The following is a 144,179-nucleotide window of genomic DNA, read 5'->3' on the forward strand; positions in this document are numbered from 1 at the left end:
ATGGCTCTGAGCTCCTGCAGCAGGGCCAGGGACTGCTCCTGCTGGTCCTGAGATGCTTGGCTTTCTTTCTCTCTCAGCTGCTTCTTTCCATTCCTCTCTCTTCTCCTCTGTGTGGACCAGCTGTTCCCGCAGGTGTTTCTTCACCAGCTGCTCTGTGTCCAGGATGCTGGCGAGCTCCTCCTCCTCACCACTCACCCTGTGGAGAGCCTCCCACAGCAGGGCCAGCTGTTCCTCCAGCTGTCTGTCACACACATATGCACATCATGGGGTCTCGGGGATCTCCTGCCAATCCTTGACCTTCTCCAGTCTGCACAATTGCTCCTGCTGCTCTGCGTTCTGGAGATGGAGCCTCTGGTTTTCCTGGATCTGGATGTGAAGTTATTCCTCCAGGTTTTTCAACTCCATCTGGGTGCAGTAGGCCTGGGCCTGCAACTGCCACTCAGCCTGAGATGGGCCATGGTTCTTCTAGTATTCTCTAGGCCAAACACCTGCCTCGACCCTTGCTCCTTCTCCTTGGTCAGTTGGTTCACCTGCTGGGCCAGCTGCCGGGCCTCCTCCTTCCACGTGGTCCTCTCAATGCTCAGGTCTTCTGTGAAGTTGTCTATCTCTAGATTCGCTGTGCTCACCAGTCAGCTCACGTTGTCTAGTAGTCTCTTCAGTTCCTCATGCCTCACAAGTGCTTGTTGGAACTTGCAGATTCCTTTCTCCCTGTTGTCCAGAGCACGTCCAGCTTCTCCTGTAACTTTGAGTTCACTTGCTCCAGGTCATCGAAGCTTCTCGCCTTCCTTTAGCAGAAGGGTCACCTCATGCAGCTGTTCAAAGAACATTTCAGTCTCATTCTGTGATCAGTAACCACAGAAGCTGACATCTCCAGCTCTGCCACGCACTGCTCTGCGGCCTGCAGGCAGCTGGTGAGAGCTTCGTGCTCCCTTTCTGTGTCATTGGCCACCTGCTGCATGCAGGCGGGTGCACATTGTAAATTGCTTTCTGCAGAAATCAACCTCTGTATGGGTGCCTTGTGGATCTCTAGCTCCATTTTAGGTGCTGCATGCACCTGGGCTATCTTCTCCCTCTCTTTCTTCCATTGATCCTGCAGGTCTGACTTTTCCTGCTTCAGTGGTTGGATCTTGGCATAGAGTGCCTGTTTACTTCTTTTGCTGGGGTCCAGGGTGGGCACCACGTGTCAGTAGCACCTCTGCAGATCCTTGGTGGTATCAGGACCATTGACACTCTGGAACCTCGTGGCTGTGACTGTGTCCAAAGGCATGGGAGGCCCGTGGTGGGCATCACCTTTGGCCGGACCCTTCCCTTTTTCATATTCTTTGTTTTCTTGAATGTTGCAGGTCTGTCAGGAGGATTCTTCTACCGGTGTTCTGGTGGCAGTTTTATCCCCACAGCTTTCTCATGGAGTCTTGTTGTTTCAGACATCTGACGGCTGGGATGGGAAAGATGGGCTGACCACCATCCCAGGCTCTGGGAAATCCTCTCTTCTCCCACTCACTGATTAGGATGTCAATTTCGTACTGTACTCCAAAGTCGGCTGGAGTCTCTTGCTCACCACTTAGCCACCTCTACCTTCCTCACTGCTGGTAGTGGTGTCAACCAACAGAGGGAATCCTGGTGCTTCCGGGCAGCATGGAATTTGGGTGTGGCCACCATTCTTGTATCCCATTGTTCAGAAAGAACCATGAAAGAATGGGGGTGTGACCAGAATGGGCGGAGTCAAGCAGCTGCTTTCCAAGGAAACTCTGTCCAATCCTGCTGGGGACACGAAGGTGACCTGCTTTAGCTGGATGGCTGCACAGATTGTTCTGTATGTCTGTTTGTTGCCAGTCCTGGACCTTTAACTCTGGATCTGGGCACAGTCTGTGAGCTGCTTTTGCTCAATGCTAGCCCTCAACCTCTGTAGCCACACGACTCTACTTCTGACTTTGTTGGCATTGAAGTTGGACAGGGGTGACTTTGACCATGATCCTCCTATCACAGACTTGTAAGTATTAAGGAGAACTACTGAGAGCCATGGGTGCCTGCCTAATCATTGGTATTGCTGTTGTTCTTGGACAGACTTGTGAGTTCCCTATCCTGAGGATTAAATGGTGGAAGCTGGAGCCCACAGTTTGAATCCTGTTCCTGCCACCTCCAAATGGCAGGAGATCCTAAGAAACTCATTCCTATCCATATGAATACCAATGGAATGTGATATATGTCATGATTGAATGGGCAGTTCTTGAACGATTCTAGGATAAAATAATACACAATTATATCCTAGAACTATGATCAATTTTAAACTAACACTTTATGAAGCATTTAAACAATCATATTCATTAAATGGAGGCATAATGAAATATCTAAGAATTGGGTGTCACATTGTATGAATGTGCCATTTTTTTTGCCAGGACTGGGATTGGAACTCATGGTCTGGGTAACTCTGTTGCACTGTGTGGGAAGGGGAAGCTCACCTCTGTGAAGTCAAGAAATTCAAGTCTGTTTCTTAGACCTGAAATCGATCCCCAGCACTAGAAAACATCTTTTTCATGTATATTTTACATACATTATTTATGTTTACATACATATGTTGACTCTTTATTGCATTCAGTGTAGTTATTCATTTTATTTTTTGTTTTATTCATGTATTGGCCATTTATTTTATTGAGTATTATGGCACATAGAACATTGATTACATTGATTACATAGGATATAGGTCTGCATATGTATTCCACTTCATACCTGACACCCAGGAATTTCACAGAAAAAGAAAATGTGTCACCATCAGCTTCTTACTCCATGATTCATTGTTTGGGAGTATTGGTGTCTGAACACAAAGCCTATAAGGCCAAATTCCTTAATGGGTGCATGTCAGCACGCCATCCTGGGCCAAATTGAGCTGACAGGCAGTTCCCAGGGTATGAGATCAAGCCCCTAGGGTTGACAAAATAAGAACAGATTGACATGTAGATGGTATTATGCTAATAAATATATATCTTTATAGAGTGCCAGAGATGTCAACACATTATTCAGTTATATAGACTACATTTCTACCAATTCTTGGCTACTTATTATGCCTCTATGTAATTAATGGTATTGTTTTCATCCTTAATAAACTATTAAGTAAATCAAGGTCCTGAAATTATTACATCCCTGTAAGAAATTATATTCTTTTAATGCTTCATATTAAATAAAATCAGTGTACTGAAATTATGATGTCTAATTTTATATGAGTAGCATTCACAATTAGCTCATTCAACTGTGACATTGATAACATTCCATCGTTATTCCTATGGATGGGAATGAGTCTCTTTAGATCTTCCACTATTTGGAAGTGGCATGACTGGGATTTGAACTCTAGACCTATGTTCCTGTGCGGGACTATGGCTTCCTCAATAGCCTGCTAGCCTTCAGCAATGCAAGATGAAGTACCCTTTGGAGCCCTGTCATTCAGATCCAGATCGTCATGGTGCAAAAGAAGAAAATGTAAAAATGCAATCATGCAACATTTTTTTCTTTGGTCGGTCATAGGGCTTGAACTCGGCCTGGGTACTGTCCCTGTGCTCTTCAGCTCAAGGCGAACACTCTACCGCTTGAGTCACAGTGTTACTTCCGGGTTTCTAGTGGTTTATTGGAGATAAGATTCTCACGGACTTTCTTTCCCAGGCTGGCTTTGAACTCCGATACTCAGATCTCAGCCTCTTGTGTAGCTTGGAATTCAGTTGTGAGCCACCGGCGCCCGGCTCTGCCACTTTTTTTCTGTGCATATTTTTTCCACTTGCAAGGCTTGGAGATCTAGGATCCCAGGATTGGCTGTGGCTCCAGTGGCTGCACCCCAGCTTAGGATGATGGAAGCGGAGGCAGAGTTGCCATCACCTGAGTTCAAGACCTTGCTTCGCAAAAAAAAAAAAAAAAATTAGCTCCTTGGCTTGCAATTCACGCTGTTTTTTCTACCAGGCTTTGGATTTGAACTCAGAGTCTGGGTAACTCTGTAGCACTGTGGACGAAGGGGAAGCTCACCATGCTTGAAGACAATAAAGTTGGGCCTGGTCCCTAGGCCTGAATTCAAGCCTCAGCCCTGGAAAACATACTATTTATATTTATTGTAAAGATACTATTTGTATTTACTATAGATGTTCAGTCCATATCCTGTTAGTTGTGGTTATTGATTGTATTTTTGTTTTATTCAATTATTTACCATTTATTGACTGTGATGATATGCATTCCATTTATTATACTGATGGCATCCCATCACATAGTATCTAAATTTGTAGACGTGTTCTCCATCATGTCTGACACCCAGGACTCTCAGAGAAAAGGAAAACAGGTGTCACACTTGACTTCTTATTCCACAATTCAATTGTTTGCAGTGCTGGGATCTGAACTCAGGGCCTAGCAGACCTAATTCAACACGGCAACCTCTAGCCAAGGAAGCTGCCAGACAGTTCCCAGACCCTGAGATTGAGCCACAAGGGTGGACAAAATAGCCATACATGGATAGGCAGGTGGCAGTATACCAATAAATATATATTTGTATAGAATTCCAGAGACATCTACTTAGGATTCAATGACATCAACTACATTCCTACCAACTGTTATGTATTATTATGCTGCCATTGAAGGAGTAGTATTGTTTTCATGCTTAATAAACCATTCATTAAGATCAATCAGCATCCTAGGATCATTGCATCCCATTTTAGATTAGACCGATGCCCGCAGAAACTTATACATTCATTAGTTTGCAAACATTCCATAGTTATTCCCGTGCATAGGAACAAGTCTCTTGGGAAATCTCCCCACTGGTAGGTGTCAGGACCAGGATTCAATATCAGGGACTTCGATGACATATGGGCCTGTGGCTTCCGCAATAGCCCGCTAGCCTTGGCCAATGCAAAGTGAAGTAAACTTGTAGCTTTGTCATTCAGACCCAGGTTGGTCACCATGCAAAGGAATAAAATGTAAAAAATCCATCCCGCAGATATTTTCCAGTGCGGTTTTTTTTTTCTTTCTCCTGCAAGGCTTCCGGGCCTAGGATCACAGGATCGGCTATGCGCCTATGGCAGCCCACCAGCCTAAAGTGATCGAAGCTGAGGCAGAGTTGCCCTGAAAAGAGTTCAAATTGCTTGGTTGGCAAAAAATAAAATAAAATAAAAATAATAAATAATAAACCACCCTAGCTCAGAATTAGCACCATTTTTTCTGCCACAGCTGGGATTCCAACTCAGATCTGGGTAACACTATAGCACAGTGGGTGAAGGGGAAGCTCACCATCCTTGAAGACTACAAGGTCAGGTCTGCTCCCAGGGGCTGAATTGAAGCCCAGGTCACCTTCACTCTGCAGACCGCCGAGTTCAGACCCAGCATGGTCAACATGCAAAGGAAAATGAACATAAAAGCGCCAGGTGGAACTTCCTGCCACTTTTTTTTCCCATTCGTGGGTTTTTTTCTCTGCAAGCCCTGGGATCCTAGGATGCGATGATGAGTTGTAGGTCCAGAGGCTGCAGCCCAGGATGATTGGAACTGAAGCAGAGTTGCCACAACTTGTGTTCAAGCTCTGAGTCTGTTAAAAAATTTTGAAGGAAGCACCCTAGCTCCAAATTCGCCCCATTTTACTGCCAGAGCTGGGATTTGAACTCAGGTCTGGGTAACTGTTACACTGTGGGGGAAGAAGATCACCATCCTTGAAGACTACAAGTTCAGGCCTGTTCTCAGTGCCTGAATTGAAGCCCCAACACTGGCAAAAATCATATGTCCACCTATTTTACACATAGGATCTATTTACATACATGTGTGAAATGCATCATGCTTTCAGTGTAGTTATTTATTTTATTGTGTGTCTTAGAGATGCATTTTGTATTTTATTGTGTATGATGACAGATATAAATGTGCTGACATGCATGACAACCTATTCCCTTGTCTATAGAGTTGCCTATGCCTTGTCCATCCTAGATGAGACCCAGGACTTTCACAGGGCCGGAAAGCAGGTGAACTGATGTACTGCTCACATCAGGATTCATGTTTTGGCAGTGTTGTGATTTGAACTCAGAACCTAGCAGGCCCATTTGGCGAAAGGGTCAAGGTGAGGACACTGGCCTGTGAGCAACTGAGGAGCTAAACCGTTTCCAGGACCTGACATTGAGCACCAGGGAGGCCCCGGATAGGCATAAATTCATAATTTAAACATAGGACCTCTATTTATATACATGTTTGGACAGCATCTTGCGTTCGGTGCACTTCTCCTTAATTTGTGTCTAATTCATGGAGGTAATGTGTATTTTACTGAGTATGGTGACAGTTATAACTGTGCTAACATGGATGTCAACCTGTTCACATGGCTATAGAGTTGCCTATATAGCATGCTCCATTCCTAGCTGAGAAGCAGGACTTTCGCAGCATAGGAAAAGAGGAGGATCACTTGGCTTCTCACATCAGTATTCATCTTTTGACAGTGCTGGGATTTGAACTCAAGGCCTAGAAACCCAAGCGATGAATGGGTCATGGTGAGTACACCAGCCTCTGAGCCAATAGAGGGTTAGGTCCATCCCGGGACCTGAGGTTGAGCCCTGGTGGGGGCCATTATTGTTATAAATTCATAATTTACAGAGATGATCTCTATTTACTTACATGTGTGGAATGCATCACGCATTCAGTGTAGTTATTCTCTTTATTTTGTGTCTTAATCAGGGATGTATTTTGTATTTTATTGCATATGATGACAGATATAACTGTGCTGATAAGGATGGCAACCTATTCCAATGTGTATAGAGTTGCCTATATAGCATACTGTGTCCTAGCTGAGACCCAGGACTTCACAGCACAGGAAAACAGGTGCAACAATGGGCTTCTGAAAGAAGCATTCATGTTTTGGCAGAGTTGGGATTTGAACTCAAAGCCTAGCAGCCCCAATTGGTAAAAGGGTCAAGGGGAGGACACTGGCCTGTGAGCAACTGAGGAGTTAGGCTGTTCCCAGGACCTGACATCGAGCCCCAGGGAGAGCCAGGATAGGAATAAATTCATAATAGAAACAGGATCTGTATTAACATATTGGTATAGACAGCATCTTGCGTTCGGTGCACTTCTCCTTAACTTGTGTCTAATTCATGGAGGTATTGTGTATTTTACTGAGTATGGTGACAGATATAACTGTGCTGACATTGATGGCAACCTGTTCCCATGTTTATAGAGTTGCCTATGCATTCATTCTCCATCCTAGCTGAGACCAAGGACTTCCACATGAGAGAAAAACAGGTGCAAAGACTGGCTTCTGACATCAGGATGAAACTTTGTCAGTGCTGCTATTTGAACTCAAATCTGGGTAACCCCATTGCACTGTGTGGAAAGGGGAAGCTCACCATCCTTGAAGACTAGGATGTCAGGCCTGGTCCAGGGCCTGATTTGAAGCCCCAGCACTGGACAAAATAATAAGCCCACCTCTTTTAAACATAGGATCTCTACTTCCATACTGCGATGGTATGCATCTTGCCTTCAAGGTAGTTTTTTTTTAAATTTTGAGTCTTATTCATAGATGTATTCTGTATTTTATTGAGTATGGTGACAGGTATATCTGTGCTGCCCTGGATGACAACTGATTCCCATGAGTAGAGAGTTGCCTATGCATTCTCCATCGTAGCTGAGACCCAGAACTTGCACAGCACAGAAGAACAGGTGCAACAACTGGTTTCTCACATCAGGGTGAATTTTTGGCAGGGCTGGGATTCAAACTTGGGGCCTAGGAGACCCAACTGACCAATAGATCCATGTGAGCACACCAGCCTGTGAACAACTAAGGAGCTGGGCCTTTCCCAGGAACTGAGATCTAGCCCTAGGGAGCCCACAATAATCCTCAATGCATCATTGAAACATGGGATGTCTATTCACATCCATGTGTGGACTTCATCCTGCATTGAGGATAGTTATCCTCTCCATTTTGTGTGTTATTCATGGATGTATTGTGTATGTTCTTGAGTATATGATGACAGGTATAACTGGCCTGGCATGGATGACAACCTATTCCTATGGCCACAGGGTGGCCCATGCATTCTCCATCTTAGAGGAGACCCAGGACTCGCACAGGAAAGGAAAACAGGTGCAATGATTGGCTTCAGACATCAGGATGAATATTTTGGCACTGCTGGAATCTGAACTTGGCGCCTAGCAGGCCCAATAGGCGAATGGGTCCAGGTGAGCACACCAGCCTGTGAGCCACTAAGGATCTAGGCCATTCCCAGGACCTGAGATCGAGGCCCGGAGTGAGGTGGAGCACAATCGTTGTCCATTTATAAGCTGAAGGTAGTATGCAAATAAGTACATATTTGAATAAAGTAGGAGACATGGCGACCTGTGATGGAATCCAATTTACCCTGTGACTACCAATTCTCAGATCTTCCCCAATGCCTCCATTTCTTGACTGTGATGATTATTGTCACACTTCATCAACCCTTCATAAAAAATAATGGATACCCCATGAGTCTTGCTTATCATTTCCTACTTGCATCATGCAGGAACTACTCATTCAAGGATGAGATGATCATATTCCACACTTCCTAGGTCCGGAAACAAGTACTTCAGGATCTTCCACCATTCCCACAATGTAGGGGGGCTGACCCGGATTCCAACCCATGGCCTCTGTTGCACGGTTGGCTGTAACTTCCCCGATAGCCAGCAGGCCTTCAGCCATGCCAGGTCACCTTCACTCTGTAGGCCACCGGGTTCAGACCAACATGGTCACTATGCAAAGGAAAATAAACGTACAAGCACGAGGTGGAAATTCCTGCTGCTTTTTTCCCCTTCTGGCCGTTTTTTGTTTTTTGTTTTCCTGCAAGCCCCGGGCTCCTAGGGTCCGAGGATGGGCGGTGGGTCCAGGGGCTACAGCCTAGGATGATTGCAGCCAAGGCAGTGTTACCTCGACTTGAGTTCAAGGCCTGAGTCTGGCGAAAAAAAACATAAATAAATAAAAAATTATGAATGAAGCACCCTCGCTCAGAATTCACGCCCTTTTTTTTGCCAGAGCTGGGATTTAAATTCAGGTCTGGGTAACTTTGTTGCGCTGTGGGGGAAGGGGAAGATCACCATCCTTGAAGACTAGAATGTCAGGCCTGGTCCAGGGCTTGATTTGAAGCCCCAGCACTGGACAAAATATAAAGCTCATCTCTTTTAAACATAAGATCTCTATTTACATACAGTTGTGGTATGCATCTTCCATTCAATGTAGTTTTTTTTTTTTTATTTTCAGTCTTATTCATGGATGTATTGTGTATTTTATTGAGTATGGTGACAGGTATATCTGTGCTGCCATGGATGCCAACCTATTCCCATGGCTATAGAATTGCTTATATAGCATTCTCCATCCTCGCTTAGGTGCAGGACTTTCACAGGTCAGGAAAACTGGTAGATTGATGGACTTCTCACATCAGGATGTATCTTTTGTCAGTACTGGTATTTGAACTCAGGGCCTAGCAGGCAAAATTGGTGAATGGGTCAAGGTGAGCACATCAGCCTGTGAGCCACTAAGGTGCTAGGGCGTTCCCATAACTTGAGCTTGAGCCCCAGGGTGGGGCTGGTGCACCATATCCATCCATTCTTATGCTGAAACTTGTGTGCTAATAAATACCTATTTGTATACAGTAGGAGATGTGGCGAACTGTGTTGGATCCTATCTACCATGTGAGTACCGATTCTTGGATCTTTCCCAATGCCTTGATTTCCTGAACGTAAGTATTATTGTCACACTTCATGAAGTCTTAATTTAAAATAATCATTGTGCCAAAGGTCTTGTCTATCATTTCCTATGCGAATCATGCATTAACTTCTCAACTCTTCCCTAGACCTGAATTCAAGCACCAGCCCGAAAAACGTAACATTTATAGACATCTTAAATATATGATTTATACTTACATCTATATATTTAGTCTATATCGTGTTTGTTGGAGTGATTCATTATATTTTATTATTGATAGATTGATTTAGCACTTATTTTATGGGCTGTGAGTGCACCTATAACATTTATTACATTTATTCCAATCTATTCCATAGCATGTAGCTTTGCAGATATATTATGTACATCATACCTGACACCCAGTACTTGCACAGAAAAGGAAAACAGGTGTCACACATGGAATCTTACACCAGGAAGAAACTTTTGGCAATGATGGAAACTAGACTAAGGGCCAAGGAGGCCCAATTCATGAATGGGTGAGTGTCATCATGGCAGCCGCTAGCCCATTCAACTGCCAAGTGGATCCCAGTGTCTGGGATCAAGCCCCAGGTTTGGCCAAAATAGCAATAACTCTCTATGCAGATGATGGTATATAAATAAATATAAATTTAGATATTTAGATACTGTTAGAAATGTCTATCTGGTATTCAATGATATATACTACATTCCGATGGATTCTCAGGTCTTCAGTGAGGATTCCATTTAATCAATGGTATTCTTTTAATGCAAAATAAACTATGAATTTTAATCAATCTGTGTCCTGTGATTATTGGGTCTAATTTTATGCTAGACTGATTCATGAACTACTCATCCAACCATGACATTGATCACATTCCTTTGGTGCTCCTAGGGACAGGCAATAATTTTGTAGGCTCTCCAGCCCTTTGTAAGTGTCATAATCGGGATTCAAACTCAGGGCCTAGGTGTCCAGGTTGGCCTATGGCTTTGCTGACAGCCCGACAGCCTTCAGCAATGCCAGGTGAACTACAGGTTGCAGCCATGTCACTTGGACATGGGAATGGTCACCATGAAAGGAAGGGAAACCCGAGAAACTACTGACCATCCACAGTTCACAGCTTTTTTTCATTGCCATTTTCATTTTGATTTTGTCAGCCCCCAAGGCCTAGGATCCTAGGATGGGCTGTGGGTCCAGAGGTTGCACCATCCCAGCCTAGGGTGATGTTAGCTGAGGCAGAGTTTCCACGACCTGAGTTCAAGCCCTGTGATTGACAAATAAATAAATAAATAAATAAATAAAACCTAAAAATATTAAAAGGACTAATGAAGCTCCCTGGCTTGGAATTTGTGCCTTTTTTTTTTCCTGCTAGTCTTGAGGTTTGAACTCGGAGTCTGAGTTAATCTGGTGCACTGTGGGGAAAAGGGGAAGTTTACCTTCCTCGAAGATAAGAAATTCAGGACAGTTCCCTAGGCCTGAATTCTAGCCCCAATCCTGGAGAACATAACATTTATAGTAATTTTTAGTATATGATTTATACTAACATCCATATGTTCAGTCCATATCGTGTTTGCTGGAGTGTTTCATTATATTTTAGTATTTATTTATTTACCAATTATTTTATTGATCCTGAGTACACCTATAATATTTATTACATTTATTCCAATCTATTCCATAGCACGTAGCTTTGCAGACATACTAATACTATATACATCATACCTGACACCCAGCATTTGCACAGAAAAGGAAAACAGGTGTCACACTTGGAATCTTACTGCAAGATGAAATTTTTGGCAATGCTGGGACCTGAACTGAGGGCCAAAGAGGCTCAATTCATGAATGGCTGAGTGTCAGCATGGCAGCCTCTAGCCCATTCAGCTGCCAACTGAATCCCAGGACCTGGGATGGAGCCACAGGTTTGGCCAATAGAGCAATACCTTTCTATGCAGACAGTGGTATACAGATAAATATATATTTAGGTATTTACATACTGCCAGTGGTGTCTATCTTGTATTAAATGACATATTCTGTGTTCCTACGGATTCTCAGGTCTTTAGTGAGGACTCCATTTAATGAATAGTATTCTTTTAATGCATAATAAACTATGAATTAAAATCAATTTGTGTCCTGTGATTATTAGGTCTAATTTTATGCTAGACTGATTTATGAACTATTCAACCAATCATCCAAACATAACATTGATCACATTCCTCTGGTGTTCCTAGGGACAGACAAGAGTTTCTTAGGCTCTCCAGCCCTTTATACTGGCATGACCGGGATTCAAACTCAGGGCCTATGTGTCCAGGTTGGCCTATGACTTCGTTAACAGCCTGCCAGCCTTCAGCAATGCTAGGTGACATACAGGTTGCAGCCTTGTCATTTGGACCCAGGATGGTCACCATGCAAGTAAGGAAAACCATGAAACCGCCATCCATCCACAGTTTGTGACTTTTTTTCACTGCCGTTTTCATTTTGTTTTCCTGTCAGCCCCCGAGGCCTGGGATCCCAAGATGGGCTATGGGTTCAGATATTGCACCATCCCAGCCTAGGGTGATATTAGTTGAGGGAGAGTTGCCACGACCTGAGTTCAATCCCTGTGCTTGGCAATAAATAATGAATGAATGAATGAATGAGTGAATGAATAAATAAATGAAATAATTTTAAAATATTAAAAATAGTCGGGCACCAAAGGCTCACGCCTGTAATCTTAGCTACTCAGGAGGTTGAGATCTGAAAATCGCGGTTCAAAGCCAACCCGAGCAGGAAAGTCCTTGAGACTCTTATCTCCATTAAACCACTATAAAACCCGAAGTAGCGAAGTAGCGCTGTAGTTCAAGTGGTAGAGTGCTCGCCTTGAGCTGAAGAGCCCAAGGACATCTTCCAAGGCCAGAGTTCAAATCCCATGATATATATATATTACTAATGAACCTCCCTGGCTTGGAATTCATGCCTTTTTTTTTTTCTGCCAGGCCTGGGAATTGAACTCGGAGACTGGGTAACTCTAATGCACTGTTGGGGACAGAGAAACTTACCCGCTTTGAACACAAGCAATTCAGGCCTGTTCCCTAGGCTTGAATTCAATCCCCAGCCCTGTTAAAGTAATATTCATCCACATTTGAAATAATGATTAATATCTACATACTTATGCTTATTGCATATTGCTTTGAGTATATTTATTTTACTTTTTGTATTATTCATTCCTTCATTATTTTTGTTGACTATTATTATACTTATATGTTAAATTGATTACCTCTTCTGAGAACTATACAGATTTACATATGCATTATATATCTTAATTCAGACCCAGAACATTCACAGAAATTCTATAGTAGATCATCCCATGCATAGAAAAACAGAATGAATACATCAACCAAAGTCTAATTTATCCATAGGTACCCCAGTGGCTCACATCTGTAATCCCAGCTACTCAGAGGTGAGAAGTGGAAGACTAAGTTTCAAAGCCAATCCAAGCAGAAAAGCCTGAGAGATGTCATCTCCAATTAACTGGCCAAAAACCAGGCAACAGGGATGGCTGAATTGGTAGAAAATCAGCTGTGAAAAACAAAGCCAAGAAAGAGCAAGCTGAGTTCAAGTGCAGGGAGAGGGGGTTTGGGGCATAAAGGGGAGAGAACTCCTCCAAAAACAGAGAACAAACAACAGTACACAAATCCCACCTAATTTAGGGTACCAAACAAAGGGAAAAAAAGATCAAGCTTGTGCAGTTGTATAACTTTACATGATCACATATGTTCTTAGGTACACTTCAAAGCTATGTTTCTACTAATATATATGTATATGTTAATAATGTATATATTGTGTATATATATTAATAATGTATATATATGTGAATAAACTAAGAAATCAGCCAATGAATAAATACTTCTGAATTAGTGCCTTAACCATGGCATTATAAATTATTTGTACTAAAAGTATATTCCATGTTTCTTTCTTCAGAATCAATCTTTAAGACGTTTGTTCATGTGCCAGGCACATGAGGCCCATGCCTATGATCCTAGTTACTCAGGAGGCAGAGATCTGAAAATGGTGGTTCAAGGCCTGCTCTGGCAGGAAAGGCCATGAAACTCTTATCTCCATTAAACCACTAGAAAACTGGAAGTGGTGCTGTAGCTCAATCAGTAGATTGCACGCCTTTGGTCTGAAGAGCACAGGGATAAAGCCCAAGCCAAGAGTTCAAGCCCCACCACCGAAGAAAGAAGTTTGTTCTTAAAAAATTCTAACGTTCTAAGCTTTAGGAAACTTTTCTTCCAGGGTCTTATGCTCTTTAGGCAACTACTCCACTGCTGGGCTACATCCCAGTCCCAATGTTTTTGCTTTTAATTTTACAATCCAGTTTATTCCCAAAATGCTTAAAAGTTCCTACTCTCCTCACACAAGTGAGTTTTTATCCACAAACCCAAGCTTTTGTGGTATGAAGACACCCTAGTGTATTTCGTGGTAGGCACTGAGGAAAACTCACACAAATTGCAGACAGTTTATAATTACAAAAGTAACTCTGAATAGAAAAAACATCAGTTGCCAGGTGCCGATGACTCAAGCCTGTAATCCTACCTACTCAGGAGGCTAAGATCTGAGGGTCACAGTTAAAGCCAGCCCAGGCAAGAAAGTCCATGAGACTCTTATCTCCAATAAACCACTAGAAAACTGGAAGTGGTGCTGAGGTTCCAGAGGTAGAGTGCTCGCCTTGATCTGAAGAGTGCAGGGACAGCGCCCAAGCCCAGAGTTCAAGCCCCAGGACCAACCAAAAAAAAAAAAGAAATAACATCAACTCTCCCAACCTTCTAGGGAGAAATAATGTCCTCATTTTCATTCTCACCCTTCATGGCAGATGACCAAAATAGAAACACCAATGTGCTATGCTAAAATGTAAAAGTTTAAACCCCTTTTTTGAAAAATTCTCATGTTTTAAAATCAAAATGTATCAAATAAAGGCAAAATGAACTTTAAAAAAATATTAAAAATGCTAATGAAGCTCCCTGGCTTGGAATGTGTGACATTTTTGGTCTGCAAGGCCTGGGATTTGAGCTTGGCGTCCAGGTACCTCTGTTGCACTGTGGGGGAAGGGGAAGCTCACTGTGCTTGAAGACCAGAAAGTCAAGCCTGTTCCCTAGGCCTGAATTCAGGCCCTAGCCCTGTAAAACATACTCCTTATATATATTTTAAAGATAGGATTGAACTTCTATACAGATGTTCATTCTATATTATGTTCGGTGTGGTTATTCATTGTATTTTTTGTTTTATTCATTTATTTGACATTAATTTTATTGACTGTGATGATACCTAACCATGTATTATATACCTAACCATGTATACCTAACATCCTATCACATAGCATTTAGATTTGTAGACTTGTTATCCATCATGCCTGACACCCAGCACTCTCACAGAAACGAAAAACAGATGTCACACTTGGCTTATAACTCCAGGATGAAATTTTTGTCAGGAGGTGAGATCGAGCATCAGGGGTGACCAAAATAGCCATAGATGGATAGGCAGGTGGTAGTATATCAATAAATTTGTATTAGTACAGAGTGCCATAGCCATGTATCTAGTATTCAATGACATCTACTACATTCCTACCAAGTCTTTGGTATTTGTTATGCCTCAATTGTAGGAATATTATTCTTTTTGTGCCTAATTAGCCATTAATTAAATTCAATATGCATCCTAGGATTATTGTGTCTAATTTGAGACTAGACCACTGCACGGACTACTCATTCAATCATGAGTTGGATACCACTCCATCTGAACTTCTATGAATGGGCAGGAGTCTCTTGGGATCTTCTGCCATTGGTAGGTGTCAGGACGGGGATTTGAACTCAGGCATTCTGTTGTGTGGTTGACCTATGGCTTTTCTGACAGCCAGCCAGCCTTCAGCAATGACAGGTCACCTGTGTGTTGAAGCCATGTCATTCAGACCTATGATGGTCACCGTGCAAGGAACCAAAGCCAAGAAACCACCTACCATGTGCGGCTCGCGGCTTTTTTTTTTTTTGGTGCCATTTTCATTTTGTTTTCCTGTCAGACCTCGGGTCTTAGGATTCCAGGATCAGCTTTGGTTCCGGAGGGTAGTGTGATAGAAGCTTAGGCAGAGCTGCCACGATCTGAGTTCAAGCCACATGCATGGCCAAAAAAAAAAAAAAAGGAAAGAAAAAGAAAAGAAAAAAGAAAAAAAAATAAGACAACTAAAAAAAGTAAAAAAAAAAAATAAAAATACTTAACTCCCCGGTTTGCAATTCGTGGTATTTTTTTCTGCCAGGCCTGGAATTTGAACTCAAGGTCAGGGTAAATATGCAGCACTGTGGGGGAAGGAGATTCTCACCATGCTTGAAGAGAAAAAGTCAGGACTGTTCCCTAGGCCTGAATTAAAGCCTCAGTCCTCGAAAACATACTCTTTATATAGATTTTAAAGATAGGATTTATACTTCCATACAGATATTCAGTCCATATCATGTTTGATGTGGTTAGTCATTTTATTTCTTGTTTTATTCATTTGTTTACCATATATTTTATTGACTCTGATGACACCAATACCATTTATTACATTGTTTACATCCTATCACATAGCATCTAGATTGGCAGATGTGGTCTCCATTATGCCTGACACCCAGGACTCTCCCAGAAAAGGAAAACATGTGTCATACTCAGCTTCTTACTCCAAGATTAAATTTTTGGCAGTGCTGGGATCTGAAGTCAGTGTCTAGCAGGCCTAGTTCATGAATGGGTGAGTGTGAGCGCGGCAGCAGCTAGACAATGAAACTGTCAGGTGGTTCCCACATACTGAGATCGAGTCCCAGGTTTGGCCAAAACAGCAATATATGAATAGCCAGATGGTGGTGTACAAATAAATATATATTGGTAAAGAGTGCCAGAGCTGTCTATCTATGACTGAATGACCTCTACTACATTCCGACCAACTCTTAGGTATTTATTATACTGCCATTGAAGGAATAAACTATTAATTAAGATCAATCAGGTGCTCGGAAGGTGGCTCAGTGGTAGAGCGCTCGTCTTGCATGCATGAGGCCTGAATTTGATTCCTCAGCACCACATAAGCAGAAAAAAGAAAAACCTGGAAGTGGTGCTGTGGCTCAATGGGTAGAGTGCTAGCCTTGAGAGAAGAGCTGAAGGACATTGCCCAGGCCCACTTTTCAGGCTCCATGACTGGACGCCCCTCCTCCCCCCAAAAAAGATCCATCAGCATCCTTGGATTATTGCATCCAATTTTAGACTTGAGTGATGCACAAACTACTCTCTCAATCGAGTCTCTTGTGATCTCCTGCCATTGGTAGTTGTCAGGACTGGGATTTGAAAATGAGGCCTATGTTGACAGGTCGGCCTGTAGCTTTCCTGATAGTCCACCAGCCTTCAGCTATGGCAGGTCAGGTCCACTTTGCAACTGAGTCACCGTGCAAAGAAAAAAAAAGCAAAACCTCCATTCCTCTGCAGCTTGTGACTTTTTGTGCTATCCCACTTTTTATTTCGTCCTGCAAGCCCTCTGGGCCTAGGATCCCAGGACTGGCTGTGGGTCTGGAAGCTGCAACCCAGCCTAGGGTGATTAAAGCTGAGACAGAGTTTCCACGCCCCGAGTTCAATCCCCATGGCTGGCAAAAGCAAAAAGAATAAATACAAAATTAATTAATTATTTAACTAAATAAAAAAAATCTCCCTGGTTTGAAATATCTGCTAATTTTCTTTCCTAGCCTGGGATTTGAACTCAGGGTCTTGGTATATCTGTAGCAATGTCAGGGAAGGTTCAGAATTGCCAATACTTGAGTTCAAACCCCATGCCAAGCCAAAAATAAAAAATTAAGTCACTGACCTTGGCACGGGGAGCAATTGTGGAGATTGGAGGGAAGGGATGGTAGGAGGAAAACAAAGGAGGAAGCAACAATGCTCAGTAGGAAATGTACTCATTACCTTGTTCATGTAACTGTAACTCTCAGTACAACATTTTTACAATTAAAAATGTTCAAAAAAAACCCGAAAAAATATAATCCTCAGAGAAGCATTTGGGGTGTAAGGGAAAGATGTCTAAATAGCTGTACAAAATTCTACACTGCTTTGCTTTTAATGCTCAGTATGGAACTGAATAAACATAACTCCTTCCATTAAAAAAAATCAAGTCACTGTCTTGGAACTGGGCCAGTATTTCTGCCATTGCTGGGATTTGATTGCATTGCCCAGTAACTCTTTTGCAACAAGGGTGAAGGTGAAGCTCACTCTACTTGAGGAAAAGAAATTCAGGCTAGAGTTCCCAGGAACTAAATGAAGGCCCTGCAATGGAAAAAATATTTCCATGCATGTGTAATATATGATATATACTTACATATGTATATTTATTACATATTATTATTTTTATTATTGATTTTGTATTTATTTGATTCATTTATTGTTTATTGTATTTAGTGTTATTGTACACATATTTTACATGTTATACATGTATTATAAAAATATACAAAATAAATTAGGACCTTGACTCATTTTTCATTAATATTATATTACGTGTTGAAACAAAAATACATAATTAAATGGAGATATTTGTCACAGTCTTAAGATGTTTAGAATCTGTCCCCAGTATGAGCCTTGTCTTACTTATCTATGGACATCTTCCTATAGGGATTTCTTTACATAATTTATACTCAGAAGCCTTTTCTTGAGGATAGGCAAATTGAGGGATAAAATTGCAAGGGTGGGGTTAAAATGTGGCTTAGTGGTAAAGAGCTCGCTCAGCATGCATGAATGCCAAGATTTGAATTCTCAGAGCCACATACTCAGAAAAAGCCAGAAGCTGTGGAGTGGCTCAAGTGGTACAGTGCTAGGCTTGAGAAAAAGAAGCTCAGAGACAGTACCCAGGCCCTAAGTTCAAGCCCCAGGACTGTCAAAAACAATAGTCTAGATGCCAGTGGCTCACTCCTGGAAACCTAGCTTCTCAGGAGGCTGAGATTTGAATACCACAGTTCAAAGACAGCCTACACAAGGAAAGCCTGTTAGACTCTTATCTCCAATGAACCACCAAAAGGCCTCATATGGTGCTGTGGCTCAAGTGGTAGAGTGTTCACCTTGAACTGAAGGGCTCAGGGACACTGCCCAGGCTTGATACAAGACACACAACTGGAAAAAAAGTGAGGATTAATGAAAGTACTTTTTCTATTTGCTAATTATGAGAACATCCTGTGGAAAATGAACACAGATGTAACCAGAATTGGAGTCAGAGCTCAAGGTTCAAGTGAACACATCCATATACCCAGCTTCTCTGACTCTAGCATTATAACTTTGTGTCCTACAGGGTTCTGAAAGGTCCAATGTTGAAGAGATTAATATGATCCCCAAGCCCTTTGTGATAAGCAGTTGACTACTATTACAGTTCTGAAGCTAGCAGAGTACCAGTAGCTCAAGCCCATCACCCTAGCACATGAGGCTGAGGTCTCAGGCTGAAGCCAGCCAGGGCAGGAAAGTCTATGACACTCTGACTTCCACTTCTGAAAAGTCAGATGTTCAAGAGCTTCCTGTGTTTCGCTTGGTGATGAGAAGTTACTCGCACTCTAAATGTTCTTATGATGTGTCTTTCCTGCTTCTATAGCTCAAGAATTCTAAATGTTCTTAGAATTCTTGAGCTATAGAAGCAGGAAGGACACATCATTGACCCATCCTGAGTTCAAATGAAGTTCTCAGGATCCAAGTCTTAGCCATGTTGGCAGGAAGAACTCCACTAAAATACTATATTTGGAGGACAGTAAACAGTTTCAAAAGCCGGGCTAGGTGAAGAGACCTAGGCCTGCAGGATTACAAGGGAGAATGTACACACTCAACAGTGAAGTGAGCTGCAAAACCACTTCATTCATTCCAGGCACAGCCAGATAGGGGGAAACCTGAAATATTTGTTAGACTTACACTAGGGTCAGGCTTTTCTCAGCCTCTTCAAACAATGACTAATTAACCTTCCTCCCTCAGGTGAACCGAGCTTCAAGCTATCATTAAGTTCATAATAGTGAGCCAGTTTAGTGGGGGAGAGGGCAGGAACAGAGTAGAAACACCATGCTCTCTGGTCTTAGGGAGTGGGTTTTTGACTCTCCATCTGTCAGATTTGAAGGCCCTCTTCTACCTCTTCCAGGCCATTCTCCTTCCTTCATTCTCCACATCATTAATGCAAATCCCCAGTCCAAGGAGAGGCAATGCCATTTCTCTTCTGCCTCCAAGCACCTGAGTTAGAATCTGGCTGTGCCCTCTTGGCTCTGGGGCCTTCGGATGCCTGAGAAGTGGGACAGAGATTGTCTTCTTGCTCTGTGATTGTGTGAAGGCGGTGCTGGTGTCCTGGCACACTGTAAAAGGCCTCATGACAGGATTGTTCCTTTCTTTCCTTCTAACGACCAAGATCAGCTTCATTTATCATCTATCTATGTATCTCTGTAATTATGTATCTATGTATCTATCTATGTATCTATGTGTCTATCTATCTATCTATCTATCTATCTATCTATCTATCTATCTATCTATCTATCTATCTATCTATCTATCTATCATCAATCTACCTACCTAGCCAGCTAGGTATCTTTTTGCCAGTTCTTGGGTTGAACTCAAGACCTGGGCACTGTCTATAGCACTCTACTACTTGAGCCACAGCATCAATTCTGGCTTTTTCTGTGTATGTGCTATTGAGAAATCAAACACAGGGCTTCTTGCATGTTAGGCACTCTCACTAATCCACATTCCCAGCCCTCTCATCTTTTCTTAATGGTAATTTTTACTTAAGCATGCTTTCATTTCACGTTTAATTTTACGTTTAATTTTCTAAATACCGGTTACTACTATGAAACCTGATCTTCTCTTTCCCTGCCTCATTTGTGGCATTGGCCTCTTAATAAAATGTAAATAAAGGCTGCTAAAAGCTTAAGTGTGCATCATATAAAGACAGAGGCCAGGAACCCTAGAAGAGAAAAGAGATGCGCCTTAAGTGAAGGGAATTATGTAGTATGCACAATGAATATATCTGAAGAATAAATCAGTAAATAAAAGCAGAAGCATTACATGTGCTCTGTTTACATTCAGGGAGGTAATTTACACACATAAGCAGGTAGGGCACTGATTCATAAACTTGGCCTCCCCTTTTTGAATTTTCTTTTTGGCCATCCCAGGGCTTAAACTCAGGGCCCGATGCGTTCCTGAGCTGTTTTGCTCAAGGCTGAGGCTCTACCACCACCACAGCTCCAGCCATCTGCTTGTTAATTGGACATAAGCACCTCCCAGCCTTTCCTGCCTGGTCTGGACTGAATCTCCCACTCAGCTTGTTCTCTTAAAGCTCGAGCTCTACCCTCTGGGCCACTGCTCCACTTCTGGTTTTCTGGTGGTTTATTGGAGATAAGAGTCTCACAGATTTTCCTGGTCGAGCTGGCTTTGGATGGCGATCTCCTGAGGAGGTTTCAAGCGGCTTTTCTCAGGGATTCGCCGAGGAGCCTCTCCACACAAACCCTTAGTCTAAATCTCGGGAGGTACTAGAGAAAACAGAAACATGCAGTTGCTTCTAGTATTTTCCAGATAATTAAGGTTGGAGACACAAAACACCCATAATTATTAGATCATTTTATAGGCAAAAGGAGCAATGCAGACAGTATGAGGATCGCTCCAGCTTCGGTCCTCTCATCTTGAGACAGTAAATTCATTTCAGCTCAATACTAAGTGACAGAACTGGCATGTCCTGTGGAATATGCTCCCAAATCCTGTGACACTCATTTCTCACTTTTGGCTTCAAATCTGTGACCAGAGAAGATGAGGAGAGAAAATCCTTCTCAGAGAAAGCAGCTATAAAGAATATTGTGGTAGTTTACTTATAAATTCAAACTATTGGAATGATCCTGTTAAGAAGTCAGATTGTGCAGATTAAAAAAATGAAGAAGAAAAGTAAGGCAGGTGTCAGTGTAATCCCAGCTTCTTAAGAGGCTGAGATGTAGAGAATCTTAGTTTGAACCCAGCCAGCATAGGAAAGGACATGACATTTTTATTTCTAAGAGATCCCAGAAAAACCCAGAAGTGAGGCTGTGACTCAAGGTTAATGCACTACCCTTGAGTAAAAGGAATTCAGGTGCAACATCTAGGCTCAATGTTCAACCCCTGGACCTGCCCATCCCCAATAGAGCCTATACCTCCATGTCTTTGTGTATGTATGGATGTATTCCTATAGGCAAATCTCCAGAGTAGATATGATGAATGGCACCAAGCAAGGAATTTTTTTCAATACAATGATTTCATAACAGAGACTACTTTTATGACAATGTATGTTCCAGGGCTCCCTTCACTGTTCCCAGTGTAGCCTGAGGGTTTCTCTGCATCCCAGGCCTGCTGAAAGAAGTCTCCCTCATTGTCTGTACAGGCAGACAAAAGGCCTCAGTCCTGTACAGCTTTGTAATAACAACTTCATCTAGGCCAATTAGATAGGATGAGTGTGGGTGGGCTCTGAAGGCCAGGAGAAAAAGGCCTCTTTGCACTACAAGCTATCTCTCTTCCCAGTGCTCTGTTTTTACAGGAAGTCTTCATTTGTGCCACCTCCCGTGGCAGTCCAAGTTCCCTGCACTTATCCTGCCTTTGTGAGACTATATTCCGGTGCTCAGATACAGTGCTCAATATAATATATAATGAAATATATAATGAAATATTACATTGCCGGCGATGATAGGCCTATGATACCTCTCCTTGGTTTTCTGGAAGCTTGAGAAATCTAAGCACATGTCTGATATAACAAAGCTTCCTGTCATCTAGGGCTGGTGAAGATCATCAGGTTCTGAAATTTTGACCTCTCCTAATTGGGCCTTGGGTGGGTAGGTTTGGGGGTTAAACACAGGGCCTGGGTGCTGACCATAAGTTCAGTGGAGAAGTCCAGTGCTTTACCATTTTGTGTCAGAGCTTCACTTCTGGTCTATGTGTATGTGTGTCTGTGTGTCTGTGTGTGTATGTCCATGTGTGTGCACACATACAGTCATGGAGCTTGAACTCAGCACTGTACCTAATTTCTCTTGTACAAGGATAGCCTTCTCTCACTTGAGCCACAGAACCACTTCATACTTTTTCTAGTGATGTGGTCCTGAGTAATCAAGCCCAGGGTTTCATATATGCAAAGCACTCTACCCCTAAGGCACATTCCCAGCCTTGTATTTCAGGTTTGTTAGATTGTTTCTGTTTTTTTTTTTTTTATGTTGTCGGTTGTAGGAGTTGAAGTCTGGGCCTGGGTGCTGTCCCTGAGCTCTTCAGTTCAAGTCTTGTGCTCTATCACTTGAGTCACAGCTCCACTTCAGGTTTTCTGGTGGTCCATTGGAGCTAAGTGTCTCAAGGACATTCCTGCCAAGGCTAGCTTTGAACCATGATCCTTAGTTCTTTTTTTTTTCTCCTTATTTAGAGAATACTTTATTAGTTTCTGTAACCAAACCCATGTAGATAAGACCTTACATATTTAATACAGTGCATTTACCCCTGTATAAATGGAAAAAAATTAAGTTTAACATTTCTAGACCAATATGGCTATTAATTTCTGTACAATGCCAACTCAACACGGTAAACTGGGATACTTTTTCCAAAGTTGACAGCACAGGTAAAGTTTCCAAAAATTCAAATTATGTATATGTATGTATATGTATATATATAGACCAATAATAGCAGTATGTTATGCATCAATAGCAGCAACAGCTTTTCCAGCTTTGAACCATGATCCTTAGTTCTCATCCTCCTGAGAACCTAGGATGATAGTCATGAGCCACAAGCACCAAGCTTCCACTTAATGTTTCTTAGTGGTGAATTGGAGATAACCCAGATCCTCAGATCTCAGCTTGCTGAGAAGGCAGGATGACAGACCTCAGCTATCGACCCCTTGGCCATGGCACTCTGCTGCAAAGGGATCCTTGGCTCCACGTGTGGAGTGCTAGCCTTGAGCCCAAGAGGTAAGGGTCAGAATCTAGGTCCTGAGATCAAGATTCATGACTGAGAAAAAACAAAGCAAAACAATGGTCTGCAGGAGACAACTGACTAGTCTTCAGTAATACTTAATTTTGTCCCTTCCATGGGGATATATCTGAGCCTCAATATTCTTATCTGCGTAAGCATCTCAGTTATGGAGCTCTTATAAGAACCAGATGAACGAATGCACCTGTGAAGGACACAGCACATGACACTGAAGGACTCAGCACACAGCATCATGTGAAAGACTCAGCACCCAGAACCCAATGCAGGACTCAGCACACTGTAACCTGTGAAGGACTCAGCACATAGCACCCTGTGCATTACTCAGCACAGAGCACCCTATGAAGGACTCAGCACATAGCTCTATTCCACAAGCTGTCATTAAAATCAGCGTGCTTTCTTCAGTATCACCATTCTTTGAGGAACATTTCACAAACCACACAAGTTCACATCCAATAGTTTAGTGGGGTGTTTTTTTTAGGGGGAGAGGTTACCCATGGGGCTTGAACTCAAATATAGGGATACTGTTCTAATAACATTTGCTCAAGGCTACAGCCCTACCACTTGGAACTACGTTTTGAAGAGTCTCACAGACTTCCTGCCAGGGCTGGGTTGTAAAGCCCATGAGCAGCTAGAATGACTGAGGTAGCCAGCAGCGTCTGGTTCGGTGGAGCTGGGTTGCAGCGATTTACATCTGGATAAGTCAGGTTAGGTGGAAGCTGTCAGCACCAGACTCCTACCTTGCTCTGTGATGAGGTATTTGATGTCTTGACCTTCTATAGTTGCAGTTAGAACAGTCTACCTTTTTTGGCGGCAGTCCTGGGCCTTTAGTAAGGGCTTAGACACTCTCCCCAAGCATTTGTGCTCCAGGCTAGTACACAATTGATTGAAAGAAAGCAGAACTTCCGGTTTTTCTTTGTTTGTGGTACTGAGGAATGGAAGCCAGAGCTTTCTGCTTACTAGGCCAACACTCAATCACCCAGTCCCAGGAGTGCATGAGGTATAAATAGAAATTGCTGTATATAAATATTATATATACAAAAAGAGATATGTGGTCTGGGAAGGTGACTCAGTGATAGAGCGCTTGCCTTGCAAGCATGAGGCCCTGAGTTCGATTCCTCAGCACCACATAAGCAGAAAAAAAGCCGGAAGTGGTGCTGTGGCTCAAGTGGTAGAGTGCTAGCCTTGAGCTGAAGGGCTGAGGGACAGCGCCCAGGCCCAGACTTCAGGCCCACGACTGGACCCCCCCCCAAAAAATAAAGAGAGACAGAGGTATGCATATTATTAAATTATAGCTAATAGTACTACCAATTATTAGGTATTAAATGATGTCTCCATTTAATGATGGATCCCAGTTGAACAATTAATAAAACATTCATTATTACTCAATATACTGTTATTGTTTATCATATATGTACATACATCCATACATAGGATTACATATTTTATAGAATTAGACGTCTGTTTATAATTAATTTATGCATCATGTGTTACTACCAATTATTAGGTATTTAACTATGTCTCCATTTACTTTTCATTCTGTTAATGCTTAATAATATAGTAACCAAACTTAATCCACATCCTATAATTATTTTGTCTAATATTATCCCAGAATGATTCACTACTAATTCAATCTGTTTTTCATTTATTATAGTGACAATTCTTCCACCTATGACATTTTTACCTTTATGATACCCTATTACATAGCATATTGATTTGCATATGAATTATACATTGTACCTGACACCGAGCAATTTCATAGAAAAGGAAAATATGTGTCACTCTCAGCTTCTTACACCAAGATTGCATTTTTGGCAGGGCTGGGATCTAAACTCAGGGCCTAGAAGGCTCAGTTCATGAATGTGTGACTGTCAGCACAGCAGCCTCTAGCCAATTCAGCTGCCAGGCAGTTCCCATGCCATGAGACTGAGCCTCATATGTTGACCCATATTGCGCTTAGTGTAGTTATGCATTTTATTTGTTGTTTTATTCATTTATTTACCATTTATTTTATTGACTGGTATTACTCATAGAACATTTATTACATTTATTACATGGGATATAGATTTGCCTATGTAAGAAACTTCACACCGGACACCAGACACTCACAGAAAAGGAAAACATGTGTCACCAGTGCTTCTTACTCCACGATTCAATTTTTGTGAGTGCTGGCATCTGAACTCAAAGCCTACAAGGACCAATTCAAGAATGGGTAAGTGTCAGTACGGCCAGCCTGGGCCATATGGAGCTGACAAGCAGTTTCCAGCACCTGAGATCCAGCCCCAGGGGTTGACAAAATATGATAGATTGACATGCAGATGGTAGTACACAAATAAATATAGATCTTTATAGAGTGCCAGAGATGTTTATACATTCTTCAGTTAAATAGACTACATTTTTAACAATCCTTGGGTATTTATTATGTCCCCATGTAATTAATATTATTGTGTTCATCCTTAATGAATTATTAATTTAATTAATCACTATCACAAAACTATTGTGTCCATGTAATTAATAGTATTCTTTAACGTGTCAAAATATTCTTTAAAATCCATCGGCCTCCTAAAATCACTAATTTTATAGTAGTATCATTCAGGAACAATTGATTTAATCTTGACATTCATAATCTTCCATCAGTATTCCTATGAATAGGAATGAGACTCTTAGGATCTCCCACCATTGGTAGGGGTCGAGACCGGGTCTCGACCACAGGGCCTATGTTGCAGTGTTGACTATGGCTTGCCTGGTAGCCCACCAGCCTTCAGCAATATCAGGTTAGAAAATTTTCAGCAATGTCATTCAGACCTAAGATGGTCACCTTGAAAAAAAAACAAATGTAAAACAGACAGCCATCTGCAAGTTGCCATATTTTTATCTGTGTCATTTTATTTATATTTTTCCTGTAAATCTTTGGGGCCCAGGAACCCAGGTTCGGTTGTGGGTCCAGTGGTTGCACCCCAGCCTAGAGTGATCAAAGATGAGGCAGAGTTGCCACAACCTGAGTTCAAGCCCTGTGCTTGACAAACTAAAAATATATAAATAAATTCATTAAAAATATTTTAAAAATTATGAGGCTCCTTGGCTTGGAATTCACGCCATTTTTTCTGCCAGGCCTGGGATTTGAATTCAGAGTCTGAGTAAATCTGCAGGATTGTCAGGGAAGGGGAAGCTCACCGTGCTGGAAGACAAGAAAGTCAGGCCTGTTCCCAGGGCCTGAATTCAAGTCTTAGCCCTCAAAAAATAATATTCATATACATTTTAAATACATGATTTATATTTGCATACACATGTTTACTTATATTGCAGTTAGTGTAGTTATTCGTTTTATTTTATTTTTATGTATTTCTTGTGTATTTTAGTGAGTATGATTACATATATAACATTTTTTACATCCTATTAATAGGACATAAATTTGCCTATGTATTATACATTATTCCTGAGCCCCAGGAATTTTGACACCCATAAGGAAAACTAGTGGGACAATTGACTTCTTCCACCAGGATTAAGTTTTTGGTAGTTCTGTGATTTGAACTCCGGCCCTAGAAGGCCAACTTGATGAATGGCTCAATGTTAGCACACCGGTCTGATGCAAATGAAGTTGTCGGGCAAATTTGAGGACCTGAGATCAAGCCCTAGGAGTGGCCAATATATAAAAAGATAGATATGTAGATTGCAGTGTGTGTATTTACATATGAATATGGATCTATAAATAATTGTATACAGAGACAGACATTTATGTAGATTCTAGTGTATAACTCTATATAAAGTGATGTCTATATCTTATTTTTGTATATTCTATTACTACCAATTATATATTCTATTACTACCAATTATTTGGTCTAAAATTATGCCTCCATAAATTAATCACGGTAGAAGACTTAATAAGTTATTAATTAAATTATTCAATGACATATATTTATGCATACAATATTATACTAGAAAGTCTAGCTAAATAGTAATTCAATTTGTACATGTCAAACATACTATTAATGTTCCTATAGATAGGAACGAGTTTCCTAGGATCTTCAGTTGTGTGTAGGTGGTAGTCTGAGGATCTGGGTTGGGCTCAGGCTTCACGAACAATCCGTGAGCCTTCAGCCATGCAAGGTCACAAACAATTTTCAAGCCGAGACATTAAGACCCATGGTGGTCACAGTGCAAAGGAAACAAAGGTAAAATGGTTGTGTAAAACTTGCTGGATTTTTCCTCCTCCATTTTTGTTGGTTTGATGTATTTTTGCCAGTGATGGGAGTTGAACTGGGGTCCTAGGATGACTGGATCATCTGTGGGTGTAAATGCGGCAAACCAGCCTAGGGTAATCATGGGTTAAGACACAATACGGTGCTTCCTTGAGAAAAAGAAATTCAGGGATAGTGTCTAGGGTCACAGTTCAAGCCTCAGGACCTGCTACAAGAATAGAGCCAGTAACTCCATGTGTCTGTGTATGTATGCATGTATTTCTAGCAGTGAATATCTAGAGTTGCTATGAAGAAAGGTATGAATGGAATGATTTCATAGCACAGAGAATGCTTTCAAGACAGTGCATGTTCCAGGGCTCCCTTCACTGTTCCCAGTGTACCCTGAGGGCTTCTGTGCACCCCAGACTGCTGGAGGAAGTCTGCCTCAATGTTGGAACAGGCAGACAAAAGGCCTCCCTCTTGAACATCTGTGTAACAAACAATTCATCTGTAGCAATTAGTGAGGATGAGCAAAGAGTGAGGATGAGGGCAGACTCTGAAGACCAGGAGGAAAAGGCCTCTTTGTACCCCAAGCTATCTCTCCTCCCAGTGCTCTCTTTTGACAGGAAGACTTCATTTGTGCTGCCTCTCGGGGCAGTCCATGTTTCCTGCACTCACCCTGTCTTTGTTAGACTATGTTCCAGTGTTGAAAAAAACGGCTACAATTAATTCAAGGGTCCTTCTGGCAGAAAACAAGTGAGCTGAACCTAATGAAAAGATTCCTAATTGGCAAAGGTGCCTCCCTAGTTTTCCGGATGCTTGCTAAATCTAAGCACTTGTGGAAAATCACAATGCTTCCTGTCATCTAGTGCTGGTGAAACTCATCAGATTTTGAAACCTTTGCCTTCTCCTAGTTGGGCTCTGGGTGTTTATATTATGGGGTTTAACACAGGGCCAGGGTGCTGACCAAGAACTCAGAGCAGAAGCTCTTTGCTTTACCATTTAGTGTCACAGCTTCACTTATGGTATCTGTGTGTGTGTGTGTGTGTGTGTGTGTGTGTGTGTGTGTGTGTGTGTGTGTATGTCTGTGTGTGTGTAGGTGTGTGTATGTGTCTGTATCTGTGTGTGTGTGTGCAAACACCAGTCCTGGAGCTTGAACTCAGTACCTCAGCTCTGTACCTGAGTTTCTCCTGTACAAGGATAGTGCATTACCACTTGAGCCATAAAACCACTTCAGGCTTTTTTTTTCTAGGGATGTAGTACTGAGGATTCAAACCCAGGGTTTCATACATGCAAAGCACTCTACCCCTAAGACACATTTCCAGCACTCCACTTCAGGTTTCTTTCTTTCTCTTCTTGTAGTTGGAGGAGTTGAAGTCTGGGACTGGGTGCTCAAGTCTAGCACTCTACCACTTGAGCTACAGCGCCCCTTCAGGCTTTCTGGTGGTTCACTGGAGATAAGCATCTCAACGAATCTCCTGCCCAGACTGGCTTTGGACTGTGATCCTCAGCTCTCAGGATCCTGAGTAGCTAGGATGACAGGCATGAGTCACCAGTGCCCAGCTTCCACTTCAAGTTTCTAAGTGGTGAATAGGAGATAATATTCTCATGGGACCTTTTGTGTCTGGGATAGTTTGGAACTCAGATCATCAGCTTCCTGAGAAGGCAGGAGGACAGACCTCAGCTAAAGACACACTTTGCTCCAAGGGGGTCCTTAGCTACGAGGTAGAGTGCTAGCCATGAGCCCAAGAGGAAAGTCAGTGCCTAGGCTCTAAGTTGAATGTTCATGATGGAGAAAACTAAACCAAAATAAATTATTTCTTCCTTTATTTAAGTATCATGGTTAAATACATAATAAAGTATTTATTGAAAATTAGTCAATGTACTATGATTATTGTGTATAATTTTAATATAATCATACACTAAATACTAATACAATTGTTACTTTTACAACATTCCATTCATATGAATGTCTATCGGAATATGTTTCTTAGGATCTCCTGCCATTTGTAGGTAGCAGTCCCGGGATCCGAACCCTGGACCTAGGTTGCTGGTTCAGGCTGTGGCTTCCCTGATAGCCCACCAAACTTCAACAATGCAAGGCCATGTACAGTTTTCGGGTCCTGTCATTTAGACACAGGATGGTCACAATGCAAAGGAAAAAAAAATGTAAATCTGCCTTCCAGAACTTCCCAGTTTTATACTTCTCCTTTTTTCCCCCATCTATGTTTTTTTTTTTTTTTTGTCTGTTGTGGGGCCAGAAGTCTGGGTCTGGGCGCTGTACCTCAAATCTTCAGCTCAAGGCTATCGTTCTACCATTTGAGCCATAGCACCACTTCCAGCTTGTTTCTGCTTATGTGGTGCTGAGGAATCGAACCCAGGGCCTTATGCATGCAAGGCAAGCACTCTACTATTGAGCCACGTTCCCAGCCCTTCACCTTTTTTTTTTTTTTTGCCAGCCCGAGATTTAAACTTGGGTCCTGGGATCTCAGGATGGACTGTGGGTCCAGAGGTTGCACCACAGCCTAGGATAATCAAAGCTGAGGCAGAGTTGATACAAGCTGAGTTCAAGCCCCGGGCCTGGCCAAAGAAAAATAAGTTGGAATTTGTACCATTTTTCTGTCAGGCCTGGGATTTGAACTCAGGGTCTGGGTAACTCTGTGGCTCTGTGGGGGAGAGGAAACTCACCATCATTGAAAACAAGAAATTCAGACCAATTTCCAGGGCCGAATTCAAGCCACGGCACTGGAAAAAATAATATTCATGTATGAGATCTTTTTACAGACATGTGTTTACCCCATATGACATTTATTACCCTTATTTATTTATTCTTTATTTTATTATTATTACATATATAATATTTATTAGATTTATTAAATCGTATCACATGGATATATTTGCACGTGGATTTTACATCATCCTGAGACCCAGGACTTTTACAGAGAAGGAAAAAAATGTGTCAAAAGAGGCTTGTTACTCCACCTATAAACTTTTGGCCATTCTGGGATATGAACTCACAGCTCACAATGCCCAATTCATGAAAGTGTCAGTTGTAGACAAAGCCTTTGGCAAATTGAGCTGCCAGCCAGTTCTGAGGACGTGTGATCAAGCCATAGTAGTGGCCTAGATATAGATTTAAATATAGATATGGATAGATAGATAGATAGGTAGATAGATAGATAGATAGATAGATAGATAGATAGATAGATAGATAGATAGATGTGTAGTTTGCTCTCTCTCTATATATATATGAGAGAGACGATATGAGGATATTGAATAACATATATTGTGAATTATTAGTTATTAAATTAAGCCTCCATTTAATGAAGTATCATGATTGAATACTTATTAAAGCACTAATGTAAAAGTACTCAGTATTCTTTAATTAGGAGAATCATACCATGGTGTTAGAATTAAAGACATAATCCAACACTTTTTGGCATTCTTTAAGAGAATCATGAAAAATTGAGGATTTAATTGTTACTTTTATAACATTGCATTAAGCACTCCCATGAATAGGAATTATTTTCTCAAGATCTCCCTCCATTTGTAGGTGTCAGTCCTGGCATTTGAACTCCAGGCCTGGGTAGTTTACTTTGAAATGCAAACCATTAGTATGACACTGTGAAGATTTCAGATTGTCATGATAAAACATAGAACAACAAGAATAAAAGAAAGCCAAGTCTCAGAGGCTCATACTTGTAATCGTAGCTCTTCAGGAGGCTAAGAGTTAGAGAATGGCAGCTTGAATTCAGTCGGGACAGGAAAGTTCAGGACACTCTTATTTCTAAGGGATCACAGGAATATAAAAACCCATGAGTGGGACTGAAACTCAAGGGCTGAGCACCACCCTTGAACAAAAGGAGCTCTGGGAGAGTGCCTAGGCTCATAGTACAAGCCCTGGACCTGCCAAAAAAGAAAAAGCCAGTAAATCCATGTCTCCCCATGTATGTATGCATGTATTTCTATTGGTGAAGATCCAGAGTCGCTATGTTGAAAGGCACCCAGCTAGGAAATTTGCTTTGAATAGAATGATTTCATAGCACAGAGAGTGCCTGTTCCGGGGCTTCCCTCACTGTTCCCAGTGTTGCCTGAGGGTTTCTGTGCACTCCAGGCTATTGGAGGAAGTCTGCCTCATGGTCTGGACAGACAGACAAAAAGGCCTCATTCCTGTACAGCTGTGTAACAAACGACTCCATCTGAGCCAATTAGTGAGGAAGAGTGTAGGCAGAATTTGAAGGCCAGGAGAAAAAGGCCTCTTTGTACTCTAAGCTATCTTTCTCCCCAGGAAGCTTTCATTTGTGCCACCTCCTGTGACAGGCCAAGTTCCCTGCACTTATCCTGTCTTTGTTAGATTATGTTCCAGTATTGAAATAACCTGCTACAATTAATTCATGGGTCCTTCTTGCAGATAATAAGGGAGCTGAACCTAATGAAAAGATTCCTAATTGGCAATGGTGCATCCCTAGGTTTCCAGAAGCTTGCTAATCTAAGCATTTGTGCAAAATCCCAAAGTTTCCTGTCATCTAGGGCTGGTGAAGTGCATCAGATTTTGAAACCTTTGACCTATCCTAATTGAGCCCTGGATGGCTAGGTTTCGGGGTTGAACACAGGGCCAGGGTGCTGACCATGAGCTCAGAAGAGAAGCTCAGTGCTTTACCACCATTTGGTGTCACAGCTTCACTTCTAGTATCTTTGTGTGTGTGTGTGTGTGTGTGTGTGTGTGTGTGTGCACGCACGCATACACTTGTCCTGGAACTTGACCTCAGGACCTGAGCATGGTTCCTGAGTTTCTCCTGTACAAAGATAGCACTCTACCACTTGAGCCACAGGGCCACTTCAGGCTTTTTTCTAGTGATGTGGTAGTGAGGATTCAAATCCAGGGATTCATACATGCAAAGCAGTCTAAACCCTCCTCTTTAGGTTTCTTTCTTTCTTTTCTTTTCTTGTAAGTTGGAAGAGTTGAAGTCTAGGCCTGGGTGCCATCTATCCTAGAGCTCTTCAGCTAAAACCAAGCACTCTACCAATTAAGCTACAGCACCCCTTCAGGTTTTTGGTGGGTCACTGGTGAGAATTGTCCATCTCAAGGAATTTCCTGCCCAGGCTGGCTTTGGACCATGATCCTCATCTCTCAGGCTCCTGAGTAGTTTGGATGACAGGCGTTAATCACTGGTGCCCAGCTTCCATTTCAAGTTTCTAAGTGGTGAATAGGAGATAATAGTCTCATGGGAACTTTTGTGTCTGGGATACTTTGGAACCCAGATCCTCACATCTCAGATTCTTGAGTAGGCAGGGTGACAGACCTCAGCTACAGATGTCTAGATCATAACTCTCTGTTGCAAGGAGCCACGGGGAATGCACTGAAAATTTGGGGGTACTGTTCTAAGATCTCTTGCTCAAGGCTAGATCTCTACTACTGTGAAACACAGCTCAGAGTTTCACAGATCAGCCCCCGAGTAGCTTGGATGACAGTGGTGAGTGAACCAGCAGCTTCTGGTTCCGTGGAGCTGGGTTGCAGTGGTTTATCTCTGGCTAAGTCAGGTAAGATGGCAGCTGCAAGCACCAGACTCCATGCTTGTTCTGTGATGAGGTATTTGCAGTACTATCCTTATATTGTTACAGTCAGAACATTCTATTGTTTTTTTTTTTTTGGTGCCAATCCTGGTTCTTGAGAAAGGGTCTAGACACAGTCCCGAAGCTTTTATGCTCAAAGCGAGTGCTCAACTGCTTAAGCAACAGCACGACTTCTAGATTTTTCGGTGCACAAGGTAGTGAGGAATCGAACCCAGGGCTTTGTATGTAGTAGGTGAGCAATCTACAAATGAGCCCCATGACTGACAAGTGTATGAACATATAAATATGTAGGTTGGTAGATAGATAAATAGATGCATATGTATAAAACAAGAGAGAGATATCTGTGTACTAGGAAATTGCATATAAAATTTTACTACCGATTATTGCTATTTAAATTGTTCCTTCCTTTTTAAGTAACATGATTGAATAACTAATAAAGTATTAATTGAAAATTAGTCAATGTAGTACTTGTGTATAATTTTATATAATCCAAAATTTAATTGTTCCTTTTTTCTTTTATTTTAAATTGTGAAAATACTGTACAGAGGGTTTACAATTACATGGGCAAGATAATGGGTACATTTCTTATCAAGCATCGTAGCCTCTTCCTTTTTTGTTTCCTCTCCCTGACCTTTCCCATTCTCTCCCCGCCCCCACCCCCCTACACAATCATCCCCCAATGCCCCCCACCCCCACCACAGTTGTAAAGATCGTATTTTGACATAACGACTTGTACATCTCATTGTTGCAATGGGTCCACCTGTATCCCTACTTAAATTATTTGATTTGATTTTTCCCTTCCCCTCCACAAAATACACCAACATCAAATATAGTGAAAGCAGGGGTTATACCATGGGGGAAAAACAAAGAAATAATCGTATAAATGTGTTAGAAACAATCACATGAAAGAAAAAAAAAACATTTGAATACATATCATAGGGTTCATTTTCCTAACATCAACTTGTCTGACCTTTTCTGCTTGACTCAGACATATGCTAGTTATTGCAAGTAAGGGAAACCATGGGACCTATGTTTCTTTGGGCATGGATTACTTCACTTAATATAATTTTTCCAAGTCTTTCCATTTTCTAACAAATGGGGCAATGTCATTCTTTCTGATAGAGGTATAGAATTCCATTGTGTATATATACCACATTTTGTTGATCCATTCATCTACTAAGGGGCATCTGGGCTGGTTCCATATCTTAGCTATGGTAAATAATGCTGCATAAACATAGTCGTGCAGGTAGCTTAGTGTGGTCTTGTTTGTGAAAATTTGGGTAAATGCCCAAAAGTGGGATTGCTGGGTCATAGGGAGGCTCTATGTGGAGTCTTTTGAGGAAACTCCATACTGCTTTCCCAAGTGGTTGAACAAGTTTACATTCCCACCAACAATGCAATGAGGTTCCCTTCTGTACACATCCCCTCCAGCACCTGTTGTTATTATAGTTCTTGATTATAGCCTTTCTAACTGGGGTGAGGTGGTATCTCAATGTTGTTTCGATTTGCATTTCTTTAATGGCTAGGGAGGTTGAGCATTTCTTCATGTGTCCATTGACCATCCTTCTTTCCTCTTCAGAAAAGTTTCTCTTAAAGTCTTTAGCCCACTTATTTATTGGGCAGTTGTTTCTTTGAAGATTTGTTCTTGGAGGAGTCAATTTTTTGAGTTCCAGGTACATTTTAGATATGATACCCTTGTCCATTGTATGGCTACTGAAGATTTTCTCCCAATCCGTGGACTTTTGATTGATCTTACTAGCTATGTCCTTTGCCATGCAGAAGCTCTGCAATTCCATGCAATCCCATTTGTCCAACCTTTCTTTGATTTGTTGCGTTTCTGGGTCTCTATTAAGAAAATTTTGGTCTGTCCCAAGGAGAACTAGGGTTTCTCCTATTATACCTTCTAATGTTTTCAGAGTGTCTGCTTTGACTCAGAGGTCTTTGATCTTTTTGGAGTTGATTCTGGTTCAGTGTGATATATAAGGATCTAGCTTTAGTTTTCTCCAAGTAGTTACCCAATTTTGCGAGCACAATTTACTGAAGAGGCTGTCTTTTTTCCATTCTATTTTTTAGCTCCCTCATTGAAGATTAGATGGCAATAAATCTGTAAGTTCATTTCTGGGTTTTCAATTCTATTCCATTGGTTCTGAGGTCTGTTCTTGTGCCAGTACCAAGCTGTTTTGATTACTATGGCTTTGTAGTAGAGTTTGAAATTTGGTATTGATATTCCTCCAGCACTGTTCTTTCTGTTGAGGATCGTTTTTGCTATTTGGGTCATTTATTGTTCCATATAAATTTTTGGATTGCGTCTTCTATATCCTTGAAGAATGAGGTTGGAATATTGATGGGTATCGCATTGAATTTGTAGATAGCCTTGGGAAGTATTGCCATTTTCATGATATTGATCTTTCCAATCCAGGAGCATCAGAGTTTTTGCCACTTTCTAAATTCTGTTTTGATTTCCTTTTTCAGTTTTGCAAAGTTTTCATCATAGAGGTCCTTCACTTCTTTGGTTAATTCCTAGGTATTTTATTTTTTGTGGTGCTATTACGAATGGAGTTGCTTTTCTAATTTCAGCCACACTTTTCTCATTGTTGGCATACAGAAAAGCCAATGATTTTTGAGGGTTAATTTTATACCCTGCTACTTTGCCAAAGTTTTGAATCAGCTTGAGTAATCTGGGAGTGGAGTCTGTGGGATTTTTTAAATACAAGATCATGTCATCTGCAAAGAGGGAGAGTTTTACTTCTTCTTTTCCTATTTGGATTCCCTTATGTTTACATCTGGTCTTATTCCTGTAGCTAGGTATTCTAATACTAGATTCAAAAGAAGAGGAGAGAGTGGACCTCCTTGTCTCCTTCCTGAGTTAAGAGGAAATGGCGTTAGTTTTTCATCATTAAGTATAATGCTGGCTGTAGGTTTGTTATATACATCCTTTATTGTATTGAGGAATGTTCCATGGATTCCTAATTTTTCCAGAACCTTCATCATAAAGGGGTGTTAGATCTTGGCAAATGCTTTTTCTGCATCTATTGAGATAATCATGTGGTTCTTATCCTTGCTCCTTTTGATGTGAAGAATTATATTAATTGATTTGCATATATTGAACCAGCTGTGCATCCCTGAAATGAATCCTGTTTGATCGTGGTGTATGATTTTTTGGATGAATTGTTGAAGTCGATTGACCAAAATTTTGTAGAAATATGACATTTATTACCCTTACTTATTTAGCATTATTACACATATAACATTTCTTTTATTATATCATATCACATAGGATATATGTAAATATGGATTATACATCATTCTGAGACCATGGACTTTCACAGAAAAGGAAAACAATGTGCTAATATTGGCTTCTTACTGCATGAATAAATTTTTGGCCATCCTGGGATTTCAACTCACAGCCTAGAATGCCCAAACCATAAATGGGGTCACAGTCTTAGCAGACCAGCCTCTGGCAAACTGTGCTGCCAGGAAGTTCTGAGGACCTGTGATCAAGCCACAGGAGTGCCTGATACTTAGATAGATAGATAAATAGATAGATAGATTGATTGATAGATAGATAGAGATAGAGATATGCGTACATGGATATATATATATATATATACACAAAGAGAGGGACTGTGAGGAAATTAAATTATATATATTATTACCAATTATTAGTTATTAAATTATGCCTCCATTTAATGAAATATCACTGTTGAATACTTATAAAAATATTAATTAAAAATTATTCAATATCCTTAATCATACCATGGTGCTAGAATGGAAGACATCAATCCATTATTTTTTTGTGTGGCATTCTGAAATAAAATCATGAATCAATGGCACATTTATTACTTTTTTTTTTTGGGTCCAGTCGTGGGGCCTGAACTCTGGGCCTGGACGCTGTCCCTCAGCTCTTCAGCTCAAGGCTAGCGCTCTACCACTTGAGCCACAGCACCACTTCTGGCTTTTTTTCTTTTTGCTTATGTGGTGCTGAGGAATTGAACCCAGGGCCTCAGGCATGCAAGGCAAGCGCTCTACCACTGAGCCATCTTCCCAGCCCCACATTTATTACTTTTATAAAATTCCATTAGCATTCACAGGAACAGGAATGAGTTTGTCAGGATCTCGCTCCATTTGTGGGTGGCAGTCCTAGCATTCGAACTCCAGGCCTGGGTAGTTTACTTTGAATGCAAACCATTGGAATGACCCATTGAAAATTTCAGACTGTTATGATTGAAAAAAGAACAATAAGAAGAAAGTAAGGTGCCAGTGGCTCCTGCCTATAACCCTAGCTCCTCAGGATACTGAGATGTAGAAAATGCCAATTTAAATTCAGCTGGGGTGGGAAAGTCTAGGACACTCTTCTTTCTAAGAGATCACCGGAAAAATCAACATGAATGGGGCTGTGACTCAAGGGCAGAGCGCTACACTTGAGAAAAAAGAACTCAAGAACAGGGGCTAGGTTCATAGTACAGCAGTGTACATGCCCTCCCCCCCAAAAGGCTGCAATAACTCAATGCATGGATCTCTGTATGGATGATGGGCATTCAGCAGGTTGCCCATGCCCAGCCGCCCCAACCTGGGCAAACTGGGACAAGCCTTCATAGAGTACTAAGTGTGAGCTGGCAGCTTGAACAAAGCACCCTCTTCCATTTAATAACTGAAGCCCTGAAGGCTTTGCCTGGGCTAGTGTGTGGAACGCGTGCATAATGTTCTGGCTGAAGCATCCCATTGGGACACTTTGCAGCCAGCCACTGCTTCCAGAGAGTCCACAGTCCGTAAACTGTAGGAGTTGTCCAAGGTTCTCTCTCCATAGTCTCTATCCCTCTGCAGGATGTGAGCCTAGAGCTCTGGGGCCTGGTGGCTATCACTCATCTATCATTCCTCATTGCCAAGTCAAAGACTAGTCCCAAATCTTGGCATAAACATGAAATAATCAGCGATTTCTTTGCCAAAAGGGGTAAGTCAATAAATCTCACCGTCATAACTCCTGTTAGAAGTGAACCTTGGTCTGCGAATGTGGCTTAGTGGTAGAATGCTTACATAGCATGCACGAAGCCCTGAGTTCCATTCCTTACTACCACAGAAACCGAAAAAGCCAAAAGTGGCACTATGGCTTAAGTGAGAGAGTGCTAGTCTTGAGCAAAAGAAACTCAGGAACATACCCAGACCCTAAGTTTAAGCCCCAAGACTGGCAAAAAGAAAAAAAAAGTGAGTCTGGTGAGACATATTCTTCTGGGACACAGAGGAGGGCCGAGGTTATAGGTAAGAGGTAAGGTAGAAGGCAGGTGCTGCTGGCTCACCCCTGTAATCTTAGCTACTCAGGAAGTTGATATCTGAGGATCCCAATTACAAACAGAAAAGTCTATATGAGACATTTTTCTCCAATTAAACAGCCAAAAACCGAGAAGTAGAGCAGTGGTTCTAGTAGAAGAGTGCTAGCCTTGAGCACAAAAACTTAGGGATAGGACAATGTCCAGGCCATAAATTCAAACATCAGGACTGGCACACACACACGCACATGCTCGCACCTGTGCACGTGTGTGTGCGCGCACGCACACACACACACACACACACACACACACTCAACACACCAAGATAGAGCATTTGCCAGTCACCCTGCACAAAGTTCCATCTATAGCAACTCAATAATAAAAAAAAAAAGAGGTAGAAGGGAAGGAACGACTTGCTCCAGGAGGTGATATAACCAATGCCAAAATTCCACAAGAGTTCTAAGGCGAGGAATGGGACAGACAGCCTCAGGCAGAAGGTCCATCATGGCTGGACAACGGTCCTTAGGTGTCGTATGGAGCAAGTGGTGTAGGTGGAATGAAGGTTCTGTGGCTTCAGACATTCTGGCAGAACATTCAAGGCTGGGTCAAGGTTTGTTTTGAGACACAGGTAGGGCAAATGGTGGGGTACCAGAATGGGGCCCGGGGGAAGATTAGCTTGGTTTTTCACCATGGACCCCAGCCATTTCCTGTGGCTTGAAGCTTATTTTTCACACCTCCTGACCCTCAGGCCTCCTTTGCATGGAGGATTCAAAGTAAACACAGGGAAGAATGCTTGCTTAAGAAAAGCTTCTAACACAATGTCAGAAGTGGCTCAACCCCTGTAAATCCTAGCTACTCAGAAGACTGAGATCAGAGATCATGGGTCAAGCCAGCTCAGGTGAGAAAAGTTAGTGAGACTCTTCTTGCCGATGAACTACCAAGAGCCAGAAATAGAGCTGTGGCTCAAATGGTAGAGTGCCAGCTTTGAGGGAAAATGTTAAGAGACCAGAGGCCAGACCCTGAGTTCAAGCCCAGCATTGACACCTAAAAAATAAAACTTTCAGGAGCTCCTGAAAGGTCAGATCAGCGAGGTGCTAGTGACTCACACCTCTCCTCCTAGCTTCGCAGGAAGCTGAGATATGAGGATCAGGGTTCAAAACCAACCCCAGGCAGGAATTCTGGGAGACTATGATCTAAAAGGAACGTCCTGAATACCGGAATTGGCCCTGTAACTCAAGTGGTAAGCTGAAGAGCTGGGGGACAGCACTCAGGACCAGCGTTCAAGCCCCATGACCAACACCTGGCCTTCTTGGACCTCACTCTGTGACTCTAGGCAGAGTATTTTCCAGTGGGCCCCTGAGGATCTCCCAATGTCTTGGTGTCTTACAAGTCTTGAGTGCAGCCTCTTCTGAAGCCTTTTCCTATAGAGCAGGCCACAGCATCAGGGAAGGATCGAGCCCTGGGGTACGGAGGTCATCAGTCGGGTCATCAGAACGGCATCTGTCATGGGTGCAGTGTGCATCAGACCATGCAATTGACATCTCAGATCATAGTTCTGGGCCAGGAGGGGCAAGGGCTGCAAAATGGCACAACAGATAACATCCACTCACATGAGTATCATAACAGTGTGAATCATCAAGCACACCTTGAGCGGGTGTTGAGTTGGGCTCATGATAGACTTTTAGGCTCAGGAATCTAAAGCCAGCTGGCTGCTGCTTGTAGCAGTGGCTATCTCTGGAGTCCCAGGGCTCAGAGCCCTGCTTTCCTCACCAGTGCTTGGGGGTATATGAAGGTCTGCAATGGTGGGCCGACTACAAAGAGCATCCATAGTGTCCTTCCCTTGGTCCTGTGGCCCATGCATGGATTGAGGGGCAGGTTCCATGGCACTAACTGCCATGGCCCAGAACCCTCAGCCCAAAAAGGATAGGGAGAAACTACTTGATTTGCCTTGAGAGTTTACTATGTCTATGCCTCAGCACTGCCCACAGTTCTAGCTCAGCTCATCATTACTACCTTCCTCTGTGTGTGTGTGTGCTTGTGCACACATCTTGGTACTAGGGCTTAAACTCAGGGCCTGAGCTCTGTTCCATAGTTTTTTGTTCAAGGCTAGCACTCTACCACTTGAGCCACAGCTTTTCTTCCAGCTTTCAGGTGGTTATTTGCAAAATGGAGTCTCACAGACTTTTCTAGCTGGGCTGCCTCTGAATGGCAATCCTCACATCTCAGCCTCTTGAGGAGCTAGGAATATGAGAATATGAGCTATTAATATCTTGCCATGCTTTCCTTCTTGGCTAAAACAAACTACCTTTCTCCCAGCCAAGCACCCATCTAAAGCTAACCCTCCTATCCCAGGCTTCAGATGAAACATACCCATCCTTGATCTAGGCCAGGGCAAGTAGACAGCTGTTATAACAGAAGAGAGGATGAAAAGACATCCTTGCAGCTGGGTGCCAGTGGCTCATGCCTATCATCCTAGCTATCCAAGGCTTACACCTGAGTATCAATCAAGATTCAAAGCTAGCCTGGGCAGACTCTTATCTCCAATAAATCATCAAAAAGGTGGGAAGCAGAGCTACTGTAGTTCAAGTGGTACAGCAACATCCTTGTGCAAACAAGCTAAAGGATACCCACCTACGTTCTGAGTTCAAGCCTCACTGAACACACACACACACACACACACACACACACACACGCGCGGACATCCTTAGTAGGTGCCAAGTGGTCAAAAAAGCAATCCTAGCTACTCAAGAAACTATGCTCTTAGGATGGCAACTTGAAGCCAGCTTAGGCAGGAAAGTATGTGAGACTCTTCTCTCTACTAAACTACTAAAAAAGATGAAAGGTGAGCTGTGATTCAAGTGGTAGATTGTTAGCTTTGAGCAAAGGAAGCTCAGGGACAGTGCCTCAACCCTGAGTTCCAGCTCTAAGATTATTTTTAACATACCCTTTGCCTCCACCCCACCCCCAATCAGGCCATAAATCCAGACTTCAGTCACCCTAGATCTCACTTCCATAGCACTGCCAGAAGTGGCTGGTGTGTGGCCAGCACTGGGTTAAGAAGTGAGCATACACAAGGGGAGCATAGCCAGGTCAAGGCTAATGCCCCAGAAAATTAAGGCATTGTCCATACCAATCTCTCATTCCCCAGTTCAATGGCCCTGGAATCTAAAGTCTGTGCCTCTGTATTCTGGGCATCTGGAAATGTCTAGAAGGACCTGAGAGGCCCAGCTGGGGCCAGGAGATAGACTTGCCTGTGATAAGGTATGCTGACATTTCCTAGACACCTACGGATACACTTCCAAGCCACCTTGGCCTCACCTCCCATGTAGCACTGGATCCTATTTGCTTGGGTGGCCTTCAGTCAGCTATCAAGATCGAGTTGACTAGAGCCCCTGGCAATCCCCCTGCCTTCCCCCACTCCACTGCCAGCCTGCTGGGAGGGCTGCGCAGCCAAAAATCCAGCTGAGGAAAGGACAGGACAGCCCATGACTAAGCCCCACGCCAAGACCCAGGGATACCCTAATTCCAGCTGGCCTTGCTGACCCAGAATCTCCAGGAGGCGGCCAATGATTTGGACAGGCCAGACTTGGACCCCAATGAATATCTGGAATGCGGGTCTCTGGCAATTTAGGATTCATTGTAGACCCTGATAGGGGGCTAAAGGCAAGGTCGGCATGGAGGTGGGGCCCCATCAGAGGTCAGAAAGAGACAGACAGGCACCCAGAGAGGGGACAGAGAAAGACGAGGGAAAAATACACACACACAAACACACACACACGCGCACACACACACACACACACACACACACACCATGACACATACTGAACTAGACAGAACAGAGGCCCAGGAGCAAGATGGATGGGACACAATTAGAGGAGAACAGACAAAAATCATTCATTGATAGATGGATAGGCATTCAGACAGGGAGACAAAGACAAAGACAGCCAGAGCAGTGAGAGAAAAAGCACTGGCTGACCAATCAGAAACAATCAGGTGGAGAGACAAACAGAGCAAGAGATGGCAGAGGTGCATGTCATGAAAGACTCAGAGAGCCCCAGAAAATTCAAGAAGGAGAGAGGGAAGTAAGGTGCCTTTTCTTGGTGACAGTGGGCCCAGTGGGCTCTGGGAAGACAACCAGGCAGAACCCCCAGAAGCCATGTGAAGGCCACTACCTCCTCTCTATGTCTCCCTAGGGTGGGGCTATGCTTCCCCCAGGTACACTGCCAGTCAGTGCCAACCTTGTTCCTGTAAGACCAAGCTCAGCTAGGAAGCTTAAGGAAACTGCAGCTAACACCTAAGGCTCTTGTACCTGAACAGTCAAAAAGACATGACTAAGGCTCATGTACCTGAACAGTCAAAAAGACATGACAGTCAACCAGAGTGACTACCATGATCAGCAGTCACACAGATGGGCAGACACGTTGGCTGAGAAGCTGTATTGGGGATGTGGCTCACAAGGCGGAAATTCAAAAGCAAGCACCTTTAGGCCCCTGGCAGAAAAGTTCATCCTGCCCTAGTGGCTGGGCCTTTTTCCTTTTGGTCCCCCCAGAAGCCTTGCCTGGTACTCTAGAGCCCCACCCTGCCCTCTTGTGTTTCCTACATCAGGGCTTTCATTCCAAAGGCCTCCCTCTTCAGTATTCTTGCATTCACCAGATTGCTGGTGTGTAGTGCATGGTCCATGCCCTTTGAGCCAACCCTAAGCTCCTCTCAAGTGTTCTAAGAGGGCCTGTTCTCTATCTGTGCTGGGTGTCTAGATTAGAACATTCTCCCATGCACTCTAATAGGCTGCACATCTCATTTCAGCTTTCTGTCCCTGAACCGCATCTTTTCAGTGGGCCACCAGCTTCTCCCTTATAACATATGTACGTGGCCTGGCACCGATGATTCGTGTCTGTAATACCCAGCTAGTGAGCAGGCTGAGATCTGAGCATCGTGGTTCAAATCCAGCCAGGGAATGAAGTTCACAAGTATTTCTTCTTCAATGAAGCACCAAGTATATATATATATACACATATATATGCCAAAGGTGGAGGGAGTTATCATTCAAGTGTTAGACTGCCAGCCTTGAGCAAAAGAGCTCAGGGACAGCATCCAGACCCTCAGTTCAAGTCCAAGTACTAGCACATGTGCACACGTGCACATGAACTCATGAAAACATATGTGTTCATATCCAGACTTCCTTGTTGGGTTTACTCAGCTTAAAATCCTTTCTTGGCTCAGAAACCATGAACCACCTCCTGGTCTCATGATGCCTCAGGTTTCTCCAGTTAAGGCTACTTGATATGGGATTGGTATATGCACTGGAGCAGTCGGCAAGCACGGCGTCGCCATGTGGAAGAGTTTGAGAGGCCAGTGAAGAACTATCCATGGGGGTCTGTGCAGAATGAGGTGCTAAGACACACACACCCTGCCCAGAAATTAGAGATATACCATTCCTGATTTCAGACATTCATGGACTCTCAGAGATGTGTCAGGCTTGGCTTCATACAATCCCATTCCATCCTAACACTAGGGACTCTTAGAGAAAGAGAGAAGACCTCCAACATCTCTGGTGTGTAAACTCTCCCTTCCTTTCAAACGAGAACTGGTGCCTGGATCTCTCTATCATTTGCCTTTCCAGTTGGAGTGTTCCAACGGGCTGGTCTTTCTCTTCCAGAAGGAACTAAGCCCCTATCCTAGACTGTCTTCTAAGGGGTATCTTCCAGAAGTGATTCAGTTGGCTTGCTAGCATGGAAGGAAACAGGTCTGTTTGGCTGAAGGAAGGACTCAAGGAGCAAGACCCTTTGTGTTAGCCCTTCTCAGTCCTGTTCTGGAGCTCATACTGGCCACAGGGCTCAGGTCACTGGAGGGGAAAGGCACATTCCTCATAGATCCCCACCCCTGACCTTCTCCCTCCGGTGTAAAGGAATGCACCCACTTGACATGGCCACTGAAAGGGGCCAATGTGAGGGGTGAGGGGATAGGGAGCTCATGCAAATCAGGTCTGAGTGCCTTCTCTCCTCTGAACTGGGATTAGTGGCTAGTGCAGGTGCAGGCAACCTCCTCAGAATGCCATCTGAATCCCTAATTATGGAACCAAGAGAAGATCTAGGTCCACAGTCATCTTGGACTCTCCCCCTGTCAATATTTAGATCTCAGGAGAAACCTGAGTCCCCTACAGAGTTTCTATGGGAGAAAAGCCCTACCCAAGTCGGGTCCTAGCTTACTAATGTTGGGCAACCTCACTTTTCTATCATTCATCGGAGACAAAATGCATGAATGTGTGTATGTATATATACTCGTGTGTATTTATAGTCTGCATGACCAAAGTCAAAAAAGTCCAGTACAGAAAAAGGGCATGTATAAATACATACACATATGGCAAATATATTGATGTGAATATACATAGAGAGAGGAGAGAGGTGCATAGTCCCAGGACCCAGGCCCTGGTGTCATGCACATTAGGGGAGTTCCAGCAGCAGAGTGGAGTTCAAAGAAGTGGTAGTATGGAAAGACATTTGAACCTGCTCAGGCCTGCTACCCAAACTGTTACTCAGGAAGCTGACATGGAGAGGAGTTTGAATCCAGTCGGGGCTTCAAAGTCCCTGTCCCATGAACCTTTCAAGTTTATATTGTTTGCTAATTTTCTGACAGAACTGCAGGGAGGCTCCACCACTTGGTTTGCCCACCAGTCCCCAGGCCTTTGGCAAGACCAACCGCGGACTCCCCACATTCGGTCACAACCACCCCTGCTCCCTGCATTAGGTCACGACCCTCACTGGGGCTTGACCCTTGGGCAAGACCTGCACCACCCCTCCGTTCGATGGCCAGTACTGGCGCCTTGGGTGGGACTAACACAGGAGCTCCGCCCCTCTGTTTGGCTGCAGGCAGAGGTGCTTTGGGTGACACCTTCATCGGGGCTCCGCCCCTTGGCTCAGTCCCCAGTACTGGCAACCTGGAGAGACGGCCAGTGGGCTCCGCCCCTTAATCAGTTGATGGTGGTGGTGCCTTGGGCGACATCAGCACTGGGGCTCTGCCCCTCAGACTGCCCACCAGCAGCGGCCCTTTTGACAACATCCACGCCTTGGCTCTGCCCATTCATTCACATTCCTGCACTGCTCAGTAACCGAGATCTGCACAAGGGTTCCGCCCCTTAGTTCGCCTGCCAGCACCAGCACCAGCGCTTTAGAGGAGGTTCACACCTGGAATCTGCCCCTTCGGCTGCCTAGGGTGGGACCCGCAGTAGGGATCTGTCCCTTATGTAGCCCGCTGGCACTGGGGCTCTGTTCCTAATATTGCCTGCTTGCACCCCCTGCCTGGGGCAGGACCTGCACCCGGGCTCTGCCCCTCAATTCACTCACAAGCAGAGGTGTCTTAGGAGGGACCGGCAACTACACCTGGGCTCCACCCCCTAGTTCAGCCTCCGGAATCCCCTGCCTTGGAGGAGTCAGCATGGGGCTCCACCCCTTCGCTGGCACCTGCTGACACTTGGGCTCCACCTATCCATTCTTGCCTGCAGGCACCAGCATCATTTGACAAGACCAGCCCCAGGGCTCAGCCTCCTAGCTCGCTTGCCAGCAGAGGTGCTTGGGGCGGTTTCTGCCATGGGACTCTCTTGCAGGAGTGCCTTGGGCAGCACCCGAACTAGGGCCCCATCCCATCGGTTTGCCCACCAGTACCCGCACCTTGGGCAGGACTCATCCTTTAGGTCTCCCGCCATCCCCTGGATTCAGGGCAGAACAGATGCAGGAGCCTGACCGGGCCCACCCACTTCCTCCTGCTCCCACCTGCATCACAGGACAGACTTGTGCCAGGGCCCTGCCCTTTCAGGCTTGCTGACATCTGTTTCCTGAGCTTGGTCCCGCCCCATTTTTCCTGCTGCTGCTCGGATCTCAGTTAAGACCCACAAACCAGTGCCTTGTTCCCAGGAGGCCTTTTGCAGCCCTGGTACCCCAGGCAAGACCTCCAGGCTGAGGACCCAGCAACTCTTCCTCCTTCCCATGTCAGCCCATGAGAGTGGGACAGCTCCAGAAGTCATTTTCTGGAAAGCAGCGTATGGCCCTGCACCACAGGAAGTCATGCTGGGAACAGGCTGGGAAGCTGGAAGGTAAGACATGGGTGATCCATGGTGCTACTGTCCTGCATGGCCTCTGACTCCCGTGGGCTTTCCTATCCAGACCCAGTGAGAACTGGTACAGAGCCCTTGACAGAGGAATGAGGAGCTGAGCCAGCCAAGTGTGCTTTTGCACCCTTGGGGAGCGGGGCCCTCAGTAGAGATTTGTGGGTTGGGAGTAGAAGGGGGAACGGAGGCCTGCACCTGGAAACTTTGCCCCAGGAAAGACTGCTTTGGAAGTAGCAGGCCCGGAAGGGATGAGGTTGGAGCAAGCTCCAGGACTCTTGATGGCCTATGGAGCATTTGCCATTCTGAGAGGGCCGGGCTGCCCAGGAGGGTTGGGATAAGTGGAAGGGGCATGAAACTTAGGACAGGGGTAGGCCAGGAATGGAGGAGGTGGGGCCGATGGGGGAAATGTAGGAGCAAGGAGGGAGCAGATGGGGAGGGAGTCTTGGTGTTGTGCCTGCTGGGCCCCTAGGCCCCTATGGTTCGGAGAAGCAGGAGAGGGACTGGAGGGGCAGGAGAGGCAGGAGCAGTCAGTGAGAAAGGGCTGGCCAAGTGGGGAAGAGGAAGGCAGGAGTTCTGGGCTTTCTCAATGAGAACCAACCAGGGCTGCCAGGGAGGGGCAGCAAATGGGGAGCAGGCCAACCCAGCAGTGTGGAAGGGGGAACTCGGGGCTGCTGCCATCTGCCTGGGGGTTGTAGGCCTCCAGCAGGCTTTGCTACAGCACATCCGACCATACCAATGGGGCCACGGGGCACCAGCAGCATCAGTGGGTGAGGCCTACCTCCTCCCAGCAAAACATCCTGGGAAGGGGGAATGTAGGAGATAGGAAAGGCTGCCCTCAACCTGTGGGTCCCTTCTGACTCCTGAGGCCTCTCTAATTCAGACCCACTGTGGCTGACATGGCCCAGGAGCCAACAGAGAGCCTTGGCTCTGTGTGTGGCTATGGCATTGAGAGGTCATTCCTGGGGAAATGGGCGAGCCTGGGGGAGTGAACTCAAGTCATATCTGGGAGCAGTGGAGGGGGGAGCCTCCCATGTGAATGCAGCCCAGCTTCTGGATTTCCCACACAGATCAGACTTGGTTGCATAGGGCTGGGCAGCCAAGAGGGAGCCAAGAAGGAGTTGGGGATGAGCGTGGGGGGGGGTTGGGAAATCAGCTGGTGACATCCCCAGGTGGGGTGAGGAAAGGCATCTCCAGAGGAAAGGGGTTGGGGGAGGCAATGTGCACCTGCAGAGACCACAGCAGAAACAGGCCAGGAAGGAAGAGGGGGAAACGTGAGCCAGGTGCTTGGGCATACCCATGCCCCACCAGGGAGTCCATCTCTCCTAGTGAGCTGTCTCCCTGGAGTGGAGGGAGGGGTGGGATTGTGCCTTTGGCTCCCTAGGTGGGGAGGGGGCAGGGACATGTCCCACAAGCCTTATCAGCCATGGAGAGGTCCTTCCTGCACGGGGAAGGTGGAGAGGGCGAGCACAGTGCAGAATCAAGCCCAGAAAGGAGCAATGGAGGATGGATGCATGGTGTACAGGGAGCACCCTCTGGCTCAGCAGTGGAGCAGGGAAGAGCTGGGGGGGGGGGAGGGAGAGAGTTGTGAAAAGCCCCATCTGGTGCTGGGCACAGAAGTGTGGGAAGGCTCCAGTGGGCCTGTTGTCTTAGGGGCAGGTACACTTATGGCCTGGACTGCTGGACGTGCAGGAACTGGGGCCTGGAGAAACAGGAAAGTGGGGAGCAGTTTGCATCCAGGCTCGGGGGCATGGGACAGGGGGTGGGAATGGCTGGAGAGCATGAGGCCATGGAAACAGAAGGCCAGGTGGACTCTAACTCCCACACGAGTCCTGGCACAAGGAGAGAAGGAGGGGTGGGTTGGCCTGGCTCTGGAGCCAGTTCCAGGCCCAGAGTGATGGCTGGGGCATGGCCCTACATGCTGGGAGGGGAGGAGACCTCTGGGGACAGATATAAATGAACTTTCCTGTCCGTACCCAGAAGCCTTCAGGAGCCAGGGGCCAGGGACAGGATTAAATCATCTACTTGAAAAGCATTTTGTAATATCCTATAGAATATGAAATTACAAACAAAAACATTATTTTAAATCTAAATTCTAATTTAGCCAGGTCTACTAAGTCCAACATTAGATGAACTTTGCTATTTCTCCAGGCTTAGGCTTTCATAATCCTTCATAATTTCTTTGGAATCCAACAGAATGATGCTTACTTTTTCAAATTTTTCGTTGGAAATCATGAGCCATTTTACATCTGGGATTGTTCTGTAATGAAAAGAGTATTTAAAACACAACTGAGGATTATATATGAGTTGCATGTCAATAGGAAACTTATCTCAAAACATAGTGACAAAATTAGCCCAAACTTCAAACTGTGTATTCCTTTCTTGTTGTTTGGTTTGTTTTATTGAGACAAAATTATGCTACCTGGTCCAGGGAAGGTATTGCTATGTAATTCCACTCTATAATCTCCTGTCTTAGTCTCAGTGCTAGAATTTTTGTCTTGTATCACATTGTCCTACCATGGTTTGTTGGTTTATTTAATCTAGACACAGACTAGCAATTCTGAACTTCTCTGATGATATTATCCATGAGATTGACTGCTCAGACTGTTTATGTACAGTTTTGAAAGATGTTCTAACATTTGACACAGGATATGAATATTTTCAGATGCACCTGCAGGGGTCTCTGATTCATTCCTCCATGGATCTGATCCCATTAATAATGATTACTTGACTCTCTTACTATCTCTAGTCCCTACCTATGTAATAGTCTCAAACTTTTTTGAAGAAAGTTCACTTGAATACTTTCTAATATTAAAAATTATCACTTGATTCTAGTCTTACTCAGGAAATATTTTCTATTGTTTTCTAACTTTTCTACATATTCTGAGAGTTGTTTCATTTGTGCATTTGTTTGTGCACATATAAGTGCCTCTGAGTGTATGTGTATATGTATGTTTGTATGTATGTATGCAAAAGCCTCAATCTCTTATTCAGCCATCTTGCTCATGACTGGTATTCCATCTCGTGAGCGCTTCTTCCAATTCAGCTTTTGCCTGGATAATTATAGGTAGTGTCTCAAAGCCTGTTCTTCCCAGGCTGGATATAAACTGAACTTCCCAGACTCCTTTATATTCTTAGGTTTTATTTCTCCAGGAGTATCAACTTTTAAACGACAAACATTTTTGTGAGTATAAAGTCTGAGCTGTAGCCCAAATTTTTAACTCAAGAATACATATAAAGATAGATGAATATACACATTACATATCCTGAGTGTACACTGTTAAAAATGTGATCTTAAGCCCGTTGGCAGTGAGATCTGAGGATGGGGTTCAAAGCCAGCCCAGCTAGGAAAGGCCCAGAGACTCTTTTCTCCAATTAACTACCAGAATCCTGAAATGGCACTGTGACTCAAGTGGTAGAGCACTAGCCTTGAGCTTAATAGCAGAGGGACAGTTCCCAAGCCCAGAGTTTAAGCCCCACTACCATAAAAAAGAGAGAGAAAGGAAAAGAAAGAAAAAAAGAAAAAGAAAAGTGATCTTAGCCACCAGTTCATTGCTAGTATCATTCCTGCTCTCTCAACATGGCCTTTTTGTTCCAGTTATGTCCATGCTCTTATATCTGACTTGCTAGGAACCGAAATTATACCTCCACTGTAATTTTCACTAGTTTACATGATTAGCTACCATGATGAAAGAGATGAAAGAGCCTCATAAGTCATGTTCCACTTAGTAGTAATGCTTTCTCTATATCACACTCATAGATTGACATGTTGGCCTTGGCCTTATTGTTTCAAAGTTGTCTTATTTGCAGAGTCTTCTATAGTGTTTTGAACCATTATACTTAAACACAGAACTTCTCTTTCTCCTATTATTCCTATTGTTTCTCCTAATGTTAACCTATGTACACTTGGGAAAGAATGAACAACACCCACACTCACAATAAAATGTTTCTGAGAACCTTCTTCCCAATTAAAATTGGGCTTAATTTACGGAGCATTTAGGAAATTTATACTTAATGTACTCCAGGATAATGTTTTCTTTCATGTTTTTTATTGTGGGTTTGTTACATAAGTAAGCTAATGAATACATTATCTAACGAGCATTGTTAGCTCCTCTTTTATTTGTCCCCTGCCATCCCTTTTCTCTCCCCCTCCCCAACTTCTTCCTCCCCTCCCCAAGTTGTAAAGTTTGTTCTCTACATGGTGTCTTGTTCATCTTATTGTTACAATGGATTATACTTTATCCTTGTTTCAGCATTTTGATATTTCCCTTCCCATCCCCACATTAGGAAAATGTAAGTGCAAGAAGCAGATCACCAAACTCAAATACAGTGAAAAAATACCGTGGAGGATGAAAATAGAACAGAAACAAACAAACGACATAGTAGGGCTGGGAAGGTGGTTCAGTGGTATAGTGCTTGCCTTGCATGCATGAGGCCCTGGGTTCGATTCCTCAGAACCACAGAACCAAAAAGAAAAAAGCCGAAAGTGGTGCTGTGGCTCAAGTGGTAGAGTGCTAGCCTTGAGCTGAAGAACTGAGGGACAGCGCCCAGGCCCAGAGTTCAGGACCCACCATCGGAACCCCCTCCCAAAAAAAGGCATAGTACATGTTAGATACATTAAAAAATTGCAAGAAAGCAAAAAAAAGTTGTGTCCCTATCTTGGGATTCATTTCACTTAGCATCATCTTCTATGGCGATATGTACATGGATAATTTTTATAAGCCATGTAAATGCCATATTTTCTCATTTCTAAGTTGTTTCTGAAACATGTGTTACCTCATGTCCAAAGATGTACTTGTGCTATTTCAATGAAGCTAGAAAATATTCATTTTTACTGGGAGCAGCATCATAGATTGTTATTGGAAGTAGATGGAAGGAACTGTTATGGGCAGTGGTAAATGATTCCAAGACAGGAATTGAACATAAAGAAATGACAAAGTTCAAGATAATTTGTGCTGTTCTTTTTACTGAACAAGAAAATAATCCAAGACTAGAAGGAAAATCTGTCCCTGACTTTTTCGAGTGTGTTCTTTACTCATATAAAACTTTTCTCTAAACTTCTAGTTGAGAGTATTACAAAAAGAAACAATATGCCATTCGCAGGCCAGCATAGAAAAAAAAAAAACGAAATAACTTTGTTTTAAAGTGTTCTACTGCAAAGAAAGAAAGACATGGAGGTTTTAAAATTTCTTATGCATGGATATTTCACTCCTGACATGATTGTCTTGTTGCAGAAGTCCTTTATCCATTCCTCTAATCTGGTCCTGAGTTTGCCATAGCAATAAAGATTCCAAAAAGCAGGATGCAGCGTGTATGATCAGCAAAAAGAGCCTCTTCTCAAACAGTGTTAAACGATGGTCCCAAAGAAATATGTGGCGTTATTTTTTTTGTTTAGTTTGTGCTAGTTCTGGGGCTTGAACTCAGAGGCTGGACCCTGTCCCTGAACAATTGTCTTTCCTGCCCACCTGACCCCAAAGCTAGTACACTATTTCTTCAACAAAAACTCCACTTCTGTTTTTTTTTTTTTGGTGTTTAATTAGAGATAAGAATTTGGCAGACCTCTCTTGCCAGGGTTGGCTTTGAACTGTGATAGTAAGAAAGCCAAGTGACATCAACTATATGGACTTCTCATTTGAGAAATATTAGATGAAGTTTATTATAAAGCTAATATTTGACAATTTTTAAAAGAAGAGAATATGTCCAACAAAGAAGCCATAACAAATAACAGCAAAAGTAGGTACACTGAATCATTTTGGAATTAGTTTTTCTGCTTGGGAAGATTACTATTGACTTTGTAGTTCTTTTTGGGGAAAGTTAATGTCATATTTGCACTTTTGTTTATTGGTCGTGAGGCTTGGACTCTGATTCTGGGCAATGTCCCTCAGCTCTTCAGCTCCAGTTGAGTTCTTTATCACTTTAGCTACAGCACCACTTCTGAGTTTCTGTTGGTTAATTGAATATAAGAATCTCGTGGACTTTGCTGACCAGGCTGGCTTTGATCTACAATCCTCTTGTCTCAACCTCCTGAGTAGTTAGGATTACAGGCGTGAACCACCAGCACCCGGCTCATATTTGCATTTATGTGCACTTAATGACACTATGTAGACAAAGAATGGAAATTTGAATCAAATGATGTGACATTGCAGGTTTTCAGAAAAATTGAGGTAGCAATAAATATGTCCTCCTTTTCCATGTTGTTACATTAATGACTCATGAGTTATGGGACTCTTACATTAGCATCCTCTGCTGTCTGTGAATGTGGACTTAGTATCAATAATTGTTAATAGAGAAATAGAGAAAGACAGATTTTTAGAAAGCAAAGAAGATCCGGTATGAAAAAACAACATAGAAATAGATACAACTTATCCCACAGAGATTAAGAACTAGCTTAAGAGATTAGAATGCTAAAGGCAATGAGGAATAAGCATAGTTGATAACTAGTTCTTCAATAACCAAAACTGGTTCCCTAGAACAGTTTCCGGTATAATTATTTTTTATTATCATTTATTTCTTCCATCTGGAGTTATTTCTTCACTTCTGTCAAAACTATTAATTATCCTGTGCTTTTTGGTGCCATAACTGAACAAAAAGTTTTCCAAATCTCACTTAGACTATCCTCATTGTTATTAGCAGTGACCACTCAGAAACCTGGAATCTTTGAATTTCCAGGATTAATCCTCACCTGATATCTAAGCACATTCCTAACATTAATTGTCGTGACCTATTAGCAAACCTTTTTTTGTTTTGTTTTCAACACAGTATTCTAATATAGGTAAAGTATATGAATTAAGGACGATTGTTAGACATAGTTGGGAAGAACATTTATATATTTCAAGTATACTTTCTTTATTTGTCATTTACTAGCTAAATGACTTTTTTTGCCAGTCCTGGGGCTTGAACTCAGGACCATGGAACTGTCCCGGAGCTTTTCAGTTTTTTTGCTCAAGTCTAGCACTCTACAACTTGAGGTGCATCACCACTTCTTTTTCTGTTTATGTGGTACTGAGGAATTGAACACAGGGCTTCATGCATGATAAGCAATCTCTGCCATGAAGCCACATTTTCATAGCCTTAAATGACTTTCTTAAGATGGCATTACTTTTTCATTCCATTATTTTAATTTAGACTGGATGGTAGAAAAGGAAGTGGAAACCAATACTAAGTCCAGTAAGGTTGACATTCCTATCACATCACTAAGGAAGTACAGTGTTAAGAACTGCAGGACTCATAAGGCTGTTTCATGTAACATTATTATGGGGGGGAAAAATATTTAACAGTCATCTCCGATATCCAAAACATACTGCTTCACTTTCAAGGTCAAGAGCCAAACGATTTGTTTTTCCTCTTCCCCTCCACAAATTATGCCGACATCAAATACAGTGAAAGCAGGGGTTATACTGTGGACGAGGGACATACAAAACAACAAAGAAATAATCTTATAAATGTGTTAGAAACAATGGCATGAAAGTAAAAAAAAAAACATTTGAATACATATCTTAGGGTTCATTTCCCTAACATCAACTTATCTGAACTTTTCTGCTTGACTCAGACAAATACTAGTTGTTGCATATAAGGGAAACCATGGGACCTGTTTCTTTGGGCCTGGCTTACTTCACTTAATATAATTTTTTTCCAATTCTTTCCATTTCCTAACAAGTGCCATTCTTTCTGATAGAGGCATAGAATTCCATTGTGCATATATACCACATTTTCTTGATGTTAAGTGAATGAACCCCAAGATAAGTATTTAAATGTTTTTTTTCTTTCACACAATTGTTTCTAACATATTTATAAGGTGATTTCTGTGTTGCTTTGTATGTCGCTCCCCCACAGCATAACCCCTGTTTTCACTGTATTTTATGTTGGTATAATTTGTGAAGGGGAAGGGCAAAATCAAATCGTTTATCTAGGGATACAGCGGGCCCTTTGCAACAATTAGATGTACAAGTCGTTATGTGGAAAATGAACTTTACCACTTTGGTGTGGGGCGGTGGGAAGGATTGGGTGGGGGGCTGGGGGAGGATGGGAAGGGATGGGAAGGGGAAACAAAGAAGGAGGCTACAATGCTTGATAAGAAATATACTCATTATCTTGTCCATGTCATTGTAACCCCTCTGTACAGTATTTTCACAATAAAAAAATAAAATAGAGTCAAATATCTCAGCCTTTTATTGATTGAGTGTGATTCCAAGGAAGGAAGAAGGAGGATGTGGAAGTTGATGGTGGGAAAATATGTATATTGGCTCCCTGTCCACATTTTTTGCATTTTTAAAAAGTGCTAATGATGAATTCCCACATAAATATAGTTGGCTATGCTATCGGCACAAGATGCAGATAAATGAAGATATTTCTTCTGGTGGATAGTCACATATATTAACAAAATCCAGTTCTGGAAACAAAAGAGACTAGGTAAGAAAGTACAAAGTATTGTTCCTAGCAAAACAAAAATGTAATATTGAAATGATTACTCCAGATTTCTTTGATATTTTACGCTGTCTCAGTATCAAAATGTTCTCTAATTCTAGTAATATCCAAGCATAAAAGACATAATTTGAAGATATCAGTAGTTTTAGAAACAAAGGTACATAATACCTCCCTTCCTGCAAAGACATGTGATGGCAAGTATGATTGATTGTATTATAGTTCTCTTCTTTTTCTTCTTTATCTCAAGTGTTGAATACCTTGGCATATTATACTGTCCTGCATCAGCTTCCTGTAGGTGAGATTTACCTCTACTCTGCAATGTCAAGATGGGTCATGTGACATACTTAAGCTTACAAAAATGAACCAGAAGTGGTCAAAGGTTATTTCTAGGGGAAGATTTCTATCCCCTTGTCTCTGTCTAAGAACTAACTTCTTTTCGCTTAGCTATAAAAATAGCATATATACAGAGGAAATCTTCTTTCAACTTATATACTGGGAGAATATCGCATGTGAAATTGAGGCAAAACTCAAACAGCAAGAATTAAGCTAATATTAGAATATGATATATAAGATATTAATTTCTCACCATTCTTGTATACCTTTATGATAGTTGACTACAGCACACCAAAATTTAACAAATAATAAATAAGTACTAAACAAATAGATAACACTTTCTATTTATGCTATTACATTTTTTAATAAATAAGCATTATCTATGTGATCACTTGTGGGGCTAACTTTTTTATAAATGTGTTTAATCACTTTAGACCATTGTATCTAATATCCACAATCATTATCCAGACCTTGTAATTGAGATGAGGAAGAACAAAATATCTAGATTTCACTTTCTCTTTTGCTCTTCTCCTTTTTCTAGTGTGAATTCTCATCCTATCTCCAAATTCTCCTATTAATAAAGGAAGAATGACACATTGTGGATATCAAGCAAAAGGCTTCAAAGCCAGAATTTCATTCTTTCAGAAATAGATGAAGTAAATCAGAGTGGCAAGAGGAAGAATAAAAACATGAATATTTTCCCTTTCTGGCTTCCATCATAGAGTCTGAACATGACTCTAAATAACTAATACACCATTTGCTTTGGCTAACTTTTTAAAAATATAGTTTTTTAAATAAATAGAATTTTAAAAATTAAAAAGAATATTTCTAAAATAAATAGTAATTTGTCGTTTGCTTTTAGGAGGTATGAAATAAGACTGCATTAACATTGTGTGAGTTGAGAGGCTAAATTTTATCAGAATCTAAACATAATGAAAAATAGATGATTATAATATGCATAGTTTTTAGATACATTTTTAACGTGACATACACACAGAGACATCTTTTTTCTTCTTTTCTTCTCCACACTGATTCAACTTCAACAAGCAGTTCATGTAATTCAAATAACTGTTTCTTTCAGAACTAGATTAGACCCAAAAATGTTAGAAGAAAAGAACCAGTATTGGGTGGTGCGTTCTTTAAAAATAGCAGTCAAATAAATATTAACCATAATCCCAAAATAATAACAATCAAATGCTCTTGAAAAGAGATTTTTAAGCAAAGTGTATAAAAAGTGATAGTTCCAGAACTGTTTCAAGGGCTGCTCTTTAGCGTTTAAGATTTCTTTTACATGGCAATGTTTTAATCAGGATTAAATGCTTTCAGGAACTAAATTTTTTCTAGTTATATTTCATTGAAGAAATATGTTGTTCAAAATTAATGAAAGGATAACATATGATAGTAGAAAGAATGCTTACACACTCATTTTGGTAGGCAGTAAAATACCTTCCCAAAATATACATAGTCCCCACACATCTAATCCCTCAAATGTAGATTTACATTTTATATATAATTTTGTAAAACAATCACCTTTCATTACCCAAGGAACACAAATTTGAATAATTATCTGATGGGGAAAGTATACTCAAACGGGTACTTAAAAGTCCCAGCTGTAGTTCAAAGGGACATGATTAGGTAAGAACCATCAGAAAGATGTAATGATGCTACATTAGAAGATAAAGGAAAACCACCCAGATTCTGAAGTTTGTGGAAAGCAGAACAGGAAGTAAATGACTTTTCCACTAGAATCATCTGAAAAATATTTTAGCTCTGTAGATGGCTTGATTTTAATCTAGTGAGACTTCTTTTAGATTTCTGTCCTTTAGAAGTGTAAAATGAAAATATTCATTATTCAAGCCAATTAACTTGTAGAAATTTTTTTGCAGGAGATTTGGTTTTGTAAACTAACTAAATTTCGGCCTTTTCCTGATGCAACTACAGGGACACCACATGTCCTAGTTTCTGAGAATAAGAAAAAGTTGCCACCGGCTTTGTACACGTGTATGATGTAAATTCTACTAAAGGCCTTCATTAATGAAGTCTGGAAATTCTAAATAATATCTAAATAAGAAGCTCCCTAACTTTATTTTCACATTTTGGGATTACTAACTACTAAACTTATGTAGAAGGCTAGCGTAAGAATATGGAAATGAAATCTGTCTCCTAATATTATAAAGAAAATTTATGTCATTTTGAATTATAGTGTGTAAAGTAATACAAAATATGATGACAGAAACAAAAACTAAATTTCCTATTCTTCCTAACTTTCCAACAGAAATTAGAGAATCCAGTGAAGATATAGATTCCCAGGATGTCATAGGATGTTATAGGATCACTAGATGTTGAAAAAGAAGATAACAAAAATGGGTCCCCTGGAACAATGTGAAACAAAATCTACACCTACAGATTGTGATATAGCTAGAAAATAGTTTCCACTGTGCTAAGTCTTTGATATTTTATGTTTCTTTTCACAGCAACTTTCCACACTTAGGAAATGACTTTTTATTAATACTCAAGGGTTTGCAGTTATAACCCAGCAACTAATAAAGCTTCTAAATGTAAACAAGCATGATTCTAAGAGTAACCAAAGCTACTTGTGTTGCTATAGCTGATAAATAAGAATGATCTTGGGGAATAGTCAAACAATCTTAACTTTTACATATCTTTCCTCTTCTCCAACATGAGAAATCCTAGTCAAGATATGTAAAACATTAATAAAGGAATTTTATATTTTTTATCATTCACACTAAATCAAATACACTTTTCCTCTTTGCAAGCCTGACTTTGAAAGAGTCAGAACCTCACAATTATTTTATAGCAAAACGTTATTGCTTTGGCTTAGTTACTTTCCTGCTTTTGGGTGTTGCTCTCTATTATTTTGGCAACAACATAGAAAAACAATATAAATTCATTATGCTTATGTTGGATTGTTCAGTCAAGCTGTTTTCAAACAAAATTTTCTTTTCTCTTCTTCATTGCTAATTCAAGTTTAATTATTGCTCTTTGAATGATAATAAAAAGCATGAAACTTTAAGGCATATTCTCATTGAAACCGGTGAAAACAGGAGTGTATGCGATTGTTTTTCATTGTTTTCAAGTATTTTCCTTGGCTATTTTCATTATTGCCTTTGTTCCAGTCTTCTAATCAGGAACACAGGGTTACACAAAAAGATCTTCCTAAGATATAAGATGTTGGACAGAAAAAAAGATGTATAATTAAAGATTTTCATCTCTTAAGAGACGGAAAAGCTCAGAAGACATTTTGCTATTACTGGTATGGTTAAGATGATTTGAATGTTTTGGTTCTTGAACTAAGTGAAATGCATGTAAAATGTTACACTTGTTCCAAACAATTATTATGGCTTATACTTTTCTGATCTAATGAGATGAAACCTTTTACAAGGTTTGAAGACATATCGATTTTAGGGTAGATGGGTTAATGTTAGAAACCCTAGGGAGATTAATAAAACAGCACTGCCTATTGCTTATCAGTTAATTATACTTATGGCATATAAGTGTATAAACATACAAATATGAATTGACTGAGAAATGTGTGATTTACACAATTGATTCAATGACAACTAAAACCAGAAAACACTGCTCTACATTTATATAAACTATTATATCTAGTGAAGATTTAAATTTTTTAGAATATTTTTTTCTCTTTTTTTGTTATTTTAGTTTAATATTGTACAGAGGGGTTACAATCACATGGGCAAGATAGTGAGTAAATTTCTTATCAAGCATTGTAGCCTCCTCCTTTGTTTAACCTTCCCATCCCTTCCCATGCTCCCTCCCTCCCCACCCAATCCTCCCCACCCCAAGTTGTAAAGTTTGTTTTCTACATGACATCTTTTACTTCTCATTGTTGCAACAGGTCCCCATGTATCCTTATTTAAACGACTTGTTTTTCCCCTTCCCCTCCACAAATTATACCGACATCAAATACAGTGAAAGCAGTGGTTATACTGTAAGGGAGGGACATACAAAGCAACAAAGAAATAATCTTATAATTGCGTTAGAAACAAATGCATGAAAGAAAAAAAAACATTTAAAATACATATCTTAGGGTTCATTTTCCTAATATCACCTTATCTGACCTTTTCTGCTTGACTCATACATATACTAGATATTGTAAATAAGGGAAATCATGGGACCTATGTTTCTTTGGGCTTGGCTTACTTCACTTAATATAATTTTTTCCAAGTTTTTCCATTTCCTAACAAATGGGGCAATGTCATTCTTTCTGATGGAGGCATAGAATTTCATTGTGTATATATACCACATTTTCTTGATCCATTCATCTACTGAAGGGCATCTGGATTGGTTTCATATCTTAGCTATGGTAAATAATGCTGCAATAAACATAGTTGTGCTGGTAGCTTTAGTGTGGTCTTGTGTGTAAACATTTGGGTAAATGCCCAAAAGTGGGACTGCTGGGTCATAGGGGAGCTCTATGTGGAGTCTTTTGAGGAACCTACATAATACTTTCCAAAGAGTTTGGACAAGTTTAAACTCCCACCAACAATGCAGTAAGGTTCCCTTCTGTCCACATCATCTCCAGCATCTGTTGTTATTAGATTTCTTGATTTTTGCCATTCTAACTGGGGTGAGGTGGTATCTCAATGTTGTTTTGATTTGCATTTCTTTATGGGTAGGGAGGTTGAGCTTTTCTTCATTTGTCTATTAGCCATCCTTCTTTCTTCTTCAGAGAAGTTTCTCTTTAAGTAATTAGCCCACTTATTTCTTGGGCAGTTGTTTCTTTGAGGATTTGTTCCTGGGGGATTTAATTTTTTGAGTTCCAAGTATATTCTAGATATGGGACCCTTGTCCATTGTATGACTAGTGAAGATCTTCTCCCAATGTGTGGGCTTTCTATTAATATTGCTATCTATGTCCTTTGCCATGCAGAAGCTCTGCAACTTCATGCAATCCCATTTGTCCAACCTTTCTTTGATTTGTTGTGTTTCTGGGTCACTTTTAAGAAGATTTCGACCTGAGCCAAGGAGACCTAGGGTTTCTCCTATTCCATCCTGTAATGTTTTTAGAGTGTCTGCTTTGACTCTGAGGTCTTTGATCCATTTGGAGTTGATTCTGGTACAGGGTGATATAGAAGGATCCAACTTTAGTTTTCTACAAGTAGTTAACCAATTTTGTCAGCCCCATTTCCTGAAGAGGCTATCTTTCTTCCGTTCTATTTTTTTAGCTCCCTTATCAACTATTAGATGGCTATAGGTCTGTAGATTCATTTCTGGGTTTTTAATTCTATTCCATTGGTACCGAGGTCTGTTTTTGTGCCAGTACCAAGCTGTTTTGATTACTATGGCTTTATAGTAGAGTTTGAAATTTGGTATTGATATTCCTCCAGCAGTGTTCTTTCCGTTGAGGAGCGTTTTTGCTATTCTGGGTCTTTTATTGTTCCATATGAATTTTTGGATTGTCTCTTCTATTTCCTTGAAGAATGAGGTTGGAATTTTGATAGGTATCGCATTGAATTTGTAGATAGCCTTGGGAAGTATTGCTATTTTCACGATGTTAATCTTTCCAATCCAGGAGCATGTCCACACTCTCCACTTCTCTTCAACCTACTATTAGAATGCCTAGCTACAACCATAAGACATGATGCAGACATAAAGGGTATCCAAATAGGGAAAGAAGAAATAAAACTCTCCCTCTTTGCAGATGACATGATCTTGTATTTAAAGTATCCCATAGACTCCACTCCCAAATTACTCAAGCTGATTCAAAACTTTGGCAAAGTAGCAGGGTATAATATTAACCCTCAAAAATCAATGGCTTTTCTGTATGCCAACAATGAGAAAAGTGTGGCTGAAATTAGGAAAGTAACTCCATTTGTAATAGCTCTCAAAAACAAAATACCTTGGAATTAACTTAACCAAAGAAGTGAAGGACCTCTATGATGAAAACTTTAAAAACTTGAAAAAGGAAATTAAATTTTTTAGAATATATTTTAATATTTATGTCAAAATATGTTTATTTTTAACTTTTTTAGTTCATTTTCAGTCATGGGGCTTGAAATCTGGGCCTGGACACTGTCCCTCATCTCTTCAGCTCAAAACTAGTGCTCTCTGTCTTGAGCAACTGCCAGTTTTCTGGTGGCTCATTGGAGATAAAAGTCTCATGGACTTTCCTGTCTAGGCTGGCTTTGAACCATGATTCTCAGCTCTCAGCCGCCTTAGTAGCTAAGATTACATGCATGAGCCGCTAGCACCTAGCTACACAATTGGTTTTTACATATTTATGAAGTATTCAATGGTAATCCCATTCATGTATATGTTGTGTAACATTTCTTTTTAGTGAGAATGCTCAAAACCTTATCTTCTGGCTCTGATGAAATATCTACTCTTAACTATAATCATTTTACATGTTGTGGTATACAATAATTAGATTTACTTATAGTCATGGAAGTCTGCTAATTAAAGTTATATAAAACATGATTTGTAAAGTGAAAGAAATTAATGGTTCCATTACTTGTTTTAAGAACAAAATTATGCCTTTTGTTTCCAATTATATTTCTTTGGGAATGTGTAATATTCATTGATTTAACTTAAAATTGATAACAGTTATATTATATCAAATTGATTCAAACTTATATTTGAAAATTGCACACTTAACACAAATATGCTTCCACTTTCTTCTAACACATAATTAAAATAATGGTAAAGTAAAACTTGGTGTTTGCGGCTCATGTGTAGAATCCTAGAAACTCAGGAGGCTAAGACCTGTAGATTTGGGTTAAATGTCAGTCTAAATAGACAAGAAGCAGAAGGTGGAGATGTGGCTCAAGGAATAGATTGTCATCAACCACGAACAAAAAAATACAAGGGATACAATAAACCTTGAGTTCAAGCCCTATAAATGTCATACACACACAAGACAACTACAAAAAATATTATGAACATCAATAATGAAGACAAAATAGTAGAAAAGATCATGAGAAATGTTGTGCAAACATCTGGAAGACAGAAATCATTTGACAGAATTTTGATTCATGAGAGGGAAAAGTCACAGTCTCATTTGTACAATCTCATTGTAGTCATTTCAATTGAAACCTGGCTATTGGGTAATATTTGAAAGAGTAGACTGGATTACCTGACATAGCAAACATTGCCTGTGACTATGCACCATCCCACTCTAAAAATCTAAAATCGTTCTTGTTAATTTAAAAAGAATCTCATGTTAGAGACTGTTTTGTTCACACGACTGGGGTCCTTATTTTGAGGCTTAAGACCAGTGCTTTTGTTTATAACCACTCCTGCTTTACACCTCTTCCATTGTGCAGCTTTACATTACTTCGCTGGCACCAAACCAAGTCTTTGAACTACACCCCCCCCCCGCCTTAATCCCGCCCTTTCTCCAGCTACAACTCATTCTACATGTTATCTGTGTTTTAGCATTAGTTGTTTTCTTACTAATCCCCATCAGAAAACACTTGTATTCATGTAAAACCATAATAAATAACCTAGTTATAAAATGCAGTAAGGGTTTAGCATTGGCTGAGACTCTCATCTATAGGTTTGCTCCCTAATAAATCTGTGCTACACTATCACTTTTTTCTTCATGGCTTTTGAGTCTGACAAATAATTGATTTGGTTTGATGTAATCTCATTTATCCAGACTTACTTTCGAAGTTGTGACCTGTGCCAAGGAGCCCTCGAGTTTCCTCTAACTCTTCCTGTAACATTCTCAAGGTATCTGGACTTACATTGAGGTCTGCGATCCATTTGGCATCAATTCTGTTGCAGGGGGATATATAAGGATCTAACTTCAGTTTTCTGAGTAAAGCCAATTCTACCAGCACAATTTTTTGAAGAGGCTGTCTTTCATCCATCCTGTGTTTCTGGCTCCCTTATTAAAGATTAAGTGCCTATAGGAGTGGATTCATTTCTGGGTTTTCAATTCTCTTGTATTGATGGAATTCTGTGCTTCCATTTGAAAGAATGACATTACACTATTCCTGAGGAAATGGAAAGACTGGAAAAAAATGATATTAAGTGAAATAAGCCAGGTCCAATTAAATATATGCTGCATGGTTTTCCTCATTTGTAATAATTGCACCATGTCCATAAATCTACAATTTAATACAACAGATAGTAAAAGACAAATAATTACACTTGGACATGATTAACTAACAGCCCTCTAAGCATTCACATGGCAAGAAGAAGGGAAGCTATTCTTAGGAGAGGATCACAATGGCTCAATACCAATGTGCATATGATGAGATAAATGTTGCTTATTGTAATGAACTCTAAGAATCAATCATTCATGTGAATTACATATATATGTATATATTTTTAAAAGGTGTCATAAAAAACCGACTTCTCTGTAAACTCAGCAGCAAGATTCTACGTATAGAAGATAAAATTGAGGAAAGTTTTCAACACATGAACTAAAATATGTAGTGGAAAAGGTGGGAGAGAAAAGATAAGATGAAAAGTAGAATAGCTAACTATTGAAGAATTCATAAACAATTTCCAAAACTGTACGAGAGCTGGAATACTGCTCAGTTGTAGAACTAGACTAATATGTACAAAGCCATGGGTTCAATCTCCAAAACAATAAGTTAATAAATAGTATTAATACAATAATTATTTGAAATAAATGCTTTCATATTAGAGAGGCCTGAATCCTCAGACAGTAAACAAATACTCTCAATTCTTTACCTAATGACGACATGAAACTACAAGTATGAAGAGGAAATAGTTTCCTTTTCTATCCTTTCCTTTCTGTTTTCTTCTTTTCTTTGTTCCTTTGGCACTACTGGTGCTTGAAGTTTCTAAGGATCTAACCACTTTAGATTATTTTTCAGGCCAAATCTCCATGAGCGGTGATATCTACCTATGGCTTCCAAAAGTGTGAGATAACAGGGAATTTACACTATATCTAGCTTATTTTTTGGTAATTTTTCACGAATTTTGTCAAAACTGGCCTTGATATCAGTCTTCTAAATCTGTCTTCTGATTAGCAAGGTATGATTCATCTGAAACTTGAACCTAGACTATTTTTCAATGTAAACATTCAATGTTGACTTCTGTTTTCTAGGTATCATTAAAGTCTACTGAGGTTAATATGGATCTTTATGATGTTATGATAACACAGATAAATCCGTTGAATACTTTTTCCAACTTATTTATATATAGTATGACATCACAAGTATGACATTAATATTTCACAAATACTTCAGTTATTTTAATTACTTTGTGCACATATTAAGTCCAATATATTTTTATCAATTATATGAATATCCCATATCTACAGATACGTTACTTTACCAAAAATAAGTCTGTTTCATGCTTCCCATTAATGATTAAACCCACTACTTCTCTTTGTCCCATCCCAAACCTGTTTCATCCTGGCAACCGACTTCTATACCATGCAATAAATAAGCTTTTAAGATTACCTTCAAATCTATGGTAGATTATTCCCAGTTATTTTATGCCTTAATATTGTATTGTACTCACTCGAGTTGCCTTTGGGTTCTGTTATTAGAGAATGTAGCAAAATTCGTTTCCCATTTACCTGAAGAAAGCCTGAATTGATTTCCATTTCTTTGACTAGAGGAAATAATGCTGTTATTATCCTGTGACTAGAGGAAATAATGCTGTTATTATCCTATGTTTTGGCTTTTGGGTGAATGTTACATTTTATTTCTATGAGACAAAGCCTGAAGAGCTCAATTCCTGTGCTATGGTGTGGGTGGTTGCATATTTCATATTCTAGGAACCTGTCAAAATGTTTTCAGAATTAGCTTTCCAATTTGACATTTCTACCAGCATTCAGTTTCTCTGTTTCTTGGTATCAGTATTAAGGTCATTATTGTTTTATGTTAAGTAATTCTCATACATGTTTTGTGATGTCATTTTATTTTAATGTGCATTTATTTGAGGATTGATGATGTTTTTCTTGTGTTTCTTTTACACAAGATGTATTTTGCTGGTTTTGAATTGATGTTCTTATTAGTTTTTGAGAGTTCTATGCACAGTCTAGATTTGAGGCATTCTTCAGTTATAAGATTTGCAAATATTTTATCCTTGACTATGAGTACCCTTCATCATCATTATCAACATCATCATCATCATCATCATCATCTTCCTCACTATTAGAATTACTACCATTACTTTTGTACATGTATGTACCGTCTTGGGGCTTGAACTCAGGGTCCCTGAGATTTGTTGCATTTTGTTAACAATTAACCCTTTGAGTCATACCTCACATCTGTGTTTTGCTGATTAATCAGAGTTAAGATTCTCAGGGACTTTATTTTGTGGTCTGGCTTCAAACAGCAATACTCAAATCACAGCGTCCCAAGTAGCTAGGACGAAATTGATAAGACCCTGCTCCCAAATTCTATTCACTAATTGTATATGAGCTTTCACAGACCAAATTATTTTACACTTTTATTGAGTTCGACTATATCAAATTTTCCTTTCCTATAATTTTAATGTGTAAGTTAAGAATGCTTCATCTCCAAAATTGTCAAGACATCTTTCTTTGCTTTACGTTTACATCACTCCTTTTGTTTTATATTCATGTTTAAATCCTGCTTGAAGGTAATATTTCAATAAGTCAATTTTCACTCTTTAATTCTCCTCAATACTGTCTAACCTATCACCACTTATTAAAGAGAATTTCATTCCACAAATATTTAGTTTTACCCCTTATTAAATATTCCTTGATAATAATTATGTGGTTCTAATATGGTGCCTTACAGGCACATTGAGCTGTGTAATCTTTCCTCTACAAACATAACATTTTATGCTAACAGGTTTAATATTCGACAGAGAAATATGTTCCAGTTTATTTTCCTTTGTAAATGAGTCAAAGAGTGCTGGTCAGGTGTTTTTAGAAATTGTCATAAACCTATAAACAAAACTGTGATGCTGGGTGCTGTTAGCTCATGCTTGTAATTCGAGCTGTATACAAGGCTGAGATCTGAGGATTGCGGAACAAGAATGTCTGAAAGACTCTTACGTCCAATTAACCACCAGAAAGCCAGAAGTGGCACAGTTGCACAATAGGTAGAGCCCTCACTTTGAGCTGAAGAGCTGAGGGACAGCACCTAGGCCCAGATTTCAAGCCCCATGAATGATCAAAAGAGTAGGGAGGCAATTTATATCTTTGTTCAATTGTATCCTCCAATCCACAAAAATGATATGTCCCCATTTATTCAGATTTTTATTTAGATTTTTTAATTTTGCTTTTATATTCAGCATTGTATAATTTTCAATGACGGTGGGTGAATATCACTTTAATACATTTTGACAGTGTGTAGAGTTAGCACAAAGAAATTCACAGTAAACAGTTGAGAAGTAAGGGACAATGGGAATGGAGAAAGACAGAAACAGGTTAATCAGGCCCTTGATCAATATGTGAGTGTGTAAAATATTTCAATAAGATTTCTTTGTACAATTAATATATGCCAATTAATAAATATCTTCCAAAGGCATTGGTATTCAATATGACATAAAGGATAAATATAGTTTCTGTGGTGAAATGAAAGAAAGATACAGATAAGATACAGACAAATGAAAATAATAATACACATATGTCTATATACATGTACATACACATCTGTATATTCATATATATGTATGCATATCTATAGGTATTTGTAGATATACACATATTAAGTATGAATATATGTATATGTACACATAATGTGTATACATATACATTTATTTAAAGAGACGAATCAGAAATATGTTGAGCATATTAATGACAATGAAAAACTTTAGCCATCCTGAATAAGTTATCAAAAAGTCCAAATACTTATAATAATTGTGTAAACAAACTAAAACATTTGGTCAACATTCTGAGGGCTCATGGCTCATCAGACTAGAAGTCTGTTGGTATCTAAGATAATAATAAAATGTTAAACTTGAGCCTATCTTTAAGACTGCTTAATGCTATTGTTTCTTAGAGTCAGTATTCTCTTTGTTGTTGTTGTTGGTGGTGGTGGTGGTATTGTTGTTGGTGGTGGTGGTCTTGGTCGTGGGCCTTGAAATCTGGGCCTGGGTGCTGTCCCTCAGCTATTCTCCTCAAGGCTAGAGCTCTACCACTTGAGCCATAGCGCCACATCTGGTTTTCTGATTGTTTATTGGAGATAAGAGTCTCATGGACTTTTCCTGCCCAGGCTGGCTTTGAACCGTGATCCTCACATCTCAGCCTCCTGAGTAGCTTGGATTAAAGGTGTGAGCGATCGGCACTGGGCTTGAGACAGTATTCTTAGTATAAGTTAAAAATAGAAGTGGTTTGGAACCAAGCTATAGAAGACTGTCTTTTTGGTTTCAGAAGAGAGCTGTCAGGTACCTTATGAGTAAATAGATTTAGCAAAAATTGAACATATAAGTCCACATGGAATGCTAAAAAACATTTTTGCGAATTCCAAAAATGTTAAGGACATGACTGTAATAATTACCTTGTTAGTAAAGAACATGTTTGAGCGTTCTGTCTTTATTGTTACTGTTGTAATGTACAACGTCATTTTATTCATTTTTGTTGTTTCCTTTGTATGTTCTTTCCCCTATGGCATATCCCCTGTTGCCACTATACTCGATTTTGATACCGTACATCTTGTATACACACACACACACACACACACATACACACACACACACACATATAAAATCTGGGGAGAGGAAGGTGAATTCCAAAATGCTGAAACAAGGACACAGGATGACCCACTGCAACAAAAATACCCACAAAGACAGTATACTGGAAACGAACTCACCACTTCATGCTGCGAGTGGTGGGATGATAGGAATGTAGGAGCTGGGGGAAGGAAGGAATAGTGGGACAACAACAAGGAAAGGAAGGGGTAACAATGGTCAACAGGTAATGTACTCATTGCCTTACTCATGTAACTGTAACCCTTCTGTACAACATCTTAACCATAAAATAAAATAAAGTAAAATCAATAAAGGATATGTTTGGCAAATAAAATTAAATGATAACTTACAGACAAATGAAAATAATAATATACATATGTCTATATACATGTACATACACATCTGTATATTCATATATATGTATACATATCTATAGGTATTTGTATATATACACATATTAAGTATGAATATATGTATGTGTACACATAATATGTATACATATACATTTATTTAAAGAGACGAATCAGAAATATATTAAGAGCATATTAATGACAATGAAAAACTTTAGCCATCCTGAATAAGTTATCAAAAAGTCCAAAGACATATCTCTATAGTAATATAACAACAACAAAGGGAGACATGGAAAGATCATAACATACCTAGACATTGCATACATATAGAGATTAGGGGAAATAGAAACAACAATAAGATAGCCCTGCACAACCACTATGTAGAAATTGGAATCCTTATACATTGGTGCTTGACACTTAAAATGATACAGTCAGTTTCTTAAACATACTGACGATCTTTAAGATATTACACATAGAGTACACATAGAGTTGCCTCTATGATCCAGGATGTTGAATCATAATTTTATATACAAAATATGGTTCAACATAAGTCCAATGAGGCACATGTACAAGAATATACATAGCAAAACCTTTTACAATACCATATAATAAAATATTGAAATCCCCATTGAAGATGTTATACCAATATACACATGCATATAAAACAATATGCTCTATCCATGAGAAAAATTTGCATGGACTTACTTTGGAAACAGTAATATTACATGGGCTAAATGGATAAAATAGATTATATTTTCTGATCACATGAGCTTTTTAATGTTGGCACATCTGTAGATGTAGAATATGAAATAATAGCTGCTCAAGGGGAGGGTAGGTTGAAATGATGACAGGAAGTAATTACTGATAAATATTGCAGTACTTTGACAGAGTAGTGATGATAAAATGTTCTAGAACTGAGGGTGATGTTCTTACACCAACTCTTTAACATTCTAAGAATCATTGTATTTTATCGAAGAATTACAGAGTATATTTGCATTAACCTTAGGAAAAATTTTAGAATAGTAGTCAGTGAATCTGTGTGATAATTTAGAATTTAAAAGCACAGAATTCTGTAATGTATAAGTTTAGTATGTTGATGAATGAGACTATCAAGAAAATATGATCTGTGATATATTCTCTGAGGGATTATACTTGATATTGTGAGTGAGTGAATATTCTAAAAATTTATGTAAATATAGGGATGAGAGAGAATTGAGAGGGATGAGGGATAATGATCATCAAGATGCATTGTACTGGCCATGGAATGTAGCTTAGTGGTAGACTGCTTGCCTTGCATGTGTGAAGCCCTGGGTTTGATTCCTCAGCACTACTTCAACAAAAAAAAAGGGATGGAATTGGCACTATGACACAAGTTGTAGAGTGTTAGCATGAGGAAAAGAAGCACAAGGACATTGCCAAGGCCCTGAGTTCAAACCCCAGGGCTAGCCTAAAAATAAAAAAAGATGCATTGTATTAAGCCAGGCACTAGCAGCTCACACCTGCTGTCCTAGATACTCAGGAGGCTGAGGATTGAGGTTTGAAGCCACCCCAGCCAGGAAAGTCTGTGAGATTCTTATCTCCAATTAAATCTCAGAAAAATCTGAAAGTGCTGCTGTGCCTCAAGTGGTAGAGTTCTAGCGTTCATTCAGAGGAGCTCAGGGACATCGCCCAGACCCAAAGTTCAAACCTCAGGAGAGAAAAAAATTAAAAAAAACCTCAATAAACACTATTCATAAACTGCTTTGTCAAACAGCAATTTCCATAAAACCACTTCAAGTTAATTAAAAAATGTGATTAGAATAAAATACAAGTCATTTTGGGAACAACACATAGAATTAAAAGGTTGTTTACAGGGGACAAAGTAAATTTTATATCATGCAGTTTGGGTTGAAATCTTCTTCAGTCTTCTTACATCATTTATTAAATTGACAATACTGCCAATAATAGGTCAATTTCCTTGAGGAACAGGGTGAATTCTGCTGTCTTTTCATAGCAAACAATAGTGTTGAATTGTTTGCCTCTTATTGAAGTATATCTAATATTTTAAAGTAGATTTGTCCTAATATAATATTAATTTAATCAATCATTTCATTAGGGCGATGTTGGTCAGATTTTTTTCCAGTAAATTTTATCCCTTATAATAAATGAAAGCATGCTGTGTCAATCTCCTAATAATATAAAAAAAATACTTTATAAAATTAACATAAAAGAAGGAAAGATTAATCTTGACTTCTGCTTTTATACATTTCAGTTTATGTTTCTTATCATCATTGCTTTGGTTTGGTGGTGGCACATTACCCAATGTCAGGAACATGTGATGGAGTATGTGTATTCACGGAAACCAGGAAGTAACGAAGAGGAGGAATTGAAGTCAGGAAAGGGAGAAAGTGGAGGAGGGGAAGAGGGAAAGGTAGAAGGAGACAGGGAAGTAAAAGAAGGAAGAGGAAGAAAGGATTTTGATCTTAGCATCCTTTTTGATCACTCTTTCTCAGTGACCAAATCTCCACGACTATGCCCACTTGAAAGGGTTCACCTCTTTATGGCAACATAGTGAAAGCTAATTATTAATCCCAATCATTTATGATTTCAGATTTAATTTCTAGAGTGGTGCATAGTATTTCTATACAATTGTGATAACTACAACAGAATATTTAGGGACACCTAAATATTTACTTGAATTAAGCAGAGAAGCTATTTGGCATAGAGGTCGTTTGGTTTTATCATTGCTGGAGAGATGAATGAAATATTTTGAGTGCAAATACCTTTTATTTAACAGATAAAGAAGCTTCAAGAGATTTCATTTTTAACCTTCAAAAATGACTATTTCATCTAACTCATAATGACTTGAATTTTTCATAATTTTATGGCATTTCCAATCAAGTATTTGTCCTCTATAGTGAGGTTCTTTCTTGCCAGTTGAAACAAAAGTGAATATTATCACGATCATTTATTTCTTAGTTATTTTATAGAGAGCAGGCATATTATGAATTTCCTGCCATTCAAAAATAAGTTATATTCAAGTCTATTGGAATTATTGGATAAGTGATGGATTATTTTGCTTTAGTTATCTCATATTGAGATTAATTCAATTTATAAAAATAACTGTTGACATAAAATACACAAAATTCAGTGTTTCTCTGAAATTACTTGTTACTCAAACCTCAGAAATACATGACCAATAACTGAGATTTTTATATACTCAAAAATTTTATGAATCTACATTTTTATGTCAAATATAGTTTAGGTTTAAAGGAAGAGAAAATCATGTGACCACAGTAGATAATATTTAATTCAATGTAAAATTGCTTCATTCAGCATGACAGAGCCTATTGCTTTTAGCTGACATGAAAAATTTGATTAACTATCCCTTTTTTGCTTTTAAATAATAGAATATTTCAATTTGTCCAAAGATTCTGTCATTTCAACTTTTGAGTGTATGTTTTTTAAAAAAAAATGAAAATTATTTTTCAAATTGCAGTTTCAGGTTAAAAACTAAACAAATATCTAAATGTTAATTTGTTAATTTGAGCCCCTAGAACTCAAATAATATGAAATTTAATTTAGTCTTGGATATATTAAATCTGTGCTGAATATGGGTGTCTCAAGCTTGTAATCCTCGCTACTCAGTACGCTGGGGTTCAAAGCCCACACACATCACAACACACATACATATATCACACACAAATCACACATGCATCACAACACACAAACACACACACACACACACATACACACACACATACACAAAGCCAAAAATGGAACTGTGACACAAATGATAGAGCAATATCTTTGAGGGGAAAAAAAAAAAAACCTAAGGGATACGTCTTGAGTTCAAATCACAAGAAACACACACAAAATATTATACCAAAATTTTTATTTTAGTTTGAAGAAATAAACAATATCATGAAAAGTAATATTTGTCATATATCTTGCAATGTTTGTGAAGTTGTTTTAGTATAATTTGTCTTAAGATAAACATAGGTTATTAAAATTAATATTAAACTAGTTAATATATATAATTACTCATAACACCTTGGAGTACAACAGTAGGTATTTTTTCCATAGCCATAAGAAATATTCTGAGTAAAAGAAAGAAGGGAAGATTGGAAGAAAGAAAGAAAGAAAAAAAGAAAGAAAGAAAAAAAGAAAGGAAGGAAGGAAGAAAGAAAGAAAGAACGAAAGGAGAGAAAGAGAGAGAGGTAGGGATGGAGGGAAGGAGGGCGGAAACAAAGAAGGAAGGAAGGAAAAAAGGAAGGAAGGAAAGAAGGAGGGAATGAAAGAACGAAGGAACGAAGGGAGGGAGGGAGAAAGGAAGGGACAAAACAATTTAATTTATAAAATCTGTTATTAGTCCAACATAAACTTCATGTAATTAACCCTTTAGTAAATTTAAGTTTGCAATTTTCAATTCTTCTCATGTTCTCCATGCATGAATGAAACCAACAAATGAAGCATCATAAATAACCTGGTGAATCTGTTTGCATCTGTAGTAATATGTATGCGAATCTTTTTCTCATTTTCTATACATTGCAAGCAATTTACACTTAGTTATAAATATTCTAAAAATTGATGTAACCAAAGGATGTTAATATATTATATAATGTGAATACTGTATTTATAATGCTATTAATATTACACTCTTCATATTATATTAATTATAAAAATTTTATTATGTATTTTATCAGAGAAATTAGAATCCTCTGATTTTGGTGTCTGTGGGAGGCCTAATAGTAGAAAGTAATTACAATCAAAGGAGATCTGTATTTGTTGGTTCAAATGAATATTTCTGAAAGCAATTAACTCATCGGAGATTGTTCAAATACATCAGAAGGACCTTAGAAAGGCTGTACATGGCATAACATGGCTACATATCATGTGGTTCAAGAGCCACTAAATTATCATACTTCACCTTGCCATCATGATAATTATTCCCATTGTAAGAAGAATCATTCACTAAGTCACATGATATAAGCTTGTCCTTAAGTTATTATCTTCTATGAAAAAATATCCAAATGATACACTACACTGAGTTAAAGCAAAAGTTGCAAAGTGTATTGGACGATGTAATTCCTTTCAGTTACACATGTTGAAATTCTATTTCCCTTTCTGGTGACATTAGAATCAGCCTTTCATAGATGACACCACAATAACCATCCTGATAAAAGGAGCCCAATATAATTACTCTGCCATGTGGATGTCCAGCAAATAGATTAAGATGAACCAGAAAGTAGAACCCCATAAGACAAGGAATTGCTTTGGACAACCATTTTTATAATCAATGTTCAAGCTTCTAGAATATAGGTAATATATTTCTGATGGTTTTATGCCACAAACCTTGAAGAATTCACTTATAAAACCCCAATGGTTGACAGAAAGCACAGTAGTTTGAGTTAAATATCAAAAATTCTGATAAAAAAGGATTCATAATATTTTATTATTTGAAATTTATTCTCTAAGTCCCCAAGTTAAAAATATTCTTAAATGGGAATTAAATTGAGGTTCAACTCTAATCAACTATCATAATTAATTTTTCAAATATTTTTATTATCTTTAAGTAGTTGTACAAAGGAGTTGCCATTCACTAAACAGTTTATCATAATTAATTTTCCAAATATTTTTTATTATCTTTAAGTAGTTGTACAAAGGTGTTGCCATTCATTGAAACAGTTTATGGATACAGTGCATCTTGATCAATGTCATCACTTTAAACATTCTCATCCACCCCTCCCAATCAACAAAAGTCCTTATATATCTCAATATTATGTTATCGATTTACTTGCCATTTAGCAAAGCAGTTTATGTGTACAAGCACCTGGAATTGTGTTATCAATTCAACATCTTCACTCTCATTTAACACTATGCCTTCCTTTGAATATTTCAATTCTGGGAAGTAAGCAATGGATTCTTGCCTGTATTCTATTCTTTTCACCTTCAATTTCCTACCCCTCTCAAATTGCCCGCCCCCCGTCCTCTCTTGCAGTACACATTTACTGGAAATTATTTTGTTGGGTTTTGATTAGTCTTTTAAGAAACTTAGGGTATTTTCACTCTCCATGAACTCTGACACTTCAGATAATTCATTTGTACCTCCTTGCATACCATCCAGTGTGTTTACTTTTACATTAATAGGCACGTTGTACCTACCACAAATGAGGAAAATCATGCAACCTAAGTTTTTCTGGGTCTGCTTTATTTCACTGAATATGATTATTTCTAAGTGTTTCATTTTCCTTACGAATGGTGCTATATTATTCTTTCTTATGGATGAACAGAACTCCATTATGTATGTATATATGTATGCATTTATGTGTATATATACATATGTATATATGTATGTATGTATGTATACATATATATATGTATATACATACATACTTGTGATTAGGGATCAATAAAATTATATGTATATATAATACATATATACATATGTAATTCTTGATCTCTTTTTACAATGAGAGTCATCTGAGCTGATTCCATATGTTGGCTACAGAAAATAATGTAACATAAACATGTTTGTTCTGATAGCTTCAGTGCGGCCTTGTTTCTGCTCTATTGGATAAATGCTCTTAAGTGGAATTGCTGGATCAAAGGTAGCTCTCTATTCGGTTCTGTTGGCAACTTCCAGTGTTTTCCAAAGTGGGTGAACAAGACCACATTCCCACAAACAGTGTAATAGAGTTTCCTTTGGGCCACAACCCTATCAGTATCTGTGATTGTTCATTTTTTCATGACATTGTAACAGGGGTGAGATGAATCTCAGTTGTGTTTGGATTTGCATTTCTTTTATGGAGAGAGATGTGTATATTTGTCATTCTTACTACTTCTAAGAAGTTATCTTTAAATCTTTATCCCATATATTAATTGGGTTCTTGTTTGTTTGAGGGTTTATTTTTGTTGGGTTTAACTTATTGATCTCTAACTATGGGTTAGTTATGAAAACCCTTGTCTGATGCTTAGCTAGTAAAAATATTCTTCCATTCTGTTCTCTTTATATCCTGCTAACTTTTCTTTTGCTATGAAGAAACAACTTCAGTATGAAGCAATTCCATTTATCCAGAAAAAATAATATTACACCAATCATAAGGAAATGGAAAGACTTGGAACAAACTTATAGAAAGAAACTTTAGAAAACAAAACTTATAGAAAGACTCAAATATATATAGGTTGTCTGATTTCCCTCATTTGTTGTATTAGAATGTGCCTATAATTCTACAAGTAAACACAGTTGGATGGTAAAAGAAAGAACATTACACTTAGACATCATAAATTACAAAAGATTCTAAACATTTATACAGTGAGCTCAAAGGAGGATGCTCTTTGGAGAGGATCACAAATTCTCAATAGTTATATGAATATTATCATATAAAATAATGTTCATCAAAATGACTTTCAAGAAATGATAATGAGAGTTCTTTTATTGTTTTGATTTTTCCTTCTGTCTTCTGAAGCTGGTTGTTTTTTTGCACCTTTGGTCTTATATGTAAGTTTGAAAAGTGCAAGGGGGAACAGAAATGATGGGACAAAGGGTGAACAAATGCAGCAGTGCTACTCAATAGACACTACATTAAAATTGAACTATACAACTTGGGGGCAGGGAGGTTGAAAGGGAAAAACTGGGAGAAGATGAGGGAAGAGGTGACACTGTTCAAAAAGAAATGTGCTCATTATCTGACTTATGTAATTGTATCCCTTCGGTACATCATTTTTACAAATTAAAAATGGACCTCATAAACAGGCCAGAGTAGCTATACTAATATTAGATAAAATAAGCTTTAAATTAAAAGTGCTATGAAAGTAAAAAGAGGCAAAGAGGGACCTTAAATATTGATAAAGAAAAGTCTCCATCAGGGGGATATAAGAATTCTGGGCTGGGAATGTGGCTCAGTGGTATAGGACTTCCCTTGCATGCATGAGGCCCTGGGTTCGATTCCTCAGCACCACATAAGCAGAAAAAAGCCGGAAGTGGCGCTGTGGCTCAAGTGGTAGAGCACTCACTTTGAGATGAAGAGCTTAGGGATAGTGCCAGACCCAGAGTTCAGGACCCATGACCGGACCCAAAAAACAACAACAAAAGAAGAATTCTAAATATCAATGCCCTGAATCCTAGAGCTTCTAAATTTTTGTACCAATACCACTTACCCTAAAATCATGCATACATCCAAACAGATTGTTGGTTGATTGAACACATCATTTTACTTCTGGACAGGCCATCCAGGTAAAAACTTAGCAAAAAAACTTTAGAGATAAATAACTGCATTGACAAGCTATAACTAACAGATATCTACAGATTATTTAACCTAGCAGCATCACAATATATATTCCTCTCAGCAACCCATGGAATGTTCTCCACAACCCATGGTATGTTCTCCAAAATAGATCATATCTTAGATCACAAGGAAAATCTGTGAAATTCAAAAATAAAAATGAAATTCTCCTTGAATCCTGACAGACCACAATGGGACCAAATTAGATATCAACGTCAAAAGGCATCACAGAAAATTCTGAAACTCACAGAGACTAAATAACACATTGTTAAATCATCAGTGAGTCACTGATGGGATATGGAGGGCATTTCTAACGTTTATGGAATTCAGTGAAAGTGAACACACAAAATACTGTCTCCTCTGGGACACAATAACACAGGCAATACTCAGAGGAAAATTTATAGCTTTGAGTATGTGTCGCAACAAACTAGAACAATCTTGAATCAACACTAATGATGCACTACTAGGTCCTTGAAAAACAGGAACAAACCAAACCAAAAACGGTAGACAGAAATAATACAAATTAGATTAAAGAAATACATGAATCAGAGTCTCAAAAAACATACAAATAATCATAATTGACTTTTATCTACTAGTAGCTCACAAATTTGCCCAATGAATGTCAGTGTAGCTATTTTCAGAGATAGACTCAACTGCTCAAACCAGTGAACAAAACAAACTACTAGGATTCTAAGAAACAAAGATTTGTTTGCCTTTAAATAGATTTATTCTGTTTTTATTATTAAGGTGATTTAAGAGTGATTATAATTACATGAGTCAGGTAATGAGTACATTTCCTTTTATGGAATGTCTTCAGTTCCTTTACTTGTTCCCAGTCCTACGCTACTGTCCTCACCCATGTGTCAGATCGTTCACTTTCATCAATGTTCAATGAACTCCACTGGTGCCATTTGTCACCGATTTCCCTAAAGCTCTGTGCCCACCCTCCACCTTCTTGAAGACGTAAAATGAATATACCAGACATAAGGTAAAGAAGACAGAATCATCACAAACTATAAACAACAACAACAGACACAAAAGAAAAAAGGAGTCTTCTGTTTCCATATCTCATAGATTGTTTTAGTTATGTAAATCATGTTATATAAATATAATTATTGTTTATTGTAAAGTCAATTCAGGGATTGAAGTGTGATAACTTATAAGTTTGCTTTCTATTTAAGTAATGCTTTTTATTTTAACATTAAATGTGTAACACAATTCAAGTCCTAGTGTAATCTGAAGGTTTAGATTTAAAGTTAAATTTTCAAAATGTCTAATAGTTCTATTTTGGCAGCCAAAATGAAAAACAGGAAAGTTTTATCCTCAAGAATTAAATAACTTCATGTACAAAAAGGTAAAATAAATGTAATATTAATTTTGTGGAAGTAATAAATCAAATACAATTGCAATGCATCAATTCCATAGGTTATGAGAACTATTGATAAAATTAATACAACTTGTTTTAACGAGATTACTTAACACATGAAACAATTGATAATTTTCTTTTCTATGTGAAGTGGATAAAGAAATTAAAGCCCAAAGATTCCAGTGTCCTGTGTGCTTAATACGTGTCAATTTACACATATGCTTTGCTCATCTCAAAGTTAATTGAAGATAACCGAGAACAGGACTAGAATGGAAAGAATCACTCAAATATTTACTTTTATTTTGTGACTAAATATGTTTTTTTATATCTCTTTATTTTATTTCAAAAATATGGTAAATTTATTTAAGTCACATCAATAATAATGAGAAATAATCAGCCCCTAGCTCTTTAAAAGACAATCAATAAGAAAGGAAACAACAAACATAAAAATTGAACCTCATTTTGAAATGGTCTTTGTATATTGTGGTTCTTTGTAATTGTGGATTATGTGACTATCCCATGAATCTCGGCTAAAATCACTATGGCTACTGGAAGGAAATTTCAAAATATAGTGCAGCTAACACAGCTGTGCAGTTGCTTGTTGGTTTCATTACAGTAGCAGCAGGGCATAAAATGTGCAAAGGAAATAATTCTACTACTTTGCAGGCAAGAATGTGATGAAAAGCATACTGTTATCTTCTTAGATGAAATATGAAGACCACACTTTAAAAGCTTACTAAACGATCAGCCCTTTAAACAACAGTGCCATTTTTAAGGCACTCTAGACAATTCAAGTCCTTCATCTCCCCACAACCATTACTGCCATTCACAAATCATTGCCAAGGAGAATTTGCAGTTCTTTTAGATATTTCAAATGGCTTAGGAGGAACATAAACAATAATTCCAGTTTTTGAGAAAATTTAATTTACAATCAGCAAACAAATCAGATTCAACTCCATAGCATAACCTTTAGGAAAAATGAATTAAGGAATATGGCATGTACTTTGTAATTTAATATTAGACATTAGAGCAAAATGCCAGAAAAAGAATCTGCAAGAAATAAACAGAAGTCTTTGATAAGATATTAAAGATTATCTAGGGACAAGTAATTTTACCTACATTTCTTATTATATGATAGCATATTTTTATCTGCTAATCAGAGAGACTCAAAAAGATTTTTAATTATGATATGAAAAATGCATCGTCATGAATGAATGAAATCAGGAAGTAGATGGCTCAGGAGCTGGGTGGTTTGTTAAATATTCTCATTATTTTGAATGATCTGGTGTTTTTTGTATGTGTGGAATTATGAATGTATTTTATGTCTGGGCAGGAAAGTTTGATTATTAGAACATTGTCTGATATCCAATGTAAGGAACCTAATCAGAGTGATAAATATGTGTGTGTTTGTGTGTTTGTGTGTGTGTGTCTATGTGTCTGTGTGTGTGCCTGCAAGTCTGTGTTTAGAAGGAAGAATCTTATTATGCTCAGGGTATATATTAAATTCTATTAGGTATACTACATTAATGACAGCAGATAAAAGTAATTAACATTTTGTGCCATATGTTTGTGTTCATATGATTGCATGAAAAAACTAAGAAGTTATGTTTGGGGTATGAGTTTTGTGAAAGGTCAGCTGAAATTATAAACATTTGGAATCATCAGAAAGATATCAATGGCAATCTTTTCAGTGTAGATCAATTTTAGACAACACTTGCAAGAATATGTAATCTTATATGGAAATGCAATATTTATTGATTTTTTTCCATAGCTACAGTATTCTATAAATTTGTAGGAAAACCAGTTAAATTATGGAAACATAAAAGTAATGTGATTACAGTATTACACTTTAGTTTCATTGTCAAAATACCTTTATTTCAACTGTATAGGAAGGAAAACCCTAAATATTACAGTTCGTGCCATATTTCATTGGGAAGCTTTGTCTGTATCAATAAGTTTATTTCTTTTGGTTCTGCTTTCCTATTCATAACTCTGTTTCTCATACTATTCTTCTAAGGACTTTTTCTTTCTTCCCTTTTAGGCTTCAACATACCTCATGCTCTGTTTGTTTGCTAACAGTAGTCAGTCAACCTTTGAACCATGTCTCTCGCCCAGAAATTTTTGTAGTTAATTGGCGATAGAACCTTATGAACTTTACTACCAGCCTGAAAACCATTATCCTCCAAGTCTCATCCTTCTTAATTGCTAGGATTATAGAGATGAGTCATGGACCCCAAGAAGCAATGACTTTTCATGTCTTATAGATTCCACATGTTTGCTAGTAATTGTAATAATAAACTACCATAGATTGGGTAGCGTTAACACTGTAAATACATTGCCTCTGAGTTTGTGGAACTAGAACTCCAACGTCAGAGTTGGCTTCTTCTGAGTCCTCTTTCCTTGGCATATTCAAGGCCTTCTGCTTCTCTTGGAGGACACTTCAACTTAAATGCTACCTTTGAGATTCTGTTTCCAAATGCAGTCACTTTCTGAGGCAATGGGTTTTTGATCTTTAGTATGATGTCAGTGGGACAGTATCCAACACATAACAAATTACTTAATGGATAGAAGAAAATCTCTAATAAGAAATTATTTGGTTTGGACACAGAAGTTATGTTTGTACTTTTAAAACAATTAGCAAGAGAGGTAAATGTTTTATTAGAGCTTGTCAAACCAGTATGAAGTCTTGACCTTAGACATGCCAAATTCTTACCCTGGCACACACTTAAATTTCTAGCGGTACTGGGGGATTGAACCCAAAACCCTGTACTTGTGAAACAGCATTTCTACTACTGCCATACTTGCAGATTGTAATTGGATTGCTTATTTTGAGGTAGTATCACTATGCCTGGGCCTGACTGGACTGTGGTAATCTTAACACAAGTAAAAAAGATTGCACCCAGCAAATGGTTAGAGTTTCTGAAACTTCTTTTTGTGCTAGGCTTGCCTGGAACTGGAATCTCTAATCTGTTTCCCAAGTAGATAAGATTACAGATTTGAGCCACTTTATCCAGTAAAAGTATATTATTTGAAAATATCGTGATATTCCCTATATTTGTGATTAACATACGTAACTAACCTTAAATTTCTCCCTCTTTTGTTTAATACTCTGAGTTGAAAACATTGGTTTACTTGATATACATGGCTTTGTTTTGGATGGAATTCCATAAGAATCCAAAAAAAATCTCCCAAAAGTTTATGTCAAAAATCATGGAAAAAAGGCTGCAGGTTGGAAAAAAATTGATCCTTAAGTTATAAATGCAATATATTTATAGTGTTAGTCAATGCTTTCTTAAGTATGAGAAGAGAAGAAAGGCGAAATGGAAGGATGTCAGATATAATTTTGATAACCTACTAAGTCTCTGTAGAAATTCTGTAGTTGTCACTTCATGTTAACTTCCTTTCTTAAAGCTTCCTTTATTACAACCCTGTGGGTTGGACTGATTGGTTACCCTCTCCAGGAAATGAGGCTGATTTTAGAAGGCTGATGGTGTGGTAATAAGGAATGATGAGAATGAGCACAGATATTGTCACAGAATGAGCCAACCAGGTTCAACTGCTGAACAGCAAAACAAAGCTAAGTATCAAATCTGATGATCCACATTGGAAGATATATAGATAGATACGTATACATATACATTTATTTGCATGCATGAAATAGTAAATCTCCATTTGAATATAGAGAAACTTGACCTGACAATTATTAAATTATATCAAACTGGTAGCAGGAAAGGTACAGAAAAATATCAATAGTTAGCACAGATTTTGCATAGATTTTTTTAAAGGATGAAAATTCTTTCTTCATAATATACTTTACACATACCCTTAGTATGTTTTAAGTATTTTTACATTGTGGTAGGAACATCTCTACAATGCTGAGAATTGGAATTACACACAATATGCAACATGGGTAGGCACTGGTGGTTCGAGGATTTAATCTTAGCTAGTTAAGAGATTGAGATCTGAAGATTACAATTTGAAGCCAGCAAGAGTAGGAAAGTTCTTCTGACTCTTATCTCCAATTAACCATAGAGGCAAATGGAGTTCCAGTTCAAATTGTATGTCGATCACTGGCCTTGACCACAAAAGCACCATTCAGACCCTGAGTTTAAGCCCTAGGATCAAAAGAAACAAAAACACATAATACAACATGCAGTTAGATATTTTATAATGAGGCACATTTTTATGTACTCAACATTGTTAGAAAGACTAGACTTCTCTGTTAGCTTTATAACCTACCATAATAAGTGATATTGTCCATGTATTAAGCAGAAAGGCTTACTCAGATTTACAAGTTTGAAGATTTCAGTGTATGTTCAGTTGGTTTCATTGCTTTGGTGGCCTGTGCCAAGACTATGTCAAGGTGGGGAGTATGTCAAAGAGAAATGTTTGTGACCTAGAATGATTAAAATATAAAAGAAGAAAGTAGATGAGAGACTATGTTTTCATGGGTTTCACTCTGAAGAACTCAATCTCCAGAATAACTATTCAGGTATTCTCCACAGTCTGGGAGGGAATGGAAAGCCATTTTTCTTTCACACATAGGTCTTTCTGGGGCATACTAAAATCAAATGGCAACATCTTCACCAATAACAGAATATTAGTCCATTGTGATTTACAGAATAAGTTTCCTGGCATATATTTTCTTTTGTACTTCTTTTTGTGGTGGTGATATAAATATTTTTTTCCAGAAAAGCAACCTGGTTTTAATCATTATCCACCAAATTTATGCTGTCATATAATCAGAGAGTTTTTTGAATAAATTAACACAATAGTAGGCTCATTTTATGCCAACACAAAATATAAACACTAATTACATTTTCACTGAACAACCACTCATAAAAAATCATGAAATAATAAAGTCCAAGTCCATGTCAATTTTTTTTTGTCAGTTGTGGGGCTTGAATTCTGGGCCTGGTCACTGTCCTCAGCTCTTCAGCTCAAGGCTACCACTGTACCACTTAAGCCACAATGCTGTTTCTGGTTTTTAGGTGGTTTATTGGAGACAATTGTCTCACAGACTTTTCTGCCCACGCTGGCTTTGAAGCACTATACTCAGATGTCAGATTCCTGAGTATCTAGGATTACAGGCATGAGCCACCAAATCTCAGATCCAAGTCAATTTTAAACAGTAATCTTAGTGAAACTTCTGGCGTTTTTCCAATAAAAATCTATTTTTTCAACATTAGTTTATAACTATGAGTTATTTTTAGATGTAACTGGGAATTTTTTTAGTAGAAACAAATACAATTTTTACTATTACTAAGTATCTCACAAAAATCCAGTGTAATTAATTTTCTCCAAAGTCAATTATTTCATACTATCTCACATTATTATTATTACATTCTATATTGCATATCATGTGAAGCGAAAATAGAAAATAGTTTGAATAATTTCATATAAATTAGTAGATGCTATTTTAGCATTATAAAGTCACATCTGTGGTTTTAAATGAAGGAAAGAAGATTTTAGAGTTAAAATCCAATAAAAATGTGAAGTGTGTCCCAAATAAACCAAAAATTCTGAGTTCATACAGACAAAATTATTACCATTGGAAATAATGAGGCAAGAGGAGGCAGAATTCAAATCACGTCAAACATTATCTGTTATTCTCCCTCATCTTCCACTAACAAGACCTCCCTGGTCCCAGTTGTCACAAAACTTCAAGTGTCTCTCTTAGAATTCTATGTGGAAAAGTTCTAAGTCACTGCTTTGTGTTATATGAGACAAAATTTAGACACAAAACAATTGAAATAAAATGCACACATATGTTGAAGTCACCACAGCTGGAGATTGGAATTCCAAGAGATTTGAATTCCCCCAGGAACAAAAACATGTTATACCCAGTTTTTTAAAGTACTAAAACCTCAAATCCATGTTAATTTGAGTAGAGTATAAGGATAACTATCTCTCAGAAATAAGGTTGTGTTAATTTATAATTAAATTCATCTAGATGAACGTAATATGTCAAATCCCTTGAATGGATCAAATTGTTTAAAACAAAAGTAACTGTATGTGAAGTAAGATCTGCACATATTTAAAAGGAAAAAATGCTACAGTATCAAATCACAAACAGCATGACTTACTTGAAAAGTTCAGAAATGCAATGAATAAGTCCAATAGTATCCATATTGAGAACTATCTACTGATGTAACAAGAACAAAATGAGCAAATGATAGAATCTGAGGAGCATACATGAGTGTACATAATTTAAAACTACTCTAAATTACAGTGTAGAAGACTGAATGTGGGTTACCTAAAGGAAACCATAAACACATGATATAAATGAAATAAAAAAATCTAATGAAAACAGACAATAGAAGTAATTTCTGGAAAAATATTATTTTAATAAATGATGGTCAAAATCTTTCTAGCACTGACAAAATTGCACACCTAATTGGTTATATCCAAAAAAGACCCAAGTTACTCGAGCTGATTTGAAACTTTGGCAAAGTAGCAGGATACAATTGTAACATTATTACGGATTTGACTCGGGCATGGAATTCATTTCCTCTTTGATCTGACAAATGAAGATATGAAAGAACATAACTTCTCCAACTACATATCAAGACCTAACTAAACATATAATCAGAAAACTTATCATGCAAGCTGTATTGCAAACTGGCGTATAAGAAAAATCAATCATACTAATTCTGTATTTATTTTAAATAATTTTTTCCATAAATTATTTCCTTTAGCTTGCATTTTTAAAACATTGTGTTAAATGGTGTATAACTTGGTAACTAATTTTGGATGCTTCCTTAAATTTTGTTCTGAGTATAATGTCTCACTTCAGTTCCTAACCCATGAAATGATGTTGATTACAAAACAAATGCTTATAACCACTGTTTATAATACACAGAATCTCATAAGCATGATTTCAGTAAGCATAGGTTAACATTTTGATATCACGGTCTCATGACTGATGAGGCAGATCTGCATGAGCATAGTTGTACATAGGTTCCTCAGCCTAAATTTAATCACTGTTAAAAAATGTTTATATCTTTGTCACTCATCAGAGATTTAACCTGAGTATAAAGCCTAAGGAAAATGATAAGGTAAGAATTTAGCTTTTCTGAATATAAAGTAAAGAAAAATCCAGCACAGAGTAACTCATTGGTTTAAAGCCAACCTATTTCCCCAAAACATTCTTATCATTTCCTTACAATGTGTATTATTCTCAAGACGGGAAATGGGAATGTGAGAAGAAGACTAACCAAGTATTGTCTTTGAATACAAATAATTTGGATGTACCTCTTTATTTCATTATAGGCTTTTTGGATAAAAACTGTTTGATTAATTGATTTCCATGTCAGGTATAACATATCCTAGTTGCATATACCAAACTACATTCAGAAAATGGTATGTAGCGATTAAGTAATGAAAACATATTCAATAGCAAAAAGTATATACTTATAGCGATAATATTTTGAAGAGTGTATTGAAAATATTCTAATATAATAATTAATTGGATTGACCAATTTCACATTGACAACAACTAACTAGAATATTTTAATGCTAAATCGACAAGATTATCTTTCTAAAGGAGCAAAACCAATTTCTCCTTTCACTTTATCAGGGAAAAAACTGAACAAAAATTGGAAATTAACATGTAAATCTATAACAACTGGAATGAATTTTTGTCTTTTTATTAGCAAATATTAATTTCAAAAAGTATTTTATTATGTTATACACATAGGTTCATATAATGTAGCTTGATAAATTTTATTCATTTTATTAATTTCATAATCCTATTTTTATACTTTTATTATGCCATCATACTAACATAAACTATTTGAAAATATATACTCCACAATATTTCTCTTTATCTCCTCTCTTACTTTTTTCCTAAATTTAATCAGTTCCATCCTTTTTATCTTATTCATTTTATTTTCTAGGTCTAGAGTCTGCATATGAGAAATCTAGTATTTGTTTTTCACAGTATGGCTTATTGCTTCAATATGAAGGTTTCCAGTTTTATCTATTTTCTTTAAGATGCTATAATTTCATTATTATGTCTGGCTAACTAATATATCTTATGTATATATGCATATACATTACAATTTCTTTATTCAATTAATGATTAAGGAACATGTAGCTTAATTCTCTAGTTATTTATGTTTTTTACATGGGAGAAGGAAGAAAGGAAATAATGAGGTTTGGACTGAGAAACATGCTCTTTAGGCAGGCACTCTAGTATTTGAAACATCATCTCAGCTGATTTTTTATAACTATTTCAATAATATATTATATCTAAAAAATAAAATGTAATTACATTTGAAAAGGTGTTCTTTTTCAGTATCTATATTATTACCTATTACAGTGATACATTTAGCGTGTCATGTGAGTGTGGGGATGTATGTGAGCATGAAAATGCATGCATGTTTTTATATGTAGCTGACTCTAAGGAATCTGAATTTATGTGAGATACAGGATTCAAATAAAGGTTTCAGACCTGTAAGTTGCTAAATTGATGTATATGTCCAGTATGTGGAGTGTGATTTCAAGATCACATTTTTGTAGGTTTCATATCAAGTAAGTAGATGTTTCTAATCCAAAATCATAAGGAATAAAACAGCTACTCTGTTTCATAATCATCCAATCTTAGTACTCCAGACATTGTAATAAGTGGAAAAATTGCTTGAAAATATGATGCGTCAGTAGTAAGCCTTTAGAAACTCTACATTTTCCCCAAAATCTTCAGATGTACTCTTTGGATATTAATTACAAATCTATTTATAAACATATAAATATAATATGATCTTATATATGTAAATTATTTATAGAAGGGAATATACATTAATTATATTTAAATGTGTACCATAAATATTCATTTATATTTAAATGTAATTCATCGCATCATATATGTGTGTATATATATAGTTTTTCTCTTCTTTGGTCAGTCATGGGGAGTCAACGTCTAGTGCGTTGGGGTCCCTGGGTAAGGGTCACGAAATCACCAAAACACAGGGGATGCAGAGTACAAACAGCAATTGCCACTGCATGCTGTGCTTTATTGTTAGTGGGTATTTAAAGACAAGCAAGCAGGATCTTTGCCAAGATTTAGTCACAAGACATTCACACAAAAATTTCAACAGACACATTTTTACTTAAACTATGAGACAATATCTTGGTATATTATTATCTAAACTATATTAGAGCAAGCTCAAACCACTTTTCCAATCTCAGGAACATGTTTGACCAGCTGTTCATCTGTGTTTAAGCAAGCAGAAGAGCTACTTCCTCAGCTCCCAGGAGTCTGTGACATGTGTTTTGAGATAGGGAGAGAGAACATTTTCCCTCTCTAGCCTGGCATGCCAAGAGCTTTCCTAATACTCAAACACAGTCCTCAGATAATCCTGAGGCTGGAGCCTGCATCATTCTGCCTCTTCAACATAAACGCTGATTCTTCACAGTTTCTTTTTTTCTTTTGTTTTAAAAGTAAAGGTTTTCACAGGGTTATCATAGAAGCTTGCATTGGATTCATAAAAATGAAATATAACAGTACAAGTGTAACAAAATAATAACAATCATAATTCCCATGCCACTAGTAGTATATGAAATAGTTTGTAGTATTCCTTTCAGATCCAATCCTTCCAAATATTTAAGAAATGCATCATCAGTGATAGTAGAAGCGTCATCATTTGCAAATTGTTTACAAAAAATATCATGTATATTAAATTGTAACTAAGCAATCAATGGAGCAGCAGTAGAATTTCCAGATAAATACTGCTGTATTACATTCCAATCTTGAATAGATTCATTATATTTTACTTTAGTAATGCAAAAGGTAGTAGAATTTCAATCACATTTTAACAATAACTGATTTCCACAACCAATAACTTTTTTCCTAACCATCCCACTGTCTGTTTAAGAATATTAATCTGTGTTTGTAATCGAGCATCAATTTCTACCTGTGAGACCCACAATTCATGTGACTCCCGGTGCCATTCTTCCACAAAGTGTTTAATTTGTAAGGAAGTGTGTAGGGCAATTCCAGACACCGCAGCAACAATGGTAATAGCAATTAAGCTTAAAATCATAGATGGCTCCAATCATATGCTTTGTACGTTTTAGTAGTTTGGTAAAAAGTTCAATAACAACATTATCCAAAGGATTTTGGGACCATTCTTTTCCTAATTTAACAGGTAGCCAAATATGAGTTCTTTGTTGTAAAATCATAATACTATCACTGTCATTAAAACTAAGAGAGGAATTAACACAAGAATACAGGCGACAATTAAAACAAGAAATAGTAGGAGATAATGTAAAATTTCCCACTAAAAATACATAAGGCAGAGGTACAAAAGCAGTTACATCATAACATTTGTACAAAATAAAATTATAAGTGGACCCAGAATTAGCTGTCCCCGAAAACAATCCATTTGATAGCATCATGGGTTTCCGCTCTGCTGCGACCTTCCAAAGATGAATCTGAACAGCAGTGGATGCAGCCATGGAAGTCCATCGAGCATCTGCAATGCCTCCTTCTCCCCAGGCCATCAATCGAGCTCTAGTAAGCGATCCATTAACGGCATCCGACATCCTAGTAACATTAGATAAATCACATCTAGTAATATTCCATTTTGAACATGGGTTAATAAACTGTCCAAAAGGTCCCCAATTAGTAAAATTATTGAACGTTTTTCCAAATGTTCCTCTACACTGTTGCCACACAAAAGGCTGATATTTTAAATCAATATAAGTAAAATCAGGGCACATAGGTAAGGATAACTCAGCCATCAAATTGACACTTTCCCAGCTACTATTAATGGACCAAGTAGTTAATCACTGCAGCTGTGTTCTAGAATTGGAAGTGAGTTTCCCAGGTAAAACCAAATGTTGCCAATTTATAACTATACATGGAGGAGGCCCCAGACAAACAGGCAAGGAATAAGTATAGTAAGTAAAATTAAAAAAGCTACCATCATCCTTACTGTAAAATGTCAAATTATTCCAAGGAGGAGATAAAACAGCAGGAACAGTGTAGACAGTTATATCCATGTCTCCACAAACAACAGGTTCCAATGAAGGAGGGTAAGGAACAAAGGCCCAATAACTTACCCTAGCATTAGCATGGACAGAGTTTACAGTAAACAGGGCACACATGGCCAGGAACAAGTTCTCGGCCATGACAGGTTTACCAGTGTGTTGTAACATCTTTTGTTCCTTTTCCAGTCAACTTTTTTACCTGTCCCCAGGTGGGCAGTGGGGATTTCTTCTTCCTCAACTGGCGGCCGATTCCTTACAGGATACAGATCTGTCCTCACTGGCTGCATCTTTATCCATCGGGCAGGAAGCCAGTATTGTTTGCCATCCTGTGTAGACACAAAACCATATCATCGCCCATTATGTAATAATGTTCCTAGTTGCCATTCTGTGTCCAATGTAATCTTAATCCATACAGGAATATTTAAATAAGGTTTTTCTGATATTTGTTCAAAATGGTGCTCAGCTCTAGTTAAAAATATCTCCTTGTGCTCAGTTTAAAAAATTAAGAACACAAAGAGCTTGATGTAAAATTATTTTAGTATTTTGCATGCGAAACCACAACATATCCATACCTTCATCCAACCTTTTCCTCCTTTTTCATTTTTTAATTTGTTGTTTTAGTGTGCCATGAACATGTTCAATAATGGCTTGTCCTTGGGGGAGATATTCTGTTCCAAATGTATGTACCAAATCATAAAGTTCACAAAATCTTTTAAATTTGATACTTTTATAGGCTGATCCATTATCAGTCTTTATTTGGCAGGCACTCCCATAATGGCAAAAACTTCCAATAAGTGTTCTATTACATGGTTAATAGTTTCTCCCGTAAGGGCAGAAGCCCAAACAAATTTGGAATAAGTATCTATTGTAACATGTACAAAGGAAAAACAGCCAAAGGCTTGTATATGGGTTATATCCATTTGCCAGAGCTCATTAGGTTGTAATCCTCGAAGATTTACTCCAGCAGGTACAACTCTCAAATGTATTGGTCTGCAGATAGGACACCTTTTTATAATTTGTTTAGCTTGAGAATAAGGTATTTTATGATGCATATGTAAATGGCCAGCATTTGTATGTAAATGAGCATGATCCTGTTCAGCAGAAGCAAAACTAACTAATTTATCAACCTGATTATTGCCATATACAAGGTACCCAGGTAACCAAGAATGAGCCCTAATGTGATGTACAAATATTTTGGCATTAAGTTGTTGCAGTAATGCTTGTAATTGTTTAAATAATTGATTTAGCTGGGGTTTAGATGAGTATGTAACAGCAGTGACTACATTAGTCGCAGTGACTACATTAGTCACAATTCCTACAGCACAGGCAGAATCAGTAACAATATTAATATCTCCCACAAAATCTTGCAACACCTTAATAACAGCAAAAAGTTCATTTTGTTGAACTGATGCTAAAGTAGTTGTCTGTACTCAATATTTATTTGTTGTCCAGTAAGCACTTTTTGTTTTGGAGCCATATGTAAAAATGGTAAGAACAGTGGGAATAGGGGTCTTGGTAATTATATCATTAATGACAAATTGTTGTTTACGCCAGCAATCCCACAATCTACCTTTGAGAAAATGGTAGCAAAATTGCCCAGTAAAATTTACTAATGCTATTTATAGCATTTCAGAAATGTTTAACAAATATTCTACTTGGTCTTTTGGCAAAGGAAAAATAATTTCAAATAAATCATACCCCGATAGGGTCAATACCCATTGCCAGGCCTGTTGAATAATAATTGCCAACTGTTGTTCATAAGGCATAATATTTTTTGTAAATCCATGCCTTGTATAAATCCATTCTAATGGTAGCTCATTTTGTCCTATAATTCCTGTTGGGTATTTTTATGTATCCAAAATATATAAACTTATGGGATGATTCAGTGTTACTCGATGTAAAAACATTACTTTTATTTTACAAATTATAATTCTCTTTCAGCTTCCTTAAAGTTCTTTTGCTATGAAAATCAGGCTCCCCTTATAACAATGAAAACAAATTATGTAATTTATAAGTAGGAATTCCTAAGGCCATTCGCTTCCAATTAATATCTCCTAATAGATTTTGAAAATCATTTAACATATGTAATTGATCACGTCGTAAAGAAATTTTTTGAGGTGTCACTGTTTGTCTAGAAACAACATATTCTAAATATTTTACCACCGTATCTTTTTGTATTTTTTCAGGTGCTATTATTAATCCAAAATCTTTAAATATAGAGGGTAAGCACTGTAACAGCAATTCTAATTCTGTCATATTTGGTCCTGCAAATAAATTATCATCCATATAATGAGAAATATAAATGTGAGGCCATTTTTGTCTAACAGGTTTTAAGGTCTTATCAACATATATCTCTCATATAGTTGGGGAATTCATCATTCCTTGGGGCAACACCTTCCATTGGAAGCACTGATGAGGGACTTGTTGATTTATTTGTGGCAAAGAAAAGGTAAATCTTTTACAATCTTTTACATGTACAGGAATAGACAAAAGTTCTGAATAGACATGTTTTCCAATATCCTGAAAATCGCCAGTGGCTTTATAAAGTTATGTTTAATACCACTTCTATTCTGGCTTAATGCTTTCTGAACAGAAGTCCTTAGAGAAATGCAATTCAAAATTAATATGATACTACTTCATAACTATTATACTCATTAAAAAATCAGAGGAGCCTGGTGTGGTGGTAAAGGCTTGTAATTCCAAGTATTTGAGAGGTTGGAGTAAGGGGATTTGAGTCTAAGGCCAGTCTAGGGTACTACACATAGTAAAAACATGCCCTTTCAAAAAACTAAGAAGGTAATAATGTTGGTGAGAGTGTAGAAAAAAAGAAAATTTTCTACACTCTTGGTCAAAATACAGGTTAGTATTCTCATTATAGAAAGTAGTATGTAGTTTTCTAAGAAATGCAAACTTGAAATATCATCTGATCCACTGATAATGTGATTATTTCTCTATGGGTAACTGATAAATGTATCTGTAGTTCATTATTATTCACATTATTCACAACAACAGCCAAGATAAAAATCGAAGTTAAGTGTTCAAGTACAGAATAATAAAGCAACTGTGGTGCATGCACAAATACATTTTTCTGTTTCATACTTAAAATAGCAAGAGACTTCTCCCATTAGCCACAACTTACAATAACCTAAAAAATGTATTCATATCAAGAAAAATATTGTCTTCGTTATCTTTGTAAAACAACACACACACACACACACACACACACACACACACACACACCAACCTCAAACATTTAGAGAGAATTTTTTAAAAAGAAAAGCAAAGTGGAATTGCTGGGGCATTTAGGTCACAATGTAGAAGATAGTAGATATACAGGATGACCAAGTAGAGAGTTGTAATATACAACATGAGGATACATACAGGGGACAACACTGGCCTTACATAGGAATGAAGATAAGTAAGTAGGAGTTGTTCTTCCTCATAGGGGTTGCTTTTTCAGTTGTTCTTCCTTCAGTAATGGATAAGATGAACATAAGCCTTTAAGTATAACTGCCTGTTGCCCCATTTGTCAGGAAATTAAAAGACTTGAAAATAATTATATTAAGGGCTGGGAAGGTGGCTCAGCGGTAGAGCGCCTGCCTTGCATGCTTGAGGCACTGGGTTCGATTCCTCAGCACCACATAAGGAAAAAGAAAAAAGCCAGAAGTGGCACTGTGGCTCAAGTGGTAGAGCGCTAGCCTTGAGCTGAAGAGCTAAGGGACAGGCCTAGAGTTCAGGCCCCACGACTGGACCAAAAAAAAAAAAAAGATATTTAAGCCGGGCGCTGTTGGCTCACGCCTGTAATCCTAGCTACTCAGGAGGCTGAGATCTGAGGATCGCGGTTCAAAGCCAGCCCGGGCAGGAGAGACTGTGAGACTCTTATCTCCAATAAACCACCAGAAAACCGGAAGTGGCGCTGTAGCTCAGGTGGTAGAGTGCTCGCCTTAAGCTGAAGAGCTGAGGGACAGCACCCAGGCCCAGAGTTCAAGCCCCATGACCGACAAAAAAAACAAAATTATATTAAGTGAAATAACCTAGGCACAAAGAAACGTAGGTCCCATGGTTTCCCTTATTTTTAATAACTAGTATATATCTGAGACAAACAGAAATGGTCAGATAAGTTGATGTTAGGTGAAAAGTACATCAAGATAAGAACTCTTTTTTTTTATCTTTCTTGCTATTGTTTCTAACATATTTATAAGGTATTTCTGTGCTGCTTTGTATGTCCCTCCCCCACGGTATAACCCCTGGTTTGCACTGTATTTGATGTAGGTATAATTTGTGGAAGGGAAGGAAAAAATTGTTTAAATAGGGATACAGGTGGACCCATTTCAACAATGAGATGTACAAGATGTTATGTCAAAAAACTGACTTTACAGCTTTGGCACAGGGCAGGGGGAGTGATAGGAAGGGATGGCAAGGGGAAACAAAGGAGGAATCAACAGTGCTTGATAAGAAATGTACTCATTACCTTGCCCATGTAATTGTAACCCCTCTGTACGGTATTTTCACAATAAAAAATATTAAGAAGATATATTATATTACACCTGATACAGTGGCTACATACTTCACTTTATTAGTTAAATAAATGTTAGGCCTCCTCAAAAAAAGGAAATAATAACAAACAATATAGCAATAATGTATGCTCAACGTAGAACAAAATGTCAAATTAAAATAAAGGAAATTTTCCTTGAAGTAAACTAATTATTACAAATAAGGGAAACCTTGAGACCTATGTTCCTTTAAGTCTGGCTTACTTCAGTTAATATGATTTGTTCCAAGATCTTCCATTTCCTTACAGATAAGGTAGTATCATTGTTTCTGATGGAAGCATAGTATTCCATATATGTGTATGTGTGTATGTGTGTGTCACATTTTCTTGATCCATTTTTCTACTGAAGGGCATCTGGGTTGATTCCATATCTTAGCTATGGTAAATAATACTGTGATAAACATAATTGTGCTGGTAGCTTCAGTGTGGTCTTGTTTGTAGTCACATGGTTAAATGCCCAGAAGTAGGATTATTGGGTAAAAAGGGGAGCATTATTGTGCACATAAGGATAATCTTATTAGATGAGCAGAATAACTCAATAGCTATGTTCATATGACCGTATAAGGTGAAATGAACTCCAAGACATGTTCTTTGTTATTGTTGTTCTTAATGTACTACGTGATTTCTTTTCATCCTTTTGTGTTTTCCCCAGCAATGGTTTATCCCCTGTAGTCATTGTATTTGATTTTGATACCCTGGGTATTAAAACTAGGGAACTAGGGAAATAGGGAAAGGAAAGGGAAAAAATAAAATGGTGAGACAAAGGACAAAGGGGGAACCTATGCAACAATGTACTCACAAGACAATATGTTGGAAATGATCTTGGGGGGGTTGTTGGCAGTGAAGAGGGAGAGACATTTGAGAAGGGGTAAAAAAGTTAGAAAAGAAATGAATTGATTACTTTACTTATGTAACTATAACCCCTCTGTACATTACCTTGACAATCAAATTTAAATAAAAATAAAATATATGAGAGCAGCAATACAGGAAATGGGAGTGGGAGAAGTACTGTAGTATAGTAGAGTAGAACAGCTGTGGAGAGCAATAATTTGACTTTACCATAGGAAGTAATAAACTAGCATACAGATTTTCAGCCTAATGTCAGTCACTGAAAAGGGAAAATAAAATGCACAATCAGCAAACCAATAGAGATAAAATAGAAAACTAAAAAATTAAGGTGAAGAGATGACTTGGACTAACAATAACAAATGACAAATGTTGTTTACATCACAATTTGTTAGAAATATAATTCAAATCACAGTTTAATAGTATATCATTTTAATAGTAGGTTACTTATTATTGATTTCTTAATATTCAATGTTAAATATATAATTTTAATTTCAGCACCTACAGAAAAGAAGAAAATGAAATTAATTTTAACAATATATTTTATGAATTGTAAAATTGAGAAGCATTAGAATTTTAACACACAATATGTCATTATTGTTTCATTTCTGTGAATTAATGTAATAATGCAAAGTGTATTCTGCACTTAGAAATCATCTTAACATCAAATAATAAATTATTGCTCATGACTCTTGGTATTAGGTGGAACGGTTCAGAATTGTGGCAAAAATTCACCACACATTACATGAGGGTATGAATCCTCTCATCTAGCTTATATTCTAGAAATTTGATTTCTACATGCATGTTAAATTCTTGTCTAGGTGAGAGCTATACAATTATATGCAATTATAGACACGAGGAGTATTTCAGATGATACTTAAAAGTCATATTCATTAATTAAATTTTTACTGTTTTGTACCAAATAAATATTTATAGAGAGACTGAATTTCTGAGTAGATGATGGTGTATGTGTGCCAGATTATACGTATTAAGGCTTATTTTATATTTCTGACATTGTTTCTACAGTTGGATTTAATTTTGTATAAGAGGATAAGTGTATTATATTGGATATATGAAAATAAACTCAATGTTTATTCCATTCATCCTTTGCCACTTTTCTAATCTCAATATAAATTATCCATGTGTTTTTAGTAATGAAAATAACAACAGATATAAGCCAGATAAATCTGTCTGTAGTAGACAAGTATTTTCACCTTTATTTTGATAGTTGATCCTCTTTTACATTACAGAATATTCTTGGGAAAATGTGCTCCAGGCTGGCCACAACTGCAGAATATTATGGTTTGATCTATCATAAGAGAAGGAAGGAAGGGGTACCTTCTTTCCAAAATTTTGTTCCCAGGGATGTGATCTGTTTTATGGTGGTGAGTTGGAAATGAACATTTTTTACAGTCAACATTGAAAAGCCATCTTGATAGACCATTTCTGTAAGTGGTACAATGGATTATTCCTGGATTTCCAAGGATGCCAGATTGCCTCATTTTGAGACAATTAAAACAGGAATTTAGTCGGCTGCATTTGTATGTTTAGGAGAAAAACCCATTGACTCTAGGCCAGCGGATCACTGGGGCCCAGAGAAGCTAATACATCAAGGAGTAATCCTAGACCTCTAAAAATAAAACAAACAAACAAATAACTCCAGTAAGCACTGCCAGTCAAGGCTGCTATCACAGCCTATATGAAGTCAGGCAAAAAACAGAAGCTGAGAGTAATTTAGTTGATAAATAAGATATTTTTGATGAGGCAGACTGAAATGAGACTCCAGAGAGAGGGTCAGAAAGATTGATCAGAGAGATTAAAATTGGTCACACAAAGATTGGAAAATAGTATTCCTTGTAGGACAAATAAATCATAGAAGTCCTGTACATGTAAGAAGACGACAGCAGACCACATTCCAGATATGCACATTTTCTTAGACATCAGCTTAATAGAAATCTTTGAATTCTTAAATATTTGACCACATTTGGGAGAAGGCCAATTGCTGAAGAAAAAGAAAATATCATCACTCTGTTAGGAGTTCCAATATCACATTAGGAAGTAATAAAGCACAGATTTGTAATAAAAAGAGAAAACAATTATTCCAAATGAGGGTTTCATTTGTTTTGATGTAAATGTTCTTGATTTAGGTGCTAGCAATTACCATACAATTGATCCAGTCCCACAGCTGAGTTGATATTGACTGCAGTATTCCAACATGAAGGAAAAGAGAAAATTTACAAATGTCTGATGAAATGAGTCAACGATGAAGTGTTCTAATAGTGATATCTGAGGTTTAGACACAGGTGAAGTGGTAGATTTTCTTTTATAAAAGTCTCCCATTTTTAGCCTGCTGCCAGTGGCTCACAGCTGTAATCGTAGCTACTAAGGAAGCTGAGATCTGAGGACTGTAGTTCAAAGCCCCCATGGGCAGGAAAGTCTCAGAGATTCATCTCCATTTAACCACCAGAAAAACAGAAATGGCACTGTGGCTCAAGAGGTAGAGCCCTTACCTTGAGTTGAAGAGCTCAGGGACAGTGCCTAAGCCCAGATTTCAAGCCCCTATAACAACAACAACAACAAATCTCCCTTTTCTTGGACTGCTTACATCTTTTCCTAACATTCAATAAAGAAGCCATTTTATCACCCACTACATTTAAGTCCTATCCTAGCTGCTACAAATAGAATGGTTTGGTATCTTATGTCAAAAGATTCATATTTAGGGCTGGGAAGGTGGTTCAGTGGTAGAGGGCTTGCCTTATATGCATGTGGCCCTGGGATGGATTACTCAGCACCACATAAGCAAAAAGAAAAAAAGCTGGAAGTGGCGCTGTGGCTCAAGTAGTAGAGCGCTAGCCTTAAGCTGAAGAGTTGAGGGACAGCACTCAGGCCCAAAGTTCAGGACCCATGACCAGACCCCCCCCCAAAAAAAATTTTCCTATTTCGGGAAAAAATGCCAGCAGTGGTAACTTGTTTTCCAGTCTTTGAACTCTGGGTCGGGGCCCAGGACATAGTTATGCTGGTAGCTTTCATGTGAGCTTGCTTGTTATTTATTGCATTACTGCCCAAGACAGGAATTACTGGGTCTTAAGGGCGACCTATGTTTAGTCTTTTGAGGAACGTCTGTACTGCATTCCTGAGTGGTTGAACAAGTTTAATTTCCCACCTTTTGTAATAAGTTCCCATTTGGCTACATCCCTGTCAGCATTCGCTATTGTCAGTTTTCTTGAAAATGGCCATTCTATCTGGGACGATGTAGAATCTGTCTTGTACTTGTAGATTTGTAGGCACCTTCTAGCTACCATAAATGAATGAATCTATGAAAACTATATTGCTCTGAGTGTGCATTCCTTTCTTTTAGTATAATTTTCCCAAGATTTTCATTTTCCTTAAGACTGGTGAAAAGTCATCCTTTCTGTTGGGTGAATAGAATTCCATTGTGTGTGTGTGTGTGTGTGTGTAAATTGGCCCATGATTTCATTTCTAAGCCTTTGGTTTCATCTATAATTTTGTAATTTCTTATTACAGTCAGATTGCTTTCTCTACTGCATTGAAGAATATTGTTGGGATTTTGATGGGTATTGCATTGTCAATTGTTTGGGGGCAGTATTGCAGTTTTCACGATGTTAATTCTTCCAACCAGGAGCATTGAAAGACTTTCCATTTCCTTGAATCTCCTTAAATTTCCTATTTTAGTGTTGTAAAGTTTTCAGAGCAGAGGTCTTTCAAATTTTTAGTTAAATTTATTAATTCCTAGTTTTGTTGTTTTCTTTTGTATAGATTTGATTTTATTTTGAGGTTAATACATATGAGGTTGTTTTTTTGATTTCATCATGGATCTTCCCATTGTTGGTAACACAGAAAAACTACTGATTGTTGTGGGTTTTATACCCTGTTACATTGCTGAAGGTTAGCATCAGCTTTACTAACATGGGGGAGGAAGCTATAGTGTCCTTTAAATACAGGATCATTTCATCTGAAAAAAGGGATAGTTTTACTTCTTCCCTATTTGGATCCCCTTTATGTATTTCTCTTGCCTATTGCTCTTGCTAGAAAGTCCACTACTATATTGAAGAATAGTAGATAGAGTGGACATCCTTTTCTCATTCCTGGTTTTAATGTCTTCATGCTTCCACCATTAAGAACATGCTTATTATCTCTTATCATACATATACTCTATTATATTTAAGAAACTTCCATGCATTCCTAGCTTCTCAGACCTTTAATCATAAAGGGGTATTGGAGCTATTTCTACACCCATATAGATGATCATGAGGTTCTTTTCCCTGCTTCTACTGATGATGTGTGTTATGTTTATTGACAAGCATATTGAATCCAATTGTATCCTAGGATGAATACTGTTTGATCATAGCATATGATTTTTTTGTTAGTTGCTGAAATTGGTTGGTGAGAAATTTATTGAGAAGTTTGCATCAATGCTTATCAAGGAGTTGGGTTCATAGTTCTCTTTCTTTGATGAGTCCCTACCGATTTGGGAAAGAGTCTAATTCTAGCTTCATAGAATAGGTTTAATAATTCCATTTCCCTTTCTATTCCATTGAAGAGTTAAATCTGAGTATTGTAAGTTTTTTTCAGCCCTTAATTTCATGATAAATCCATTGAGTACTAGATTTTTCTGGTATGGGAAATTTTTTATTGAAATTTAATTTTCATTACTTCTTGTGTATCACTTCTTGGCTCAGCTCGAGAATAGGAAAGCATCAATTTCTCCAGGATTCTCCAGGTGATTGGCATACAGTTTTCAAAGTATTTTCTTATAATATTCTCAATTTTCCTTATTTATGTTGTGATGCCTCATTTTTTCTCTAGTTTTCTATATTTGGGTGAGTTCTCTTATTGGTTGTTCAGTGTTTTTTGTTATGAAGGTGATATTCAGAGAAGTGCATTACAGTTACATAAGTAATGAGTACATTTTTTGTTACTGCTTCCTCATTTTTTTCCTGCTTCCACCAACCCTGACATCCCATTCCCCCAAAGTTGTAAACTTCATTTCTAACATAGTGTCTAGTGTATATCACTGTTGCTTTGTTTAATCTTTGATCCACCATTTCTGTGATTTCCCTTCCCTTCCCCAAATCAGATTAACTTATATATAAGACAAAGGGTACAGAAATCAAAAACAGTGACTTAAGGGAATAAACCAAAGGGGAAAAAGTAAATAGAAAAAAATTACTAAAAACAGTTCACTATAAGGGTCTCATATCTAAAATATACTTGGAACTCAAAAATATAAATCCCCCAACAACAAATTCTCAAAGAAACAACTGCCCAATAAATAAGTGAGCAAAAGACTTGAAGAGAAACTTCTCTGAAGAAGAAAAAGGATGGCCAACAGACACATGAAGAAATGCTCAACATCCCTAGCCATAAAAGAAATGCAAATTAAAACAACATTGAGATACCACCTCACTCCAGTTAGAATGGGAGAAATCAAGAACTCTAACAACAACAGATGCTGGAGGGGATGTGGACAGAAGGGAACCTTACTGCATTGTTGGTGGGAGTGTAAACTTGTTTAACCACTTTGGAAAGCAGTGTGGAGGTTCCTCAAAAGACTTCACGTAGAACTCCCCTATGACCCAGCAATCCCACTTTTGGGCATTAACCCAAATGTTTACAAACAAGACCACACTAAAGCTACCAGCACAACTATGTTTATTGCAGCATTATTTACCATAGCTAAGATATGGAACCAACTCAGATGCCCCTCAGTAGATGAATGGATCAAGAAAATGTGGTATATATACACAATGGAATTCTATGCCTCCATCAGAAAGAATGACATTGCCCCATTTGTTAGGAAATGGAAAAACTTGGAAAAAATTATATTAAGTGAAGTAATCCAGGCCCAAAGAAACATAGGTCCCATGGTTTCCCTTATTTGTAATATCTAGTATATGTATGAGTCAAGCAGAAAAGGTCAGATAATGTGATGTTAGGAAAATGAACCCTTAGGTATGTATTTTAATGTTTTTTTTCTTTCATGCATTTGTTTCTAAGGCAATTATAAGATTATCTCTTTGTTGCTTTGTATGTCCCTCGCCCACAGTATAACTCCTGCTTTCACTATATTTGATGTCAGTATAACTTGTGGAGGGGATGGAGAAAAACAAGTCGTTTAAGGATACAAGTGGACCTGTTGCAATAATGAGAAGCACAAGTTGTCATGTCAAAAACGAGCTTTATTAGTTGAGGGGTTGGGGGCGGGGAGGCTGGGAAGGGATGTGAAGGGTAAACAAAGGAGGAGGCTGCAATGCTTGATAAGAAATGTATGCATTATCCTGCCCATGTAATTGTAACCCCTCTGTACAGTATGTTCACAAAAAAATAAAATAAAAAGAAATTAGAACAAAAAATTATCTTGTATTCATTTCTTGGAGCTCATTTCAATAAGCATCATTTTTTATGGTGATATACATATAACTATTAAGATATTGTGATCTTTTCTAAGAATATCCTAGGCATATTCTAGTTTTTCCAAATGAATGAAAACATGTAGCCTATGGTTCTTTAGGTCTGGCTTGTTTGACTTATTATGTTTTCCAAGTGATTCCATTTCCTTATTAATGGGGCAATGTCATTCTTTCTGACGGAAGCATAGAATTTTTATTGTGAATATATATGACATTTTCTTGATCGATTCATCTACACAGGGGCATCTGTGTTGGTTCCATTTCTTAGCTATGGTTAATAATGCTACAATGGACATAGTTGGATTGTAGCTTTAGTGTGTCCTTGTTTGTGGTCATTTGGGTAAATGCCCAGGAGTGGGTTTGCTGAGTTATAGGGGAACTCTTTGGAGGAATCTCTATAATTCTTTCTGGAGTTTTTGAACAAGTTTACATTTCCACCAATAGTGTAGTAATGTTCCTTTTCGGCTACATCCCCACCAGCCCAGCATCTGTTGTTATTAATTTTCTTCATAATGGTCATTCTAACTGGGGTGTGGTGGAATCACAATGTTGCTTTGATTTGCATTTCTATGGCCAGAAATGTTGCATATTTCTTCATGTGTCTATTGGCCATTCATATTTCTGCTTCAGAGAGGTCTCTCTTTAAATCTTTAGTCCACTTATTCAGAGGGTTGTTGTTTCTTTTTTTTTGGGGGGGGGTGCCCGGTCGTGGGGCCTGATCTGTGGGCCTGGTCGCTGCCCCTCAGTTCTTCAGCTCAAGGCTAGCGCTCTACCACTTGAGCCACAGCGCCACTTCTGGCTTTTTTCTTTTTGCCTATGTGGTGCTGAGCAATCCAACCCAGGGCCTCAGGCATTCAAGGCAAGCGCTCTACCACTGAGCCATCTTCCCAGCCCAAGGTTGTTGTTTTTTGAGGATTTGTTTTTTTGGGGGGGTTAACTTTTGGGGATCTAAATATATTTTATATATGAGGCCATTGCCTGTTGCAGAGCAAGTAACAATCTTCTCCCAATATGTGGACTTTCTATTTATCTTTCTATATATAAGAGTTCTCTTCTTAGTCAGATTTGTCAAGGGTCTGTCAAGTATGTTAATTTATTGAAAGAACCAACTCTATTTTGTTGATCTTTTTATGCTTTATTTTGTCTTTATTTAGTTATATCTGATTTAATTTTTTTGTTTGTTTCTGTCTACTGCTATGAATTTGGGCTTATTCCTGTTTTCAAGAAATTTGAGGTATATAATTAATATACAGGCTTGAGATTTCCCCAATTGCTTGATGTAGGCACTCAGAGCTATAAATTTTCCTCGAAGTACTGCATTTCTGTGTCCCAGAGGGCTTGGTATTTTGTGTGTTCAATTTGTTAAATTTCAGAAACTTTCAGATTTTCATGCTAATGTATTCAGTGCCCCATTGGTCATTCAGCAATGTGTTGTTCAGTCTTCATGGGTTTGAGAATTTTTCTTTTTACTTTAGCTGTTTAATTATGTTTATTCTGTTGTGTTCTGACAAGATTTGGGAATTTGATTAATTTTTTTTTCAATTTAGATAAAATTTCTTTTTTTTGTGGTGGGGTCCGGTTGTGGGGCTTGAACTCTGGGCCTGGGCGTTGTCCTTCAGCTCTTCAGCTCAAGGCTAGTGCTCTACCACTTGAGCCACAGCACCACTTCCGGCTTTTTTCTTTTGTTTATGTGGTGCTGAGGAATCGAACCCAGGGCCTCATGAATGCAAAGCAAGCACTCTACCACTGGATATGTTCTATTTTGGAGACTCTTCCATGAGCTGCTGCGAAGAATTTATATTCTGACACTGAATGTATATTCTGTAGATATCTGTTAGGGCTAGGTGGTCAATGTAGTTATTTAGGTCTTCAGTTTCTTGGTTGAGTTTTGCTTAGATGACCTATCCATTGATAACAATGATGTGTTGAGATGTGTTTTTAGGTTAAGTAGTATTTGGTTGATGAAGTGGGGGTGCTCCAGGATTCAGGACGTTGATATTTAGACTTGTTATATCCTCCTAATGGAGAGTTGCTTTTATCAATATATAATGTCTCTTCCTACTAATTTTAATTTGAATTCTATTTTATCTTATGTTAGTAATTCTGTGACCTTTTCATGGTGTCCATTTGCTTGAAAATTTTCCTTACAGCCTTTCAGTTTAAGTATGTGTTTGTTTTTGTCAATAAAATGTGTCTCTTGTAGATACTAGATAGAATGCATCTTTTTTGATACTAATATTTAATCTATGTTTTCTAATTGGAAAATTATGTCCATTTATATTAAAGGTTAAGACTGTGAAATATCTGATAAGTCCTGCTATGTTATGCACCTGCTGTTAGGGGCTGTGCCTCATCTACTCTTAATATATTTACCTTGTTCTCGGGTAGGGAACATTTTATATAACCAGTTCCTGTTCTTCTTGATCTTCTCTATGTAGGATATATTTGAATAACTTCTATCCTGATGATTGGTAGAGATACATTGTTTCAAGTTTTCTTTGTCATGAAATAGTTTTACATATCCTTTTAATGTAAAGGAGAGTTTGGCTTGGGACCATAATCATGGTTGGTAGTTGCTTGCTTTTAATGTTTGTCATATATCATGCCAGGCTCTCCTTTTGACCATATCAGCTAAGAAACCTGTATTTATTCTGACTGTATATCCTTTATAAATAATCCGTCTTTTCTCCTGATAGATTTAAGAATCCTTTCTTTGGTCTCTAATGATCCTCTAATAGATTATGACGTGGTGGTGGTTTGTTCTGTTCTGGTATTCTCTGTTTGGTGTTCTAAAGGCTTCTCTTCTCTGAATGAGCCTATCTCTTTGGATATTTGGAATGATCTTTGCTAGAATTCTGTAATATGTTTCCCATCCATTTAGTTTCCTGCTCTTCATCTTCTTGATACTTATCTCCCCCAATTTGATCTTCTGAGTCTTGAACTTCCAGCAAGATCATTTCTTATTTCTTGGATTTGTTCTAAATGATTATTTCCTCTTTCCTATTAGACCTATTCTGTCTGTGATCCCTGAGATTATCTTCTATATCATCTATTTCTGTGGAGACATTCTATTTTGTTTTTTATTTCCTTTTTTATAATTGGTTATTTTTAGGGCTTCTATCTCTTTAGTAAAGCTTTTTTTAGATCTTGTATGGACTTTCTTTAAACTATTCTTTGGGTGGGGGGTTGGGGGATATGGGTTTTAGCTGTGACTTCTCTCATATCGTTTAACTAGGTATCTATTTTTTTCCTTGGACACTCTTTCTTTCTCAGAATTTATTTTTCTTTCTGTTTGGAGTCTCCATGAATTATTTTGCTAATCTTTGGTAGGGCTCATCTTGTCCACAAGTTTCCTTGTAGAGGTTTTGTATCTTTTCATTAACTATATTTTTCAGCAGTATTTGTAATGTATTTTGAAAACTATCTTCTAGGTCCTTGATTGTCTGTTCTAATGCCTTTTCATTTACTGTGTGAATTATATTACTTTGGCATCACTTTCCTCATCTTTTTCTGATTTGTTCTGTCCATTTGGAAGATTTCTTGGCTTTCATTTGTGGGATCTATGATCTTAATAGGTGACTATCTATGTTCTTGGTTCATTTGCCAGGTGTTGCTTTGGTCTTCTGTTGTGATTTTTTTTTCTGGAATTAGGTTTTTGTCTAGACCATTAAGTGAAGGAGAAGAGATCAGTTGTGATGAGATGTTGTGATGTTAATACTTGTGGTTCCAATGACAGTTCTGACTGTCCAGTGATAAGGTGAATTGTGTCTGTGTTTAAATGTGACTGACTCTGTTCGTGATGTTTTCCCACGTGGACCTTTTATTTCCACACTGCATTTGTGCTTTTGAGTATGTTGGCCAACACAGTCACAGCAGTCACTTTCCTGGCTGGGTAACTTTTCCTAGATTTTTGTGTGCTTGTGAAGACAGTATAATATCTTCTTTTGGATTCTATATCTACATATAATTATAGCTGACTTGGTGTGATCCTCTAGAAGTGGAGTACCTGCTAGGACTCTAAATCTCTGTTTCATTAGAGAGAGCTAGCGTAATTTTCTGTTGTTATTCTGCCATTGTTTTTCCTCTTCCTCAGGTTTATTTTTTATATTGTGAATTTTTTCACATAATTTAGGATTTGTGATGGTTTTATCAGGGTATTTTTGTTTTTCTGTTTGTGTTACTTTGAAATAGTGATTTCAGGCATGTATGAAGAGACAGTAATAATATGAAATCTGAAGAGCCTAAGGCTTAAAGAGGCACAAGGAAGGCCTAGTAACTCCATTACACACCAGCAACCATCTTGTGAAGTATGAATTATAAAAATAACCATAGGCTTGACCCAGAAATGACACAAAAAGAAAAACAATTCCCAGACAACTGAGACATAAGCTATCCTTTGGAAAGCCACAGGAATTTTCTCCAGATGCGTTGACCCAACACCGGGTGGCCATGCAGGACACAATGACCCAGTGGCCAGAGAAATCCTGTCAATAACATGTCAATAATAATATTAGCCAATCACATATGCATAGCTGAGTTTGCTTAAAATTTTAGCCAATCATGTAAATTCTCATGTAAAACTTCTTTAAAGTTGTTTGTTCAATACTACAAAAACTGTGCTGATTCTATGCTTGGGGCCTCTTAGCCTCACCAGTTACTGAGTGTGTGGAGGACCAAGCTCGAGCTTGCAAATAAACGACTCCTTTGTCATTTGAATTGGTTGTGGTCTCTGGTAGTTTTCGGTGGGTCTTGAATCCAGGTACAACAGATAGGTGCGCATCCGGGATCTCCCTCATAAGCCCACCCTGACACCTGATCAGGGAATAGCAAAGAACGGTTGGTAAGTTAAGGCATTGCCCCTTTGTAACTATCCGGTATTTTTTTTGGGAGGTGGGTCCAGTCGTGGGGCCTGAACTCTGGGCTTGGGCACTGTCCCTCCCCTCTTCAGCTCAAGGCTAGCACTCTTCCACTTGAGCCACAGCACCACTTCCAGCTCTTTCCTTTTTGCTTATGTGGTGCTGAGGAATCAAACCCAGGGCGTCATGCATGCAAGGCAAGTGCTCTACCACTGAGTCACCTTCCCAGCCCCATGTATGGTATTTTTTTGTAGCTTGCAGTTTGGGTATTGGAGTTGGCAAGAAATCTTGGTGGATGCACTATAAAGCAGCCAACAGAACCAGTGGGAGACATCCTCTGGATGCCCTGGAGAGGTAAACTATCCACTAGTGCGGGCATTTGGGCCTGCCTGTAGCCTGCCAATTTCTGTTTGATAGCTTACAAGGTAGACTGTCCACTAGTGCGGACATTTGGGAGTTTTCCTGTCTGTAATCCATCACTTTCTGTCTGACAGACTACCATGCACATGCTGTTAATGTGTCTTGTCTTAATGTCTGTGTGTCTGTCTGTATTGTGGCTTTCGTGGAACATTTCCTCTTTCACATTCATTCTGACGTGGATGCCTGGAAACCCTATTCGCCTCCATTTAAAATTGTTACTCTTTGTTCTGTTCCTTGTCCAAAAATAATTACTTTCTCTTTCAGACGCTCTTGTCTTCCTCCTCGAAGGGCGAAATTTGGCTTAGAAAGTTGGCCCACTTGAAGCAAAGAGGGAGTAGGGTAGTCTTTTACCAGATGACACTGCTGAAACATCAAGTATCTCCCTCTACCCCTTTGGGATTGGAGACAGGCCAACCAATCCACACTTTTCTCCTTGGGACACTCTGAGTTGTGGTTATATCCTAAATCCCCGAAAGCACAAGTTGTTTCATTTTGTGACATTTGTAATTGCCTTCCTCCTTTTTTCTGGTCTTGTGTTTGGATTGATGTGTGTTGAAATGGGTCAGAACCAAAGTATACCTCTTACCTTTCTGACAGCTAATTTTAAAGATGATAAGGAAAGAGTTAACAATTTAGATGTTGAAGTTAAAAAAGAAAAATTACTTACTTTGTATAAGTCAGAGTGGCCTACTTTTGAGGTTGGATGCCCCCCCACCAAGGAACTTTTGGTCTAAATACTATTTGGAAGGTTAAACGAAGGGTTTTTTTTTTAACAGATAGCACAGGGAACCCCGATCAGATTCCCTATACTTTAGTATGCAGAATTTGGTCTAGGAACCCCCAAAGTGTCTGTCTCCCTTTCTACCCCTTTCTGTGGATAAAAACAAGATTTTAGCATCAATAAAAGATACGTCAACTACCCCCTCAGTCCCCAAATACCCCATTTTACAAGAAGGGAGTGAGGATCTTCTTCTCTCATTAGACTCCGATCTCCTCCCATACCCTTCACTGCTGCCTCCTCCACCCCCCATGGAGCAAGGGGAGGCAGCAGGAGGCAAGGATCAAGGAGCCAGCAGCAACTTGGATGGGCCAGCAGTAAGAACTTGTGGTCACATTCAGAGAGCTGCCAGCCTGAGACTCCCTGACACCACAGTGATTCTGCCGCTCAGAGAAATTGGACGACTGGATGAAACTGGAGACCCCCGACTTCACTATTGGCCCTTCTCAATGAGTGACTTATATAATTGGAAAACACAAAATGCAGAATTTTGAAATAATCCCAAAGATTTGATTTCTCTCCTAGATAGTGTAATGTTCATGCACCTGCAGACCAGGGATGATTGCCAGCAGTTATGTTGGGTCTTGCTCATCTCAAAAGAAAGAGAAATGATTCAAACCGAGGCCAAGAAACTAGTTCCTGGTGATGATGGGCAGCCTACTGCTAATCCTAATTTAATCAATGCATCTTTTCCATTAACCAGGCTCCAAGCAACAGTTGGGACTAAAACACGGCAGAAGTTAGGGGGAGATAATGGGTCTATCGCAAGATTCTAATGGCGTGTCTCAGGGCAGCAGCCTGCAATCATACCATTTTGGCTAAATTATACATGGTCTTGCAAGGAAGGAAACCCTACAAGGCCCAAATAGTCGAGGACTATGCAGAGATCAGTGCACTTACTGCCAAGAAATAAGCATTAGGCCAAAGAATGTCCTAAGAAAAGGGAACTTTGAAGAAAGCAGTGCCAGCTGCATAGAACCTGGACACTAATGGTTAACAATGTTGCTAATAATGAATAGGGACCTCAGGGTTCAGTTACCCTCCTTCAACCCAGGGTAACGCTAAAAGTGGAGGGGACTCCAGTAAAATTTTTAATGGATAGCCAGGCTTAATACTCGGCTTTAATAAAGCCGCAAGGAAAAATCTCAAATAAAACCTTTTGGGTGCAAGCAGTCATAGGGATTATACAATACTCATGGACCACCAAAAGAAGAGTGAACCTGGGGATGGGACCAGTGTCCCACTCATTCTTGGTTATTCCAGAAAGCCCTTATCCCTTTTTAGGAAGAGACTTATTAATCAAGGTGGAGGCACAGATTCACTTCTATCCAGAAGGCCCCCAGGTGGAGGATGCTCAAGGAAGACCAATACAAGTATTGACTCTGGACCTGGAAGATGAGTACCGGTTGCTCCACCCCAGCCTCCTGAACAAGAAATCACCTATTGGCTGGAAAGGTATCTTGAAGGTTGGGCAGAGACTGGCGGAGTGGGACTAGCGAAACATAGACCAGCTTTCTTCATCGAGGTAAAACCAGGGGCAGACCCAGTTAGGGTTCAGTACCCTATGTCCATGTGGCATGGATGGAATAACACCTCACATTAGGTGTTTGCTAGAACTGGGTATATTGTGACCCTGCCAGTTGGTGTGGAACACTCCCCTGCTACCAATCTGCAAGCCCAAGTGTAATGAATATAGGCCAGTACAGGACTTAAGGGAAGTCAATAAAAGGGTAAAGGAAATTCACCTTACCGTACCCAAACCCTACACTCTCCTGAGCACCCTGCCTCCAAATAAGTAGTATACGATATTAGATTTAAAAGATGCCTTTTTCAGCCTACCCTTGGCACCCAAAATTCAAGATCTCTTTGCCTTTGAGTGGACAGATGTCAAAGGAGGTATCAACAGACAACTGACCTGGACAGGCTCATTCAAGGATTCAAAAACTCACCAGCACTCTTTAATGAAGCTCTGCATGAGGTCTTGGGTGAGTTTAGGGGAAGCCAACCTGGTCTGACTTTGTTGCAATATGTGGATGACTTATTAATTGCCACTGAAACCGATGAAGAATGCATGCAAGGAACTGAAATTTAGTCCAGACTTTGGGAAACCTTGGTTAACGAGCATCGGCCAAGAAAGCTCAAACCTGCAAATCAGAGGTAACTTACTGGGGTTATTTATTGAAAGGAGGCAGTCGTGGCTCATGAAAGCCAGAAAAGAAACTGTCCTTAAATTTCCAACACCCTGGTCACAGCACCAATTAAGGGAGTTTTTGGGATCAGCCAGCTTTTGCCGTCTGTGGATTCTTGGGTTTATGGAGCTGGCTAAACCTCTTTACGAGGCTACCAAGGAGAAGCAACTGTCTCAATGGACAGAAGAACCTGAACGAGCCTTTGAACAGATAAAAACTGCCTTATTATCAGCTCCAGTGTTGGGACTCCCTGATGCCACTAAATCCTTTAACTTATATGTGAATGAACATAATGGGATAGCAAAAGGAGTCCTAACCCAATATTTGGGCTATGGAGGAGACCAGTAGCTTACTTGTCAAACAAATTAGACTCACTAACAGCAGGATGGCCATAATGTCTGTGAATGATAGCGGCTACTGCTCTGATGGAAAAAGACACAGATAAGCTAACCATGGGAAAGGAACTCTATGTGATCACCCCCCACACACACTATTGAGGGTTTGTTAAAGCAACCACCAGATCTGTGGCTCAGCAATGCCTGATTAACCCATTACCAAGGACTGCTAATCAACCCTCTCAGAATCAATTTACAGGCTCCCTCGGCTCTCAACCCGGCGACTCTGCTACCAGATCCGGACCTAAACATGCTGCTACATAACTGTCAGAGATCCTGGCCCAAGGCCATAACATCCAAGAGGACTTAAGGAACCAGCTGTTGCCAGACACTGAACTCATGTGGTTTACAGATGAAAGCAGCTTTGTTCATCAGAGACAGAGTTATGTGGGAGCAGTAGTAGTGACTGAGACTGATGTGGTCTGGGCTGAACCTGTACAAGTAGGCACATCAACCTTGAGAGCCAAGTTAATAGCCCTGACCCAACCTCTAACACTGGGAAAGGACAAAAGACTAACTGTGTACACTGACAGTCGGTATGCATTTGCAATGTCTCATGTACACAGAGTTATTTACAAAGAAAGAGGATTACTGACAGCTGAAGGAAAAGTCATCAAAAATAAAGATGAAATCTTGCCTTTAATTACTGCTGTTTGGCTGCCTAAGTTAGCCATTGTTCATTGCCCTGGACATAAAATACCTAAAGATGCTGTGTGTAAAGGCAATAACCTGGCCGACAGAACAGCCTGGAAGTTGGCAATACAAAGGTAATCTATAATGATGATTAACCTCCCAGACTCTGGTACAAGAACTCTTCTGGACACTCCAATATACACCACTGAGGACATGAAATGGATTGATCAACTGCTGATGGCACAATGCCTAAATGGTTGGTGGAGAGATTCTAGGAGCATCATTATCTTATCAAGTAATTAGGGAGGAAAGTACTGCTTAAGTTGCATCAAAGCACCCACGTGGGTGCTAGGAAGATGCAAGATCTGGTGAGAAATGCTGGACTTAGGATCAAAAATAGTCATGCTAAAATAGAACAGATTGTCAGGGACCGTAAGGCATGTCAACTGACAAATGAAAGGAAGAACCAGAGAGGAAAGGCAGTCAAATAAGAGGAGATAGACCCAGAACTTACTGGAAAGTGGAATTCATGGAAATTAAACTTGGCAAGTATGGATATAAACATGTTAGTTTTCATAGATACCTTTTCTGTATGGGTAGAAGCCTTTCCTACAAAGCATGAAACGTTACAAGTGGTGGCTAAGAAGTTACTAGAAGAGATCTTACCCAGGTTTGGCTTCCCTATTATGATAGGATCAGATAATGGACCAGCTTTCTTGTCCAAGGTAAGTCGGAGACTTGCAAGTACTCTTGGGGGAGATTGGAAATTGCATTGTACTTGTAGACCCCAAAGTTCAGTAAAGATGGAAGGGATGCATAGAACTCTAACAGAGACCCTGAACAAATTGACCATGGAGACTGGCGGTGACTGGGTAATTCTCCTTCACTTTGCCTTATACAGTGTATGCAATTCCTTATGAGATTGTATTCGGAGTGCCCTTTCCCAAAATTCTTAATTTGTTAGAACAGTTGCTTAGAGAAGATGATTACTCAGAAATTTTGTTCTCCTTACAGATGGACTGAAGGTGCTGTACAAGTTGGGCCCTCCACCAATCCCACAACACTTCCACCCTGGAGACTGGGTCCTGGTGAAAAGACACCAACAGAAAAACCTGGAGCCGAGGTGGAAAGGAACTTATGTGATCGTCTTGATGACTCCAACGGCCCTCAAAGTCGATGGCATCACTACCTGGATCCACCATTCTCATGCAAAGCCTGCAGATACTATAGCAGATCTCGTTGAGGACCCAGTGTGCCAAGTCTTGTGCTCCAAAGAAAAATCCTTTAAAGCTCAAATTGAGCCGTAAAAGGACTTAGTCATGAATTGGTTATTGGTGTATAACTTAAGTGGAAATTGTATTAGCATAGTAGTAAGTGCCGGCAATCCCCACTGCCCATATAATTGGACTTAGACTGTTAGTAATCAGGTAATGGGTAAACGTTTACCTTTGGCCATGAAAGAGGGACTGTCCCTATGGTTCCCCGACAAGCTTACATTTAACTTGTGTCAGCTTGCTGATGGTGTATGGGAAGGACATAGGTTTATGAAATGTAGATGGAGGCAATGGTATGTATGCCCAGGGCAAGGAAGGACTAGTAATTGTGGGAGGACCAGAGGACTTTTACTGTAAGAGCTGGGGCTGTAAAACAAGTACCTCAGGAAAATGGAAAGGAAAAGGAGGAGACCTTGTTATGTTTAACAAACCAGGACCAATGGGCATCCATTTTAATGGGATGTCTGTACGTAAACAAATTAGGGTCTCCCAGGAGTATGATGCCAGAGTGCAAGTTCAGTTCACAGACAAGGGTAAACAAGCCCTAGGATGGGAATTTGGAAAGACTTGGGGACTAAGATTGTACAGATGGGGAGAGACACATGATGGCATTCTCATAACCCTACAAGCAATTGCCACAGCCAGTTATTCCCCTTCAGCAATGGGACCAAAACCAGTCTCTGCCGTAAGCCCAAAGTAGACAACAAGAAAGAGCCCTGGGCTGTAGTGACCCCATCTCCTTCGAAAAAGAGAGACTAGACGTGGGGAGTGCATCCCCTGGGCAGAGGATTCCCTATGGCAGCTGTTGGTTCAAACTTACAATGTGATCAATCAGACCTGTGCTGATATTACAAGCTCTGGTTGGATGTGTTCTGAATGAGACCTCCATTTTATGAGAGTATTGCCTTGATACAGAATGTGACTAATGTTAAAACAAGTAAATCATGCAGGTGGGAACAAAAGGAAGCAAAACTTATTCTACAGACAGTTATAGGACAAGAGTTATGTGTGGAACGATTACCAACTAACTTTACTCACTTAAGTAATCAGACTCAAGAATGGATTCCAGAGGAGGGATACCTATTACCTCCTCAAGATGCTTGGTGGGCATGTTCAACTAGCCTAACTCCCTGCGTCCATTTAGAAGTTTGAAATAGGACTAACAGTTTTTGTGTCATAGTACAACTTATCCCACAACTGCTCTACCATTCTCAGGAAGACACGATTAAAAAGATGTCTGCAGCAAGCTATTGGCCACGAAAAGCTAAAAAAGAAATAGTAACAGCAGTAACAGTTGAGATTCTAGTGGGCTTAGCTGGACTAGGAACTTGGGTGGCATCCCTAATTACTCAGAGAACATTTTACGTTAGCCTTCTTGCCACTATAGTTGAGGATATCAAAAACCTGGAAAACACTATAGCCTACCTTCAAAAATCACATGACTCCTTAGCTGTGGTAGTGTTACAGAACAGATGGGAGCTGGACTTAATTTTCTTACAACAAGGAGGTCTATGTGCTGCCCTCGGGGAAGAATGATGCTTCTACGCCAATCATTCCAGAATTGTAAAAGAATCTTTAGCTAAAGTAAGAGATGGACTAGCAAAATGAAAAAGAGATAGAGAAAAACAAGAAGGATGGTTTGAATCATGGTTTAATTATTCCCCTTGGATAACCATCTTAATATCCAATCTGATGGCCCCATTATCATTCTGGTACTTGTGTTCACAGTAAGGCTTTGCGTTGTCAATCTACTAGTGATGTTTGTTAAGGAATGCGTTAATAACATGCAGCTGATGGTATTGAGAACACAATATCAACTGATTCCTGACAAAAGATATAGTGCAGGCCCGTAAGGACCATGATTGGCCCTTAAGGTGCATATTAGAAAGTGGAGAAATGAAGAGCCTAAAGCATAAAGAGGCACAATGAAGGCCTAAGTAACTCCATTACACACTAGCAACCATCTTGTGAGGTATGAACTATAAAAATAACCATGGGTTTTACCCAGAAATGACACAAAAAAACAATTCCCAGACAACTGAGACATAAACTATCCTTGGGAAAGCCACAGGAATTTTCTCCAGATGCGTTGACCAAACACTGGGTGGCCTTGCAGGACACAGTGACCCAGTGGCCAGACAATTCCCATCAATAACATCAATAATAATATTACCAATCACATATGCATAGCTTAGTTTGCTTAAAATTTTAGCCAATCGTGTAATTTCTCATGTAAAACTTCTTTAAAGTTGTTTGTTCAATACTATAAAAACTGTGCTGATTCTATGCTGGGGCCTCTAGCTTCACTGGTTACTGAGTGCGTGGAGGACCAACCTCGAATTTGCAAATAAACGACTCCTTTGTTATTTGTATTGGTCGTGGTCTCTGGTGGTCTTCAGGGTGGGGGTGACTCGAGTACAGGTACAAAAATGTACGTTATTACATTGAAAGAAAGCGAGCAGATATTTTAACGTATTTGCTATAAGTAAGTTAATATTAAGCAAAGCTAATTAAAATAATTACTTATCTACTCCAGAGAATGAGTATAGTACTCTTGGATATCTTGGAGGAAAAGACTTTAGACCCATTACAATTGATGCCTTACATTGAAATTACTGGCTAAATTTTCTTCTTCAGAAAGGCAAAACCTCCATTTCTTTCATATTAGTATTATAAAATCATAATATCTGCATGTTGAATTGTTTTCTTCTGTTGTTTTCTATACCATTCTTCATCCATTAGGAATCTAAGGCTTTGAATGACCAATTCCTTAAAATACCTATATTGCTTATATGTGATTGAAATCTCAATAATATTAATATGAATTTATCTCTGATTCTCATCTTGAGCTACATTCATATGAAATTTATACATTCTCAAGCAAGAAACCTGACTATTTTACTCTTTTCTATATTTTAATCAATAAATCTATTCTCTTTAGAAATATATTCTCATCTTTTAAATTGCTCTAGTAAACATCATGTATTTCTAGTACTTTTACTGAAATAAATATAAAGTATGGAACATGAAGACAACCCCCTTTATCACTTTAAAGTAAATCCTTGGGGACTATTTTATATATAAAAATAAAAAAGTGCAATGCACATGTTTATTCATGAATAATCTAATGGTTAAGTCAATTAGACACAAGAACTACCATACCACATCAAGTCTCAATTTACTTAAAGGCACCAAAATATAAGTGTTCATGAATATCACTCATTTTTAGAAAATGACTAGTCACAACAATGTTTATATAATATTTCAAATTTTAAAAATGAAAATTACACCCAGATAGATGTGAATATCCTGTTTCCAGGAATACATTTATTCAGCAAACAGGGAAACAAAAAAATAAGGGTTTGTCATATAGAATGAAAGATGTAAAAGCAGACTGTCTTTCCTTAAGATGATAAGTACATGCAAATTGTGTGATTTATTCAAAGATACTATAAAAATTCATGAGAGGATTTGTGATCAGAAGTGATAGGTAAGCAAAGTAACTGGAAAACTGTATGTAAATTGTGCATTCAATATAGGATGACAAGTTTTCAATAAATGAGCCTATAGATGATAATTTTGTATCTGTAAGACACAACCAGTATTCTACATTTTAGACATACTCCAATTCCCTTACCTCAGTTCTTGATCTATATTCCTCTACTTTCATGACGTTAATTGCTATTAAGTAACAAGGTGGGTGTTTTCTTGGTTTCTAGATCGAATAAATTTTAGTATTTTGAAACAGTAGTATAAATTCATGGAGTTTGTCTTGAATGTCAAGTTTGAGGATACTGTATTCAGGGTATTGTTAATTGGCCTGAAGCAGCGAGGAACATATTATGAATACACAGATACACAGTATACTAAGAACTAGAGACTTGATTTCAGGGAAAGATAAAGGTCCAGGCAAGACCTTGTAGTCGAGATAAAGAAATGGAGCAAACATCAATCAACTATCATAATAAAGGAATGGAACTGATCTCTGATGTGTCTGGGTGACAGCTGTGTGTGTGTTTGTATGTGTGTGTGTGTGTGTGTGAGAGAGAGAGAGAGAGAGAGAGAGACAGAGACAGAGAGACAAAGAGACAGAGACAGAGAGACAGAGAGACAGAGAGAGAGAGAGAGTAGAGAATTTTAGTGTGGCTTCCATATTTACAGCCCATAGAGCATTACTTGTTAGGGACAAGGTGCTCATACCAGAGCTTTGATACCACTGTCATCACTTTTTGCTTCAAAAAGCACTTTCTTAATCCCTAAAAAGGGAAAAATATACAAATATCATACATGATTATTTTGAAAATTAATTGGCATATTGAAGGCCAAAGGGAGGAATTGGAGAGTAATATAATCTCTCTTCTGATTATTACACCGCAATAGCTGTGATTTTCAGGAGTCTTCTGTAATGTACTTACAGCTGAATTACTACTATGCTTGATAATATGAAACATATGATAGAGAAATAGATCAGCCAGCAAGCACAAAGAACTAGTGATAAGATGGAGCTTTTGAGCAGGGTTGCCACATCTTTTAGGAATGTAATTCCTTCATATGAACTTCAAATTTTATGGCTTTCCCTGTGTGATTAATAGGTAAGAAAGTACTGTAGAAACAAGAATTCCTGTTCAGCCAAGTAGAAAGTGCTCCTGTTCCCATACTCATGTTGCAAATTTCGATTTTATAAAGACTCTTTGTTAGAGTGCTTTTCATTTAATATACTTCAGCACATCATCTTTCCCTGTTGGAGACAGGAAAAAAGATAATTTTGTTTGAATATTATCTTATGTAAATTAGTGTGTACAGGCATGATTTGCATAATTACAAAATTTTGTAATAAATGTAAGTAGAGATCATGTCACAACTAAAAAATGTAATTAAAATCACATAACAAGACTAGAAATCACCGCATTTTGTGCATGAAAACATACATTAGATTAGATGCAGAATTTCTATTTTGAGATAAACTTTATATTGAAGTTTATATATAAACTTTATATATATATTTATATTTGAGATAAACTTTATAAACCCTTTTGCTAAAGGGTTGAAACATTTTATTGAAAGATATATTTCTTAGAGATATTTTTGCTTCATAATTTTAAGAAGAAAAATGGTCCCAAAGTAATTACTTTTTAAATTATTTTCCTGTTTCCATGTGATTAACCTTCAAATTAGAAACCCAGATATATAATGTAATTTACTTTAAACAAACATATATATTGAGTATAAGAACCTTCTACTCTCTACATTCTTCACACTAAGTTTACCAAATCTGATGAGTCTGAAATACTTTGTGATGTGTGTTGATATTATTTACTATGTAAGTGAAATGTTTAAAAAGTAGTATTTATTTTAGCTTAATTGCTCTGAAGAGACAATATGTGATATAATCAAAGGTTAAAATGATTAAATTTAAAATTTAGAACTCAGGAAATGTTTTTGACCACACTGGTTACTGGAGTCTTCACAACAACCTCATGAGATAATTTATATTGATGAAGCAAAAATCCCAGAGGTTAGACATTTACAAATACAAAAATTGTGTCATTCTGAATATGTATAGCTTCATATCAAACATAGAAAATTTAGCTTTTAAACACCTGACTATACTAATACATTTCATTGCAGGGAAAGTACTTGTTCTGAAAGGAGACAAAATTGCATTTATTTTGATAACTAAACCTAATAAAAGACAATGTTTAAAATATCACTCATTCAAGAAACAAGATGTACAGTTAGTTGATTTTCATGTCAGTTATGTTCTCTAAACTTACTAGAAGTACTAGATTAGTAAACCTAAATCATTGCTTTGTAAGGAAATAGAAATTTAGTTTCCTAAAACTCATGATTATAACTTTCTCAAACAATTACTAAGTAATTGTTTAATATTTTTTGTCATGGAATCTTATTTGATATATTTGTGTTGATTAAGTTAAATAATTGGCCAATAATAATATAAAATATGCAAGAACAAAGTTTACCTAACACATTATTTTATTCACAAGACATATCATGGCTCTCTTAAAGAACGCTAGAAGGCAGTGTGTTTTTTATTATATTTTAGTTATTTTGTTAATGGTTATTAATTGTCAGAAGTGGCAATTCCATAATATATTTAAAGCATTTGATTTTACTCCCTCTATTTCCTTTTCATTACTCCTACTCCCAAAAATCTTCTGTGTTTTACATAAAATTACATCTTTATATAAGCACATATAATCTAATTTGGGGGAAAAAAAGATTTAAGCTAAACTGCAACTTGATTCAAGAAGGACAGTGGATTAACAGGATGAATAAAAACTTGAATATTTTTTGTTAACTTCTGAATTGAGCTATCATTATTATTATAGTTAGGGTTAGGATCACAGACAGAATTAGAATTAGGGTTAGATAAATAGAAAATTTAACTTCAACACAGGATGACACATTGCAACAATGATATTCACAAGACAATATGTTAAAAATGAACTTTACACCATGGGGAGGGAGGAGTAAGAGAAGTAGGGGAGTAGGAGAACAAAAAAGAAGGGGCTAATAATGCTCAACAAGAAACGTATTCATTACCTTACACATGTAACTAATCCCTCTTTAAAGCATCTTTACAATAAAATAGAATTTTAAAAAAATGAAGACGAGAGCCCGTGGCTCACGCCTGTAATCCTAGCTAATAAGGAGGCTGATATCTGAGAATCATGGTTCAAAGCCAGCCCAGCAGTAAAGTCCCTGAGACTCATCTCCAATAAACCACTAGAAAACCAGAAATGGCGCTGTGGCTCAAGCAGTTGAACGCTCACCTTGAGCTGAAGAGCACAGGGACAGGGCCCAAGGCCAGAGTTCAGGCCCCACGGCTGACCAAAAAACAAAAACAAAAAGAAAAAAGAAAAAAAAAAAAAAGAAAAAAAAAAACAAAGAAAACCTGACAGGAAATAGAAAAACACTTAAAAATTTATGCTCAAAATGCAAGTAAAATTTAGACCTATATGCTGAGCAAGAGAATAAATGTGCAATAGAGGTGTGCTATTAACAATATGATTCAGTTATATGTAGGCTTAGGATTAGGAAAGGTGTTCCAGTTAGAGCTGGGGTTAGAATAAGAAAAAGATGTAAGATATCAAAAGGTGTATATAAGTAAGGTGTAAATAAGATTTAAGATATAAAAAGGTGTAAAACTGCAACATATTTTAAGAACAATGAATGGCATCAGGTTAGAATGAATGAACACCAGTGTCTGTAACTTTAAGCATTCAGATATAATTTGGCTTAAAGTATGAGTTACTTTTTTGTTCTGGTTAGAGTTAGGGAAGAATAAGCTTTACGGTAAAATTTAGTTTTCCAATAAGAAGTAGAAGCAAAAATAAAGTGTGATTGAATAAAATCTAGACAATTTTCTTACGTTAACCATTTGGTGTTGCATCAAATTATGATTAGGATTAGATTTCTGGCTAAAGGGGGTTGAGAATAGGATAAAGAAATTGGTTAAATGGGCTGGGAAGGTGGTTCAGTAGTAGAGCGCTTGCCTTGCATGCCTGAGGCCCTGGGTTCTATTCCTCAGCCCCACATAAACAAAAAGAAAAAAGCTGGAAGTGGCATTGTGGCTCAGGTGGTAGAGCGTTAGGCTTGAGCTGAAGAGTTGAGGGACAGCGCCCAGTCCCAGAGTTCAGGCCCCACGACTGGACCTAAAAAAAAAAAAATTGGTTAAACTAGTGGCTCGCGCCTATTATCTTAGCTACCCAGGAAGCTGATTTCTGAGGAACCCAGTTCAAAGCCATCTGAGGCAGGAAAGTCCATGAGACTTTTATGTCCAATTAACCACCAGAAAACAAAAAAGTGGTGCTGTGCCTCAAGTGGTAAAGCAAACACTTTGAGCTAAGAACTCAGATATCGTATCCATTCCTAGAGATCAGGGATAGTGCCCTGGCCCAAAGTTCAAGCCCCACGCCCAACAAAAAGAAAAAAAAAATGTGTTAAATGTTAAGTAAAGCTGAACTTATTTTACTTCCTAGGAATGCAGGAAAAGCTGGGATAATGGAAGTACAATGTATTTCATAATATCAGGATTTGAGATCAATGGATATAATGATGCCTGTTATGGAACAAGATAGATTCAGAGTTAAGAGTGAGAAAATCTGTAGGGTTAGGGAAAATCTGCAATTTATTTCAAGAATTACAAGTGGAATTTCAGTTAGGATGACACAAAATGAGCATTTCTCATAAATTTTAGAACTGGGATACTATTAGTGTCAAGGATATGGTTAGGATTCTAGCCATAGTTAGAGTTAGAGGAAGGGAGAAAAAAAATGAGAGTCAAATTGAAGGTAAATTTTAGAATAAGTCTGGTAGGAATTAGAATGAATATGAACTAGAGTATTGCTACTAATATTAGTATCTACTTACAATTAGCCTTATGGTTATTCTCAATGTTCCAGTTTAGATTAAGTTTAGGATTAGAAAATGACTAAGATATTGGAAAAAAAAATTGAAACCTGGGATGGGAAGGTGGCTCAGTGGTAGAGCGCTTGCCTTGCATGTATAAGGCCGTTTTCAATTCCTCAGCAACACATAAGCAAAAAGAAAAAAAGCCAGAAGTGGCGGTTTGGCTCAAGTGGTAGAGCACTAGCTTTGAGCTAAAGAGCTGAGGGACGGGGCCCAGGCCCAGAGTCCAGGCCCCACAACCGGACCCCCCCCCCAAAAAAATTGAAACCTATTTTTTGAAGGCTTATTTGAATCAAGTTAGGATGAGTGAAAACTAGTGTACTTGTGTTTGTGTTAGTATTGACATATAATTTGGATTAAAATTAGGGTCAGTATTATGTTCTGATTATTATTAGTTTTATAAATAGGAAAACTTTTAGTATAAAATTCAGTTTTCACTAACAAGTAAAGGGAAAAATGTGATAATGAATAGTAACTAGAGTATTATCATTATATTTATTTCCCAGTGATCATTCTTGCAATGATTAATGAGAGTTTTCCAGCCAGGTTTAGGTTGAGAGTTAGCGTTAAGTAATGGACTAGATGGTAAGTAATCTGAAATTGATTTAGGGTACAGAGGTCCAGGAAAAGGTAGGATCAATGGATGGAAACTACAGTATTTTTCCTGATAAGAGAACTGGAAGACAAATAATATAATGGTTCATGTTAGGGAAGAACATAACTTCAGAGGCAGAGGCAGAAAATTGTGGGAATTAGGTAAAACTGAAACCCATTTCCAGAGTGCAAACTGGAGTGTTCATTAGAATGAATAAGAACGAGAGTATTATTCTTAAATATTAGAATTGGACTATCATTAACGTGAAAGTTATGTTTCAGTTCCAGCTGGAGTTAGTTTTAGAGTTAGGGAAAGGGAAAATTTAGGGTCAAACTGATACTAAATCTTTTAATAACAAATCGAATTAGAATTAGGATGAATGTGAAATAGGAAAATGCTGACAATATTCAGATTAGTGTGAGTGTTAGTCTCAATATTATGATTAGTATGATTAGTGTGATTATTATTAGTATGATTAGTGTGAGGGTTAGTCTTAATATTCCAGTTAGGTTTAGGGTTAAAAAAATGGCAAGATATTGAGTAAATCTATGAACAATTTTTTTTCGAAGATGAATCAAAGTTAGAATGAGTAAAAACTAATGTCTTTGTATGGCTTTTAGAATCCAAAGGCTATTTAGGTCTATGGTTTTGGTTACATTTCTAGTTCAGGTTAGACTTAGGCTTAGGAAAGGGTAAGCTTTAAGGGAAAACAGTTTTCTGCTAACGTAAGTTTGAAATTTAACAAAAACTACAGAGTTTTCCTGTTTCCTATACAGGGTTCAATAGGGTTAAATTTAGAGTTAGGTTTCTAGTAAGGTTTAGATATATAGTTAAGGTTAGGAACTAGAGTAGAAGTTGCAAATCTGCAACTTCTTTTTGAAGATCTAGGAGTTCAGTAAAAGTTAAGATCAGTGGAAATTATGGTACTTTTCATGATATGAAGATTTGAGGCTAATGATTCATAATAGGGAACGATTTCAGAGTCCAACTCAGGGAATCTATAAGATTTGGAGCAAACTGCAAATCATTTCAAAGACAATGAGCATCTGTTAGGATGTGTCTAAACTTGAGTATTTTCCATTAATTTTAGGATTGGATTACTATTAGCATTAAGGTTACTCTTAAGGTTCTGACCAGGATTAGAGTTAGGATTAGAGCAATGGAAGGTTGAGAACTTGAATGCCTTATTTCCTTTGTGTATGTATATGCACTATCTAAGGCTTGGATCCAAGGCTTGGGTTCTGTCCCTGAGCTTTTTGCTGTAGGCTAACATTCTACACTTGAGCCACGAGTCCACTTCCAGCTTTCTTTAGCAGTGAATTGGAGATGAGAGTCTCACAGACATTCCTATCCGAGCTGACACTGAACTGAGATCCCCAGATCTCTTCCTTCTGATTAAAGGTAGGATTAAAGGCATGAGCTACCAGAGCTCAGGAAAGTGCCTGATTTACTAATTGCTTTTACTTTTGGTCGAGATCGAGACATAAATTCAATATCTGACCGCTTTGCTCACTAGGTAGCACTGCCACTGGAGTGATATCTCCAAAAATGATTATTTTAAATAGCTGGAAATGATTAAATTTTCTTCAGATGATATGTATCATTAGTGTTGTTCTAAAACTTATCCTAACTAAAAAAAGATTTATAGACCCTAGAGATGATCTGAGGAGATTCTCATGTTTTGCTTCTAATTGCAGAACATTTTAGGGACATGATTTTTAATTATTAGTTTAAGTAGCAAAGGAGTTCTCATTAAACAATGCCGTTTATGCGTACAATATACCTTGGTCAATGCCAACACTTCAACATTCTCATCCATCCCTCCCATATGCACCTCTTCCTTCACTCTGCTTAATTTTATAGCATATTTACTGGATTCCTCTGCATTCCTCCCCCCCTTTTTCCTGTTCATTCTTCTACCATTTCTAACTTCACCCCTCTTTTACTACCCAATTCCATATGATCCAGCAACTCTACTCCTGAGCATTTACCTGAAAGATTACAAACAAGGATATAGTAAAGGTTTCAGCAAAACCAGGCTTACTGAATCAGCCCAGATAGCCTTCAAGAGAGAAATGAATCAAGTATATGTAACACACACACACGAAATTCTACTTATTGATCAGAAAGAATATTTTACCATTTGTATTTCTCATTTCTCATTTCATCTACCTGGTATCCCATTGTCATCATACTGTCCCTGTACTGCAGTAACCAACATAGGCAAACTGATGGAAAAGATTTTCAAGGTTATCGGCTAGCCATACATTCCTGAATATGAGTTTTCTGCTCATGCTCTTTGTCTATTCATGCTTTTGAGTAGTGATTGTACAGATTCATTTGTACCATTTGCTACACAGAAAAGAGATGAACCACTTGTATGTTTATATATGTATATAAACATACATACATGGATATATGCACACATATGGATATATATTAAATACTTGAGTACATTTTATGTTTTCAAAATTATGGAGCTAACAAAAATCACATGCATTTTTCTTCCTTTTCATTTTTTCAAAACCTAAATAACTTTGTCTCTTTTGAATACCTAATTTTAAAGAAGAGAATGTCATCATCTCTGATCTGTCAGTGGCCTTGAAATTAGATGTTCAAATAGGACAAAGTTGTTTAGGCTTTTTGGTAAAAGAGAGAAGTATTACTAGTATTCAGGGGTTCTCTGCTTGCTAGATAGGATTTGCTTGTATCGCACTTAGCAGCTCAACTACTTTTGCTATACTTCTAATCCGTTTGATTTACTTGAGGTCCTGAACTTTTTGCCAGGGTCTGATCTTAGATTGACTGAGACTTGATAACTATGCCTCCCACATAATTAGCTAGGATTACAGATGTGAACTACTATGGCAAGCTCATTTGTTGAGATGGCTGTCATGGCAGTTTTTTATCTGGCCTGGCCTCAGACCATGATCATTTTCATTTCTGCTTCCCAATCAGCTGGGATTACAGATGTGGGCTACAATATTTGGTGTACATAACACCTTCTTTTTTATAAAAGAGGTTTTTATTGTAAAAATACTTTATAGAGGTGTTATATATACCTCCTACTTTGTTTTTCCCCTACCCTCCCTTCCCTCCCACCTCCACAACTACACTCCCCCTCTCCTCCCTTCCCTGCTTCCCCGCCTATATTGTAAAGTTCCTTTCTCAACATAGTGTTTTGCGCATCTCATTGTTACAATGGGTCAGCTTGTACCCTATTTAAACATTTTTTTCCCTTCCTCTCCCCAAGCTAGAGAAGGGTGTATACAAGATGCAGGGCACCAACCTTAAGTACAGTGAAAACAGCCGTTATATCATGGGGGACGATCATACCTTTGTATGATCAAATCACATGAAACAAACAAATGAAACAAACAAATCACATGGTAGATTATAAACCCTATCTTGGGGTTCATTTCACTTAACATTATCTTATCTGGTCATATGTACATAGCTTTTGAACTTTTATGCTTGTCCAGCCATATACTAGTTGTTGCAAATAAGGGAAACAATAGGACCTATGTTTCTTTGTGTGTGGATTTTAATATAATTTTTTCCAAGACTCCACGTAGAGCTCCCCTATGACCCAGCAATCCCACTTTTGGGCATTTACCAAATGACCATACACAAGACCATACTAAGCTACCAGCACAACTACGTTTATTGCAGCATTATTTACCATAGCTAAGATATGGAACCAACCCAGCTGCCCCTCAGTAGATGAATTGATCAAGAAAATATGATATTATATATATATATATATATATATATCTTTATATATACACACACACACAATGGAATTCTATGCCTCCATCAGAGAGATTGACATCGCCTCATTTGCTAGGAAATAGAAAGATGCAGAAACAATTATATTAAGTGAAATAAGCCAGGCTCAAACAACCACAGCTCCCATGGTTAACCTTACTTGCAGTAATTAGTACATGGTACTATATAACCATATAAGAGGATGTTATGACACAAATGAGTTTTTATTCCATGAGATTCTTATCTCTATATAATCCCCCAAATTGGCAGGAGAGCTGTGGATCAAATACAGAGCACAACCCTTGAGGGAACAAGCTTAATTGAGAAGGTAAGGTCCTTAGTTTAAACCATAACATAAGCACTCAAAAAAGTTGATATTTTCTTGAGGTTTTTATTAATTGCTCAGATAATAATCAACATTGTATTTATGGTTAGCATTACTATTAAAATCATGTTATATTTCCTGATGTTATTCTTTATTTTCGTACATTTTATTTACACATTAATATCCAGTAATGGTAAGAGATTATTACTGTTTCACAAGTTTTTTATGGCAGTTGAATATATGGATGAGCGGTGCATACAAGGTGTTTGGACTGAAAATAGATATTTGCAAGCTCTTCACATAAATCAATTATAGTTGAAGAAGCTGTTGGCATGTATGAAATAAACTAAAGGAACCAGCAAGGAAAGAGAAGGTTTGATTCTGGAAAGCACACAATTTTGGAAGAAAAACACAACAAGGAAAATATGTATTTTTGGTAACTCTTTTTAACCCACCTACACATTTGATTCCTTATTTCTAGTGGAAGGCATTTCAGTTAACTTTATTTAACAAAGTTAAACATGATTGACATTTAATACTAACTGGCTTATGTCTCAGGGAAACAATTATTCTACCCAGGTGCCAGGCCCATATGCCTATAATGCTAGCTACTCAGAGGGCTGAGATCTCTAGATCCTAGTTCAAAGCCAGGTTGGAGAGGAAATTTGGTGAGATTTTCTGTTCAATTAACCACGAGAAAATTGGAAGTGGCACTCTATGGCTCAAAGTAGCAGCGATAGTCTTGAGTAATAAATCTCAGACACAGAACCCAGGCCCTGAGTTCAAGCTCTCTGACATTATTCTTAAAATACTTGTTCCCACTGTTCAATGTGTCTAGAAGAATGTTTTAAACTTAGGGATTTTTTATTTCATGTTGTCAGCATTGATTTTTAAGATGTGCAAAGAAAAATTATAGTCAGAACTGGTTTGTATTGCTTTGTATTATCCATTGCCGCTACACTCAGAGATCAGCTGGAAAGCAGATAGCCAAATCTTAGCTCTTGGCAATGAAGATGGATATGTGTTACTTTTAGGAAAGTAACAAACTTATGAAATGGTAGCCTTTATATATAACACCTTAATAGTAACAATAAAATTAATATTATTGCTATGTTTTTTGTCTCTTGTGGAGCTTGAACTCTGGGTCTGGGTATTGTCCCTCAGCTCTTCAGCTCAAGGCTAGCACTCTACCACTTGAGCAACAGTGCCACTTCACATTTTCTGAACCTTTAGTTGGAGATCTGGGTCTCACAGACTTTCCTGCCCTGGCTGGCTTTGAACAGAGACCCTCACTTCTCAGCCTCCTTAGTAGCTAGGATTACAGGTGTTGAGCCACTGGGGCCTGGCAGTAAAATTATTTTGAAAAAGAAAAAAACCCACGATTGTATACTTAAAAAAATCACAATTTGGCAATTGTATCTCTAACATTGTTGTATCAAAGTAACCATAGGCAGCAATCATTTTTAGATCTCACTATGTTCTGTCCAATGCCAGATAATATTTCATCAATTAATTTTAATTTTAATTTTTCCTAACAAAGTTCATTATGAATGCTCAACAGCACAATTTTCTTCAACATATTTATTTCAACAAACTGCATTTTGCACTTGGTTGGTTTTTTTTTTTTAATTTTGCCAGAGGTGGAGCTTGAAATCAGGACCTGGGCACTCTCTCTTAACTTCTTTTACTCAAGCCTAGCACACTACCAATTGAGCCACAGCACCACTTCCAGTTTTTCTGCTTACATAATACTGATGAATCAAATCAAGTGCTTCATGCATGCGAGGCCAGCACTCTACCACTAACCACATTCCCAGTCACTGGGCCTTTTGTTGTTGTTGTTTTAAGATTGCATTTTACTATATGTCCTTCAGTTGGCCTAAAACTTAGGCTGGTCTCAAGCTAACTTCTAAATTAGCCTCCCAAGTTCAGAGATTACAAACAATGGCTACCATATTCAGCTCAGGATTCTTTGCGAGAGAATACTCTTTTCACATATACAAAGAGTTATTCTGCATATAAGGGAAACCATGGGACCTATATTTCTTTGAGCCTGGCTTACTTCACTTAATAAAATAACTAGTATATGTCTGAGACAAACAGAAATTGTCAGACAAGTTGATGTTAGGTGAAATGAACCCCAAGATCAGGTTTCAAATGTTTTTCTTTTTCCTTTCTTGCAATTGTTTCCAATATATTTATAAGATGATTTCTTTGTTGCTTTGTATGTACCTCCCCCATGATATAAGCCCTGCTTTCACTCTATTTGATGTTGATATAATTTGTGGAGTGGAAGGGAAAAAACAAACCATTTGAATAGGGTTACAGGTGAACCCATTACAACAATGAGATGTACAAGATGTCAAAAAAGAAGATTACAACTTTGGCAGAGGTTGCGGGGTGGTGATGGTGGTGGTGGTGTGGGGGTAGGGGGGTGAAGAGGGGAAGGGATGGAAAGGGGAAACAAAGGAGGAGGCAACAATGCTTGATAAGAAATGTACTCACTGTCTTGCCCATGTAATTGTAACCCATCTGTATGAAATTTATCACAACTAAAAAAAAAAAGACTTGAATTTAAAAAAAATGAAAGGAGCTATTCTGTCTTCCTTGGACTGGATGTTTTTTGCATTCAGCACTGTTAATCACATTTCTTGTCCTGGTATGTTTCCCCTTCTAGATCAATAGAAATATTTCAGGTTCTGAACTTGAAGCTGATCCTTGGCATCCAACAACATCAGATTCTTGTGAATAGCACTAGCTGGCCTCAAAAGCATAGCAGCCAGATTGAGTTCAGCTATCTGATGGCATTGGGCTCCAACAATGGAATCATTTCTGTGCACAGACTGAATACTGTCATAGGTAATTTTGATTTATTCCACTCTATTCTCAACTACTTGCCATTCTCAGCTTTGTATGTCTTAAATTCTGTTAAACATTAATTACTATTTCCTGCCATTCTCAAAAGTAACATATATGTCTTACTTTAAAATTCATTCAAACATGCAAAAATGTTAACATAGTTGCTGTCCACCAGTGGCTCATGTTTTAAAACCTAGCTATTTAGGAGGTCAAAAACTGAGGATTCAGGTTTAAATCAGCCTATGCAAAAAATCTGAGATATTTCTCCAATTAAGAAAGCAAAATTCAGAAGTGGAGATGAGGCTCAAGTGGTAGAGTTTTAGCTTTGAGCAAAAAGACAAAGCAAGAATAATAGGTCTAATTCTAACTCCATTATTTACTCATAGAAAACACACACACACACACACACACACACACACACACACACACACACACAATTTACATTCTCCTGGACTCCCCTTCTTGAACAGTATTCAATCCCATTAACTTAATGCATATTTTCACCAAATTATTATGGTAGGGATTAAACTACATTTGTATTTATGATAATGTACATTTTTGTACATTTTGTTTTGCAATTTTGTGAACTTATGTGACAGAACAGTGTTTTGTAAAGACTAAACAGAAACCAATGTGTCAGTAAATATGTATGTGACATGTAGACTGAAAGATGCAGATAATACCACTTGAAATTTTATTTCTCCAAGTTTAAATATATATGCATATGTATGTATTTAAAATTTCTGCCAAGATTTTAATTCCATTAACAATGATCTATTTGTTCCATTATATAAATTTAAGATATTGTATGTTTCATAGTAGATTACTATTTAAGAATTCCTCAACTCCTTATTCTCCTGTGTCAGGTTCTTGAGTATTGGCTGGCATTACCATATAGTAGGATAGTACCATGTCTAGCTATATTATTTAAATTTTGTTCAGTAGAATTTTTATGCCAAGGTCGCAGGACCCCCACCAAGAAGACCACTGAGAGTCAGACTGTTTTATTTAAATGGGCTGCAGCTCGGCCTCGTCCTACATTCAGACACAGTGGAGCCCAAGAATAGATCCCCAAGCTAAGGATTTGCAGGTCTTATAAAGGCACACCATCAGGTGGTTTAGCACCACGTGTTGCTTTGCTCTGAAACAAGCAACAAATGGTCACTGCTTCAAGTACTTTAACCCTTCATTCCCCCCCCTTGATTTATGGTCCTGAGAAACAATCTTGTGGCTCTGGCCCAAAACTTATGAAGGGTTAAAGTTTTGAGGCAGTGACCACTTGTTGCTTGTTTCTAGCCAAGCAACACAAGGTGGTAATCCAAACACCTGGTTGGTTGTGTGCTTTATAACCCCTGCCAATCTTTAGCTGGGGGCTCTCCTCCTAGGCTCTGCTGTTTCAGAGTGTAGGACGAGGCAAGAACTGCAGCCCATTTAAATAAAACCTTAAAACAGCTGTAAAGTCTGACTCTCAATGGTCTTCTTAGTGGGTGTCCTGCGAGCTTGGAACAACATATTAGGTGGGGCTCATCCGGGATCCCCCAAAGGCCCCCAAGACCTCAGACTCCAAAGGTAAAACAGCACTGTCTTTGTTAATTTGTCTTGACCTGTCATTTGTCTGTTTTACTTTCGTTTTCCCTTGTGAGGATGGCCCTCAGATTCATAAAGGGTTGTGGAAGCGGACTCGCTTGCACGACAACCTTGGAGGAACTGGGAGACATCCCAGATCCTATTGTGGTGTGGGAGTAACCCTGCCATGTGGAGCGGGATTACTTGGAAGCCCACCATGTGGGGCGGGGGTCCTTGGAACCCCGCCGTGTGAATTATGGAGAGGGGGTGGGTTCTGTGTTGGGCCAGAATTGACCAAGATGGCCTCCTAACTGAGGTCCAACTCACCACTGTGGGTCTGTTCCTTCTGCTGTGGGGTGTAGGTGTGGAACCCCGACGTGACAGGAGTCAGTGGACCAATTCAGGAGATCTCCACTTTGTAAGTTGTTTTTTTTTTTTCCGTAACCGTCAGGCCTGCATGTTTTTTGTTTGTACTGTTTATTGTTTTTTGGACTGTACTACTGATAGGACTGGAAACCATGGGCAACACTCCATCTAGCCCCCTAGACTTACAAAAAGAAACTAAGAAAGAGGAAAAGAAATTGTTCCCCCCTGATTTTTCAGGGAGATAACTTGGAAGAAGAAATGTTTCCTTCCCCCATACTCCCGTTCCCAGGTTCCTTCTGCAGAGCCGGAGAATGATCAAGAGAAGGAGGGAGCTGTAGAATGAGCAGCCGAAACCTCGGCACCCGCCCTTAAAGTTTCTGAGGTGCCAGTCACTCAACGATGCCATGGGATCAGCCCACCTTCTAGTGCACCTGTTTTTCCCTTAGGCGCTGTAGGTCTTGTGGATGTGGATGGTCAACAGCAACGCCAACATTGGCCATTTTCTACCAGTGATCTATACAATTCGTGCACCCAAAATGCCCCCTTTTCTGAGAAACCCCAGGATTTAATTTGTTTGCTTGAAACTATGCTCTTTACTTATTAGCCTACTTGGGATAATTGTAGTCAACTTTTACAGGTCCTTTTTACAATGGAAGAGAGAGACGGTATCTGAGAGGCAGCCCAGAAACATATCACTGGCCCCACAGGAGCGCCCATAATGGATCCTGTCCTGATCGCTGCCATTTTTCCTGAGATGCAACCAACATGGGTCTACAATAAGGTTGAAGGTAGGGAGCGACTCCTCATCTACCGCCAGGCTCTGTTGGCAGTTCTCCAGGCCGCAGCTCGCAGACCTACAAAGATGGCCAAAGTTTATGATGTTAGACAGGGAGGAAGGGAAAGTCCAGCAGCATATCTTGAGTGGCTCATTGAAGCTTTTAGTCAATATACCCCATATTATCTTGAGGCCCAGGAGTTGGCTCAGATGGTTATGTTTGTCTATATAAATCAGGCTGCACCAGATATACAGCGAAAGTTGCAGGCTCTAGACAGACTTGGTAAAAAGTGTATTAGGGATCTAGTAGCCGCGGTGGAAAAGGTTTACAATAAGAGAGACAGAGGAGCAAAGACAGGAAAGGAAAGACAGAGAACATGAAATTGAACGTGAAAAGAGAGACCGGGCCAAGAAAAGAGGCCAGACTTGTTGGACATGCCACCATCGTATGTCGAGCTTACTTGGTTCACAGACAGCAGCAGTTTCATTTGAGATGGAGAAGGGTACAAGGGTACAGCAGTCACCACAGACACTGAGATAGTGTCCCTCAGGGAACATCTGCACAAAGAGCAGAACTAGTGGAACTAACAAAAGCCCTACAAGTGGGAAAAGGGAAGAGACTAAACATTTACACAGACAGTCAGTATGCTTTTTTCACCGTGCATGTCCATGGAGCCATTTACCAAGAGAGCGGGCTACTGATAGCTAAGGGAAGACTATTAAAACCAAACAAGAAATTTTAAGCCTCATCCGGGCCATATGGGAACCAGCAAATATTGCCATTATGCACTTCCCTGGCCATCAAAAGGGAACTGATTCTATAACCAAAGGAAATAACTTGACCGATCAGGCAGCTAGGGAGGCGGCCCTCCAGCCCAGAGCAGAAGTATTGATTCTAGAAGACCCAGGGCCATGAGCTTTGCCTTCTGAGCCTCAGTACTCCCAAGAAGACTTGGCGGGATAAAGAAAATTCTCATGGCCTATAAGCCCCTGGACAGAGAAGGAAACAAAGACTGGTGGAAAACTCATGAGGGGAAACTTATCTTGCCACAAAGATGGGGCAAGGTGATTCTTAAGAGAATCCATCGGGTCTCTCACATGGGAACCCAAAGAATGCAGGACTTGCTCCGGCACTCAGAAGTAAAAATTAAGCAAGGAAATCAACTCATTGAAGACATAGTGAAAAATTGTAAAGCATGTCAGCTTACCAATGCCCCTAATCAACCAGCTGCAAAAGGAGCTCTACTCCGTGGAGATAGGCTAGGTGTATATTGGGAAGTAGACTTCCCAGAAATTAAAACTGGAAAATTGGATATAAATATTTGCTAGTTTTCGTAGATGCCTTTTCAGGATGGGTTGAAGCCTACCCAAAAAAGCATGAGACCCTGAATGCCATGGCTAAGAAGATCCTGGAAGAAATCCTACCCAGGTATATGGCTTCCCATCCACCATCAGGTCAGACTGGCCTTCGTCTCAAAAGTAAGTCAGGGAATAACTGCAGCACTGGGGATGAATTGGAAATTGCACTGTGCTCATAGACCTCAGAGTTTAGGGCAGGTAGAAAAAATGAATCGGTCTCTAAAAGATACCTTAACTAAATTGGCCTTGGAGACTGGCACAGACTGGGTATCTCCCCTTCCTTTTGCCCTGTTTAGAGTAAGAAATTCACCCTATCAGCTTGGCTTTACTCCACCTATTATCCCTATCCCTCAGACTGAATTCCTTGCTGATTTGGATGATACTGAATTTCTGTGTAAGCTTGACTATTTACAGCTGGTGCATAAGAGTATGTGGCCCCAGCTTAGAGCGTTATATGATTATCTTTCTCTCTCTTTAACTGTTTGCACTCCCTTTCATAAGCTAGGGAAAGCACAAGTGATGAGAAGATTCATTTTGGAAGGGGAAATTGGTAATGGGGTTTGACGTTGGTATCACATACATATTAGTCTGACCTCCCATTTGAGTTATGCCTCTCGCACTATTTTTTTTTTCGTTTGTATTATTATCCTAAAAGTGAATTACACAGATGATACAGTCATATAAATCAGGTATGGATATATTTCTTTTTTTTTGAAAGGTCACCCCTTCCTTTGCTCTCTCAATTTTTCTCTCTCATTGGTTTGGTTTTATTAACTTTTCTTCTTCTTCTTTCTTTTCTTCTTCTTCTTCTTCTTCTTCTTCTTCTTCTTCTTCTTCTTCTTCTTCTTCTTCTTCTTCTTCTTCTTCTTCTTCTTCTTCTTCTTCTTCTTCTTCTTCTTCTTCTTCTTCTTCTTCTTCTTCTTCTTCTTCTTCTTCTTCTTCTTCTTCTTCTTCTTCTTCTTCTTCTTCTTCTTCTTCTTCTTCTTCTTCTTCTTCTTCTGTTACTATTATTGTTGTTGTTGCTGTTGTTGTTGTGCTGTGGAGGTTTTAGTTACATTCATGTGGTAGTGATTACATTTCTTTTGTCTTTGTTTTTGTTTTAGTCAGTAATGAGGCTTGAACCCAGGGCCTGGACACTGTCTTTGAGCTCTTTTGCTGATGAATGGCACTCATATTGAGCCACAGCTCTACTTCCCTGAGGATATTTCTTTTTGGACAATGTCATCCTTTCTCTCATCTCTTCCAGTTTTCCCATCCTTCCACACAAACAAGTTGCATAGATCATTTTCAAAATAGTACCAATTGAATACCGCTATTTCACATGATTATCCTTTAACTTCTCAAAGAGAGATAATTTTTTTAAAAATGACAAAAAAATGAAAAGTGTAAGAAAAATACCATCTTGTGTCTGATTCCTGGTCACTGGTTATTTTTGAGATAGGGTCTGTGAGTGTGTGTGTGTGTGTGTGTGTGTGTGTGAATACTGGGGCTTGAACTCAGGGAGCTGACCTTTAGCTTTCTTACTCAAGGGTAAAAGAATACAACTTGAACCAAACTTCCATCTTGATTTTGAATGATTAATTGGAGATCAAGTATCACAGGTTTTTCCTACCTAGTCTAGCTTCAATTCACTTTCCTCAGATCTCAGATTTCTAAATAGCTAGACTTACAGGTGTGAGCCACTGGTGGTGTTTGGCCTACCTTCTTTTCGTTAAGTAGTTGAAATATAAAAGACAATTGCAATCATAGTAAAAATGAAATCAAATTAACTTTCCAAGCTTCAATAACTTTAAATATTTTGTCACATTTGATTTGTACAGAAAAACATTTTTTTGTAAATGCTCCTGCAATTTGGTTTCATCTGGGTTTTTTTCCTCATGATGAACTTGATTTTATATAGCTTTTTACCTACTAAATATTGATGAAAATAATGGCCTCTGGGCATTAATGACCTTCTTTTGGCTTTCATAAGGAAATGGTGGAAGCTAACACTTGTTGTGATAAATTCGTGTGCAGGACCCCACATTCTTAGCCAGAAGACAGTAGTGCCTGTTACAAATCATATATATCTGACAAAACCCTGACTCAGGCCATGTTACCACCTTCCTCTATGTCCTCTTCGAGTGCAATCCTGACTCTCCAGTGGCCATGACAAAGCCCTGCTGGGAGTTCTCAGTACACAGCCAAGGTCACCAGTCAGGTGTGGCAGCTACAGTATGATGGGAGACTGGTGACTGCTTCCTATGATGGAACAACACAGGGAATGTTAGGTCCTTAAGCTGTCATCAGTCCTGAATGCTCCTCATTGAGCATTTGATCCTAAGAGTTAAGGAGACATCACTCTCTCTTCCTTGTGCCAGTTGTGGACCTGTATTTCTTCTGCTGCTGTCATCTTCTGTGGAAAGAAATGATCTGAGCTCTATAAGTCATTTTGCTTATTCTAGGCCATTAGTTTAAGGCTGGCTTTTATACTTAGACAAAAAGAAATACAGTGATAAAAAATAGCAAATAACATTTTTTCTAGTCTATTTATTACCAAAATATGTTTTCAAATTCTACCAATAATTCTTAATCATAAGAGCCACTTAATTAGCAGTCACAGTCTCAAACTTCTAAATTCCTCAGTGAGCTGTGGGAGAGAAACCACAGTGAGTGTTAGGGGTCCTCCAGTCTAACTTCTTCGCCAGGGAGGAGTGCTTCTATGCTAGGCCTCCAAATTGAACAATGAATACTTCTTATACCTCAGATTACATGTCCAAGCTATACATACCAAAGAAAGCGAAGAACAAGACATTAGTCTGACTTGGGAACAACACAGATCACAAACATAAATTATAAGGAAACAGAAATGAAATTTTCCTTACTCATATAATACAATAAAAAGAGCTACTTTTCTTATAATGACTTAATTGTGGTTATATGTACTTAGTACTAGCTTCTTAAAAGTCCCCAAACACTCTTTGACATGAACTCAGTAGTTCCATTGGTATCAGATTGAGATTTTATGGGAAAAACACTTTTTTAATTTTTATATTTCTAAAAATATATTTTATAATAGAGATGCTGTACAGAGGGGTTACATTTACATGAGTTAGTTACATTTCTCATTGAACATTGTTACCCACTTCAGTTTTTTTCTCCCTTTGTCCCTTCCACCCACTGCCCCTCTCCCACCATTACATTGTAAAGTTAATTTCCACCATAGTGTCCTGTGAGAATCATTGTTGCAATGGTTCACCTTTTGTACTTCTTTCAGCAATTTGGTATTTCCCTTCCCTTTCCCCAATCAAATAAATGCACATACTGGATGCAGGGTAGCAGAATCAAAGACAGGAATTGCCATGGATAAAACATAGGAAAAGAAAAATGACATAAAGTAAGAAGAAAGAACTAGCTGCGGTACATTGGCTACATCAAGCTTGACAATTAAACAAAAGAAGACCTGCTGTTTCTATGTCTTGGTGTTCATTTCAATTAGCATCATTTTGTATGGTCATATATATGTTCATGACTCCTGAGCTATTATGATCCCCTTTCAGGAGTAACAGGCCAGTGCTAATCATTGCAAATGAGGGAAATCATAGAGCTCATGTTGCTTTTGGCCTGGCTTGCTTCACTTAATATGATTTTTTTCCAAGTCTTTCCATTTTCTTACAAAAAGGACTCTCTCATTCTTTCTGATAGAAGCATAAAATTCCATTGTGTAAATATACCACATTTTCTTGATTCATTCATCTATTGAGTCAATTGTGTTGGATCTGTATCTTAGCTATGGTAAACAATGATGAAATGAACATAGTTGTGCTGGTAGCTTATTGTGCCTTAGTTTGAGATCATTTGGATAAATGCTGAGGAGTAGGATTGTTGGATCTGTAGTAGGAAGATCCCTACTCAGGCAGGCCAGACCACCTATTCGTCCAGAGTGACAGAGCCCACTGCAACAAAGTTGTTAACAAAGAAGCAACTTTATTAATAAGGCGCCTACACTGACTGGTCAGGGCCGCAGCACAGGCTTGGGAGCTGATACTGTGACCCCTAGGGGCCCATGTACTTTGGTTTTTAAAGGCAAAATTCAGGAGGCCAAACCTGGTCATGCAGGTAACCAATGAGATTGACACACATACAAAAGATTGCACAGTTATACTAGACCACATGGAGGTGGCCAATGAGGTTAGTTTGTCACGTAATGGCTGTTTAAACGCGCCTATAACTTTTGGCTTAAATGACTCACTAATTCAGTGGGTAAGGTGAAGTACGCACAAAAAGCAGAGTTTACGGTAAGAATACACAAAGGAGGAGTTTAGTGGAGTTTACCATAAGCACTTGAAAAATGTGCAGTTTACGGTAAGCTCGGTAAGCTCGAGATGTTGCCAGTAGGAGCCAGTTTACAATCTATCTGTTTTATTGGTCAGTCTGTAACAGAACAATCAAGGTGACTTAGGTTGTTAAGGGGAGGGGACATAGGGCAATTCTGTCCATTCCAGGAACTGGGCTGGTTGGAACCAAGTTCTAGTAAACCTTGATTAAAAGTTTTTCTTCTTCTAAAATCCCTAAAACAAAGGTGAAGCCATGAAAGAAACTGTACCAGCTCAAGTCTCCTCTCAGGACCTACTTCAGATCTTAGGGGAGTTCTATGTTTAGCCTTTGGAGGAACCTCCATTCTGCCTTCCAGAGTGGTTGAACCAGCTTACATTCCTACCATCAGTTTAGTGTGTTTCCATTTAGCCACATCCACCCTCACATCTGTTATTATTTGCTCTCTTGATAATAACCATTCTAACTGGGGTAAGAGGCATCAAAATGTGGTTTTGGTTTTGATTTGCATTTCTTTTATGACCAGTGATGCTGAGCATCCCCCTTCTCTTTCTGAGAGGCCACACTATTACAGGTTTGTAGTGTCTCAACAGAGGCATAGAAAATTATAATATTGTATGCTTTTTGTTGTACATTCACTTCACTTGGCGCTTCCAATAACTCTTAAACTTATAGTAAAGGTTTATACTATTTCCCTTACTGAAAAAAAAACAACACTGATTTTCAAAAAACATAGGAAAAAATCCCTTTGTCAGTGGTCCCAGTGAATACTAAGGAAGATTCTTTACTGGGAAATTTTATTTGGTTGCTTGTTTGTTACATCACTTAAACACATGTTGAATTTGGGGTTTTCCCACCAAATCTTCAACAAGCCAGAAACTATGTTGTGTCATTGGATTTTGCTACAAAAGTTACAAAATATTTTGACATATATTTGATTTGGTGTTTTGGGTTTTTTCTTTAATTTTGGAGGGCTAGTGGGCCAGTACTCAGGCTTGAACTGAGGGTCTAGAGCTCTTGCTTAGGTTATTTTACTCAATGCTGTCACTGTGTCACTCGAACCACATCTGCACTTCTGGTTTTTTGCTACTTAATTGGATATAAGAATCTTGAGGATGCCGGGTGCTGGTGGCTCACGCCTGTAATCCTAGCTACTCAGGAGGCTGAGATCTGAGGATCGTGGTTCAAAGCCAGCCCGGGCAGGAAAGACTGTGAGACTCCTATCTCCAATAAACCACAAAAAAACGGAGGTGGCGCTGTAGCACAAGTGGTAGAGCGCTCGCCTTGAGCTGAAGAGCTGAGGGACAGCGCCCAGGCCCAGAGTTCAAGCCCCACTACCGACAAAAAAAAAAAAAAAAAAAAAAGAATCTTGAGGATTTATTAGCTTGTGTTGGCATCAAACTGTGATCCTCAGATCCTACCCTCCTGAGCATTTAAGATTACAAGAATGAGCCAGAACCTGGATATATTTTGCTCCCTATGAAACCTAAACAATAGCACACAATTCTGAAGCATGTGTGTATTGGTTATGTATTTCAAAATTAGTTAGAAAAATATAGACCTTTATGTGTATGTGTGAATGTGCTGAGGGAAATGAGGATGTATCTGCTGATTTTGAGGAAAGATTTAACCTAGGGCTTTTCACAGACTGAGCTACACTGTACAGAAAGCTTGAGACTAAAAGTGAGGTAAATGATGTCATCATTCCATTCATCTACATCCCTTGCTAACATATGCATATACTGTGGTGGTGTCATGAGTATTTTGTGTATGAGAGCCAGTACTGTCTCTTGAATTTAGGACCTAGACACTGTCCCTTAGCATTTCATGTGATTCTAGTTCTCTACCATTTGAAGCACAGCTCAGCTTTCTTCATTTACTGTTTAATTGGAGATAGAAGTCTTTTTTGCTCAGTTGTCTTTGAACTGTTTCTCATATCTCAGGGTCCTGAGTAGCTAGTTTTACAGGCCTGAGCTTCCAGTGTTTAGCTTTTCATTATTACTTTCACAAGCTACATGCTCAAACACATTCCTTGCACTCAAAAATTTCACTGTTCAGGCTGACTGACAGGTTGTGAGGAAACATGGTGGAGTGGATAAGTTACCAAATGGGCCTCTAGCCCCATTAACACCATTCTTGTCAGTAACTTTCCTTTAAGTGAGTGAGTAAGTACATATTTCCACTTTAACTCTGACATTTTAACTGGAACTCATGAAATGTTTTTGATATATCTTTTAAATGTTATCTCCCAAACAGGAGATATTATTTGAATGTTTTGATAATATTTAAGATGGGGGTGGTCTTGTGTGTCTGGATGTCTGTGGACAGAGGCCATCCAGCTGGGCTTCAGGCACAGAGCTGATGATTCCTGTCTGCTGGTGGCAGAGAGGAAGGTTTTCTTCCTGGCCAGGCGTTGAATTGAGATCCTTTCTTCTTAAACTTCAAAGTAGCTAGGATAACAAGCATGAACCACCATCAACTGACTTGTTTTAGAAGCATTAATTGTTTTTCATTAATTGCTTTTTTCCTGGAAGGTTGATCTAGACAGGCTGCTTGTACCTCATGATAAGGTGATTTGAATAATACTCTTTGCCTCTGGCATTTCTGAAACCCATTTCCTCAGTCAAATGAATTTGTTGTAAAGCCAATAGCATTTTCCTTCTTAGATGTTAGGTAGCTTATTTAAATCTCTTATACTTTCATTTGGCAAAGCAATCAGGACGTTTCTGTAAAACCCTACTTCTTGAGAGTATTATAGTAAGAAGGTATAATGTGCACACTTTCATATAGTCTCGCCTTTTATAAAGATATGTTACAAGATTGGGTGGAAGAATGACTATTGAATTAACTTGATAACCACTGTAGAATTTTTAAACCTTAATGCTTATTAACTCAAAGGAGGATTGAAAATATTCAGAATAGTAGAATGTGGCTATTACTCATTTGATGTATGTGGAAAGATGATCAGAATTCTGATTAATAAAATATATCTTCAAATTTCCAGTGGTAGAATGCTATGCTAACTAGGAGGAGACAGTGGTGATGCCAGGGCTTTGAAAGCTGGTAATGCAGCAAAATATCAGGGGCGAACATTTGCTAAGGATACAATTTCCAAGGCTCATACCAAATATATTGAATTAGAATGCTAAGTGATGAATGACAGCACCAAATTTTATTTGTTGGCTTCTTTGTTTTGGAAGTCCTGGGATTTGACCTAGGGCCTGGGTGCTGTCCTTTCGTTTTTCCTAAAGGCTAGTGCTCTACCAGTTGAACCACAGCTTCATGTCCATATTTCTTGTAGTTAATTGGAAATCAGTCTTACCAAATTTCCTCCTTGGACTTGCTTCAAACCTGATCCTCAGATATCAGCCAACTGAGTAACTAGGATTCCAGTTGTGAGCCACCAGAGCCCAGCTAGAATCACATTTTAAAAGTATTCTTTACTGAATCAGATGTGTCTGACTACTACTGTAGCACTTTGGTTAGAGTAGGTTGTTAGATTTAAACTAAAATCAGAACTTTTCTTCTTGTAACCGGCAGCATCCAAAATCTATCTAATTTATACCTATCTTCATTTTGGATCTTTTTCTTCTTTGTACCTTTCCATTCTTTCTTCACAAGCAAGCATGTCAGTACTGTTTTCCTTTTCTGAAGTAAATCAGCTCCATTCCCATCAATGGGTGATGTATTTGCTGTCCTTACTGTCTGGAGTAACTGCTCCTAGATAATTGCCTGGATGTTGGCTCTCATATCAACATCCCCAATATGAAGTTGTTGCCACAAAATCACCAATTTCATGTCTCTGATATATAGAAATTGTCATTATGATTTCTGGTTTTCTTTACCTCATGAAATTGCTGAGGAGAGAGCCACATTCTGTTTCTCCAACACCTGTAATAGTGCCTAGTCCTTAGTGCTCAGGGGCCTTACATGGAGATCAGCCTTCCACAGCTCAATTTATCCTAGCTTCTGGTCAGGACAGCTGTTCAAGCTGAAGTTTAGTGGCTAGTATTCATTCCCTCTCATTCTTTGTGCCTTTTGCTGTTGTTGAGCCCACTTTAGGGCAAAATCAGTGCCTGAGACCTATTTGCTGCTATGGCAAAGATGGCTATGACATCATAGAAGTTTTGGCCATTGTATTGTGAAGCTGTGTGAGGACACCAACCCCCAAACAATTTCCCCAAGATATGTGTCTCCTTTGCCCAGGAGTGCATTCAACAATTCAACAACCAAATTATCACCCAGTTCCTGATAAACTCAGAGTATGTTTCCATTTCCTTTAAAAAAATTCAAGACATGCCTTTGATGATTTGTCAATGAATTACTGAAACAGAGTAGATAATTTTATGTATTTGTAAGTCTTTGACCATCTCTCTTGAGCCCTTGCCATATTTCTGTGTTTGTATCTTGGGAAGGGAAATAAAGTTTAATTCAGTATGCTCAGAGACTACAGTTTGGAACCTTTTGAAGGGAATGCCAACTTTCCATCTGATGTTCTACAAATTGCCATGTTGGTACAGGAACTGAGTAGACTGTCATAAGATAAGAGGCTTGTCCTGATTTCTACTGACTTTCCTCTGGGGTCAGGGGGTGTGATCCCACTGCCTATGTGTTTATTTGCTACACTGGAGGGACCAGACCTCCTCTGAAAATCTACGACTTGGTTGTAAGAGATACTAAATCTCAGAACCCAGCTTCCCACATCACTAGGATTACAGGACTGAGTCTCATGGACTCAACTTTTTTATACATACTATAGTCAGTTTCATTACATTCTCTTTCATTTTATTCACATCATAGACAGATATATACAAATATATGTATATGTTTATTCATCTATTTATAATCAGTGTTATATCTAGAAACACACAAATATATTCTTATAATTATAATCAAATTATATCACTACTTTCCCCAATAATATTTACACTAATATTTTGTGCAAAAAACTCAAGTCTAAAATTTAAATGCCATTGTAGTTGGAAAAATCATATTCAGTCTTATATATTATGTAATATACTATATATAACATCAAGAATATAACATATATTTACATATAACTGATTTAAATGTGGAGTATTTTTTCTTCCTGATTTTGTATTTGTTCATCTATGTAAACCTTCTTTTTCCTATTATGGCTTTTGCTTTCCAGTATACATATTTTTATATATTTTGTCAAATATTTTCAGCCCCAAGTAGACTTTTTATAATATTGGAGCCAAATTTTTCTTCCATATTTGTCCAAAGCACAATGAAGTTGTATTCAAATTCGAACTCACTGTTGGCAGAGAGCCCACATACCACTATAAATATTGTGGCATTTGCCCCATTTGACAGGATAGCCTTCTAGGACATCTGATCTTCTATGTACTAGACCTTTAGTAGCCACCTTATGACCCCATGCAGGCATGGCTTGGCTTCCTTGCCACTACCTGTGCATTTAACATTTCCCATTATATCCAGTAGGCTCTCTAATACAGCCCCCTGTCTCTCTGTGTTCCCCCCCAGAATACATATGCACAATGTTTCAGATTGTAGGATTAAAAAGAAATATATTTAGAATTCATGAATTTTAGAATATGTCAAAAATATTATTTTAATAAAGTTAAAAAATAAATAGGGTGAACCTTTTACATCAGGACATAAAGAAAAATAAGGATTGTCTCAGGAAAAGGAGAAGGAATCAGAAATTCTCCCTCAGAGTCCTCAAAGAGGTCTACTTCCTCATTAAAGACAGGATTTTCTTCCTGAGTCCAGGTAGGGACAGATTCTAATTTCTTAATTGGAAATTGAATCCCCTGCAAGAGGTCAGATTGGTCTGGGTATTGTGAGGAAAGATTCCCTTTCCTCAACTGAATCTAGATTTTGGACCTCACTCATTGGTTTTCCTGAACATAGACTGGGGTCATTTTCCATTAGCACACATTTACCCTGCACACTAAGACGTGTTTTTTTTTGGCTGGCTTGGTGGCGATCTAGTTGGATTGTGAACATCAATGGAAGACATTCTGAATTGTCTTCGTCCTTGGTGTTATGTGCAGGTACGCCTGCATCACATGTGGGGTTCAGAACCAGTGGGATGTCCACAGGACTGAAAACCTACTTGGGCCTTTCTACAAATTGAAAAAAAAAAACCTCTATGTTCACATGCTTTCTGGAGATCTTCCAATCTCAGTCAGTCACCATAGACGACATCACTGATGGGTTCTTTATCTGGAATTCTGCAGGAGCTGCTTTACGGTGATGCAAACCTGAGAATGGAAATAGGTACAGAAATCTTAGAGTAGACCCTAGAAGTTAAGGTGTGACTAAACTTCTGAGGATCTAATGGGAGAAGCTGTAGAATTTGAGGTTGTACTGAACACTGATTAGAATGTAGGGTGTTTCTAATGAGTGGCTACTTCCAAGTTCTTTCAAAAGGAGAACAGATTATACCTGGCATAGAATATCCATAAAAGGACATTTTGCCAAACTGAGGAGTACTAAGGTCTCGTGACCAATTGGGCCCATCCCTAGAGACCCAGCTTCCATCCTTCCTCACGAGCCCTGAGGCATCTAAACAAGTTCTTCCTCTTTTTCTTGGTCTCACAGGTCATGGGTTCCTCCAGCTGGTCCAGAAGAATATGTCTGAAGAGACCATGTTGATCTTGACATTCTGTGTAAGTTCTTTCAGGGTGTCATGGTTCTTAGGCACATAGAAATAATCAGGGTAGAAGTCCATCCACATAGGGAAGATAGAACAAACAATGCTCTGGGAAGATTAGTGACAAGGAAAATGAGAGCCCACCCTCTCCATCCTGAACCTTGTACTATAGCCTCTTTCTGGCAGGACTTGCATGTTGGGAAGTGGGAAGAGACTCCTGCAAGCAGGATGCTCCTAACAACCCACTTTTAGAAATTTCTCAAATATAATCTTAAAAATTTCTCCCTGTGATAGGAAGAGAAAGTTGTTTCCCCAATGGATCTGACTTGTTATATACAGCCCTCTCTGGCATCCATGAAAGTCCAAAACCACAACCACATCCACAACTGTGTAATCTGCTATCCGCTGTTGTGCCAAACCTCAACCCTCTGATGAAAATAACAACTGGTGTGCAAAGAAGAAAATTGACTTTGATTCAGAAACGTCAAAGATACCAAGTTTCAAAGGACAAAATTTCTCTTTGTGCCAATGTCCACTTATTTTTTCACTTGTTCATCTTCCTTCTAGTTACGGTAGAAGGATCTGTACCAATGGGAGAAGGAAGTTAACTCTTTGTTTCTCCTGTTCTGAACAGGACACACATGGGACTGTCTAAGTCACAAATGGTAATGTAAACATGACAGACAAAAAGTGAAGATATGTCTATACAATTTCATGGAAATACTGTGAGTATGCTTATCTGTGAGTATACATCTTTCCAAATAACTGCAGAATGGTTCATGCCTCTAACCCTAGTAATCAGGAGGGTGAGATCTGAGGATCAGATTGAACTCAGTTTGAACCCAGTCTAGTTTGTAAAATCTAAAGACACTTATCTTCATTTAACCAACCAAAGGCCAGAACTGGACTTGGGGCTCAATTGGTAGAGTGCTACGAATGTTACAGAACTCAGGCCCCAAATTCAAGTTCAAGTTTCATCCTTTCTTCTGTCCTTCAAAGGCCTCCAAGATAGTGATTTCCTAGGTGAGAGTGGACGTTGGATGAAACTGGATCATTCCTTTAATCCTATTCTTTCAGCAAGAAAATCATTAAGGCTCCACTAGCTTATGAGGCAAATGAAATGTTCTGGCAGCCCAGTCCTAAGTAATTAGTCGAAGACTGCCCTTCTTTGTCTCAAGCCAAGCTCCTTTGATAAGACCCCAGTGAAACAGTCTCAGAGAGGTATCAATTATTCCAATATTCTGGAGGGGGTCTCATCAGTCTTGGGTTTGAAGGAGGAAATCTCACTTTTTTTTTTAGTCTTGGGACTTGAACTCTGGGTTTGGATGTTATCCCTCAGCCTTCAACTCAATGTGAGCACTCTACCAGTTGAGCCACAGCATCACTTCCGGTTTTCTAGTGGTTTATTGGAGATGAGTCTCATGGACTTTCCTGTCCGGGCTGGATTTGAACCTTGATCCTCAGATCTCAGCATCCTGAGTAGCTAGGATTACAGGTGTGGGCCACCGGCACCCGGCTTAGGAACACTCACTTTTTAAACAGAATATCCAGCAACTGCTCTATTGTCCCCGCTTTCTATAGTGGTGGAGGAAGTTTCCAACATAGAAGAGATCACCTTTCTGGTAGGCAGGGACCAGGTCCATTACTAGAATTTCCAGCAAACCTGAGTCCAGGCACCATATATTATAAGGCATATTCAGGGTTTGGGCTGA

This window comes from Dipodomys spectabilis, unplaced genomic scaffold (genome assembly GCF_019054845.1).
Source record: "Dipodomys spectabilis isolate Male_0828 unplaced genomic scaffold, ASM1905484v1 ptg000086l, whole genome shotgun sequence".
Taxonomy (NCBI): domain Eukaryota; kingdom Metazoa; phylum Chordata; class Mammalia; order Rodentia; family Heteromyidae; genus Dipodomys; species Dipodomys spectabilis.